We start from the raw sequence: 144,179 nt of genomic DNA, 5'->3' as shown, positions 1-144,179 counted from the left end.
CCCCACCCTTGAAGCACTTTAGTTTTACCGTGTTTTGATTGGATAAGTGGTATTCTTCTGCTGATGAGAGGGGACTACTTTTTATTAAACACTCTGGAAGTGCATCACTGTTTTCACTGTCTTCTCTTGCTCTCCCTTCCCCACTTTTTAAATTGTACTTTATGCACGTGCCCTGCATCTGCACATGGCTATCAGCCTGTGTGCATTTGCCAACCAGACACCCACGAACTGGCCACAGCACTTTTTCTTTTCTTGAGGGCTCTGAAGTTGCACACTGCTAACCTTATTGTTTAAAGTTCCAAATGGATGCCAACCATCTTGTAACCGTAAATTAAAAATAAAGTATGAAAATGCCTGTCTCGTTTGCATGTACAGTTAAAATATGCATCTTTTATCGATTTTCATTTTAGTTTAAGAAAATCCAATAAGTCTCAGGGAAGAGACTTTTCGAAGTGGCCAATGCTTTTAAGAACTGGTGGAACTATCAGAAAGAGGAGAGGAGGTGACCCAGTGTAAGGTACGAGATTTTCTGTAAGATTATTTGTGACACTTTTCCTCAGTGGTTTTCCATACAAAAAGTTGTATGTGGTTTTCTATACAACTTGTGATGCGCTTGATTACCCGGGGGTATCTTGGCACTAGCAGAGGCTTCAGCACAACTGGATAAAACCCTTAATTAAATGTAATTGTTGAAAATCCACTCCAAGTGGGTGAGGGCAGGGCTTTAAGTGGGATACAAAAAACTGGGTGGGCTCTCAAAGGGGCGTGGCCACTGTAATGAAGGGGGTGGCTTACAAACATCTACGCCATAAATCTGTGATTAGCATAGTGTGCCCCCCCGACTTGTCTTTGCTGTTTCTGTCATTGCATCCAGATATATGATACGACAAGTAATATCATCCCTACAAGTCAGGACTATTGGGTTTTTTCAATGGTTGTTAGTTGCATAAGATAAATAAGCAGCATCTATGGCTTGTGTATATTGAAAAAGCTTCCACTTAAAGCCCTGGTGACACCACAACAATGCTGCTGCTCCTGAGTCTCAAAAAGGGAAGGGACATCCAGAGAGAAAATGACTCTCTTCAAAGGATTTTCCTTCCTCTTCAACGCTCACCTGGCATGACTTCATGTCATAACTTCTCCACTAGTGAGAAGTGAGCAGTGTGAGTACGCGCACATCATTGGCCTGCTGTCACTGCAGTCTGGAAAAAAACTGACCGCCTGTGCCAAGGCACAAAACTGAGCCCGATATAGACCCGTTTCGAGCTCCCCTTTAAAAAAACGCTGGTGCTCAGAACCGGTGAGACCCGGCCCACTTAAAGGCCTGGGCGAGGGTTTGTCCTTCTTTTACCTTTAGATACTTAAAGACCACAGACTATAGAGCAGTTAGCCTGGCACAAGGTGGCTGAGTATATTTTAGGGATTGGCATGTTTTACTCTCTCTTCTTGGATCCCCTCCCACCTCTTGTTCTTCCAAAAGAAGTGGTCATTGTCCTGGTCAGACTTTCTCTCAATGTCCTGCTTTTTCTCATGGTACTTGCCAATCTGCCCCTTCTACCAAGGCGGATGGGAACACAAACCAGCCCTGGCAATTCTGCTGGACCGGCCACTGGGCAGGGAGGCGGGTCACCAGTAAGAGGCAGCACTTCTGCCACTTTAGCACTGCTTCTGCTTTTGTTACAGGGGCCGATATTGCAGCAAAACCGGCCTCCAGTAACAAAACTGGCCCCCACCACTCAAAAAATGGGCCCCACCCTTCCGGCCCACCGGGAAAACGCCTGGTGCCCGCTAGAGCCAGTCCGACCCTGCCTTCTACAGATACAATTGGCAAATTACAGTAATTGTGATAACTAGTTCGTCTATGGCCCTCACCGATGTCCAGCAGCACAGGGTCCACCAGGGGTAATTTCTCGTTCCCTTGCAATCCAGACTGGTGCTTTTGTCAGCCAATGAAGCCAAGTTATGGTCATTTCTAGTTGAGATCTGCATGACATAAAACACTCTTTTACCTAAAAAGATGATGTATTTCCTTCTCCGAAGATTTCCACAGTCCCTTGTGTTTTCTTGTTGCTATTATGTGACCATAAAGCTACCACATACCGGGTAGAGCAAGGAAGCTAACCTAGCTTTGCCTGCTGGGATCTCTGATTTAAGAGCCTATCCAAGGCCTGCATTGTTTGGCTACCAAAGAGAAATGTAAATCCTGCACGTGTTTATTGACAGACCAGTCTCAGAAGAAACAAAAAAGAAGAGACACAGATGCACAGATAGCTCGATGTGCTACCCTGGGGCACGTGACTCATGGCTTAACTGGGCCGGGTCCTGCCGGGACTCAGCACCTGCAGTTCTAAATTGCATGTCCTGAGACGGGTCCCTATCGGGCTCTCCATTTTTGCCCTCACCTTCAGGCCAGGGTGAAAAATAAATCTTAACTCTGCAGCAGGACCAACCTTCACAGCCTTTGAGGTAACTTCAAATAGACTCGTTATAGTTCTTTCACAGTCTTATCATTTCAGAACTGAAGCATTTTCAATATTATGTACAATAAAGCCATAGTTGTTGCCTATTTATCCTATGCAACTAACACCAACTGGCAAAGCCAGCAGTCCTGGCAGGTTGTAACTGTAATGTTACTTGTTGTATTATATATCTGGATACAAGGACAGAAGCAGCAAAATACCAGTCCGGTGGCACACTGTGCTAAGCACATAGGGGCAGACTTACAAGCCCCTTGCTCCACTCTAGCGTCACTTTTCCCATGTTAAAAGTGACACAAAAGTGGTGCGGGGGCTTGGAAATCTGCCCCATATTTTGTATTATACATGCTCTTAAACCATGCCCTTAATTCCATCGGCCACGCCCCTTTTGAGAGACCCCCTCCCCACAGTGTTTTCATCCCACTTAAAGCCCTGATGTGCCTCACAGTTGAACACACGTGTGGATGAGAATACCCCACTAGCTTAGGGAAAGGTCAGAACAAAAAGAGCGCAAAGGAGACAAAAACTGCAAAAAAATGAAGAAAAGGTAAACCCGAAACAAGATAGGGGTGCAAGTGGGCACCGAAAAGCGTAAACCCAGCCAAAGAAAAAGGAAAAAAAAGGGAAAGGTCGTATATCCCTGATAAAATACACAAAATGCACAAAGGCTGAAAGATGAACTTTGTTCTTTTCTCTGTCCCTGCCCCCCTGTCTCCGTTCATCTTCCTTTGCTTTTCGCCTCGCAGCGCGCCAGCCCCCTAAGCTGAGAGCTGTAATGTCATTAAATTGCAAATGCTTTTTTTCCCCCTCTTCGTCTTCCTTTACGTTTTTTTCTTCTCTCCGACACACACTGTTTACTTATCTGGCAAAAACATATGTTGGAAGGAATCCGTTCCATTCTGCCCGTTGCCTTGGGTGAGAGTGCGGCTCGGGGGGCCCCACTGAGCTCCCATGCTCTCCCCCCTCCTCTTATCTATAAGGCGGCCTGGCAGCAACCCGGCGACTTCAATGGAGGCGGCAGATACAGGGGGCAGATTAGGCGAGGGAACAGTGAGCCACAAATTCCTGGAGAGAGGGGTCACTCCACCACCGAGCGGCTGCGCCCCCCACTCTCCAGATCTGCATAGCATTACTATTTTTTCTCTTTAAAAAAAGGCATCTCCAAAAACTCTGTATATTTTTCTCACTCTGTCAAACATTTAATTTCACGCCCCGCGTTCTGAATATGCTTAAAAATGCATATCTCCGGCGCACCTTTAAGCCCGAGAAACGAATGCAGAATGGAAGATAAAACGATGCGATTTGCACCACAAGCCTATTACTTGAGGTATTTACATACAGTTTACCTCTGGAAGTTCCAAGCACTTTTTTATTCAGAAATAAAAATAAAATAAAACGGGATTAGATCCTTTAACCACAGTTACTGATTGAAAATAGTTCTAGTTATGTTTATATAAATATAAATATATGTATATATAGATGCGCAGAGGGTAATATGCCATTTATTGTCATTGTTGAGTGTGGGGACAGCGTAGACAGGAGTGGGCATGGGCGTAGCTTAGTCTGTGAGATTTACGAGGTGTGTACCTCAAATTTCCCATCTAAAAAAGCAGTGGGCTACATGCAGGGTGGAGGGGTGAGATGACCACGGTTAGGGATGGACTGCTTCCCTGAGGACCAGTCAGTACTGATTTGCATTAGATGGACCACTGTCTAGCGGAGCACAGTGGGCGAAAAGCAATAGGTTGGAATGCTACTCCGCGCAAGAGCCACTGGTTAGACTATCTGCAAGCATTCATCCCATCACCTTTTGTGTGTTTGATTGCCTGTAGTATGCCTGGAAACATGAGACTGGTACTGGTATCCTTTTTCCAAGCCTACTTCAACATCCTGATCCAAAAAATGAACCTCTTAGTGAAATGAGAACGAGAAAAAAATGACATAGACATAGCAGCGCCGGCTCAGGGTCCCCAGACACAACTGCCAAACCCATACTTGTCAACTTGAAGAACAATTTCACTGTGTGAGGAGGGGGCGGGCCTTGAAGGGGGCAGGTCCTCGTGTCAAGAAATACCTACGAGGCACTTTTGAACTCCACCCACCCACAAACCCCCTCCTTCCCCCTCAAAAAAAGCTTGCTGAGGATGGTGCCAATGTGCTGTGGAGTTTTCACACACCTTAGTGGATGTCTGCAGTTCAAGCCTCCGAAAATAAGCGGAGTGGTTTTCAGCTTGTTTTCCTTGCCACTGTGTGATATCGCATTCTCACCAGGAGACCGTGTGATGGGGGCCCATACTGTGTGTAAAACGGTGGCATCATGTGAGTTGGCAGGTATGCAAAACAAGAATGCATTTGAGGGGGTGTCCAAATCCTATAATCTCCGCTGAAGTTACACCCAAACCCTTCCCACCAGAGCCTGGTAGTTCTCCTTGGGTACTTATGACTACTGTCACGTAAAATCATCAGTCTTGAGTCCCTGCGCTGAGATCACTTTTTTAAAATGTATTTTCACTACACACTCAGTTCAGTTCAGTAAATCTTTATTTCGAAGAATAAAAAAGCCTCATAAAAATACATTGCACGGTAAAAATTTCATTAAATTGCATTTCTGAACATTTTGATAAAATACAATTAAAAGTGTAGGGAGGAGAGGATACAATTCATGAGCAGAAATAGTTATTTACAACGATTAATTCATTTCTTGTATTTCTCAATCTTACGGCTACTTTAAAAAAACTTAAAATGGCACATAAGGTGTGAGTATCACTGGCTTTCTGTAAGAAAAACAGTGCAGCTCTTGCATGGCGAAATTTCTGTTTTGTAAGGATGTCAACCAAAAATAAACGCCTAGGATTTCTATAAAATGAACATAAGAGTACAAAATGAAGGGTGTCCTGCGGAGACCTATTATCGCAGCCGCAGGCACCCTTCTGCTCAATCGTTACAGTAAAACCAGCAGGGTAAGCTAAAATGTTAGGTAACAGATTGAGCCTAAAACGGCACATTAAAAATCTATCATAGTGGCTATACATCAGAAACAGATAGGGTTCCATTCCCACCCCATTTGTCACTAAGCCGTGAGCTGCTATTGATCTCTTTACAGGACCAAGACCACATCTAACAGATTCAACATTTTCTAGAAGCAACTTTTTCACCCTTGGTTTACAGCTGCTAGAGATCAGAGACGGGTCACTAAAGAGGTGATATTGGTCTATCTTTACTAAGGAGCTTTTAACATATTTTAACCAAGGGATTTGTAGCCCTTTCTCCCTTTGCAAACAGTCTGATACAATTTCCCTGCTCAGTGATGCATCCGGATTGGTCCAAATTCTAATCCGTGCTATAATTGGCCTCCGTTTAACATAGTCTGAAATATATGGCATCCCAAGTTCTGCATGAGCAATCTCGGCAGAGGTGGAGTGTGGAATTTTCAGGATTCTGCGAAGAAATTTATCTTCCTCTACTTGTAATTGTCTGCAGTCCCCGAAGCCCCACACCTCCGCACCATACAAGGCCTTTGCCGTACTGATTGAGCCATATAGGGTCATTACTTGTTCGGGGCACCATTGCCCCAGCCTCCGAGCAAAGCTTAATATAGCACCATTCGAAGAGACTAGCTTGGTACAATGTTCCTCGACCAGTTGACTGAATTGCATAGCACCATCAAATAGGAGGCCCAGATAGGGAAAAGTGTTTACTTTGTCCAAGGTATGTGACCCTATTTTTAACACACACTTATTTATGTTTTTTTTGCCAGCCACCATAACAAAAGATTTATTTAGATTAACAGATAAATCTAGGTCGGCCATAAACTTGACAAATCCATCCACCAGTTGTTGTAGGGCCCTCGGTGTTCGAGCAAGCAGGATAGCGTCATCCGCGTACAATAGAACTGGGTTATGACGCGGTCCTACTTTAGGGCAGTCCACAGCTAGGGAGATAAGGGCACTCTCTAAGGCATTGATGTAGAGTGAAAAAAGAAAGGGGTGGAGTATGCACCCTTGCCTTACTCCTCCTGAGCACTAAAATGGGTCGGTGCGCCCCCTCTCTGGGCTAAAATGGACCCTGGCGGTGGTGTTCCAGTGCAACTCTTTTAAGATGTTTATCAACCCTACATCAATGCCTATCCTGTACATCATGGCCCACAGCTTAGACCTATTTACATTGTCAAAGGCCGCAGTCAGGTCCATAAATCCCATGTAGACCGTGCCCTTGCTGGCTTTTGTGTGTTTGGCAGTTAGCAGGTACAAGTTCAGACACTGATCACTAGTTGATTTGCCAGCTCGAAATCCATACTGTATGTCAGCTATAGTTCGATGCTCCTCTGTCCACTCCATAAGCCGATTCAAGATCACTCGACCTAATATTTTTGCCGAGATATCAATAAGCGAAATCGGCCTATAACATTCTGGATCGTCCCTCCTCCCTTTCTTAAAAATTGGTACGATCAATGCGGTCGACCAGGAGCGTGGGAGCCCTGATTTAATGGCCGTATTTAAAACCCTGGTAAGGATTGGGGCCCATAGGTCTATATTGCTTCTATATAGATCTGGTGGAGTACCATCTGGGCCAGGGGCTTTATTTGGGGTCAACCCTTGGATCGCCTTTGTTATCTCCTCCACTGCGAGGACTATTTCAGTACTCCGGGTACCCTCCCACTCCCCTTCTTGAATTGCTAATTTAGTCTTATTATAAAGACCCTGAAAGTGAGCAACCCATTGCTCTGGCAGGATATGGGTGCTGATCACCGGGGCAGAGTTATCATGGAAACAGGGCCTATTTACAATTCTCCAAAATTCTGCAAAGTCCCTGTTTTCTCCCGCCTCTCTCAAGTCAGCCCATACTTCTGCTTGTAATGTGTTTTTCCTCTCCCTTACTTTAGTTTTATAGACTAATCTGCAGTTTGCCACTTTGCCATGTCCCTTGGGATAGCTTTGAGGCATGCTTTTAGGTTCCTCAAAGCTTTAGAACAATTCTTATCGAACCACCTTGGTTGCTTAGGACCATTACTTGGGCCTCTTACTTCCAGTAGTTTATCCACTAAATTTGTCAGGGATGTAAATGATGCAACTAATTCTGGTCCTTCTATTAGGGGATCCACGCAGTCTTCCACCTGTTTCCCTCCTTTTTGGATTAATGTTTTATAAAACTCCTGGGAATTTATCTTTGCCCACCTTAGTCGCCTCCCCTGGTCTGTGGGCTGCAGGATGATGTCCTCATGTGGAAGCTTACCCCCCTACTAGAGTTTATAATTTCCATTACTAGGGGGTTATGGTCACTGAAGGTGCTCCATTTTGTACTAACGTTTGTAATTCTATTTTTGGCAAAGGTGGATACCATTATGTGGTCTATAATAGTAGAGCACCCTCTTCCTTTGAACGTTGGAACATATGTACCCTCTACATCTGGGACTATTAGATCAATAGTATGTGCTAGCGAGTGGGTTTCTGTTATTGTATTTAATAGTACGCCCTCATGGTTATGTTCAAAATGCGGCCCATCTTTAAGTGGGCAGGTGTCCCAGTCTGATGAATCGGGGGGCAAATTTGGACAGAGGTGGCAATTAAGGTCGCCCATTAATATTATCATTGGTTCCCCCCCTTTTCTCTGTTCCGCCTCTTGTGTGAGTCTTTCATCTATCTCACATAGGGCGGCATTCTTCCCATTTATAGGTCCTGGGTTATAAACATTGAACAACTGTAGCCTCAGCCCTCTACTCTGGAACGTTACAGCTTGCAGGGTGTGTGAAGTCCAGGTTGGTACTGACCATCTGCCTTCTAGGGTTAGGTCGACATAGAGAGCCAGCCCTCCTCTGGCTCTTCCTGCTCTGCTCTCTTGTGCCGGCACAAAGAATCACTTGTAGCCCTCTATTTGGTATGGTGTGGGATTAACTGTCCATGTCTCCTGGAATGCTAGAATGTGAAAACCCTGGAGTTGATTCCTCCAATCTGGATTATCAAATTTTCCGGATAGACCCGCTATATTCCAGGACATAATGTTAATCTTTCCTACTCTCTCTTCGCCAACTATTTTGCCCCGCTCAGTTAGACTCAGGTCATCTATCCTCTCTATCGTAGCCCTTTCTATTTCTTTGACTTGGGTATGTGGATGTTCTACAAGTTTTTGCCTTTGTTTGATTCCTTGGACTACGGCTTCCCTATCACACGTTATCCCCTTTTCGTCCTTCTCCTCACATTCTGTCCCTAGTCATTCATTCTCATCCAGGGACTGTAAGGGGCTAAATCTGTTTGTCCACTGTGAGGCACCCTGTTATGGTAAGGGCTGAATGCCATACTCCATGGGCCTTGCCCAGTGCCCATCTGTAGGTCTACCCCTTCTAATCTGTTGGAAGTTTGGGGGATATATAGCCGGTTTCCTTGGGTAGAAGTACGCTAGTGGCTTGGTCCTTATCGTACTAGTTGTATTTCTGTTGTTGTTAGCCAATATATAATCCACTAGATTCGGGTTCCTAAAATTGGCGATGATACAGTTCCCTTCTATATCTTTCCTTCTGGCACCCACCCAGTTTGCCCTCCTTACGTGTAAGATTTCCCCCCATCCCTCCCTTGCAGGGGTCTATGGATATCTAGCCAGTTAGTGATCTTATTTTTGAGTTCTATATAGGATTCTCTCTGCCCCCGTCTGAGCTCAGGTACCCCAGTAAAGATAACAACAAAGGGGCTTGCTTCTGGGGGTAGATTTACACATGGTAGGGGTCCTTGAGATCTATCATTTTGCTCCCTACTTATTTGATGGTTATCTATTTGGTGAGGGATAACAGTTATCTCTGGCTGCATTTGTTTTGCATGACCCTTTCCTAGTGTTTTACTTCTGTCCACTCTTCCATGTGGTTGTATATTTCCATCCCCCCACTCTTTTACCCCTTTAGGCACAGCATGCACTTGTGCAATGATGCATTGCTCATTGCTTATGCAATTATTAGGTACTAGGGGTTGTTGAGCTGGTAGATTGACTATTGGCAAAGCCTTCTCTAATTGGTTAGATAGTGTAGTTTCTCTGGCCTTACCCTGTCTCTGTAATTCGTTGGCTATTTTGTCTAGTTTACTAACTAGAGGTTTAATTTGGCTGGTTATAAACGCCTCCAGATGCTTTTGCAGGTCTTCAATTACGGAATCAAGCCACCTCGGGGGAATTGGGGGGACTTTAGGTTCTATTATTAGGACCTCATCCTCAGTATCTTTTGGCTTGTTACCCTTTGTAGGTTTTTTCCGGGATTTTATTTGTGTATTCTTATTTCTGCGCTTTTTGCTTCTTTTCCTAGGTGTACTATTTACCTCTCTATTTATAGATTCTTCGTCCTCTAGTACTAGCTGGGCACAAGGGACAGCATCAAATGAATTATCCCTGTTACCTTTATCTAGTGTGTCATTGGTATTTAAATCCTCAGGTTGTGTAGGGGTCAGGGGCAAAGAGGTTAAGGTCATGGATATGCGTCTCTCTGCACGTTCTATGTCCCCTGCAACCTTTCTTAGCATTAGATCGATAACTGTCGGGGTGGCTTTGTGAGCTACTGCATTACTTGTTTCTGGGCCTGGGTTTTTTTAATTGAGGGGGGGGTTCCTAGTTTGCCCTTAGTGGAGCGAGTTTTAGGTTTAGTAGCCATACCTTACAATCGTAGTGAAGGCTATTACCCCTCCTCCCGAGGTACTTGAGCCAATGATGTTTATAGTTATCCTGGATGATTTGGTCAATTTGCACTGAAGTTTCCACGTTAATACCTCATGTATTTCAGAGTGCCTTTTCCAGTGTTATTATTCAGCGCCCAAGTCCTCCAGTGTATAGTTTATCAGTCAAGCAACAAAAAGTCACAGAAAATACCTTAAAGCAGGTCCAAGGGAGGTTGCCCGTCCCATCCTTGGTCGTCCCCAGACGGCCACAGACGGCCCGCCCTCTGCCTGGGCTCAGCCCGGCGGCCGCCCACGCGCGTCCCGTGTCGCGGGAAGGGGGCGTTGTTTTTATGCGCCTCCGGGCGCCGACAGCAGGTGTGCGGCATCGGCCGCAAAGCCTCTTGGGGATTGTAGTCCCCCTCTCTCGGCGGCCGAGACGCTGATGTGCTGGCGTCACTGGCGGCAGAGGGGGACCCTGGGCCGATGTCAGGAGCCCGCAAAGGAAAGGCAAGAAAATCCGCCGGTGTCAGGAGCCAGAAGGTAGCCTGCCGCTGTGTGTAATTCCTGCCCAGTTTAAAGTTGTTTCCCGCTCTGCAGGGAAGGGGGCGTTGTTTTTATGCGCCTCCGGGCGCCGACTGCAGGTGTGCGGCGTCGGCCGCAAAGCCTCTTGGGGATTGTAGTCCCCCCCTCTCGGCGTCCGAGACGCTGATGTGCTGGCGTCACTGGCGGCGGAGGGGGACCCTGGGCCGATGTCAGGAGCCCACAAAGGAAAGGCAAGAGGATCCGCCGGTGTCAAGAGCCAGAAGGTAGCCTGCCGCTGTGTGTAATTCCTGCCCAGGTTAAAGTTGTTTCCCGCTCTGCAGGGAAGGGGGCGTTGTTTTTATGCGCCTCCGGGCGCCGACTGCAGGTGTGCGGCGTCGGCCGCAAAGCCTCTTGGGGATTGTAGTCCCCCCCTCTCGGCGGCCGAGACGCTGGTGTGCTGGCGTCACTGGCGGCGTAGGGGTACCCAGGGCCGATGTCAGGAGCCCGCAAAGGAAAGGCAAGAGGATCCGCCGGTGTCAGGAGCCAGAAGGTAGCCTGCCGCTGTGTGTAATTCCTGCCCAGTTAAAGTTGTTTAAAGTTGTTTCACTACACACTCTCTTCTTCACCTCTGCTACAAGATGCCTTGATGGTAGAGTTGGCAGATTGGTGCATGTGACCAAGGCTCGATGTTTCTTTTCTTCGTCTTTTACAAATTATTTTATCAAGTGACTGACTGTTCCATGAACTAAGTCCGAGTCGCAAATAGAGGTGGGCACACAGGCAAATGAATAAGGCAAGATCAGCCAGAGACTGGCTATGGATCTGGATTGGCTTTAAGAGTCCATGCATGAGCTTAGCCATGGAAACCATTGTCATGTATATCGTAAAAAACATAATGTAGAAATATGATACAATTTCTTAAAAATTCAAAAAAGTGCATTTTTGTAACACGCAGAAGCTTTTTACCTTAGTACATCAGATTATAACACCACATAGATACACATTTTTTTTCAAAGTGATAGTTTTTAGAAACAGTTATGGCTCTCCCCTAACGACAATACTGTTAGTGAACTAAGAAGCAAGTCAGTAGTCATGTAAGCCCTAAACGTGGTCTAGATTTTACTGTAGATGAAGTGACATTGCAGACAACTATTTCAAATATAAGAGTTGCTTGTACAGTGCACATCCTGAACTCAAGTATTTCAAAGTGTCCTCATTATTGGCAATAAAGGAAAAAAGAGGCTCGGGAATAAAATATATGCCTAATATCACATATGTAGATTGGACAAGGAGGGAAGCCATTATTGATTCCAGGTTATCTGGTTTCACATTTTGAAATTCAGCCACCAAATGCGTATCTTTGTCTCTCTCTCTCTATCTCATTTATATTTCTCAGTCTCCCGTTTACATTAACGAGCACTGCTTTGTCTTTTATTCTTGGCTCATGAAGAGAAACCAACACAGACCTAGCAGACCTGACTTACTGCCCCCAGACCAAACTATCAATGCAAGAGTTTGTTTATTTGGGGGGTGCCAAACTGCAAACATCACACTGAAGCTACACCCCTGCGAGTGGTCATGATGCCCCTGACCACCGTCAAGAGAAGTAATAAATAGCGTATTATATTCTGCACATCTGCATGTATGACTTGTATTGGCTCAACATCCTGTGATTCTGGAAGAAAGTGCTAAACCTCCCTGTGCCTATATAAATAATAAGAGCTTTTGTAATGTAACTGGTGCTCACACAAAGCACTCCAGTTAATTTGGGTAATAATAATAAATAAATAATATGCAGTCTTTGAGACAGAAAACTGTGATGCTTTCATGTCAAGTTTGCTCTCCTGTGGTAAAAACAAATCACACTCGACCTTTGCATCCCCAGAACAATGAAATGGTTAAAGGACACAATTTACAGTAACTCTATTAGCAAGGTTTATGCTACTCTACAACCAGTAGCCCAAAGAGATTGGCAAGCCTTACATGTTACCGACGGATATATTGGCTGAGGCCCATGCCTATGGTCCACACGTACCTCTTAGGGAATTGTTCCTTATCATTGTGGCGTTATGACCCTGCCCCACTGTATTCCCCCTTTCTGTTTCTAATATTTTGATGATGATCCTATGACTAATTGCATATGTTGCATGTGTCTTATTATTCTTTACATTCTTCACATGTCTCTGTGTAATCTGAGATCACAGGTGCTCAATGTGTGTTAAGTATCTTGATTTTTGTTAGTTTTTGCCAAAAAATTAAATAAAGTAAATAGAAATTCGACCTTTGCACTTTAGTAATAAATGTGTGAATGTGTGTTTACTAGTACAGGTGCTCGGAATACCAAAACAATGGCCAGTGTAGGTTCAGATATATCACAGTTTTCATTTAGAAGCATTTTTTTTTATTTTATTAATATCTTTGGAACCATTTGACCAATCTGTATGAAACTTTCCAAAAACTAAACGTTCATCCGATTTGTGTTCGGCATAGCATGTTTTAAAGGCAGATATGTCTATAGGAGGGAATAAATTAGATGGTCAACAAAGTGACTTTTCCAGTTTTAACTCCTGTAGAATCTTTGTTCACTGCTATAGAAAACAAAATCATGAAACCAATTACACCAAACTTTCCATGAAAGTAAAATTGCGCTCAAGGAAGTGCCTTTGTTTGGTTTGACGAAATCTGTTCAGTAGTTTTTCAGAAATTAGCATTACAAAATGTGCCAGGTGGACTTGAGAGGGTTTAAAATCTACAGAAATATGGACCATTAATCTGCAAATTGTCAGTAAACCTGGTTTCATGGACCATTCACAAACCCAAATAAAAAAACAAATCATTTGATTGAAAGAGGGAGTTTTTTTTCCCCGTGATCCATTTTGGGATCACATGCCTGATTGTGGATCCGTGAACCTGAGCCCTCTGATTGTCTGCCTCCAACCCAGAAAATTATATTTTAACCATTGTTACAGGACAAAGGGCTAGGTCCCCGCTTCCATTTGAGAAAAATTGAAGGAGCCATTAGGGGTCAGAGGACAATCCTCTAACCCCCTGACACAGGTTGGGAATTTTCCTATAGAAAAAAGTAGGTTTTGCTGCAAGGTTTGCAGACCTCAAAGCAGTGTTCACAGTCCTGCAGTGAGACTCCAAAGTCCGCAAACTCTCCATGGGGTCAGTGGAGTCTTCTGCAATGGTTTTTAGATATTTTTTGTGTCCCCTGTCGGGTTTGTGAGCCTAGTACAGAGTCCACATTGTGTGGATTCTTATTACTGGTGTATAGACTTTGACCACTGAAGCGCTGCAGACCACTGCCCAATATTTGTGCTCTGATCCCTAAAAATATGTAGATTAGCTAATCCCTTATTGACATAGTTAATTTACAGTTAAGTCCCTAGTATAATCTATGTACCCTGGACATGTAAATTACATGTCACTAGTGGACTTCAGCCCCATTGTGCCACCACTAAAGTGACACGGCAAGGCTTGTCTTCAGGCCTACCCCTGCAGCCTGAGTGTGCATTTTTAACACTACAAATTCGACCTGGCAAAATAAATCTTTTACCATGCCTAAGCCTTCCTGTTTAATACTGATAAGTCACCCTTAAGGCCCACGGGGCAGGGTGCATGGTATTTAAAACATAGAATATGGGTACTTAAGTCTTACATTTCCTGGCAGGGAAAAGTGTCCAAAGTTGTTTTTCACTGTGGCATGGCTGGTTCTCCCAAAGAAAAGCATTTGATTACATTATAACATCTTATAATTCATAATTCCTTTAAATAAATGGCGGCATCTCGGACGCGGCGCTTACTTTGCCAATGGATTAGACGGATACATACCGTGAGAGATATTGACTTACTCTAAGGTAGGTTCGTGAACATGTAATGAAATAGAGTAGGCTGGTTTTCTTTTAAATTGAGTAACAACGACCAAGCGGGTGGGGAAGCTTATTGGGCAGAATACTATTGATGCGTTTTTTTTAAACGAATATTTTTTATATTTTTGTTTTCTTCTCCCGCTCTCGTTGCACTATCAGATGCTGTCCCAAGGCTGCAGGATGTATCAGGATCAGGCACAGAGGCATAATTAGGAATGACGCTCGAAAGATTGGAAATCATTCGATTGAAAAACCAGCGTTTTGAAATATAAAGAAGACTGTGACTTTCATTTTGGGGTAAGGTCCTAAATAATGTTTTTTAATTATATATTAACTTAATTTTATAATCATACTCCCCGTTCCATCGGTCATTTATATGAAAGTCACATTGGTTTTTTACAAAACAAAGACGGTTAAAATTGAGGCTTAGAAACAAGAGAGTTACTGATCTTATTTCACAGTAAAACTGCAAATCAATCTCGAAACTTGTGAACTTGTATATACAAATGCTGATACATTTTGGACATCACAGATTGCGATAGATGTTGATAACGGACTCACATCATTTCCCTTTTTAGAAACATAGAGAGTGATTGTACTCACATCACCTCAATTTATCTGCTCTTATCAATGGACATAAACCTTCATAAGGTTCAAACATCACCTGGATAACTTTGGAGAGAACACAAATTCTCCGATTCAGCTCATATCCCTAAGGTGAGATTAGGGATGAGCCATTCAAATCGTAGTATGCACATGGTGATGGTTGCTTGGGTGATGTATGACAGGACCATCCCATATCATATATGGGGCATGATGTATCTTTGTTTTATCCTCATGATGGGGACTTATTTTGAGTTCCCTAAGGGAAAGAAATATAAATACTCTCTCCACCAACATAAATGGGACTGCTGTATGAGGTTATCTCGTACCTCAGTTTCTTAAATGACTGATAATTATATAAAAAAAATATATATATATATATAAAAAAAAGAAATATAATCCTTTGTTTTTTTAACATTTTCAGAATGCTGCAATGTTAAAATAGTGATTATTGTTTTTAAACTCACGGGGGTTTATTCTGTTGAATAATGGGTTTGAAGTTTAATGGTAATTAGTTTATGTACACATTGTAAAACAATGGTAGTGCATTGTCTAAAATAAGTGTACACATATTTTGTTGCAGCCTTGAAAAAGCCCTGTGGGCGAAACGCGCGTCGGCTGCTACTGTATCAACAATTATTTGATTGGACAATAAAAAACATACAGATCTGATTGAAGAGTGTGACCTGATCACTTCCCCTGATTGACAACTGTGAGAAATTGAATTGTACTTTTAAATGGACTTATCGATATGCTGTTTTTTTTTTTGTGTGTGTGACAGATAAACCGCATTATAGATATAGTGATTGGGTGTGCTCAGGTGTAGAGTTTAAATCTTATAATTCATAACTTTAGTTTGGGAATAGCTAGAACCATGAATCACCGAATCAAATTAATAATGATTGGTCAAGTTGGATTTCAAACTGCTGTATTGAAAGGGCCATTTTTAGAAAGATAACACAAACCAAAGAGGGGTTGGATCTTAGAATTAAACAAGGTTGGACCATTATTGCAACCAATACGCAATAGTATATACCTCAAGTGATAATTCTTAGTAATTTTATTCAATCACAAACAAGGCAATACATTTCATGATGAACAGGCACTCCAGTTCCCAGTCCGAGACCCCCAAAATGCCAGGAGATGAAATACATTGCCACTCCTGACAGGGGTGCTGGGCCTGATGGATCCCCTAAAAACTATCTTAAAGGGAACACATTAATTGAAAAAGGTTCCCGTAGGAACTTTGACTTAGCCCCCTGTTGTTCTCTCATTATGTAATGAATAGAACATGGTAACAAAAAGACTTACTGACATGGATATTTACTGGCACCTATCTATGAAAAATTGGACCTGGAAGTGCATTTCTTTTTGTATCAGTCTTGCAGTTTCATGAAAATACTGGTGACAGTTGCTGACACTTTGCACTAGTTCTTTGTTGTGCAGACACTCACATTATATGTTTAAAGTTTATTTGATATTTTTGAATATGACATCAATGATTCTTACTGTCCATGACCAAAACAAAACACTGCAACGTTTGCCTTAAATTGATGAATGAAGTAAATGAACCAGTCTGTTCTGTTGATCATGTAACTAATTTTCTTGGTCTTGAATTAATAAGTTTACTAAGTGCTAGACCTGGCATCCTTGGTGTAGTTTTCCCCCAAACTTCTTACCCTCAACCCTCCTATTTTGCTAACTTCGTTTTTGCTAGCTTTTGGCCTCGGTGCACTTTACCACTCCTAACCAGTGGTAAAGTGATTGCACTCTCTCCCTAAAGCACAGTATAATTGGCTTATACCAAACTGACAAATGTATTTTATTTGTAAGTCCCTAGTAAAGTTGCACTACCTGTGCCCAGGGTCTGTAAATTGAATTCTACTAGTGGGCCTGCAGCACTGGTTGTGCGTTTCCCTAAAAGTAGCCCCTTAAACATGTCTCAGGTCTGCCATGGCAGCCTGTTTGTGCAGGTTTAAACTGCCATTTCAACCTGTTAAAAGAAACCTTTTGGCATCCCCGACTCTTCCTTTGTAGTACACAGAAGTCACCCCTAGGGTAGTCCCTGTATAGACCACAGGTCAATTTGCAGTATATTTGAAAAACGTGGGACATGTGCTTTTTATTTTTACATGTCCTGGTAGTGAAAAACTCTTACATTTGTTTTTCACTAATAAAAAGCCTACCTCTCCCGTAGGCTAACATTAGAGTTACCTTATTACATTTAATAAGCTGTAAATTCCAAATGGCAGCAGGTAAATAGTTTGGTGCCTTTGGAATTGTAATGAAAACTCCTATCTCTCTTAGTGAAGTCCGAATTTAAATTACAATTTTGAAAATACCACTTTTAGAAAGTTGGCCTTTTCCTGCCTAAGCCAAATAGCACCTGCAGCCTGTCTCGTGCTAACATGACTGCATGTAGATGACAATGGGCTTTGTGTATTCCTCCTAGACAGCCACACACAATACAGAGCTTAGGTGTACCTGGATGGGCCATCACTGGCAGGATGGGAGGGCAGAGATGGGCACAGCCTTACTTACACTTCAATTGGCTGTGCCCTGCCTCCACACAAATGGCTGAATACCTCCTGTAATTGGTCTGGAACCAGGAAAGGGTAGGCAAGATGTCTGAGGACATCAGAGGGAACACTCTAAAAGCTTCTCCTACTTCAAAGGAAGGCCAGGTATAAACATTGGACCCCAGACACCAACTCTGCAGTATACTTCGGGATCTGTGGACACTGCCAGGAAGAAGGGCTTCTGTGCTTCTGAAAGGACTGCCACTCTGCTGGACTGCTTCTCTGAAGGCTTGCAGCCTTGCTGTGCTGCCCTGCTGCCCTCTTGCCTGGGTGAAAGGACTGCACCGGCATCTGTTGAACCAAGAACCCTAAAGTAACTCCAATCCAAGGGCTAGTTGGCTGGCCTCCTGACTAGAGTCTCAGGGACAGAAGAATCCAACAACCTTCAACTCAGCACCTTCAACCCATCACCTGGACACCTGGAGAGATTTGCAATGTCCTATCCTACCTTGCTAAGTGGTGCCACCCCGGTCTTGGACCCTTGGAAGTGAGCCTAAAGGTGCTCTGGCAGCCCATTTGTGGATCCAGTAGAATCTCTGCTTTATGGGAGCAATACCAAGCAAAACCAATGCATTGCCACTGCTGCGAGGGTTCTCCTAGTGCAAAGACTCCAAATCGACTCTGCAGCCCGCATTGGAACTTCCACTCTGTAAAGTTTAACCAGCGTAGACCCATGCATCACTAATCTCTCGTCAACGGCAGCCTCGACGATGGCACAGGTTCTTACATTGCAGCCTCAGAGCTCTTCGGAACCGACGCGTCACCCTGACTGTACAACCCATCCTTGACTCCGGCCTTCGTATCACAAACCCTCCTCCCGGGATCCTCAATGACGATGCAGGACCGTGCATCGTAGTTTCGCAGCAACTGGACGCCAAAGCATTGCCGCAGCTGCACGATGTATCCTCAGCTGGCAACAATGGGTCCCTTTAGTCGGCCCATGCTCTATCACGGTCGGCCTTAACCTGTTACTTTGCCCCGATATCCACAGTTGGTGCTTTGTGCTTTTTGGCACTATTTTCTCTGAAATCTTGAAAATTGCATATTTCCTGTTCTACTAGTTGGATTTTTGGCATGTTAGTTTTGTTCTATTTATTAAAAGTAACTCTGTCTTTCTAATTTAGTGTGAGAGTTTTCTTATGTTGTGTTTTCACTTTATTACTGTTTGAAGTGCTGCATAAATACTTTACACGTTGCCTGTAAGTTAAGCCTGTCTGTTCTGTGCCAAGCTACCCTTCTGCACCTTTGCCTGCTGAACTGTTCCTGTATCAAGCGCTGGAGGACTGGTATAGCGCTTTGTGTTCCTGTCGAAGCGCATCTGTAAACGCTACTTTTCGCCGGAGCAGCTCATTGCTGTAACTGACATCTCTGGACTAAGGGCTTGAGGCACTCAGGGCTGCGAGCGAGCAGACTGCTGGACTCCAACTCCCAAGAGTCCCAGCAGCTGCCTCACCGATCACACCTGGTGACGCTCTCCCTCAAGGCCACGCCCCCTTCTTCCCTGCAAAAGGCGCCGGATTTCCACCAACAGCGGATACCCTTCTGCACCTTTGCCTGCTGAACTGTTCCTGTATCAAGCGCTGGAGGACTGGTATAGCGCTTTGTGTTCCTGTCGAAGCGCATCTGTAAACGCTACTTTTCGCCGGACCCGCTCCGCGGGTCCCGCTTCACCGGAGCAGCTCATTGCTGTAACTGACATCTCTGGACTAAGGGCTTGAGGCACTCAGGGCTGCGAGCGAGCAGACTGCTGGACTCCAACTCCCAAGAGTCCCAGCAGCTGCCTCACCGATCACACCTGGTGACGCTCTCCCTCAAGGCCACGCCCCCTTCTTCCCTGCAAAAGGCGCCGGATTTCCACCAACAGCGGATACCCTTCTGCACCTTTGCCTGCTGAACTGTTCCTGTATCAAGCGCTGGAGGACTGGTATAGCGCTTTGTGTTCCTGTCGAAGCGCATCTGTAAACGCTACTTTTCGCCGGACCCGCTCCGCGGGTCCCGCTTCACCGGAGCAGCTCATTGCTGTAACTGACATCTCTGGACTAAGGCCTGAGGCACTCAGGGCTGCGAGCGAGCAGACTGCTGGACTCCAACTCCCAAGAGTCCCAGCAGCTGCCTCACCGATCACACCTGGTGACGCTCTCCCTCAAGGCCACGCCCCCTTCTTCCCTGCAAAAGGCGCCGGATTTCCACCAACAGCGGATACCCTTCTGCACCTTTGCCTGCTGAACTGTTCCTGTATCAAGCGCTGGAGGACTGGTATAGCGCTTTGTGTTCCTGTCGAAGCGCATCTGTAAACGCTACTTTTCGCCGGACCCGCTCCGCGGGTCCCGCTTCACCGGAGCAGCTCATTGCTGTAACTGACATCTCTGGACTAAGGGCTTGAGGCACTCAGGGCTGCGAGCGAGCAGACTGCTGGACTCCAACTCCCAAGAGTCCCAGCAGCTGCCTCACCGATCACACCTGGTGACGCTCTCCCTCAAGGCCACGCCCCCTTCTTCCCTGCAAAAGGCGCCGGATTTCCACCAACAGCGGATACCCTTCTGCACCTTTGCCTGCTGAACTGTTCCTGTATCAAGCGCTGGAGGACTGGTATAGCGCTTTGTGTTCCTGTCGAAGCGCATCTGTAAACGCTACTTTTCGCCGGACCCGCTCCGCGGGTCCCGCTTCACCGGAGCAGCTCATTGCTGTAACTGACATCTCTGGACTAAGGGCTTGAGGCACTCAGGGCTGCGAGCGAGCAGACTGCTGGACTTCAACTCCCAAGAGTCCCAGCAGCTGCCTCACCGATCACACCTGGTGACGCTCTCCCTCAAGGCCACGCCCCCTTCTTCCCTGCAAAAGGCGCCGGATTTCCACCAACAGCGGATACCCTTCTGCACCTTTGCCTGCTGAACTGTTCCTGTATCAAGCGCTGGAGGACTGGTATAGCGCTTTGTGTTCCTGTCGAAGCGCATCTGTAAACGCTACTTTTCGCCGGACCCGCTCCGCGGGTCCCGCTTCACCGGAGCAGCTCATTGCTGTAACTGACATCTCTGGACTAAGGGCTTGAGGCACTCAGGGCTGCGAGCGAGCAGACTGCTGGACTCCAACTCCCAAGAGTCCCAGCAGCTGCCTCACCGATCACACCTGGTGACGCTCTCCCTCAAGGCCACGCCCCCTCCTAAGGTCAGTCAATTAACAGAGACTCCGTGCACCGCTGCGCGGGAGCGCGCGGGTAGCGCCCGGGAGAAGCCCGGGACAAGGGCGGGCCCTCTGAGGCCCTCAGAGACACGAGAAGGCTAGGCTAGGCCCATCCCCTTAGGCCCGGTAAGTCATACCTTATTGTAAACTACCTGTGAGACTGCACCTAAAGCTAATCTGCAGCCGGGTAGGCATTTAAGCTCCTTTCCATTAGAAACACTTACTTGCAGTGTAATCACAGACTTCCCGTTCGACATAAAACTCGCTCCTTTACAGCGCACTCACGATAGTGTTCCCCAGTCAAGATGACAAAGAAACTAAGATCTGGTAAAATAATAGTAGGAAGATCCAGCTCCAAAACAAAATCAAATCCCCTTCGAAACAAACATAGCCAATCTACCAACATGAAAAGTACCTGCCAGCTTTTTAACTTCTGGGAAAAGGGAAAAAACAAAGCCTTAGGGTTGGCCAATAAAGCAATGGACCCAAAAGATCCCGGAGTTATCCATTTAGACTTTACCCTAAATGATGTTTCAGAAAATCTTGAAATTAAAAAAGCTAAGGCGGACTCAAGTTCAGCTAGGACGCTACAATCCCCCCCCAAGAGTGAGTTCTCACCCCCCCTGTTTTCTACTCTGAAAAATAATATTGACCTAGTACCAGAGGTAATTATAAAAACAAAAAAAGATATAGAGCAAGACAATTTAAACATCATGGCAATACCCCTCGATGAAGCTACTCAGCCTGCAAACAGTTCTCTAACCAAAACTTCATTTCACAATGGTTTGTCTCCAATGATCCTAGATGAAGCCCTATGTCAACGGTATTTAGAATCCGATCCCACAGCAGTTGAGTTACCCCAGAATACTCCGCTAATGTCAAACCATGCCGGCCTACAACTTTACAGCAGTACCCCTTCCAAAACCTCACACTCTCACTTTTCCTCTAGCCCAACTTTAAACTTGTTCGGAATAAATTCCTCCCAATGTAAGGGGCCCGACAAACCGCTTTCTGACTCCCTCTGCATCTTAGAACATTTATTGGCCTCTATCTTACACTTATTGGAAACATTTGTGGGGGGATCTGATTGTGTGCTTGACACAGTGACCCAAATCCTAAAAGTCCTGCTGAGGTCCCAAAAAGAGAATGAAGCGGGCGGGAAGGGGCCCTCCTCCCCTCCCACGGCCCCAGATCAGATTGGCATAAATGAGCAACCCCTAGTAGCTACAACTACTTCAAAAATAGTGCAAGAGAAAACAGGTGCTCCCTATCCATTTTCCAATCTAAATGGCTCAGTAAATCACGATTTTGTAATAAAACCCCATGGGGAAACCCCGCTAAAAACTGGAAATAATTTATTCCCAATTTTTAAGAAACAGAAGGGGGACGGGGAAACAGAGGAGGAAGCTATTCAGGGGGAAACTGATAATAGAGAGAAAATAGGGCCTTTAAAAAAGAACGGAAAGCACAAAAGGAAACTGTTAAGACGGATAGATAAAAATAGGCGGAGGAAAATTTTATTCAGGAAATACTTAAACTTTCCCCCACTGGAAGTGTCACCTCAAGCACAGATGGCAGCGGGTAATAACAAAAACCCCGTTAATATGTCAGCCAAAGAAAACACTTCCTTAACATCCAAGGCAAAATCACCCTTCTTACCTACCCATACATCCCCCTTGTCAGCAATTACTAACATATTTACCTTTGGCCAACAAAGCAATAATACTCGGGTTACAAAAGTGGCACATAAATCGACCTCCCCATGTCAGGTTTTAAAGCCACTTACCCAAGCAACCATGGCACTTAATCCCTTCGCATCCGTCTTCCAGGGTGTAACAGCTCAGGGTGCTCCTCCCCAAGGCTCTATGAACCAAGAAGCAGATAAACCAACTCCATTAGGGCAAGAGCATAATCACCCCGCCGAAAAAATGTCTTCTTTCAATCCCTTTGTAATTACTCCCACGGAAGCTCCTGCAAAGGTTACCTCGGGCAAAGAATACATAGAAAATAATATAGATACTGTATGGGTAGACTTCTTTCCCCTTTTTGAACCTGACTGTATTCTGAACAGATCCCTCCTGTTGAAATACTTCCAAGAATCCGCCAATCTGAAACTTATTCAATCAGCCGACCTAGATATAGTTCTGCAACAAGAGTCTGAAGTGGGGAAGGTTACGAGGGTGAAGTTTTACTCTAAACTGGTAGCTAACCTCATCCTGCAACGGGCTGAAGACCTCCAGAGTAGGGGAATAGATGTAATTCCTGTTTTAATGCCCTCCTGTCGGAATAAGGCTGTTAAAACGCTAAACCAACGGAATCCCCCGTCTTCCCTGCTGCTTGCCGCAGCAGGCAATATAAATAACTTGGGTGAAATCAAAGAATTAAAAATAAGCAAGTCTAGTGATTCTCGTGTGGTATCATATGCTCAAACCTCCTTTTTAACTTATCAAACTACTCCCAGAGAGGAAAAGGATCTCTGGAATTGGCTGCCCAAAGTATTAGCCGACAAATCTTCGGGAAAACCATTATCTAATCAGTTCCTTTAGCACGGATTTATCTATAATATCGTGGAATTCAGCAGGTCTAAAAAACAATATGGAGAAAATACAATTTCTCCTATCCCTAGAAGCAAACATCATATGCCTCCAGGAGACATGGTGCAATGAAAATATCCAAATAGGGAAGGACTATATCGTTCTAGAAGGCAGCGCCACTGCGAATAAAAAAGGCCACGCCAGCGGGGGCATAGCCTGCCTATTATCCAACCGTATAAACTGGGACTACAACCACTTCCTGGACTCGAGTAAACTTTTCCAGGTAGTTACCTTGTTTGGGTCAGGCATCCTTTTAGCTGGAATCCACCTGGCCTTGATAAATGCCTACATCCCTCCTGAAACGGGTTTTAACACAATTTTAAATAAAATCTTCCTCCATATACAGAGCATTAAGGAGAAAGATCCTGGAACGGTTATTATCCTAACCGGGGACTTGAATTGTAAAATCTCCAACTTTAGCTTAAATCTATTTTCTGACAAAATAAGAGAAGAAACACTCCATATTCCTCGGGCAACGTTCCCTGAAAATATATTAACAAATAAACGGGGTAAATTATTACTAAACGAGTTGGCAGAAATCGATGGGATAATCGCAAACGGGCGACTCCCCTCGGACTCTCCAGCAAACTTTACCCACAGATCGTATCAAGGGGAATCGATTCTTGATTATGTTATAACAGGGTCTCATACATTTGAGTTATTAAAGGATATCGCTGTAATCGATACCATCTTCAGCGATCATAAAATCATTTCAATCTTAATGAACGTACATCCCCCTAAATGTGACCAATGGTCCTTGAACAGTAACCAAATAAATTTTGGTAACAGTTCGGGAAGATGTTATTGGAATGCAAGGGCTCACCGTTACCTGGAGGATATGCTAGATATAGCAATCTCCGAGCTCCCCTCTTGGTATGGCCGTGAAAACGAGCTTTTTTCCTTATTCCTGAATTCAATAATAACAGGGGTTGAAAAGCAGAATAAGAAAAAATCTCCCAAAATAACCTACTGTCCCCTGAAATTGCTCAATGTAGACCTGAATAAACTTATAAGGGCCCAATACTTAAATAGAACTGAGGATAAATCCCGACAAATAACAACACTAAAAAGGAGAAGGAGGCGACTCTTATATGCTCTTCAAAAAGAAAAAGAGGATACCATCTGGGTAAAAATAAGGGAAGCTGCAACTAATGGAGAATTGAGACAATTTTGGTCCCTTATAGGCGAAGGGTGCGGAACGAGAACCATTCCACTCCCTATCCCTATCGAGGAACACATATGGAGGGATTTTGTCTCTAACCTCTATGCCAGTAACCATTCAGTTTCCCCTCAAGTACGGGTTTTAGACATTTGCCCACCGACAGAGTCTCTTTCAGAAAAAGACATAGAACTCGCCATTGGGGAAATGAGACGCTCAGGGGCTATGGGCCCCGATGAAGTCCCAATTAATGTGTTAAAGCAGAACAGGGTCAAATGGAGCAAGCTCTTATGCCCTATCTTTAATTCCTGCATATTCAGCGGAAAGGTCCTACCTTCCTGGAAGGGAAGCATCCTGGTCCCATTGTACAAAAAGGGTGATCGTCTTCTCCCCCAGAACTATCGCCAGATTGCATTGTTGGATGCAATCGGCAAAGTTTTTACTAGATGCCTGCTCAAACGGATAAATGCTTGGGTTGAATCTGCAAATATCCTTCCACTTGAACAGACAGGCTTTAGAAAAAACCACGGGACCATGGATAATCTAACTGCCCTCCAGGTAATAGTTGATAAGTACATAAGAGCGAGGAAGGGAAGAGTCTATGTGGCTTTCATAGATTTCTCCACGGCCTTTGATAAGGTCGACCGTCAGGTATTGTGGAGAAAGCTACACATCTTAGGAATGCCACATAGCCTCTTACGCTTGGTCCAGGATCTGCATGACGATACATGGTGCAAGGTTCTGTTGGGAGGAGAAAGAGGTCTCTCCGGGCTCATTCCATCTGCAAATGGCCTCAAACAGGGCTGCCTACTAGCTCCCCTCCTATTTTCCCTTTATGTTAGTGACCTTCCCCTTACTCTATCAACATGTGTAGGAATTGCTCCACGTTTAGGCGAAAGACACATCCCCTGCCTAATGTATGCAGACGATATTTTAATATTAGACCTCTCCCCTAAGGGTCTTAATAACCGTCTGCATGCACTACACATCTTTTCTGAAGAGCACTTTTTGAAAATAAATATTTCTAAAAGTAAGATAATGTGCTTGGAGGGACGAAACAAACTAAAACTGGACCACATTAGTTGGGAATTGGGAGGTCAGAAATTAGAAAGAGTAAAATCGTACGTCTTTCTAGGTATGGTAGTCACTAGTAATTTAAGTAATAAATTACACATTGAAAGCAGTTCTCGAAAAGCAAAGTCACAGGGTAAAGGCCTAAGAACTCTGTATAAATCAACAGGTCAGAGACACTTCGTTCATCTGTTGGAGGCCTTTCGGGCAAAAGTTCCCCCGACTCTGCTCTACGGGGTAGAATTAATTGACCTAGCGGAATGGGGCTTTTTAGACACAGTGGAGGGCTCCCTACTGAGAAATTTAACCTCGGTTAACAATAGTTGTAGCTCTGCAACCCTGCGTCTAGAACTCGGCCTTAGGAGTAGCTGGGCTCAGGGACTTGCAGGAGTGATTCGCTGGGTCATTAGTCTGATTAAAGGAAAGCCATCCACTCTCAGATCTCTTATTACAAAAGAATTGATGGGCCCCCTAAATGCATACTCGATCCTAATAAAGAACTATAGGAAAGCTATCACTCTCTTGGAGTTGGAGGAAGCTTCTATCTTAGAGCTTTCCATGAATCAATTGAAATTACAACTAAAACAAGCTACATGGAAGCTAAGCTACGAGAGGGATCGGAATTTAACAACACAAAAAAAGGGGGCCACTCAAGTTGTTGATTCCTATTCAATCAGACAGATACAACCCTATCTGTCATGGAACATCCCGCATGGCTTACGCCGCTTTTGGCTACTTCTCAGGCAGGACTTGCTCCCCCTGAACAAGTTGTTGGCCAAATGGTACGGAATATCCAATGTATGTAATTTCTGTAACCTAGCAATTCAAGACTCCAAACATGCCCTGTTAGCTTGTCCTGCATTATTGACTTACCGGCGCCTCTGGATAAAACCGGCTTGTATTCAGTTTGGTATTTCTTCTGCAACAGCTCTGTTGGATGCTATTTTTAGCCCCCCGAATGGAATTTTTTGTAACAAAATTTTTAATTTTTTAAAATGTTTCTTAGAACTTTATTAATAGAATGGTAAATTACTTTTGTATAATTACTGTCTGTATGAGTTGTTTTATACGGTCAAAATTTTTCATTGTCTTTTGTAATTGTATAATATGTGGATCTCCACGGAGTTCCAAAACATATTTAATAAAATTGAATTGAATTGCCAAGCTACCAGAAAGTGGAGCACATTCTAATTTGGGGTTTGCTTGAGCCTCACCAGGAGAAGTATTGTGGTTGCTGCTTAAGTAAGGGTTTCAACCCCTCAACCAGTATCCCAATTTCTCACACTAAGAGTTTTCACTGGATGCATATATTATTTTGTATTGGTTACTTTTAGAAGGATGGCATTTGCCTGCTAAAAATCCATTTGCCGCCATTTCAGAGTTAATCAGAGTTAATCCCCAACTTTCACTTGGCAGCCTGCTGGGAAGTGTGAATGGCTCCCAGGAAAGGGAACATAAGTGTACTGAGTGGGAGGAGGTGTGACCTCCTCCTGGCAGGCTGGCCTGGGGGATGGTGACACCAGCTGCACGAGCTTAAAAGGGGCAGATGGAACCCACACCTAAGCCTGCCAATTACATCGTACAAGTAGTTAGGATGGCACTAATCCCTGTGGCATGAAACCTTGTGTTAGAACTGGTTTGCAGGATGCGTTTCTCATTTCCCTAGGCACACCTCAGGTAAATGTTCAGAGCTCTGCCCAGAGGAAGAAAGGTTCTGCCATGCATGACTTTGGCACAGCAGTGCACTGTGCGATTGTTCATAACCCCCACAGGAAATTATGGCAAAGAGGGTATGGTTGCCCCTGGGAACTTTTTCCCTATTAGTCAGGGAGTCGTCCCCACCCACAAGTTAGTGCTAGACATAAATGTGTCACCCCTAGATACCTTCTGAAGAACACCTCTGGACCTGTAGAAGAGTGAAGAAGAACTGCACATGCTGTTTATCCCATGGAAATTAAACCCCATGGGTAGGACATGCTTCCCACAAGAAACAAGGGCAGAAGAGTGGGCTCCAGTGTCAAGTGGCTAGCCTCCTCTTCAGCTCCTCATACACAAAAGCTGGAAAAAGCCCAAATCTCTCATGAGTCCAGCTGTTTGGTTCCACCTGGATTTTCCCTGGGCCCTGCTAGTGATTTATGTAAGATTGAGTCCAAACCCCCAAATGGTTTCAGAAAGTTCCTGGACCTTTGACTGGTGTTAGCATGTACTCTTTTCTCCTTCAAAATTGCAAGAATGTGCACTGAGAAACTTTTTCTAAACTTTCTGCAAAAAGAACTAGAGGCTACCACCGAACCACCATAGAACCAAAGCCACCAATGTTGAACTCCCTATGGACTCAGCTTGCTGGTTTGCCCCGCTGAAAAGATCCTGACTTACAGGAAAGTTTTTACATCTGATCTTACAGAACATCACCAATTACAATGATGCACGACAACCCACCTCCACCAACACCTTCCTGGGCTCAATCTTCTGACTTTGCCAGGTTGGAGTTTTCCTGTTGTTGCCATTGAGAGCCTTGAACTTCACACCAGAGCCAAGGTTCCTACCGAAGTCCTGCGCTTCCAACAGCCACCATCAATGAGATCCTCTTCGGATTCAACTGGCCCCTTGATCCATTGATGAATTTGTCAAAGAGGACTTTTCTCCAGAAATGCAGTAGCGGCCTGTGGTGGGAGTGCTTCCGGGTGCTGACATGGGCAGGGGAGGGGCAGGGTGGGTGGGAAGTAAACTCCGGAATACGGCCATACAGAGGTAAGTACACAAACAAATAAATAAAACGAATTTCTTTGCGCGCTGCATCGCCAAATGCGATGCAGCACGTGCAACTACATTTGTTTTATTTATGTGCTTGTGTACTTACCTCTGTGCGGCCATATTACGGACTTTATTACCCCCACCCTCCCCCGCCCCATGTCAGTACCCTGTAGCACTCCCACCACAGGCCACTACTGCAGAAATGCTAGTAAGTCAAAAGGTAAACTTTCCACCGGGATGAACCTGGTCCCTGTACCTGATACGCGCTCCATTGCAGTCACTCTGAACTTTTGACTTTGACCCAGTCTAGCGTGCTCAGATACCCATGGTTGGCTCTTTGTGCTTTTTAGTGATAGAAAAATCAAAACCTTTGAAAAATTATATCTCTGGTATCCTACATCAGATTTGTGTCATTTTGGTGTCTATTTGCTCATTAAAACGTACTCTATTCTTATAAATTGGAGTGCGATTTTTATTGTGTTGGGTTTTCAACCTTTACCTGTTTTGGTACTGATAAATGATTTCCACATCTCTCCTACATTAAGCCAGCCTGCTCTGTGCAACAGCTAGCAAGGATGGGGCTTAGGTTTAAATTATTGAAACCTAACCGGATATTGTAGGAAACAGTGGGGCATATTACCAAGGGCCCTTATCACCGCTTTAGCTGGACTTTTTCCCGCTACAGCGGCGATAATTTGATCGCCCTATTACCAAGCTGTCGCTAACACCAGTTAGCGACAGCTAATAGGCGATAGCGGGCATTTAGGGGCCCTCTTTGCATGTCAGCGATAATTATCGTTAATGACATGAAAAGTGGGTGTGCCAAGATGTTAGCGACTGAAAACAGTCGCTAACATCGCTATCTCCTATTACCTACAAAGGCGTAGTTTTGGAAATATTCACGCTAAGCGCGAATATCTCCAAAAGCTAACACCTGCCCAGAGCAGTTCTTAGCCATGTTATCCAATGGGAGGTGGATAACATGGCTAAGAGCATTGTCACGATAATGTGTGAATATCGCTGTATTTCCAGCGATATTCACGCATTTCGAATGATTTTTATCGTTTCTGAGATAAACCTTGTGGATAGCAAGGTATCTCAGCAATAAAAATCGTCGTAGCGCGGTGATAAAATTATTCCCGCTACCCCTGCTTAGCGATAAATATCGCTATTGCTAGGTAATATGCCCCAGTGTCCTCATTACTTAAAGAGGACTACCATTCACTCTAACTAATAATACATTTTCTCACACAAATAATATAAAAACATGTAAAACTATAAAAGGGACCAGCCCCTGCAAGCCCTGCACAGCACATGTTGACTGCAGGCTAGTTCTGCAAGCACCCCCTGCTGCACACATCCAAATGCTGTGTGTTGCAGGAAAAAGAACGTTTTTAGAGAAGTCTCAATATGTAATGCTTCCTACCTTATTGTGTTTATGCCAGCGAATAGCAACACATAAAAACACAAAATATATCATACTATATTCATAATTAACTCGTTAATAGTGGTAATAGTAATATCATATGTAATTTGCCCTCTAAGACCATTTATGATATTTGTAACAGCATCTGTCACATTACAGGTGAGGTGATGACCATTGCATTAGGTGTGCGAGGTATGGTTTGAATGGCTGTTGCACCATTTATGGTTGCAGAGCTAGCCATAACTGGAACATTTCAGGTGTTATTAGGCTTTGCTTTGTAATCGTTAATTTTCTTTAACTGTTGTTTTATAAACATATGTTAAGATATTAAATACCGTCCAAATTCACATTAAACAAAAATTTCAGACCTGAAAGCATGTTGACTGAATAATATGGTGTGAGGTGGCAACCCTATTTGCTTGCTAAAACAACGCACTCTTTAACAACGTGTGTATTATATTGCAGACATGTACAACACACTGTATTGTTATTTGATTGATTTTAATTAGGTACTTGCAGAGCTCTCTACCACTCCAAAAGGAGCATCCTGGCTCTAGACAGAAAACAAGGGTGCTTCAATCAAACAAGAACAATCAGAAGAAGGCATTGAATCGGAGAATAAGGGGGTAACAATTCGTATCAGGGTATGCAAAAAGCCAGGTCTTCAACTGCTTTCTAAAAATTACTTCAGAATCTATGAATCTTAAATGACTAGGAAGTTAGTTCCATGGCTTGGTGCCCAGGACTGAGAAAGATTTGCCTCCTTGAGTTCTGAGTCTGAAAGAGCAGAGTTTCAGAAGATTCTCATGGAAAGCCCTCAGGGTCTGTTTGGTGGTATAGTGTGTGAATCTGGCCACTAGATATCTTGACCCAATAGATCTGTAGGCTCTAAATGAATAAAATACTTTAAAAAAGGACCCTTTTTTGCACGATCAGCCAATGTGGTGCTGTGAAAGCTGCAAAGTACAATGATCATCAAGGAAGTTTCAGTACCAATCCGGCAGCTACATGTAGCACAACCTGAGGTTTCTGGATAGTTTGTTTTGATGAACCTGCATATAGACTGTTGCAGTAATCCAATCTAGAAGTTATCAATGCAACAGCAACTGTCTTTCTTGCTATCAATGGGAGGTAGTCAAAACATTTTATAAGTGACTAGCTTACCCGTCGCGCGTTGCTGCGATCTCTGAAGAAAGGAAATTCAAGGAAACTCGTTATGATAACATTCCATTTACTTTGTGTCATTTTTATTGAAACGTATTCATTTTAATGTGGAAAACATTTCAAAGTGTCATTTAAATTCTATTTATTTATTCGAGTCCTTGTGGATACCCAATTTTTTGTTTTTCCGTCTGGTGCGTTCGAAAGATTATGAGGACCCTGGGGGGCCGATATTTAAAAGAATTTTATGCCAGAAACTTTCGCGGGAGTGTACTCAACAACTTCCCAAAGTATCCTGACGATCGGATGAATGCCTTTTTAATTCTATTTATTTATTTGTGTGCTTGTGGATACACAATTTTTAGTTTTTCCGTCTTGTGCGTACATCAGTATTCGAAAGATTATGAGTGAGGGCCCTGGGGGGGCGATATTTAAAATTAATTTATGCCAGAAACCTTCGCGGGAGTGTACTCAACAACTTCCCAAAGTTTCATGGCGATCGGAGGAATGGTGTTTTAATTCTATTTATTTATTCGAGTGCTTGTGGATACACGATTTGTTGTTTTTCCTTCTGGTGCGTACATCAGTATTCGAAAGATTATGAGGACCCTGGGGGTCCGATATTTAAAACAAATTTATGCCAGAAACCTTCGCGGGAGTGTACTCAACAACTTCCCAAAGTTTCATGGCGGTCGGATGAATGGTGTAGTAATGCATAAATGACAAACAGACAGACATACATTCGTTTTTATATATATAGATTGTATAAGATTTAAACACATACCTGCTATTGCAAGGGGTTGTTCACGAAAACACAAGGAAGCATCAAATTTGACTCTGAGGATTCTTACAACCTCTACGGTAGTTGGAGGAGAGGGGGGCCCCATGTATGGCCACCTTTGAGCTGGGGCAAAAAAGTTTGACTTCCCAAGCAAAATGATCTCGATCTTGTCCGTATTACATTTTAAAAGATTGGATTGCATCCAATGAATGATTGCAGTGAGGCAATTTTTTAAAATTAAGCTTTGAGTCAAAGGATGCTTTATCCAGTGATAAGATCAGCTGCCTATATGTGGTGGTTTCTATTCCAAAAGATGTAATCAACAAAATCAGGGGGGCATATACATGTTAAACAATACAGGGCTGAGCTAAGGGCCCTGAAGTACCCCTGTTCAAAATATTTTATTGAATTTTCAGAATAAGTGACATAAACAGACAATACAGAAAAATTATACATGAGTAGAAATACCTAATCAAAATATAAGTAAATATAAAAAGAAAAACATCAGCAGATCACCTTAGGTATATATAATTAACTAGTCCTATTAAGGGAAAGAAGAAAAACAAAAAGGGGGGAGAAGGGGAAGGTGAATATGAGTACAAACTATGTCATCTATTATAAAACAGAGTTACTTTTATCATATGAGTAATAGAATAAAATAATAGTAGAAATATAACAAGTCTGAAAGTACAATTAAGAAGACAACTATGTATCTATAGGTAACCAAAAGGATTGATAAAAGTTAGAATTATGATTAATCCCAGTCAAAGATAATTGAGCTCCTCTTCTTGTAAAAATGACCCACGACCACCAAACATGAACTGATAGAGTTGAAATATCTTTCCAGCAAGAAGTAATAGATTTTAAAGCAGCTGACATTAGGAAATTGAACAATTTACTTTCTAAGTCATTTAGGTTATACAAAAGACCAACCGATTTACATATTACCAATTTATAAGTAATAGCTTCATGAATCTGCAATATCTTTTGTATAATATCCAAAACATCAGACCAAAATTAAAAAATTAAAGGGCAATCAAAAAGCATATGTTGTAAGGATCCTGGGTGTAATTTACAATGCCAACATGGAGTAGTGTGGCTCACTGGTGTGGAGTAGTGTGACTCACTGGTGGCTCACTGGTGTGGAGTAGTGTGGCTCACTGGTGTGGAGTAGTGTGGCTCACTGGTTAGAGGCGGCAGACCCGGGAGCAGAAGTCGGCCCGGGACCAGGGTTCAATTCCCGACGCGGCAGGGTTGTGGACTTGGGTCAGCGGCTCGATAATTCTCGCTTCGGTGCTTACTCTAATCAGGGGTTCCACTCGGCAACTCTGGGCATTAGCTTGCCTAATCTCCACAACGGCCCCATCAATTCCGGGGATGCCTGGCTCCACCTTGGGGATTCCCAGCAGGGACCATCCCACAGGTAAAGCCAGGACGGGTTCCCCAGAGTTATACAGCGCCAGGAAACCTACAGACGGGTAGCAGTGCGCTTTACAAGCTCAAATACATTTACATTTACATTTTACATGTTTCAGATTGTAGCGGTTTAGCACGAAATAAGCGTATTGGAGTCCATAAACATAATAAATATAAGAATTGTTTCGGTAAAGTGAAACAGGTAGCCATCCTGAAATACTATTAAACCAAATAATTTTCCATGTATCATTAGATAAAGAAAGGGTAAGTTTAGTATTCCAAACCATTGAAATTATAGTTAAATTGTTTCCTATAGAAGTAGATAATTTTTTATACAGAATAGAAACAGCATGTGAGGATGTAGAGACAGTTTGAATATAAACAGCTAAATCCATTGTTACAGTAGATGGAATACCATGAGGGAAAGAATCCAAAATTGAATTACATAAAAACTCAAATTTAATAAAATCAGATTTAGGTAAACTAAATTTAATTTGTAAAGTCTCAAAGGGATTGAAGGCATTGTTACAATATATATCTTTAAGATAGAAGATACCAGCCGTAATCCAAGAACTCCAAAAAGTAACGTTTCTATTCAGTTTAATAACCTTACTATGCCATAAATATAAGTCTACTGTATGAATCATAGGAGATAAAAAATGTTAGTCTAAGTCAATAAAAATTAGTTTTGAGGACTTAATAATAACCGATTGATGTAGTTCTGAGGATTTGTTAGACATTGTTAGCAAGGTAGGTAATGGATAAGGATTAACAAGAGATTGCTCTATATGAAACCAAGTGGGAGGATTAATTAAAGAAGAAGAAATAAACCATATAGAACTTTGCTTCAATATAAATGCTTTATGATAAAGTAAAAAGTCAGGTAGGCCAAATCCAGCGTTACACATAGGAAATTTTAATTTGTTATAACCAATTCGAGATGATTTATTATTCCATAGAAATTTGGAGAGAATTCTATCAACATCTTTATAAAATGTTAATGGAAACTGGGTAGGAATCATAGCAAGTATATAAAAAACTTTAGGAGCAATATTCATTTTAATAGATTCCATCCTACCCCACCAAGAGAGATGAAGTGAGGACCATTTAGATGTTTTATCTTTAATATCATTTAAGATAAAAATACTATTCAATGTTAATGTTACTTTAATGGAGGACAAAAACTAAATAGCAAGATATTTTAATTTATCTTTTTGCCAGATAATATCCGCCATAGGGAACATATCAGGAGTACAAAAAATGTTTAAGGAGAAACATTTTGTTTTATTAATATTGAGTTTGTATCCTGAAACCATGGAATATTTTGTAATAATTTCTAATAAGGAAGGAATTGAGGAAATAGGATCAATAATAAATAATAGCACATCATCAGCATAAGCCAGGGTTTTGATAGTAACATTTTTCATCTTAATACCTTTAATATTGTCGCATTTTTGTATATGAGAAAGGAAAGGTTCAATTCCAATTAGAAATAAAAGTGGAGAGAGGGAACAGCCTTGTCTTGTGCCTCTAAAAAGGGAAAATTGACTTGAAACTTGGCCATTGATAAATAAAGGAGCAGTGGGAGCAAAATACAAGGCAGAAATTATAATAATAAACGAGGGACCAAAATTAAATGTTGACAAGGTCTGAAGTAAAAATTGCCAATGGATTTTATCAAAGGCTTTTTCTGCATCTAAAGCCAAAATGCCAGAAGGTGTAGTTAAATTGAAACTCTGTTCAATTACATGCAATAAGGTCCTTGTGCTGTTTGCAGAGTATCTATTCTTCAGAAAACCTGATTGATCTGGGTGAATAATAGAATCTAGCACAGGGGCTAATCTAGAGGCAAGTATTTTGGCATATAATTTACAATCTTGATTAATTAAAGATATAGGACGATGATTTAAACAAGAGTAGGGTCCTTATCCAGTGTGGGAAGCACAATAATTAAAGCATCAGTAAAAGAACCAGAGATAGTTCCTGAAGAACCAAAAACAAGTTAAAAGTTGAAATAAATAAAGTAAAAGCTGGGATTGGAACTCTTTATAAAATTCAGCCGGTATACCGTCAGGGCCAGGAGACGTATTTTTTTAAGAGATTTTATGGCTGCTAAAATTTCATCTGTAGTAATGGGTAGATCGAGCCCTAGCCTATCAGATTGTGAGATTTTGGGCAAATCACAAGTTTTTAAGAAAGCTTCAAGTAGTGAGGCATCATGAAAATCTGGTTTATTATATAGAGTAGAGTAAAAATCTAAAAATTATTTAACAATACCATTGTGAGTTAATGCAATTTTGCCATTTGGCCCATGAATTGAGGTAATCTGCATCTTATCTTTTTTTATACGTAAATAATTAGCTAGAAGCTTCCCAGCTCTATTGACATTAAAACATATTTTAGCTTTAGATTTGGAGAGTTGGATGCCAGCTCTTTTACTGAGGATCAAGTTAAATTCATATCAAAGCTTTTGCAGTTTGACTCGGAATTGAGGATCATTGGAGAAAAAAAGTCTTTCAAATTTCGCAATTTGTTTTTCCGAATTTTTGATACGGGCATTGAATGTTTTATTCTCGTAGGCCATAATAGAAATAGTTACACCTCTTATATATGCATTGAATGCGCCCCATCTATTGACCATAGAAGTGGAATCTTCAGGGTTAAGTAAAAAATAATCTTGAATGGCATTTAGGATTTTTGGTTTAATATGTTCATTAAGAACAATTCCAGTAGTCATACGCCATCTAGTTTACTTGGTAAAAGTGGAAGTTAAATTTAGAAAAAAAGAAATCAAGGCATGATCAGATATATCAATATTACTAATTTTAGGGCTAGTTGCAGACTGAATTGGTTGTATGGAAATTTTAAAAAAATCATCCGGGAATGTGAATTATGTGGATTAGAGAAAAAAGTAAAACATTTGTCAGTAGGGGAATGCAAACGCCAAATATCAGCTAACTTGGTGGTGTGAATAAAGGATTTAAAAGCATGAAAAACCTTAGGAGGGCAAAATTTAGTGCTGGAAATTCTATCTAATAATGAGTCAGCTATGACATTAAAATCCCCTCCAACAATTAGAGGAACATTTCCCAACTTTAAGACCTCGGTGGTAATATTAGACGAAAAACCAGGGCCATCTGCAGTAGGACCATAAACATTAAGTAAAAATATGACTGAATCATGAACTTTCAGTTTAACTATTATATATCTACCATCCGTATCTGAGGTTTTACTCAAAACATGACAATGTAATTTTTTTGCAAAGAAAATCGCTACACCATTTTTCTTACCATTAGCAGGTGACGAAACAATAGTATCTACCCACTTCTTTTTCATGTAATTTAAGATTTTATCATCAATATGAGTCTCTTGAATAAAACATATATCTGCCTAACAACCTACCTAAATAATAAAAAGAAAATGTGTTTAAATGGATGACGTAATCCTTTAACATTTAGAAAAACAACTTTAATATTATGAACATTGGCCATATTTAAGAGATGAAAAAAGAAATAAAAGTAAAAAGATCAAGAAAAGGAGAAGAAGAAATTTAGGGCCTGATTCTGATGCGGTTAGGAAAGCATTCTTACCTAGGGCCTGATTCTGATGTGGTTAGGAAGGCCTCCTAACGGCATTTGCTCCTTCCGAATTGGATTGGGAACGTGTCTTTCCAACCGAGGGCCCAATCATGATGCGGTTAGGAACATATGCTCCCATCGTAGTCAATGGGAGTCCAACCAAATCGTATCAGGAAGCATCTGGATGCATCGTACTCCGTCGGTCAGACTCTCCCGATCTGAGTGGGTTGGAAACCATTTCCAAACCAATTCGGTCAGGAAGCTTTCCAACCCGCATCAGAATCAGGCCCAGAGAAGTTATAAAAGAGAACAGAATTTGTAAAAGGATAGGAAGAAATTAAAACAGGGAGAAAAGAACAAACAAAGTACATAAATATGAAGAACGAAACGCACATATGTTCTACAAGAATGACCGGAACCGTTGGGGCCCTATGGAGAATAAGTCATTAGTATGTCAGAACACATGTATTTAGGTAAAATCAAGTGTTAGAGTCATTAGTATCCATGGAATGCTGTGCATGTTGATCCAAAAACTGACGTAAATCATAAGGACGATAAAAAGATTTCGAAAAATTATCTTTCCAGATACGCATACTTGAAGGGTCAAAAAGACCATATTTGAATCCAAGACTTCGCAATTGAGGACGTAGAGCAGTGAACTCCTTGCGAGTTGAAACTGTTTCTTTAGCAAAATCCTGATGAATGAAAATGTTATTCCCATTGATCATCAAGGAAGGAATTTCTCGTGCTGCTTTTCTAATCAAAACCAGATGGTGATGTCGGAGAATTTTGAATATCATTTAAAGAGGTTTCGTATGCTTAGGATTGCGATGTGAAGGAATCCTGTGGCCTTATCAATCTCAAATTTTTGGGGAAATTTAATTTGTAGAAGGCTTGGAATCAAATTTTGTAAATACAGTCTGCAGTTGCTACCTTCAACCTCTTCTGGCAAATTAAAAATGCGTAAGTTGTATTGTCTGTTGCGATTTTCCATATCTAGGAGCTGTGTAGACATTGGTGATATTTTTGCAACAAGAGGGTTAAAAAGATTGAAGCTTGGTCTTATTATTCTGTATTTTAATTGCATTATCAGAAACTTTCATAGATAAACTCGCCATTTCTTTTCGTACATTTTTAATTTCTGAAGCAATAGAATCTGTGTTAATGCGAAGTGCTTGAATTTCTTCTAAGATTAAGGATAGTGAAGGTTCTGAGGATTCAACTGCCTTTGATTTAATTGGTGGAGGTGAAACCTGCTGCCTTCTTTTCGTATAAATAGAATTCTTATTATCCATTTTGTTTGAATAACCAAAGTCAATAATTTAGTAAAAAAGAAGAAAAAGGAGTAAAGATATAAGGCAGCCGAGAAGAAATCCTTATTAAAGTTGGTGCAGCAGCTATAATGGGCTATGGGAGTGGCTAGGCGCAAGCCTGGTCCTTTCCTGACGTGTTGCTCCGCCCCCCCTGACTGACAAACCTGGCTGTTCCTGGAAGCAGAGCTAGAGGCAGAAGCTGAAGGCAGGGAAAACGCTGCTCGCCACCACAAAAATCGTCCAATATCACCGTCCTCTACAGGTACAGGGTTCATAGCACAAGCGACCTAATTTTCGCCGTAATTTTGATGTAAAATCGGCGTTTTTATAATACCAAATGGGCACAAAGTGCCGGAGCTCTTTAGGCGGCAGCCATCATGTGTCGCGCGCTCGTGCGTCTCCAGCCCTGAGTACTCCTGAGGTGACAATCCTTCAGGGGATGAAAATGGATCTAGTACAAATGTTTGTCTCTGCTCTGTACAGAAGAAATTGATCCAAGATAGTGCGAGTTGTGAAATCCCACAGTCATTAATACGTTGGGGCAAGATATCATGAGAGATGGTATCAAATGCAGTGGATAAGTCCAATAAAATTACCACGGCTGACTCCTGTCGAATGTCTTGGTCAAAAACCAGACTGCTGAGGATGAAGTATATTATCATCTTCCAGAAAAGCAGTTAATTGGCCATTGACCAATTTTTCCATGATTTAACTCAAGGCGAGAATTAGTGAAATAAGGCCAGAGATTAGAAAGTGTAGTTGGGTCAGCTCGATGATTTTTCAGCAAAGGTTTAACCACTGCCAATTTCCAGTCAGTCGGGAGCGCTGCTTAAACCAATGAAGTACTCCAGAAGTCATTAATCACTGCTTTATGAAGAATACGAGGGGGGCAAGGATCATTAGGGGATCCAGAATTACAGGACAATATAGCTTGCCATGACTTAGCAAAGACACTTACTTGAAAGTTTGTCAGCAGTTCAGTCACTACTTTCAGAGGGGTATTCGCCGCCATATCATTCAACAAGGATTTGCAAGTTATAAAATCACATTGTATGGCCCGTATTTTCTCTTTAAAAAATTAAGAGATTTGGTTGCATAGGATTTGAGAGGGCAGTATATCCCGAACCAGAGCCTTCGTTTGTAAAAATGATTCAGAAATCTTGAAAATTGTTTTTTGATTTACTTGGACTTCATCAATCTGAGTGGAAAAGTAAACTTTTTTAGGCAGTCTAAATCTGACCATGATAGGTTTTCAATGCCAATGTGTAACACAGAAAATCCTCTGCATTATAAGCTTTCTGCCACTTCCATTCCAATTGCTTACAGCCCAGATGCTGTTCTGCTAAGGCCTGGGTAAACCAAGGATTTGAAGGCTGAGAATGGTGGGTCTTTTTAGAAGAATCCAATTTTAGAAGAAATGGAGCGTGTAAAAGTCCATCATTAATTTGACTGATGAGAATTAGGGAATTAATATTATTATTCTTTGAGTTTTGGAAAGACAAATTAATGGTGGACTTTTACATGCTCCCATTCTTTTAAAATTGGATTTTGCATAAATGTGACCTGGGGGCAGTGTGACCACTTAAAGATGAGCGTGAGAGTATGCTAATGGAATCGTCTTGATATTACACCAGTGCACCCTTGTTCTGAGCCCACACTGCCAGTTGCATAATTTTGGATTATTTTTAGAAGTTGCTGGTACTAATACCTGTCAGTAATCCAATTATTTAAGGATGACATATCTTCTGCTGTGTTACAGGTCATTGTTGGTGGCAGGAATAGCTAGATGTGTGGAGAAATTGTGACCAGACAACAATTTGCCCCATTTCAGTATGGTGAGGGAAAACTGTCTTTCTCAAGCCTAGTTCTAAAAGGAATCAGCATGTGATCGTCCAAGTCTGTCGAATGGGGGCTTCAATTAGTAGATTGGGTTATTAGAGCAGGCCCAGCCAAGGTATGGCCGCAATGAGGGTAGGAGAGGTAACAGATTGGTGGATCCCATGATACCTAAAATATCGGTAAAATGGGCTACTTAAGAATCTTTACCACACTCAAGATGGAAGTTAAAGTCTCCCAAAATTGTAAAGTTTGGATAGCGAAGTACAAGAAGAGGTAGTGCGTCACCCAGAGATGTTAAAAAAAGTTGGTCCTGGACCTGGGGGATGATATATTAGGCCACCTACAAAAGATAAAGAAGGGCTAATCTTGAAGCCAGTGCTTGAAATGGGAAAATAGAAGTTCCGGTACTCTCCAATTAAAAGTATAGCATTTCTCTTGAGAAGTACTGGTACTCTCCCTCTCAACATAAAAAGTGCAAGTACTCCATACAGGACAGTGCCGGCCCACTTAAAGCACCGCTTGAAGCAAAACCCCAGACTCTGTGCCCCTTTCAAGTGACCTAAGTCAACAGTTTCACATTAAAGGGCATCATAGAAAATAATTGCCAAGCCACCCCTACGAGTCCCCACTGAGAATGGTTTAACCGGGGATAGGGAAAGAGCAATGTCAGGATTACACCACTCTTTGAGCCACGATTCAGGGATAAAGAGGAAATCTAGCTGAAGGTCAGTAATCAAGTAATGAACTCAATTTAAAATACATTTACAACACATACTTTTGCAATGCATAACAGAAAATTGCAATGAACATTTATTTTAAGTTAGATAACTGTAGAATTTTTGGTATCTGTTTATTTTTGTAATTTCTTTTATGTTTAGGAACTCTGTGCCCTGCGAACCCTTTATCCACACATTGGCATTGCTTTACAAAATGAAAATTAATTATTACTTTTCTATTATATATTTTTTTAATTGTTGTACTTAATATTCTACTTTTTCAGCTCGACTATGCAACACCTGACAGTCTATTGAGGATTTCAGAAATCGCATGCTTTCCGTTGTGCAGTGATATTTTAACACAACACTGCCATCTATTGGTCATAAAAGTTGATAATTTTAAGTCTTTATTAATGCCGCAACTTTAATTCACATTAATATAATTGTAAAAACTCAGGGGCATTTTACCAACGTTAAGCGATATTTATCGCTAACGATGCTTAGCAACGAATTTTTTACCGCTAAGCATCGTCAGAAATTATCGCAGATAAACCTTGCTATTATCAAGGTTTATCGCAAATGCGATAAAAAACGGCCGCAATGCATGAATATCGCTGAAAAGTCCGCGATATTCATGCATTACCGAGCTAATGCTCTTAGCCATGTTATCCACCTCCCATTGGATAACATGGCTAAGAACTGCTCAGGGCAGGTGTTAGTTTTTGGAGATATTCGCGCTTAGCGCGAATATCTCCAAAAGTTGTTTCCAGTCGCTAACATCTTGGCACGCCCACTTTGCATGTCATTAGTGATAAATATCACTGACATGTAAAGTGGGGCCCAAGATGGTCGCTATCTCCTACTAGCGGTCGCTAACTGGTGTTAGCGACAGCTAGGTAATAGGGAGATAATTTTATCTCCGCTTTCTTGGCTTTTAATGCCAAAAAAGCGGAGATAAACCCCCTTGATAATATGCCCCTCAATGCGAAGTTCCCAAAACTTATTTTGCAAAAAGATCTTTAAAAAGTTACCTTTACTACGGATCATTTCAATACGTTGTAAACGTGGGACAATGTAAATGACTCGATACATACAAAAATGTGCTGTAAATGCTAGTCGGTGTAAATAATACGTAGTAAAGGTAACATACCGCCTGCACCATCTTACTGTACCCCATGTAGTGGAAAGAAAAGAGTCTGACATATAGTAATGCCCCACCAACGCAAAGACGTGCTGCAGTTTTTTTCCGAATTGTTTTGTTCACCAAAGCACAGGCAAAAGTTATTGTGATTGTTCTATTCTTTCTCAAATAATGTAAAATGCCTGGTGCGGTATTTTGCCACTTATCAGCATATATGACAAGTATTATCATAATCTCCAAATATTTTAGCTGCAACATTACAGTTTACTATAAAGTGAGCGGTGGGACCACCTGGAGTTGCTTTAGCAGAAGCGAAACAGGCTGACTGAAAAAGAGTGGGGGACGAAACCAATATAACAAGCATTTACAATGCAATGGTTTCGCCTTTGGAAAATTTTGAGTTATTGGCATTGTATATGCCTAAATTTTGTTTATCTGTTTTTGTTTTTAAAACAGATAAGTAAATGGCATTGTCATTTACATTGCCCTTATTTTTTTTGCAGTTACTCTGCACTTCCTATGCACTCTGCACTCTTTATGCAGTCTGCATTCCCTATGCACTCTGCACTTCCTATGCACTCCCTATACACTGTGTACTCCCTATGCAGCACTCTGTACTCTCTATGTACTCTGCACTTTCCACTTCCTATGCACTCCCTATGCACTGCGCACTCCCTATGCAGCACTCTGTATGCACTCTGCACTTCCTATGCACTCATTATGCACTTTCTATGCACTCTGCACTCCCTATGCAGCACTTTGTACTCTATGCACTCTCTGTGCACTGTCTATGCACTCTGCACTGCCTATGCACTTTCTATGTTTTCTGTATTTCGCACTCTTTGCACTCCCTATGCACTCTGCACTTTGTATGCATTCTGCATTATCTATGCACTCTATGCACTTTTTTTGCAGTCACTATGCATTCTGAACTTCCTATGCACTCCCTATGCAGTCTGCATTCCCTATGCACTGCACTTCCTATGCACTCTGCACTCCCTATGCACTCTGTACTCCCTATGCAGCACTCTGTACTCTCTATGTACTCTGCAGTTTCCACTTCTTATGCACTCCCTATGCACTGTGCACTCCCTATGCAGCACTCTGTATGCACTCTGCACTTCCTATGCATTCTGCACTCATCATGCACTCTCTATGCACGGTGCACTTCCTATGCACTCCCTATGTCCCTATGCAGCACTTTGTACTCTCTATGCACTCTGCACTGTCTATGCACTGTTTATGCACTCTATGTACTTTTTTTCCTGTACTCCGCACTCCCTATGCACTCTGCACGTATTATGCACTCCCTATGCACTGTGCACTCTCTGCATTCCCTATGCACTCTGTACTCCCTATGCACTCTCTCTGCACTTTGTATGCATTCTGCATCACCTATGCACTTGCTATGCACTTTATTTGGAGTCACTCTGCACTCTACACTCCCTGTATTCCCTATGCACTCTGCATTTCCTATGCACTCTGTACTCCCTCTGCAGCACTCTGTACTCTCCACTCCCTATGCAGCACTCTGTATGCACTCTGCACTTCCTATGCACTCTGCACTCCCTATGCACTGTACACTCTCTGCATTCCCTATGGACTCTGTACTCCCTATGCACTCTCTCTTCCCTCCCTATGTACTTTGCACTTTGTATGCATTTTGCATTACCTATGCACTCTGCAATCTCTATGCAGTCTGCATTCTCTATGCACTCTGCACTCCCTATGCACTCTGCACTCCCTATGCAGCACTCTGTACTCTGAACTTTCCACGTCCTATGCACTCCCTATGCAGTGCACTCCCTATACAGTACTCTCTATGCACTCCGCAGGGTCTATGCACTCTGCAAGTTTTCTGTACTCCGCCCTCTCTCTGCACTTTGTATGCATTCTGCATTACCTATGCACTCTCTATGCACTTTATTTTTTTGCAGTCACTCTGCATTCCCTAGGCACTCTGCACTCCCTATGCACTCTGCATTTATTATGCACTCTCTCTGCATTCTCTATGCACTCTGTACTCCATATGCACTCTGCATTACCTATGCACTCTCTAGGCACTGTCTATACATCCTGCACTCCCTATGCACTCTACACTCCCTATGCACTTTGCATTTTTAATGCACTCTGCACTTCCTATGCACTCCTTCTGGACTTTGCATTCCCTATGTACTCTGCACTGCCTATGCACTCCCTATGCACTCGTCATGCTCTATGCACTCCTTACTCTGTACTCCATTTGTTAAAGTTTGAGCTTTTGATAAATGGTGTTTTGTATTTTCTTTCAATTATGTGTAAAACGTTGATGTGTTTTACTTTACACATAAATGTGCAGTGCATTTATAATGCAATTATTTGCAGATGCACTTTGTATTACAATACAAGTTATTTGATAAAGCATGTTAGCATTTTGTTTAGAGATGTAATATATATATGATAGCACAGTAATATATATTTATGTACTTTGTTTATAAGAATGAAAGGACATGAAAAAAAGGTTATCATTTTTTTATTAAAGTATATATATTGACTTTTTATTACTTTTTATTAATGCAAAGTTTTGTGCAGTATTTTTTTAGGAAAGTATTTTGATGATGTATCCATTCTGGAAAATCACATTTACTGTTTTTGGTAGGTGTTCTATTAATGCTTCTTCCAAGTCATCAATGTCGGCTGGTATATTGAAGTAGTCCATTATAACTGTATTGTTTATGTCAGCGTTTTGACAGTTTTCAGCATTTTCTATTTGTATAGCAATAGTACAATGTTCTTGATTTGTTTTTTCTATTGCATATATTGTTAACGTAATTTCTTCTTGTGGTGGTTGTATTTTCTGTGGAGAAAAAAGAAATGAGTTAGTTGCTGTTTTTTTGTTTTTTATTGTTTTTGTTGCCCTAAAGATAAAATTTTTTTTTTATATTTTGGTGCAAATGAAGTTAATACATGGTGAAGGTAATAGAAGATAGCATTTATGAGAGTATATAGTAGTGCATAGGGAGTGCAGAGTGCATAGGGAGTGCAGAGAGAGTGCATAAGAAGTGCAGAGTGCAGAGTTCATAGGGAGTGCAGAGTGCATAGGGAGTGCAGAGTGCATAGGGAGTGCAGAGTGCATAAAGAGTGCAGAGTGCATAAAGAGTGCAGAGTGCATAAAGAGTGCAGAGTGCATAAAGAGTGCAGAGTGCATAAAGAGTGCAGAGTGCATAAAGAGTGCAGAGTGCATAAAGAGTGCAGAGTGCATAAAGAGTGCAGAGTGCATAGGGAGTGCAGAGTGCATAGGGAGTGCAGAGTGCATAGGGAGTGCAGAGTGCAGACTGCATAAAGAGTGCAGAGTGCATAAAGAGTGCAGAGTGCATAAAGAGTGCAGAGTGCATAAAGAGTGCAGACTGCATAAAGAGTGCAGAGTGCATAAAGAGTGCAGAGTGCATAAAGAGTGCAGAGTGCATAAAGAGTGCAGAGTGCATAGGGAGTGCAGAGTGCATAGGGAGTGCAGAGTGCATAGGGAGTGCAGAGTGCATAGGGAGTGCAGAGTGCATAGGGAGTGCAGAGTGCATAGGAAGTGCAGAGTGCATAAAGAGTGCAGAGCATAAAGAGTGCATAAAGAGTGCAGAGTGCATAAAGAGTGCAGAGTGCATAAAGAGTGCAGAGTGCATAAAGAGTGCAGAGTGCATAAAGAGTGCAGAGTGCATAAAGAGTGCAGAGTGCATAAAGAGTGCAGAGTGCATAAAGAGTGCAGAGTGCATAAAGAGTGCAGAGTGCATAGGGAGTGCAGAGTGCATAGGGAGTGCAGAGTGCAGAGTGCATAAAGAGTGCAGAGTGCATAAAGAGTGCAGAGTGCATAAAGAGTGCAGAGTGCATAAAGAGTGCATAGTGCATAAAGAGTGCAGAGTGCATAAAGAGTGCAGAGTGCATAGGGAGTGCAGAGTGCATAGGGAGTGCAGAGTGCATAGGGAGTGCAGAGTGCATAGGGAGTGCAGAGTGCATAGGGAGTGCAGAGTGCATAGGGAGTGCAGAGTGCATAGGGAGTGCAGAGTGCATAGGGAGTGCAGAGTGCATAGGGAGTGCAGAGTGCATAGGAAGTGTAGAGTGCATAAAGAGTGCAGAGTGCATAAAGAGTGCAGAGTGCATAAAGAGTGCAGAGTGCATAAAGAGTGCAGAGTGCATAAAGAGTGCAGAGTGCATAAAGAGTGCAGAGTGCATAAAGAGTGCAGAGCATAAAGAGTGCATAAAGAGTGCAGAGTGCATAAAGAGTGCAGAGTGCATAAAGAGTGCATAGTGCATAAAGAGTGCAGAGTGCATCAAGAGTGCAGAGCGTGCAGAGTGCATAAAGAGTGCAGAGTGCATAAAGAGTGCAGAGTGCATAAAGAGTGCAGAGTGCATAAAGAGTGCAGAGTGCATAAAGAGTGCAGAGTGCATAAAGAGTGCAGAGTGCAGAGTGCATAGGGAGTGCAGAGTGCATAGGGAGTGCAGAGTGCATAGGGAGTGCAGAGTGCATAGGGAGTGCAGAGTGCATAGGGAGTGCAGAGTGCATAGGGAGTGCATAGGGAGTAGAAATTGATCATAGAGCTATAGTTGTATATAGTAATGAGTAAGTAGCAAAATTAGTAGTAGTGTGTTATTAATAAATAGTTTTACTTACTTGAAATTGCGTATTCCGTGTTGTATTTAACATTTTATTATTCTGAAATTCGTGCACTGATAAGTGAGTTATTTTGACGTAGGAGCCGATTTGTATTTGGAAATCTGCGGCATCTCTCCAAAGTGTTATTTTGATTGAGTCAGTTGTATCGTTTACTGTAATTGATTTAAGTTTTGTTTCCTGCCCAGCAACCAAAATATTTTTTGTTTCTTCTTCCTGTAAGACAAATCGAAATATTTAGTGTGGTGTGACAGAGTGTGGGAGCGACAGAGTGTGGGAGCGACAGAGTGGGGGAGAGCGACAGAGTGGGGGAGAGCGACAGAGTGGGGGAGAGCGACAGAGTGGGGGAGAGCGACAGAGTGGGGGAGAGCAACAGAGTGGGGGAGAGCGACAGAGTGGGGGAGAGCGACAGAGTGGGGGAGGGACAGAGTGGGAGTGTGGGAGCGACAGAGTGGGAGTGTACGAGCAACCGAGTGTGGGAGCGACAGTGTGTGGGAGTGTCAGAGTGAGAGTGTGGGAGCGACAGAGTGTGGGAGCAACAGAATGACAGAGGGTGGAAGTGTAGTAGCGACACTGTCGCTCCCACACTCTGTCGCTCCCACACTCTCACAGTTTGTTGCTCCCACACTGTGGGAGTGACAGAGTGTGGGAGTGTAGTAGCGACACTGTTGCTCCCACAGTCTGTCGCTCCCACAGTCCCAGAGTGGGAGTGTGGGAGCGACAGAGTGTGGGAGTGTAGTAGCGACACTGTCGCTCCCACACTCTGACGCTCCCGCACTATGTCACTCCCACACTGGGAGCGACAGTGTGGGAGCGACAGTGTCGCTACTATATTTCCACACTTTGTTGCTCCTGCACTCTGTTGCTCCCACAGTGTTGGAGCGACACAGAGTGTGGGAGCGACAGAGTGTGGGAGCAACAGACTGGGAGTGTGGGAGCAACAGAGTGTGGGAGCAATAGTGGCGCTACTACACTCCCACACTCTGTCACTCCCACTCTGTCGCTCCCAGACTGTGGGAGTAACAGACTGTGCGAGTGTGGAAGTGACAGAGTGTGGGAGCGACAAAGTGACAGTGTGGGAGTGTAGTAGCAACACTGTTGCTCCCACACTTTGTTGCTCCCACACTCGATCGCTCCCACACTGTGGGAGCGAGTGTTGCTACTACACTCCCACACTCTGTCACTTTGTCGCTCCCATACTCTGTCGCTCCTACACTCTGTCATTTCCACACTCGCAGTCTGTTGCTCCCACACTGTGGGAGCGACAGAGTGTGGGAGCAATAGAGTGACAGAGTGTGGGAGTGTAGTAGCGACACTGTGTGTGAGTGATAGAGTGTGGGAGCGGCAGAGTGTGGGAGCAAGTGTCGCTACTACACTCCCACACTCTGTCGCTTTCACACTCCTAGTCTGTTGTTCCCACACTCCCACAGTCTGTCGCTCCCACACTCGGTTTGTTGCTTCCACACTGTGGGAGCGACAGAGTGCGGGAGCGGCAGAGTGTGGGAGCGAAAGTGCCGCTACTACACTCCCACACTCTGTTGCTCCCAGAGTGTGGGAGCGACAGACTGTGAGAGTGTGGGAGCAAATGACTGTGAGTGTGGGAGCGACAGTGTGGGACTTTTTTGCTACTACACTCCCACATTCTGTTGCTTTCACACTCCCAGTCTGTTGTTTCCACACTCCCACAGTCTGTCGCTCCCACACTCTCAGTTTGTTGCTCCCACACTGTGGGAGCTACGGAGTGTTGGAGCGACAGAGTGTGGGAGCGACAGGGTCGCTACTACACTCCCACCCTCTGTCATTCTGTTGCTCCCACACTCTGGGAGCGACAGAGTGTGGGAGCAATAGAGTAACAGAGTGTGGGAGTGTAGTAGCGACAATGTCGCTCCTACAGTGTGGGAGTGATAGAGTGCGGGAGTGGCAGAGTGTGGGAGCGACAGTGTCGCTACTATACTCCCACTCTGTTGATCCTGCACTTTGTTGTTTCCACAGTGTGGGAGTGTGGGAGCGACAGAGTGTGGGAGCAATAGTGTCGCTCCCACACTGTTGCTTTCACACTCCCAGTCTGTTGTTCCCACACTCCCAGTCTGTCGCTCCCACACTCTGTTGCTCCCACACTCCCACAGTCTGTTGCTTCCACAGTGTGGGAGTGACAAAGTGCAGGATCAACAGAGTGTGGGAGTATAGTAGCGACACTGTCGCTGCCACACTCTGCCACTCCCGCACTCTATCACTCCCACACTGTAGGAGCGACATTGTCGCTACTACATTCCCACACTCTGTCACTCTATTGCTCCCACACTCTGTCGCTCCCGGAGTGTGGGAGCAACAGAATGACAGAGGGTGGGAGTGTAGTAGCGACCCTGTCGCTCCCACACTCTGTCGCTCCGACACTCCGTCGCTCACACAGTGTGGGAGCAACAAACTGTGAGAGTGTGGGAGCGACAGACTGTGGGAGTGTGGAAACAACAGACTGGGAGTGTGAAAGCGACAGAGTGTGGGAGTGTGGAAGTGACAGAGTGTGGGAGCGACAAAGTGACAGTGTGGGAGTGTAGTAGCAACACTGTTGCTCCCTCACTCTGTTGCTCCAACACTCGATCGCTCCCACACTGTGGGAGCGACAGTGTTGCTACTACACTTCCACACTCTGTCACTTTGTTGCTCCCATACTCTGTCGCTCCCACACTTTGTCATTTCCACACTCGCAGTCTGTTGCTCTCACACTCTGGGAGCGACAGAGTGTGGGAGCAATAGAGTGACAGAGTGTGGGAGTGTAGTAGCGACACTGTGTGTGAGTGAGAGTGCGGGAGCGGCAGAGTGTGGGAGCGAGTGTCGCTACTACACTCCTACACTCTGTTGCTCCCAGAGTGTGGGAGCAACAGACTGTGGGAGTGTGGGAGCAACAGACTGGGAGTGTGGGAGCGACAGTGTGGGAGCAAGTGTCGCTACTACACTCCCACACTCCGTCGCTTTCACACTCCTAGTCTGTTGTTCCCACACTCCCACAGTCTGTCGCTCCCACACTCGGTTTGTTGCTTCCACACTGTGGGAGCGACAGAGTGCGGGAGCGGCAGAGTGTGGGAGCGAAAGTGCCGCTACTACACTCCCACACTCTGTTGCTCCCAGAGTGTGGGAGCGACAGACTGTGGGAGTGTGGGAGCAAATGACTGGGAGTGTGGGAGCGACAGTGTGGGACTTTTTTGCTACTACACTCCCACATTCCGTCGCTTTCACACTCCCAGTCTGTTGTTTCCACACTCCCACAGTCTGTCGCTCCCCCAGTCTGTTGCTCCCACACTCTGGGAGCGACAGAGTGTGGGAGCAATAGAGTGACAGAGTGTGGAAGTGTAGTAGCAACACTATCGCTCCCATAGTGTGTGAGTGATAGAGCAAAAGTGTCGCTACTACACTCCCACACTCTGTTGCTCCCAGAGTGTGGGAGCAACAGACTGGGAGTGTGGGAGCGACAGTGTGGGAGCAAGTGTCGCTACTACACTCCCACACTCAGTTGCTCCCAGAGTGTGGGAGCGACAGACTGTGGGAGCAACAGACTGGGAGTGTGGGAGCGACAGTGTGGGAGCAAGTGTCGCTACTACACTCCCACACTCTGTCACTCCCACACTCTGTCGCTTTCACACTCCCAGTCTGTTGTTTCCACACTCCCACAGTCTGTCGCTCCCCCAGTCTGTTGCTCCCACACTCTGGGAGCGACAGAGTGTGGGAGCAATAGAGTGACAGAGTGTGGAAGTGTAGTAGCAACACTATCGCTCCCACAGTGTGTGAGTGATAGAGCGAAAGTGTCGCTACTACACTCCCACACTCTGTTGCTCCCAGAGTGTGGGAGCGACAGACTGTGGGAGTGTGGGAGCAACAGACTGGGAGTGTGGGAGCGACAGTGTGGGAGCAAGTGTCGCTACTACACTCCCACACTCTGTCACTCCCACACTCTGTCGCTTTCACACTCCCAGTCTGTTGTTTCCACACTCCCACAGTCTGTCGCTCCCCCAGTCTGTTGCTCCCACACTCTGGGAGCGACAGAGTGTGGGAGCAATAGAGTGACAGAGTGTGGAAGTGTAGTAGCAACACTATCGCTCCCACAGTGTGTGAGTGATAGAGTGAAAGTGTCGCTACTACACTCCCACACTCTGTTGCTCCCAGCGTGTGGGAGCGACAGACTGTGGGAGTGTGGGAGCAACAGACTGGGAGTGTGGGAGCGACAGTGTGGGAGCAAGTGTCGCTACTACACTCCCACACTTTGTCGCTTTCACACTCCTAGTCTGTTGTTCCCACACTCCCACAGTCTGTCGCTCCCACACTCGGTTTGTTGCTTCCACACTGTGGGAGCGACAGAGTGCGGGAGCGCCAGAGTGTGGGAGCAAAAGTGCCGCTACTACACTCCCACACTCTGTCGCTCCCAGAGTGTGGGAGCGACAGACTGTGGGAGTGTGGGAGCAAATGACTGGGAGTGTGGGAGCGACAGTGTGGGACTTTTTTGCTACTACACTCCCACATTCCGTCGCTTTCACACTCCCAGTCTGTTGTTTCCACAGTCTGTCTCTCCCCCAGTCTGTTGCTCCCACACTCTGGGAGCGACAGAGTGTGGGAGCAATAGAGTGACAGAGTGTGGAAGTGTAGTAGCAACACTATCGCTCCCATAGTGTGTGAGTGATAGAGCGAAAGTGTCGCTACTACACTCCCACACTGTTGCTCCCAGAGTGTGGGAGCAACAGACTGGGAGTGTGGGAGCGACAGAGTGTGGGAGCAATAGAGTGACAGAGTGTGGGAGTGTAGTAGCGACAATGTCGCTCCTACAGTGTGGGAGTGATAGAGTGCGGGAGTGGCAGAGTGTGGGAGCGACAGTGTCGCTACTATACTCCCACTCTGTTGATCCTGCACTTTGTTGTTTCCACAGTGTGGGAGCGACAGACTGTGGGAGCGACAGAGTGTGGGAGCGACAGACTGGGAGTGTGGGAGCAACAGACTGGGAGGGTGGGAGCGACAGAGTGTGGGAGCAATAGTGTCGCTCCCACACTCTGTTGCTTTCACACTCCCAGTCTGTTGTTCCCACACTCCCAGTCTGTCGCTTCCACACGCTCACAGTTTGTTGCTCCCACACTGTGGCAGTGACAGAGTGTGGGAGTGTAGTAGCGACACTGTTGCTCCCACAGTCTGTCGCTCCCACAGTCTGTCGCTCTTACACTCGCAGTTTGTTGCGCCCACACTCCCCCAGTCTGTCTCTCCCACACTCCCAGTTTGTCCCTCCCACACTCTGGGAGCGACAGAGTGTGGGAGTGACAGTGTGGGAGTGACAGAGTGTGGGAGTGACAGAGTGTTTGAGGAAGTGTCTTTGTGAAAGATTGTTGGTTTTTTGTGTGAAAGTGTGTGCGCGAATGAGTTTGTGCAAAGAGTGTGTGTTAAAGATAGTTTTGGAAAGGGTGTGTGTAAAGATTGTGTATGAGCTTACTTCAGTAATTGTTCCTGATATGCTCATTAATGTGCGTAATTTTGCTCCTTTGACAGTTTTTATTGGTGAAATAGGTGGAGCAGGTGGTTGTAGAATATTTTCCGCTTCCTGCAATATTTCCGGAGGTATAGTGAAGGGTTTTAATCTTGCTATCTTAGTTTGCTTTGTGATGATGACGACATTGTTTTTAGTTAGGAAATTCCGAATTATTATTGCATTTCCTTCTTTTGTTTGTTGATAAAAGTCTTCATTGTAGCATGTTGCTTTGATGGAAGCACTGTGATCAGCTAGAGCAAGGTGATATAATACTCTGTCCTCTTGTTTTGCGTTTTTATAGTTTGTTTTTGTTGAACATTTCCCAACGTTCGCTCTGATGGATTTTTGGTAAGGTTTGCTTTCGGCTTCTTTCATTTGTTTAAGTTCTTCTATGGAAATCATCTGAAATGAGAGTAAATGTTAGTACACATTCTGGACATGTTTTCCCCTTTGTAATTAGCTGGAATAAAAGCACATGTTAAAGGAGATTGTTTGCATTTAAACTGCTACCCATAATGCTTTGTGATCACTATAATATGATTCTAATGTACCATAGTGCATTACATCTACATTAGTATAGATATGGTCTAATGTTGAATTGTAGTCTGTTGCGTATTGTTGTACTTTTTGCTGACATTGAAATTGTTCTAGCATATATTCTAATAGCAAAGTTGTGTTTAGTGTTCTTTGTGTTAAATCTATGTTGAAGTCTCCCATGATTACATATTTATAATTTGGATAAAAGTTGAGTATGGTAGTTAAATCGTGTAATAATGTTTGTAGACTTACATGTGGTGGTTTGTATAGTGTAACAAATAAGTAGTCACAATTATTAAGATGCTGAGTGAAATATAAAAAGTCGATTTCATGTAGTGTTTTATATATTGGTAATAAGCAAATGTTTTTTCTGTAATAAATGGCAATTCCATGTTTTGTTTGCTGATTGTGAAATTTATCAAATATTACTAGATGATATTGTTCTAGTAAGAAACTATTCATATCTGCTTTTCTAGTGGTATTTATCTCAGTGAGGCATATTATGTCGCTATTCATGATATTTTTGTCAGATTTTATAGCAGTGTAATTTCTTTGCAGGGATCTTATGTTATGCACAATTATGTTACAGTCTTCGTTATAGCACTCTAACTGTGGTACTGATATGTGCAATTGCATGTCTGTGCGTAAGCGTGTCATTTCTTCATGTACTTTTGGATGAACAGCTATTTTGTCTTGCTGGAAGTTTTTTACATATATGTTGGCTAATGATTTAGCTCTGCTTAAAGCTACGTAATGCAAATGATGTACTTTGCTATTGTTAAAGTGTATGTAAAGTGGTTCTATAGTTTCTCCCTGTGTCCTATGTATAGTACGTGCAGATGATTGGCGCAATGGGAATTGCTTGCGTATTATTGTTATATATTTCTGTGTAAATTGAAAATGTCGTGTTATAGCATGAATTGGTGTCCAATGAGGCAAAATGTTACTGTGATATATGTGTCTGTTTGCTTGTCTTGTTAGTTTTCCAACTGTTTCTTTATCAAATCTTATCCAAATTACACTTGGGCTGTTATTTATTGTTTCTACAAATTCCACTATTCCTGTTGCACCATTTGTTAATCCATCATTGACATGTATATTGCAAGTTAAGTCATATCTTAATTGTAATGCAATATGCAATATTGATGGCAGGCCCATTGTTTTAGTACTGTCTGCTGGTAACTTGTTTAGTATTTTTTTTTTTACTACTTCACTTAGGTCTGATGCAACTGTATCTATTGCTGTAGCTGTGTATACTGTGTATTGCGTTATATGTTCTAATAAAACTGCACTATTTATCTTATTCACTTCATTGTTAGTTCCCATAATATATGGTATAGTTTTGCGAATGTTTTCAGGTGGTTCTATTTCTCGTGTTTGTATCTCTCTTATATCTTCATTAGTTTGTTTCCCTTCTCTTAATCTGTTTAGTAGTTCTGCAAATGCTGAATCATTTTGTTGTCTTATGATTTTAGTTAACTCAAATAACTTAAAATGTGTTTGCCATAAATTGGTACTTACTGGCCTGTATGAATGTTTCGGATTGTCAAATATGTATGTGTCAAAAACTGGCTTTAATTGGTAAAAGTCTCCTATTGCTAAAATAGATATTCCACCAAAAGGGAGATTAGACATTTTTATTTCTTGTAGTCTATTATGTATGAAATTAAATACATTAGCTCCCACCATTGATATTTCATCTATTATTAGCAATTTTAGATGCATTAGCTCACTTTGTAGTCTACTTCTATTTTCATGAGTTAGCTGTTTATAAGTTAGTGTTTGTGAAATTGGTATTTTAAAGGTACTATGTAGTGTTTTGCCCTGAATGTTATATGCTGCTTTGCCTGTTGGAGCTGTAAGCAATACATATATGTTATCTGGGTTTTCTCCTGCTTTTGTATTGTAATAACGTACAAATGTTTGGTGAAGTGCTGTAATAAGGAAGCTTTTGCCTACTCCTGCACCACCAGTACAAAATGTGTAGCAGGGTGTTTCTTCTGTTTTAACCCAATGCAAATGATGATATATAAAGTTAAGTTGTTCTGCTGTAAGATTTTGCATTATACTGTCATATTGTTCTTTTGGCATTATGTTATTTGTTAGTGTTTCTTCTATACTTGTACTTCTAATGCCTAAATCAAATGATAGGTCATATAATGGCCTTTCATTATCTTGCATTTCATGGGATATGGAATCTTCTGCTTCACTATCTATTGGTGGTATTAATGTATCTAATACACTGTTTTCATTGCTAGCAGTTGTTAGTTGTCTACAATGCTTATTATATTTATTATGATTAAAGTCTACTGTGTCTTTAAGTTGGAGATAGCGTTCATAATATGTTTTGTTGTTATTAATTATTTGATTTTCATTTCGCCATGGGTAAAAAAGCATTAGCAATTCTCTATAGTAATTTTCTGAGTCATTTTTTACATTAAATCTGCAATAGCGAATTACTTTTTCTTTTTTTCTTTTTATGTAGTCTGTTTCGTCTAGTAAATTTATCTCAAGTTCTTCTTCATCTGAGCTATGGAAGTTATTTTCAGTAAGGAAATTGTCATGCCCTGTTTCTTGTTTTTTTTGACATTTTTTCTTTTCATTATACATAGATGCATAGTCAGCCAACGTACATGTTTCTAATTTATTAGGGCGTTTGCTGTACCTCACTATAACATTATCATATTGTATTTTACAAGATGTATCTGGTAACAAATTGATGGTTTCAAGGTCTTTTAATAAGTATGTACGCTTTCCATTAGGACTTGTATTAATAAATACAAAAGATCTTGAACTTTTCCGTAAAGGAATTTGAAGTATAAGATAGGCTGCTTCTTGTGCACTTATTTCGCTACAGTTTAAAAATTTGTTACCAATATGCTTAAGTTGTTCTTTAATACTTGGATTGTGATGTACTTCTTTAGCTGCTTGGGCAATTAGTTTGCTCATTCCTCGCTGTGATTTACTTATATATGATACAATATACACAGCACATGCATATGCATCTAAAATGTATTGTATATCTATGTTTGCTTGCCATGCTTGCAAAATAGTTGGATTGTAGTTATTTATAAAGCATTCAGCTGGTGTCCTTTTTAGGAAAATAGTATTTTTTTGGATTATAGATCGTATACATAAAGTATATTGATTTAGATCTATGTCCATTGTATCTAAAAACTGTTCAAAAGTATAATTTTGGAATTCTTGGCTGTTTATAGTTAGATGTATTAGTTCAATTTGCTGTAAGAGCTCTGTATCTGTTTTGTCTAGTTCTATTGGTTCTAGGATAAAAGTTTCAGGCATTGGATATCTGGGATAATGATATTTGCATGTTCTTTTATGTTTGATACAGCAGTTTTTGGTATGGCCGTGTCTTTGTAGGGGTAGTAAAGACTGTATAGCTGGTTCTTGAGATTTTGCACATGTAACATACTTATTAATGAAAGTAGTGACTTCATCTATATCTGAACTTTCATATAGAGGGGCATTTTCGATCCAAAGGATAGCATGTATATGTGGTGATCCACGTTGCTGGAATTCCACTCTATAAAAGTAATCAATAATTTTGCCAATTGGATTACTTTCATGCAATAAAAGACAATTAAATAATTTCCTAACTTGGAAGTCGAAATGTCTTGCACATGTAATGGGATTTTGCTGGATTAATTTGCATTTAGTTTCCCATGACATATTTTCAAATTCTTCTTTTGTGCATTCTGGTTGTTTTTCAATACGCAATAATATGTTAATTAAGTGATACCATTTTGTTTCTGCTGCTGATAAGGTTAAAAAAAACGTCGGTAATCCTAATTGTCTAATCATAGCAAAGAGGTCTTTTTTGCATTGCTCCCAATATGGTGGTGAACTACGTATTGTTTTAAGAATTTTGTAACCTTCATTAAACTGTAAAATGGTATCTAATTTTTCTTTTATGTCTTTTGCAGTTATAATGTTTCCATTCGTTAAGTATTTTCTAAGCGAGATAAATATTTTGCTCTGTATTTGTTTAATTTGTAATGCTTTTACTTTAAAGAAAATATTAGTAATAGACTTGGCTACTCTTAGATCATTACTTCTTACTTCTGCTTGACAGATTGTGCTGTAATGTATTGGTACATGCCTTTCTTTATTAGTTGGCCTTCGTTTCCCGCAAAATATAGTTGGGAATGCTAAATATTCTGAATCTTTGTCTTCATATAAGCCTCTTGGGGTGTTATATTCTGCAGGTGCTAAACTTAAAATATTATTTGTTTCAGTAGTAATCGTTTCATTATTTAACATAGTATCTAAATTTCCTGCTGGAAGGTTGTCTGAAGAATCAGATGTATTATTTGTATCTGAAGTCTCATCACAAGACTGTATATCTTGTGTTGTATAATCCCAATCTTTATTAATAGTTATTCCATATTCTTGAAACAAACTGCTAGTAGTTGCTAAATGTAAAGCTGCACGTTTTACTTTGTTAGGTCTAACATTTTCAAAATGGGTATAAGATTTATAACTTAATTTCCGTTTCAATTTTATCGGAATTGTCATGTTATCATCCATTTGTCTTGGTAAAACAGTTACAGTTGTCATAACATCAGCAGGTACATTTACTACAGCACCTGATAGGGATTTTTGGAATCCACGTGGTAATGTTTTAATTTGTAAAAAAGGTATTCTTGGTGACACTAATCTTTCCTCTAAGTTATGCAAGTTTAATACTGGTGGGATATGTGGGAATGTCATCCCATTATAAACTGAACATGGAGGTATTTTGTCCTTACAAATATACGTGTAACATGTTTGGCATATCTCATCAGTTGTACACTTGCTAATGTTACATTCTATGAATTTTGCCCGCTTACTAATATTGTTTGTTTTTAGTAGACTTTGCTTATGCCATAGTTGATTGCAAATAGTGCAAGTGTACTCAGGACCATATCTTATTTCAGCATGGAATATACTAATTATATCATTTGTTGTTTGATCTGTATTATTCATGCTATTAAGTGCATTTTCTGTGCGTTGTGTGTGTTTTCTTTTCCTATTCCTTTGATTTTGTGTACTATTTGTTGTTTGAGTCTCAGAAACATTATTGGCTGTTATTGTCTTTATTATATCAGTATTGGTAATAGCTATGTGTGAATGCAAATTAGTGTGTGTTGGTAAATCTAGTGTATTGGCTTGACTATTGCTGCTTTGTATGTTTATTATAGTACTTTCTACTTGTAAGTTACTTAAAGGAATCTCTGGTAATGCATTTAGAGATATAAGTGTCTTATGGACATATATGCTTTTCATAGACTTACACTTTCCATTTTTATGGTTTCTTTGTGTCTTCTGTAATGATATTTTGCTAATTTTTTTTATGTTCACTGTAGTGAACTCTAAAGTAACACTTGCTGAATTTGTAATCTTTTCTCTATCAGCTAACTTTAGGATGTATTCCATAATAAGATTAATAGAGTCCATTGGTATAGCAATACATGTTCCATTAGGATGTGGTATTGCATTTTCATTTTGGCTATGTGAATCAAATAAAAAGTATGGATGTATAGTTTTAAATACAGCAATTGTATATTTACCTATACAGATTAATACACCATTTTGCGAATTTATAGTAGAAGCTAATGTCGTTATCAATTTACTATGTAAAGTTTGTGCTGATTTTGTTACTTCGTCTTTAAAGCAAGTCTTTAGCTTAATAGAATATACTATGTCATTGCTATCTATATAATTAGGTAAATTTTGAGGTTGCATACAATGTTGTTTATTAATAGAGTGCATGTCTGTGTACAAAGCATCTCCGAGATTCATAATACATTGGAAATCTCCAGTATCCCAAATATATGCTGGTTTACAGTAGTTCTGTAGAATAGCAAATATACTATTTTGTAAAGACTGTGTATATTGTATACTATTTGCATTCTGTGTAATTGTTTCCTGTGTATGTGTGTTATTTAAATAAGCTAATTCTTGTTGTGCTTCTGTTAAAATATTTTGATGTATGTTGGTATTATGTGTGTTAGTTTGCTTGTTGTGCAATGTGCTATTGTCTATACTTTCAGAAAGTATTATGGAATTACTTTCAGTAATACTTGAATATGTGTTGGTATGTAACTTCTTTGTTGATATTGTGTGTTGTTGTACATTTATGTGTGTGCTACTAATATGTTCTCTTTCTGTGTTGCCTTTAAGTGTTTTTTTAAGTATACTTGCATATGTGTTAGTAATAGTAGTGTCTTGTGGTATATTAGTATATTGTGTTGCAGTTATGTTTTGGCTGTTTGTTTTATGTATATCTCTAGGAGTTGTTGTTGGAGTTAAAAGTGTACTTGAATATGTAGAAGTACTAGGAGTATTATGTAAAGATAGTAATGGCTGTTCTGTATAACTAAATTGCTTACATTTAGATCGGTAAATGCTTTGTTTTGCAGTTTCTATCCGCGTTTGAAATGCCTGTGTGAAAAAATGCGGACTTACTTTAGTAGAATACACATAAAGTGTTTTCGGTGCTACAGCATTCTGATTTTGTTCATTAATTACCATTGCTTTTTGAAGTGACTCTTTTTTTATCGTACTAAGCTGTATTGGAGTTAATTCATAGAGTACGGAATTTATATTTGGTTTCTTAAGATAGTGTGCCAGATTTGTGATGTACTCGAAAAGTTTTTCAAATGTGAACTGTATAGTAATACATGTTCCATCTGGGTGAGGCATTCCAGTGCTATCACGACTATGTGAGTCAAAAACAAAGAATGAATTATTTGTTTTAAAAATGGATATTACATACATTTCCATGCAAATTAAAACACCTGAGTTTAAATCAAGTGCATGTTTTAATATTGTTTGCAAATTTGGCAAAGAAGGGTCAAATTGGTGTAATATGTCTCCATAAGAAGGTTCTTTAAGCTTAAGTGAATAGATAGTCTTATTGTGTTCTATAAAGTTTGGTAACTCGTCAGGATGCATAAGTTTTTGTTTATGAATTGAATGCATATCTGTATATAAAGCATCACCTAATTCCATAATGTAATGCAAGTCTTCTTTCGTCCATGTATTGGCATGTTTGGAATAGTTATGTAAAATTGCCAATGTACTATTTGGTAAGCACTGATACCCTCTTGAATTAGCTGAAAATTTGTAATGGCCTTGATGATAATCTGCGTGTAGTATGTGCAGCATCTTTCACTAATTGTAATAGCAATTCCTTATTGGATTACTTTTGTTATTGATTTAATTTTTGTTTTACCTATGTGTGTATGTATGGGTATATATATATATATATATATATATATATATATATATATTACCTACTGGCGGTCGCCAGTAGGTATATATAGTTAGGATTTTTTCTCTATGGGATTTTTGAAAATTCTATGTCTAATAACTTTGGCGTTTGTGGACGGAATTGGCTGAAATTTTCAGGAAAATGGCACATTTTGTTTCTGAGCAGCCCCTGAAAATTTTGGGGGGGTTCGTCAAGGGGGGGCCGAGAAAAAAGGGGGGTCCCAAAACGCGTTTTTCCCATGTTAATTTCCATAGGGCGGTTGGCCTCACTTTTAGCCCGAACGGCTGAATGGATTTGCACGAAACTTGGCAAAATTGTAGGGAATGGTAGCCCGATGTGCCTTTTGTAGGTCTCAATATATGTGCTCCAGTGGATTTTGAGAAATTAACGTTTAAAAAAAGATATATATCTGTAACAGCGGACTGGGCAGCGGCCCAGGACGCGTACTTTTCGGGCAACGGAGCTTTGTGAAGCGAAGCTGATTGGTTCTCCGGCGTCTGTCAACATTCCAAACAGTCCGTAGCGGCCGCCATCTTGTCTCTCGGTAGGATCGAGAGACAAGAGGAGGTCAAAACAAAGGGGGAAATAACTATAAGGGGGCATAGTAGATCCTCGCTGACCCCCTAGGTTTGATGTGGAGGTTTTAAAAATAATAATAATAATAATAATCGAACGGCTGAATGGATTTGCACGAAACTTGGCAAAATATTAGGGACTGGTAGCCCGATGTGCCTTTGCTAGGTCTCAATATATGTGCTCCAGTGGATTTTGAGAAATTAACATTCAAAAAAAGATATATATCTGTAACAGCGCTCCGCTTCGCGTAACGGAGGTTTGCGAAGCTGATTGGTCATTCTGTCACTGGGCTATAGTTGGGCTACATCTGGCTGATATTTGGGCTACATTTGTTTTTTGTGTGTCTGGCGGCCATCTTTGGGCTACATTGGGCTACATTGGGCTTCATTGGGCTACATTGGGCTACATTTGGGCTCCAACATATATATAGGCCAATGTAGCCCAATATATATTTTTCAAAGTTAATTTTCGTAAAAACCACTGGAGCATATATCTTGAGACATAGCAAAGGCACATCGGGCTACCAGTCCCTACAATTTTGCCAAGTTTCGTGGAAATCCATTCAGCCGTTCGAGCTAAAAGTGAGTCCAACCGCCCTATGGAAATGAAGGAAATGAATGGGTAATTTGTAATTAGCAAATAGCTCATCGCAAACTAGGAATGGTAAAGAATCACTATTTATTCCTTAAAGTTCGCTATTTAGGAAATGCAAAAAACTTTGATGATACATATGGCGGTTCATCTCTAACAAGATAAGAAGCATAGGGATACATTTATGATGACTGGCGCATCACCAGGGATGTGTTAGTCATTCTGTGCCGCTGTTCCGTCACCTATGGTGTGCTGCATTTACAATGCGGCGCATCATGGGGCAAAAACAGCACAGATGCGTGATGTATCTGTGCCGTAAAGGTGGCGCATTGCTGGAGTTGTATCGCAAGTGTGATGAAGCTCCAGCAAGGGTCGGGGGTGCCCCTGTCGCAGGGTTTCTGTTCTCACACAGAACTGTGGACAGAGGATTGGAACCTCGGCGAATTAGGGTGTCCCAAAACTCACGTTAGTAATCAAAAACTCCTTAGCAAGCTAGGTACAGTGTCACATTGGATATAACAAACTCTCAATGTTTAGACAATCCAGAATATGAACTTATAGTACCTCAGGATACGTGGAACTCATGAACAGTCGGTCGTTATATATTTCTTAGAAACCAGAACATGGAGTTAAGAAGAACACATGTGTATTTGAAATGTTTATTTACTAATGCCGTCTTCTCAGGCGTAGTATCTTAGATAATGCAAGTACACATATTATCAGTAGCAAAATTACCAGCATAGTTACTAGTACATAAAAAGCGAATGGTGATAGTATGTTAACATGCTGTAAATGAATAAGAGTTAGCAACACTTATAAGCAGCCGCGGGCCGTGGAGGGAGTTACGGTGGGGCAGGGAGGCGGGGAGGGGGAGGGGCAAGGTAGAGAGGGCTCCACCCTGCTTCTCCCCCTCCCCGCCTCCCTGCCTCACCGTAACTCCCTCCACGGCCCGCGGCTGCTTATATCTCACCCTCCCTAATACACATATTATATTATTTGCTAAGAAGGTCTCTTTGTGTTGGTTTAGGGCGTGCCCATACTTTAGTGTCTTAGATTTGAAGGAATCACATCAGCATACACCAGCTCTCTCTTCATGTGAACCGCATCAACTGTTGTGTATGTGTGTTCGGCAAAGCAATATAAAACCCGCCTCATGCCCAGAATTGGCAGAAGTTGCACTTATGTTATGAGTATGAAGTCGTGGAGATCAGACCTCATAACAATTCTGTATCGTGTTGTTCTTGAAACTTTAGCACTCGCTGTACAGATATAGTTTAACAAGCAAAGCAGATAGTAGAGCAATAACATATTATTCTCATGTAAACCACGATGAACTACTAGGTGGAAAGCTAAAGCAACAACTAAGTGTCGTGTGCAGAAGTTGCAAAAAAGGAAAAATGGCGTTTAAACCGGTAATGAGCCCATGCTAACTTAACACGGTGTAAAGATATCCAGGACCTAGATGACACCTCCCCATGATCCAGAAACGAACTGAATAAGATAATAGAAGTGCCATCTCATGAGAGCAGATTGCAAGTTTATATGTGGACGGTCCGCAAGGTAAAGCATTAAAAACTAGGAAAATTTAATGCTAATGAAAAATAAAACAGCCAAGTACTTTATCGAGTCTTAAGCCAATAGGCAAGGTAAATAATAAAAACTTGACAAATAAGTCAATGAATTGTCAATGAAATGCTAGTACTCAGCATATCAAACATGAAAAAGGTCTATGACATAACTGTGTATGCAAAATAAGCTGCAACAGCCTCCAATAGGAAGTCACCGTCTTCATCCGAAAACAGTTCAGCCATCCAATTTAAAAGCGGAAAAGAACATACGTGCTCTCCCAGCACCGGATCCTCTATCACCATCAGAGGACAGCTCGGTGGGTTTTGAAGAAAGCTCTGTTCCAAGAAAGACTGTGCTGCCGCCAGTAAATTCCAGGGACCAAGTAGTCCATGCATCAATGCCACAGCCATAATCCTTTCGCCAGGACAAACCAACTCGTGAGTAATGATAGGAGTCATCAGCTGATTAAAGTCGACGTCAGGAGAAACCGGTCCGCAGAGACACAAATCAATGGCCCAATCGAAATCACAGGTCAGGCAGTGAAATACAGGCTGGACACAGGTGAAGTAGGAGAATCGAAAAGATAATCCATATGCCGTGCTTAATATCGCCAACGGCATTGTGCCATAATATTCTAGCATGCGATTGCGGAACAGTGTCAGCAGCTGCAGGGTGGGAGGTTGCATAGGAGGGACATCCATATTTAAAAATGTAAAAAAGCACAAGAGCGTCCGCTGGTAATGCAAGTAAAAATGCCAATCCACGAACCAGAGTGGAGAAAATAGAATGAAAGGAAGCAGGGATGTCTCCAAAGATTTTCTCAAATGAAGTCACGAGACCACTGGTAACAACTTTAAAAAAGTGCGCCAGGGCCTTTGTGGAGGATGCGTTAAAGATAGTCGGAACCATCTTGCTGAAATTGAAAGGCAAATCTGAATTGAAAAGGTCTGCACCTCTGTACGGGTGTTCGCTATGTGAAGCACGAAAGTTTCACGGGCCGAACTCAAGGCCACCTCTCTCTGAGACAAAAGAGCTCTTATTCTTGCCATGCCGTTGAAATCTGTCCCAAGGTTGGTATTTGTGGCCAGATTGAAAACTCCCTATGTTCATGTGTGGGAGGAAATAGAACATTTCTGCAGCAAATAACCCGTTCACTTACTGTTACGATAAAAGGAATACTTTTAATTAACTCAGAACAATCTTCATTATTGAGCATCAAATAACTACCATTTTCCAACAACTTGAACGTGGGGATGATAGCAGGAACTGGCGTGCCTTGCAACACGCAAGCCATATTTGGTCAGTGTTTGTTGCATGAACCGTGTAACTGTATGTGCCTACACATTAGTGAATGATCTGGCGTCTCAGTGCATTCCTCTCCATTCAGATAAACTTCTTGATCATCTTTGAAACATCTGTATGTGTATGGAAGCGACCAGACCTCATGAAGAAAAGCACTACCTAAAGGTTCATAACGACCTATTGGTATATATTTCATACAATTTGAAAACTTATATAAAGCAAAAGGCAGCGTTATTAAACCGTGGATAAGGCACGTTGCCAAAAAAACCCGCAATCCTCTGCTGATGATGTCACTGAGCATGTCATGAATGATGTAATATGTGACATCATCAGCAGTGGATTACGGGTAATAGTATCTCTAGTTTACTACCCTATAGCTGTCTTTCTTTTAACATAAGTGTCTGTTTCCTTCCCTTATACTACATTTTACAGCTACAGATATTAGCTGTTAAAAAACCAATGAAATTCACTGAAAAAACCATAGGTTATAGACCATATATAGTTGGGAATTAGCATTTACAAAACCTTGAAAATTCACTGAAAAAACCATAGGTTATAGACCATATATAGTTAGGAATTAGCATTTAGAAAACCTTATTTTACTCACACAAAACCATTGAAATTCCATATATAGTTAGTTGCACTAACTATATATCGCGCACCCGCAATCCACTGCTGATGATGTCACATATTACATCATTCATGACATGGTCAGTGACATCACTGATGACATCTCAAATGACATCACTGATGACATCACTGATGACATCTCAAATGACATCACTGATGACATCATGACACACCAATACCAGTTACTACATAAGCACTCACTGATTCCTACGTCTACACACACATTCACTCATTCACCCATACAATCACTCATACATACAGTCACTTATTATTACAACACTATCATATGCACTCATACACCTATGCAGACAGTCACACACTGCCACTCATCCATGGAGTTACTCACACACCAAGCCAGTCCTGTAAAGAATCAATCACACTTCCATTTCTTCATCTATACAGTTAAACACAGAACACCATACTCCAGTGACATCACTGATGACATCACTAATGACATCTGAAATGACATCACTGATGACATCTCAAATGACATCACTGATGACATCATGACACACCAATACCAGTTACTACATACACACTCACTGATTCGTACGTCTACACACACATTCATTCATTCACCCATACAATTACTCATACATACAGTCACTTATTATTAGAACACTATCATATGCACTCATACACCTAGTCAGTCCTGTGAAGAATCAATCACACTTCGATTTCCTCATCTATAGTTAAACACAGAACACCATACTTTTCACACATATACTAACACATACTTACTCTCTTATACAATCACTGATACAAGTACACATTGATATGCACAGAGTCACACACCTCCCAGCCAGCCACACACACACTCAGTCTTCCATACATCCACTCATTCTTCAATATGTAAAACGTATTTAAATTTTACAAAAACACACAGACACTAGATGATGTCATCAGTGATGTCCTTTGAGATGTCATCAGTGATGTCATCAGTGATGTCACTGACCATGTCATGAATGATGTAATATGTGACATCATCAGCAGTGGATTGCGGGTGCGCGATATATAGTTAGTGCAACTAACTATATATGGAATTTCAATGGTTTTGTGTGAGTAAAATAAGGTTTTCTAAATGCTAATTCCTAACTATATATGGTCTATAACCTATGGTTTTTTCAGTGAATTTTCAAGGTTTTGTAAATGCTAATTCCTAACTATATATGGTCTATAACCTATGGTTTTTTCAGTGAATATATATATATATATATATATATACATATATATATATATATATATATATATATATTTTATTTGAAGGAAGTAAATATTTACTTTTATGTGAAGGTAGTACCTATTTGTCTTTATGTGACAGTCGCAATTATTAAGGTACTTTATTTGCAAAAATGCTTTATAAATATCTATCTATATATATCTATATATATATCTATATATCAATATATATAGATATATATATATATATATATATATATATATATATATATATAATATATATATATATATATAGCTATATATATATATATAGATAGATATATTGAGGAGTTCTATTTGTTCTGATATATATATATATACCCTTCGGATATTGTGATTATGTTTTACTATTTAGGCTGTTAATAAAATAAAGGTACTTTGTCCTAGCGAGTGTTGGATAAAGAATTAGCAATGCTTAATAATGAAACAATTGTCAATGTTGGTGTGTATATATAGAGATATTATATATATATATATATTCACTGAAAAAACCATAGGTTATAGACCATATATAGTTAGGAATTAGCATTTAAAAAACCTTATTTTACTCACACAAAACCATTGAAATTCCATATATAGTTAGTTGCACTAACTATATATCGCGCACCTGCAATCCACTGCTGATGATGTCACATATTACATCATTCATGACATGGTCAGTGACATCACTGATGACATCACTGATGACATCTCAAATGACATCACTGATGACATCACTGATGACAACATCCAGTGACTGTATGTTTCTGTAAAGTTAAAATATATCTTACATATTGAAGAATGAGTGGATGTATAAGTGTCTGGATGAAGGATTTAGTAGGTGCGTGACTGACTGTATGAGTGAGTGATTAAATGTGTCTCACTGAATGCATGGGTTAGTGACTAAACTGTCTTAATTTGTGCATCATTATGTCTGTTGTTCTGTAAACTGCTGCATGTGTTGATCATTAGCTATACGAGAGGCTATATGTGTTATTAATTGCTTGCCCAAGTATTTCTATGGGAGATTGAGTTTGTGTGGGGGTGGCTGAAAGGTGTGTGACTCTATGCATAGATGTGTGAACAGTTTATTCACTAGGTGTATGAGTTCAAGAGTGCATGTGGAAACAGCTACATGGGCAGTTGACTGTGTGCATGAGTGTATTGATGAGTAAATGGATATCTCAATGCTACATGTCATAGTAAGTACATATGTAAAACACAGTACATGTGAGAGTTGGCATATATAAATAACTGTGCATGAGAGCCACCGAATGAGTGAGTGGTTGTATCGATCATTGTGAACTTGTATCAGGGATTGTATAAGAGAGTAAATATGTGTTAGTATATGTTTCAATAAGTAAGGTGTGTTTAACTGTATAGTTGAAGAAATGGAGATGAGATTGTTTCTTTGCATGACTGACTGGGTGTGTGAGTAACTCCATGGATGAGTGGAAGTGTGTGAGTGTCTGTATACACTGAGTGTATCTAAGATTATATTAGAGTCTGAAGAGGTTTATCGTATTAGCACAAGAATGATGTCAAATGAGATGTCATTAGTGATATCATCAGTGATGTCATTTGAGATGTCATCAGTGATGTCATCAGTGATGTCACTGACCATGTCATGAATGATGTAATATGTGACATCATCAGCAGTGGATTGCAGGTGCGCGATATATAGTTAGTGCAACTAACTATATATGGAATTTCAATGGTTTTGTGTGAGTAAAATAAGGTTTTTTAAATGCTAATTCCTAACTATATATGGTCTATAACCTATGGTTTTTTCAGTGAATTTTCAAGGTTTTGTAAATGCTAATTCCTAACTATATATGGTCTATAACCTATGGTTTTTTCAGTGAATTTCAATGGTTTTTTAATAGCAAATATCATAAGCTGTCGAATGTCAAGTACGTGGTAAGTGAAAACATTTTCGTGTTTATGCACACTGATCTGCTTTGAATGGTGCCCCCCCCCCTCATTTCTATTAGGAGTACTCTCTCTTTGCAGATAGTGAAAGGTAGTTAACGCAGGTCTTTGCCCCCATTGTAATCCGTCGTGCCTGCTTCTCTCTCCATTTGATTCATTGTTATCCAAGTATTTACTGTTTTAGAATTAGTTCTCTTTGGTTCATTCTCTATTTACAAACAAACACAGAGTCGCAATACTCTGTTTAGTCTTTGCAGATAACGAAAAATCGTGTAAAAAAAAAGAAAAGGAATCGAGCAAAATCAGTAGGCCACTAATGGGATCTCTTTTTGACCTCGCTAAAATAGAAACATTAGGAACAACCCCTCATGACAAATACAAAACTAGTGAGATGAACTGAACTCCACACAATGATGGCTGCAAAACAGCTCGGCTCCGCCACCCACCCCGCCCAAAATAACGATAAAGAACGGCTGCCATGATTGGTTGCGGAATGACCACGACGGAGCTACGAAATGGTGCTGCTCTCATGCTAACCCCAGCTTCAGTCTGAAACATCCAGAAACACTGTAGACTACCAATTCGATCAGTTCCGGTAGCGCCCCAATGTAACCCGGTAGAGAAGAACTAGCCCTCCCCTCTTTGACTGATGGTTCTTGTTGCCTGTCCCTTCTGTTGTCATTTAACAGAACTATTTAGCCTGCTGAAAGGGGTTGTGTTCCGACCGCTGGTTGGTGGAGACATTTTGACTATATTCTGTACCTGCGTTGTCGCGTAATGCGTCATATGACGCGCCGCGTTAGCGCATCCGGAAGTCATCCGGGGCGCGCAGCGCGTAACGTAAGCATAACAAGTCATGTGACTTGTTAATAAAACTTTTCATTGGTTCATTTTACTTTTCTTATTGTAATGATGAAAGGCTTGGTCATATGACCTAAAAATTACGCTTTTCATTACTTCCGAACATTATTTTTTCTTAAATATATGTTATAATGTTCCAGGCTAATGTACTTTCCCGGAAATTTTACAACTGTCCTGCAAGTAAAATATATTCTTTTTTCGAGAAAAAGAGCGTTTCTTCGTCCCATGACGGAGCCGTTGAGCAAAAGAGGGTCGACCTGCTGTCTTAGTCGCCGATACGCCTGAATATGAGATTCTTATCGATCACTTTATGTTGCAGGAATAGAAAACACAACAGCCCTTGACCATTTATCTTTACTGCGTTCCTTCGTATTATACCTTTTACCCTTCATGTAATTGGTCTGCTTTATTTCACTTGCCTTTTAATGATTCTAAAACAGTGACTATTATTAAAAACTTTACCAATGTATATACTACTACCATGTTTTCTTTTAAAAACCTTTATTGTGAAAATTTCATTATACAAATACGAGCCTATAACCACGTGGGCCGGCCACGGAGCAAACTGTAATCGTATATGATGAATAGACATTTACACTGTAGAGGAACGTAACGGGCGGGCCATTAGGTTGCAAGAACTAAGGTGTCTAACAGTTACGGAATCGGTGGACGTACATTTTATAATTAAAATACGACAGGGCCAGTTACAATAAAATTATCTAGATATACATTTGCGGGCAAGTACCATGGGTGACGTTAATTCGAACTTTCAACAGTACAGTAATCAATAACACATCAGAACTTAATATCAATAGGGATGTCGAAATATTCAATCAATTCTCGTCCCCGCCCGCCATGTGCTTCAAAACTGCATACGTATCTCGTGATTTCAAGGTTCTGCAACCAGTACACAACAAGGAGTTACGAGTCCCATTTATTCTGGCGCCATTTTGGGCGAGGACGGGCAGGTCCAGGATATAGTCAAAATGTCTCTACCAACCATCGACTATGATGATGTTCATATGCTGTATTTATTAGAGTAACACTCATCTGTCCACATGAAATTAATTTGCCACAATCTAAACATGTCATTTTAATCTTTCCAAAGTTCTTCTAAATATTTGGGACCGTTTCCCTTGCCTCTGAAGCTCTCAGTGCCACTTCTTTGATGAATGTACTAGCAGGTCAGGGGTTCTCCTCCAAATCTCTCTTTTATGCAGCACTATAATTAATTGGTGCCACCTCTCCATATGACGATGCATGGTATAGTTACCACAACTATATTTTTTTTCGGTTCCTCTGGAGAGTTCATCGTGGCAGATGAAGCGTGTAACGTACCGGGCATTTACCTTTTTTTGCATGTACAGGAAAGGAAAAAAAAATCGAGCGTCCGAGTTCTAAGGTGTCCCAGGGCCATTTTGGTGGACCAGGCCCAAATCCAAAGAACAGCTATCTCACAGGCTAATGGGGCGACCCACGCCGAGTTTCAGCATTGTAGGATGACCACACAAGTACAGCAACTTGCTAGACATCACCTCGGTGCCATCCGGATCTCGGCGCCCCACTGCAGATGAAGTGCCTCTCAACTATGAAACCACCACGGTGACATCCGGATCTTGGCGCGTTGTGCTGCCTTCGGCCTATTCGCACATCGGTCCGCTACTGACGCCATCTCACAGGCTAATGGGGCGACCCACGCCGAGTTTCAGCATTGTAGGATGACCACACCAGTACAGCAACTTACTAGACATCACCTCGGTGCCATCCGGATCTCGGCGCCCCACTGCAGATGAAGTGCCTCTCAACTATGAAACCACCACGGTGACATCCGGATCTTGGCGCGTTGTGCTGCCTTCGGCCTATTCGCACATCGGTCCGCTACTGACGCCATCTCACAGGCTAATGGGGCGACCCACGCCGAGTTTCAGCATTGTAGGATGACCACACCAACTTGCTAGACATCACCTCAGTGCCATCCGAATCTTGGCATCTCAACGCCTAGTGGTATCTTCCATACAAAAAATATTGTTACGCTGCCTTTGGCCCCATTCGCACATCAGTCCGCAACTTAGACATCACCTCGGTGCCATCCGGATCTTGGCATCTCAGCGCCTTGTGGTGTCAGTCAGAAAATATTGTTGTGCTGCCTTCGGCCTATTCGCACATCGGTCCGCTACTGACGCCATCTCACAGGCCAACGGGGCGCCCCACGCCGACTTTCAGCATTGTAGGATGGCCACACCAGTGCGGCAACTTGCTACACACCACCTCGGTGCCATCCGGATCTTGGCATCTCAGCGCCTTGTGGTGTCTTCTACTCCGGAAATATAGTAGAAAATATTGTTGCGCTGCCTTTGGCCTCATTCACACATCAGTCCGCTACTGACACCATCTCACAGGCCAACGGGGCGCCCCACGCCGACTTTCAACATTGTAGGATGGCCACAGAAGTGCGACAACTTACTAGACACCACCTCGGTGCCATCCGGATCTTGGCGCGTTGTGCTGCCTTCGGCCTATTCGCACATCGGTCCGCTACTGACGCAAACTCACAGGCCAACGGGGCGCCCCACGCCGACTTTCAGCATTGTAGGATGGCCACACCAGTGCGGCAACTTCCTACACACCACCTCGGTGCCATCCGGATCTTGGCGCGTAGTGAAGCTGCAGCAGCTGCAAATAAGCTTCAGACAGTGTTACAACCGCTGCTCAGAACTCTCAACTATGACACCACCTCGGTGCCATCCGGATCTTAGCGCGTTGTATTGCCTTCGGCCTATTCGCACATCGGTCCGCTACTGACGCCGCCTCACGTGCCAACGTATTTTCTCCGCATTTTATACCCTATGCCGCATAACAGGTCATGTGACTTGTTTATAAAACTTTTCATTGGTTCATTTTACTTTTGGTTTCCTAATGATGGAAGGCTTGATCATATGACCTAAAAACAACACTTTTCATTGGATGAAAACTTTTTTTTTCCCCCAAACGATGAAAGCCCCACCTTGTTTCTGGATGTTTCAGACTAAACTGGCGTCACCATGAGAGCACCACCATCTCGTAGCTCCGTCGTGGTCATTCCGCGAGCAATCATGGCAGCCGCTCCCCACCAGAAGCCTGCAGGACTCGGGGCCCCCAAAACTTTTGATGAATTCTCAAGGCGGAGGGGACGCTTTCGAGAATGGGGTCCAAGACCTAGCAGACAAGCGTCCGATTTCCAAGGTGTCCCAGGGCCATTTCAGTGGACCAGGCCCAAAAAGGAAACAGCCTGCCGCCATTTTGAGAGTCCTGTGACAGCCGCCTATCGCTGCACCGCAAGAGTGGGCGCAACTCAGCTGAATGGCGGATTTTGACACAGTGGACCAAAAGCGGACGGAATGGCAACTGAAACGGTAAAGGGGCGCCCCACTAAAACAGATGAGACTCCACCTGGAGAGGCCCGTTCACGCCGCCTCCTCCGGGGCGCTCCACGCCGTTATTCGGAGCAGCATTGTAGGATACCAAAACCAGTGCGGCAACTTACTGGACATCACCTTGGTGCCATCGTTCTGCTGCCTTGGAACTATTCGCACAACAGTTTGCTACTGATGACCCACCCCCCGCGACGCCCCACGCCGTTATTTGCTGGGTGGCAACTTACTAGACATCACTTTCGTGTCATCTAGATTTCGGCGCGTTCTGCTGCCTTGGAACTATTCGCACAACAGTTTGCTACTGATGACCCACCCCCCGCGACGCCCCACGCCGGAAATCTGGACGTTGTGCTGCGTTGGGACTATTCGCACAGCCGACCGCTACTTCGTTGTTTTTCTCTAAAAATGTTTATATGTTATTACTATTTTTGTTTTCTTGTATATATTTATAAATTATTAAAGTTTTATAATCTTACTACTTTGTCGGAGTGCTATATATTTTTAATGTGACACATAATTGTAAAATCTTTGATGTACAAAGAGTCATCCCTGGAATCTTCCGCTTCACGCTCGGTCCCCTCCCCAATCACAATACAGGATGGTTTTCAGATAATAGCAACGCTTCTGCTGTGACGGATCTCATCGAGTGTGGGCCTTGATCTACTATAACTCCTTTGAAGACGGGTGATTCTTTACAGCTGTGGCCATAAACTACATCTGCAGGGCTAGCTGATAGCCTAGGACCGGCCTGGACAATCGGACACAGAGGAAAAGGAGTGTCAGAGGGTGCGGTAGTGAATAGGGCGAAAGGGAGGTGTCGGGCGGGCACAGGGTGTGATTCTCAGGGAAGAACAGCGCAGATGGGGGGAGGTTTATTACCCATGCATAAAACAGAGAGCGGGGGTGACCACTGCCTGGGGGAGATGCTTGCGAGGGTGGGGAGCCATGCTAAGGATCGACAGCGTGCACAGAGTGGATCTGGTCAAGGCATCTAAAATGGCTGCCGTGCACGACAAAAGTGTGGCATTTGAAAAAAGACAAGATGGCGCACACAATGTTTTTCAACAATTCCTGATTTCCTTCGAATCGAACGTTAACAGACGTTGGGGCATATTACCAAAGTTAAGCGATATTTATCCCTAACGATGCATTGCAAAGATTTTTTTACCGTCAGAAATTATCGCAGATAAACCTTGCTATTATCAAGGTTTATCGCAAATACGATAAAAAACGAGCGCAATGCATTAATATCGCTGAAAACTCCGCGATATTCATGCATTACCGAGCTAATGCTCTTAGCCATGTTATCCACCTCCCATTGGATAACATGGCTAAGAACTGCTCAGGGCAGCTGTTACTTTTTGGAGATATTCGCGCTTATCTCGAATATTTCCAAAAGTTGATAATAGGAGATAGCGATGTTAGCGACTGTTTCCAGTCGCTAACATCTTGGCATGCCCACTTTGCATGTCATTAGTGATAAATATCACTCACATGCAAAGTGGGACCCAAGATGGTCGCTATCTCCTACTAGCCGTCGCTAACTGGTGTTAGCAACAGCTAGGTAATACAGATATAATTTTATCTCCGCGAAGCGGAGCGCTGTTACAGATATATATCTTGTTTTTGAACGTTAATTTCTCAAAATGCACTGAAGCACATATATTGAGACATAGCAAAGGCACATCGGGCTACCAGTCCCTAATATTTTACCAAGTTTCGTGCAAATCCATTCAGCCGTTCGATTATTATTATTATTTTTTTTTTTTGCCCCGCGGGGCCCTTTTAAAACCTCCACATCAAACCTAGGGGGTCAGCGAGGATCTACTATGCCCCCTTATGGTCATTTGCCCCTTCGCTTTGGCCTCCTCTTGTCTCTCGATCCTACCGAGAGACAAGATGGCGGCCGCTACGTACTGTTTGGAATGTTTACAGACACCGGAGAGCCAATCAGCTTCGCTTCGCAAAGCTCCGTAACGCGAAAAGTACGCGAAGCGGTGCGCTGTTACAGATATATATCTTTTTTTGAACGTTAATTTCTCAAAATCCACTGAAGCACATATATTGAGACCTAGCAAAGGCACATCGGGCTACCAGTCTCTACAATTTTGCCAAGTTTCGTGCAAATCCATTCAGCCGTTCGATTATTATTATTATTATTTTTTTTGTGCCCCGCGGGGCCCTTTTAAAACCTCCACATCAAACCTAGGGGGTCAGCGAGGATCTACTATGCCCCCTTATAGTTATTTCCCCCTTTGTTTTGACCTCCTCTTGTCTCTCGATCCTACCGAGAGACAAGATGGCGGCCGCTACGGACTGTTTGGAATGTTGACAGACGCCGGAGAACCAATCAGCTTCGCTTCACAAAGCTCCGTTGCGCGAAAAGTCCGCGAACCAGAGCGCTAACCGGTCCGCTGTTACAGATATATATCTTTTTTTAAACGTTAATTTCTCAAAATCCACTGGAGCACATATATTGAGACCTACAAAAGGCACATCGGGCTACCAGTCCCTACAATTTTGCCAAGTTTCGTGCAAATCCATTCAGCCGTTCGGGCTAAAAGTGAGGCCAACCGCCCTATGGAAAACTCAATGTTAAAAACACGTTTTGGGACCCCCCTTTTTTCTCGGCCCCCACTGGACGAACCCCCCCCAAATTTTCAAGGGCTGCTCAGAAACAAAATGTGCCATTTTCCTGAAAATTTCAGCCGATTCCGTCCACAAACGCCAAAGTTATTAGACATAGAATTTTCAAAAAACCCATAGAGAAAAAATCCTAACTATATATACCTACTGGCGACCGCCAGTAGGTAATATATATATATATATATATATATATATATATATATATATATAAAGTGTTGATATAGTTTTTTTTCCAACTATTTCTGTACTTACAGGTGGATATATACAAAAAATAGATACTTCTACCTTGGTGATGTTTTCACTGATGATGTTCTGACAAACAATGTTTCCAGTCTGATTTCCAATATATGAGTGGCAACCTAGTAAAGATTGAAAAGAAGCCTTATAAATGTGTTCACATAATGTTTTTCAAAAAATCATTTATGCTCTTACAAAAGTGTCTGTATGTTCTTAAATAACTTTCTATCTAAAAGTATTTAGCAAAGTATTTTAATTAATGCATTTGTAGTAATGAAACCTGTTTTTGAGTAGGTTTTAAAGAATAATGTAGCATATATTGTATGTTAAGTGTGTATGATACATTGTGTGTAGAGAGTGTGTGTGTGTAAAGAGTGCATGTGTAGAGTGCAAGAAGGTGAGAGAGGGCAAGATAGAAAGTGAAGATAAATGAGAGAGGGCAAGAGGGAGAGACACGGAGATTGAGAGCAAGAGAATAAGTGATAGAGATGGAATTTAAGAGAGATGGTGGAGGAAGGGAGAAGGAAAGAATGAGAGAGAGGACAGGAGGGAGAGTGAGGGCAGGATGTGGGGGGTGGGTGTGTAGGAGTAGGAGAGAAGTCAAAAAGGAAGGGGGAGGGATGTAGATTGAGGAAAGAAGGGAAGGCCAAAGAGAGTATGGTCAGGAAGGAGGGGGAGGGCAGGAGACAGCGGCAGAAGAGAGAGGAAGAGCAAGAAAGGACGAGAGAGGGTAGATGATGAGTGCAGAAGAAAGAGGGGGCAAGAAAGAGAGGTAGGGCATAAAAAGAGAGCAGAACAGAGTGGGAGAGAGGGCGGCAGGTAAGAGAGGGAGGGCGGAAAGGAGAAGGAGGACTAGAGGAGGAGAGAGAGATGGAGGACAAGAAGATGAAAGAGAGATGGAAAGGGAGGGCAGTAGAGACTAAAAAAACAGAAGAGAGAGATAACAGAAGAGAGAAGGTCAGAGGTAATAGAGTGAGAGAAGGCAGAAGAGATAGGGAGGGCAGGAAAGAATAGAGCAGGAAGGAGGGCAGAAGCGAGAGAGTGTTGAAAGAAAAAATACGGAGTGCGGGATAGAAAGTGAGTAGAAAATGTGGATGTAGATGGAGAGTGAAAGGCAGGAGTGTGAGAGATGTAGAGGGAGGGCGAAAGGAAGTGAGATTGAAACAAAGGAGAGAGAGAAAAGAGATTGAGGACAATAAAGTCAAAGAGAGCAGAAGAGAGGTTGAAAGGGAGAGAGGAGAAAAGGAGTGAGTGAGAAGGAAGGATGTAGGACAAGAAAGAGAGAGTGTAGAAGGGAGAGAGGGGGCAGGTATTAGTGTAGTAATGTAGACAGAAAGAGGAAAAAAATGTGTGAAAAAGTTGACAGTGCCTCAGGAAAGTAACACCATTGGAGTTTGCAGATTTGTTCTCATCACATAAGGAACACCCTTGGAGTTTGCAGATTTGTTGTCACCTGCACTCACTTTCTCATCATAAGCACTGGTCAACTTATAGCCTCTACACATGCCCTTTCAAACATGCACTATTTGCACTTGATCTCTCTGTACTTGCCCTGTCCAAAAAACACCCTCTTTGCACACGCCCTCTTTACTCATGCCTTCTCTTCACTTTCCCTCTCTACACATGGACCTGTGCAGAGAGATCATATGGAGAGAGGCATGTGCAGAGAGGCCGTGTGTAGAGAGGCTGTGTGCAGTGATAGCGCATGTTGAGAGGGCATATGCAAAGAGGAGAGGACAGGATACAGAGGTAGTGTAGGAATGAGAAAGTGCAAGAAGTAGTGGGAGGGCTGCAAAAAATGGAAGAAGAGGGCAAAAAGGGAAGGCATGAAAGAGGACAGGAGTAAGAAAGAAGAAAGATCAAAAGGAAGCGAGTGCAGGATAGAGAGGGAGGGCAGGAAGGAATAGAGGCAGAAGAGAGTGTAAGGGCATGAAGGAGTGTGGGCGGCTGTTAAGAGGGAGTGCAGGAAGGAGGACTAGAGGAGGAGAAAGAGATGGAAGACAAGAAGGTGAAAGCAGAAGAGAGGTGGAAAGGGAGGGCAGTAGAGACTAAGAAGGCAGAAGAGAGGGATAACCGAAGAGAGAGCAAGAAGGAGGGCAGATGTAATAGAGTGAGAAAAGGCAAAAGGGATAGAGAGGCCAGGAAAGAATAGAGCAGGAAGGAAGACAGGAGCGAGAGAGTGTGGAAAGAAAACATAAGGAGTGCAGGATAAAGAGTGAGGAAAAAAATGGGGATGGAGAGTGTAAGGCAGGGGTGTGAGAAATGTAGAGAAAGGACAAAAGGAAGAGGGATTGAAACAAAGGAGCTAAAAAAGAGAGATTGAGGATAATAATGGAAAAGAGAGGCGGAAAGGGAGACAGAGTGGGAGAGGGGGGAGGGAGTGAGAAGGAGGGATGTAGGGCAAGAAAGAGGATAGAAGGGAGAGAGCTAAAGGTATTAGTATCGTAATGTAGACAGAAAAAAAGGAAATAAAAGTTGTGTACAAGTTGACAGTGCCTCACGTAAGCAACACCATTGCAGTTTGCAGATTTTTCACCTGCACTCACTTTCTTATTATTAACACTTGGCAACGTATAGCCTCTATACATGCAGTATTTGCACTTAATCTCTTTGAACTTGCTTTCTCTGCAAAACACTTTCTCTGCACACACCCTCTTTACTCATGCATTCTCTTCACTTGCCCTTTACACATGGACCTGTGCAGAAGCAATCAGGTAAGGAGCATTTTGTTTACAAATGATCTTTCACTTTGTAATTTTACCTGTCGGGCATGAGGGAAGGTAGGAAAGTGTGAGAATGGCAGAAAGGAGAGGGCGGCATGTAAGAGAGGGAGTGCGGAAAGGAGAAGGAGGGCTAGAGGAGGAGAGAGAGAGATGGAGGACAAGAAGGTGAAAGAGAAGGAAAGGGCGGGCAGTAGAGACTAAAAAGGCAGAAGAGAGAGATAACAGAAGAGAGAAGGTCAGAGGTAATAGAGTGAGAGAAGGCAGAAGAGATAGGGAGGGCAGGAAAGAATAGAGCAGGAAGGAGGGCAGAAGCGAGAGAGTGTTGAAAGAAAAGAAGGAGTGCGGGATAGAAAGTGAGTAGAAAATGTGGGTGTAGATGGAGAGTGAAAGGCAGGAGTGTGAGAGATGTAGAGGGAGGGCGAAAGGAAGAGAGATTGAAACAAAGGAGAGAGAGAAAAGAGATTGAGGACAATAAAGTCAAAGAGAGCAAAAGAGAGGTTGAAAGGGAGAGAGGAGAAAAGGAGTGAGTGAGAAGGAAGGATGTAGGACAAGAAAGAGAGAGTGTAGAAGGGAGAGAGGGGGCAGGTATTAGTGTAGTAATGTAGACAGAAAGAGGCAAAAAAGGTGTGAAAAAGTTGACAGTGCCTCAGGAAAGCAACACCATTGGAGTTTGCAGATTTGTTCTCATCACATAAGGAACACCCTTGGAGTTTGCAGATTTGTTGTCACCTGCACTCACTTTCTCATCATAAGCACTGGTCAACTTATAGCCTCTACACATGCCCTTTCAAACATGCACTATTTGCACTTGATCTCTCTGTACTTGCCCTGCCCGGAAAACACCCTCTCTGCACACGCCCTCTTTACTCATGCCTTCTCTTCACTTTTCCTCTCTACACATGGACCTGTGCAGAGAGATCATATGGAGAGAGGCATGTGCAGAGAGGCCGTGTGTAGAGAGGCTGTGTGCAGTGATAGCGCATGTTGAGAGGGCATATGCAAAGAGGAGAGGACAGGATACAGAGGTAGTGTAGGAATGAGAAAGTGCAAGAAGTAGTGGGAGGGCATGAAGGAGTGAGGGCATGAGGGAAGGTAGGAGGGTGTGAGAAAGGCAGAAAGGAGAGGGCGGCTGTTAAGAGGGAGTGCGGGAAGGAGGACTAGAGGAGGAGAAAGAGATGGAAGACAAGAAGGTGAAAGCAGAAGAGAGGTGGAAAGGGAGGGCAGTAGAGACTAAGAAGGCAGAAGAGAGGGATAACCGAAGAGAGAGCAAGAAGGAGGGCAGATGTAATAGAGAAAAGGCAAAAGGGATAGAGAGGCCAGGAAAGAATAGAGCAGGAAGGAAGACAGGAGTGAGAGAGTGTGGAAAGAAAACATAAGGAGTGCAGGATAAAGAGTGAGGAAAAAAATGGGGTTGGAGAGTGTAAGGCAGGGGTGTGAGAGATGTAGAGAGAGGACAAAAGGAAGAGGGATTGAAACAAAGGAGAGAAAAAAGAGAGATTGAGGATAATAATGGAAAAGAGAGGTGGAAAGGGAGACAGAGTGGGAGAGGGGGAGGGAGTGAGAAGAAGGGATGTAGGGCAAGAAAGAGGATAGAAGGGAGAGAGACAAAGGTATTAGTATCGTAATGTAGACAGAAAAAAGGAAAGAAAAGTTGTGTACAAGTTGACAGTGCCTCACGTAAGCAACACCATTGCAGTTTGCAGATTTTTCCCCTGCACTCACTTTCTTATTATTAACACTTGGCAACGTATAGCCTCTATACATGCAGTATTTGCACTTAATCTCTTTGAACTTGCTTTCTCTGCAAAACACTTTCTCTGCAGACACCCTCTTTACTCATGCATTCTCTTCACTTGCCCTTTACACATGGACCTGTGCAGAAGCAATCAGGTAAGGAGCATTTTGTTTACAAATGTGCTTTCACTTTGTAAGTTTACCTGTCGGGCATGAGGGAAGATAGGAAAGTGTGAGAACGGCAGAAAGGAGAGGGCGGCATGTAAGAGAGGGAGTGCGGAAAGGAGAAGGAGGGCTAGAGGAGGAGAGAGAGAGATGGAGGACAAGAAGGTGAAAGAGAAGGAAAGGGCGGGCAGTAGAGACGAAAAAGGCAGAAGAGAGAGATAACAAAAGAGAGAAGGTCAGAGGTAATAGAGTGAGAGAAGGCAGAAGAGATAGGGAGGGCAGGAAAGAATAGAGCAGGAAGGAGGGCAGAAGCGAGAGAGTGTTGAAAGAAAAGATAAGGAGTGCGGGATAGAAAGTGAGTAGAAAATGTGGATGTAGATGGAGAGTGAAAGGCAGGAGTGTGAGAGATGTAGAGGGAGGGCGAAAGGAAGTGAGATTGAAACAAAGGAGAGAGAGAAAAGAGATTGAGGACAATAAAGTCAAAAAGAGCAGAAGAGAAGTTGAAAGGGAGAGAGTGGAAGAGAGGGGAAAAGGAGTGAGTGAGAAGGAAGGATGTAGGACAAGAAAGAGAGAGTGTAGAAGGGAGAGAGGGGGCAGGTATTAGTGTAGTAATGTAGACAGAAAGAGGAAAAAAATGTTGGAAAAAGTTGACAGTGCCTCAGGAAAGCAACACCATTGGAGTTTGCAGATTTGTTCTCATCACATAAGGAACACCATTGGAGTTTGCAGATTTGTTCTCATCACATAAGGAACACCATTGGAGTTTGCACATTTGTTGTCACCTGCACTCACTTTCTCATCATAAGCACTGGTCAACTTATAGCCTCTACACATGCCCTTTCAAACATGCACTATTTGCACTTGATCTCTCTGTACTTGCCCTGCCCGGAAAACACCCTCTCTGCACACGCCCTCTTTACTCATGCCTTCTCTTCACTTTTCCTCTCTACACATGGACCTGTGCAGAGAGATCATATGGAGAGAGGCATGTGCAGAGAGGCCGTGTGTAGAGAGGCTGTGTGCAGTGATAGCGCATGTTGAGAGGGCATATGCAAAGAGGAGAGGACAGGATACAGAGGTAGTGTAGGAATGAGAAAGTGCAAGAAGTAGTGGGAGGGCATGAAGGAGTGTGAGGGCATGAGGGAAGGTAGGAGGGTGTGAGAAAGGCAGAAAGGAGAGGGCGGCTGTTAAGAGGGAGTGCGGGAAGGAGGACTAGAGGAGGAGAAAGAGATGGAAGACAAGAAGGTGAAAGCAGAAGAGAGGTGGAAAGGGCGGGCAGTAGAGACTAAGAAGGCAGAAGAGAGGGATAACGGAAGAGAGAGCAAGAAGGAGGGCAGATGTAAGAGTGAGAAAAGGCAAAAGGGATAGAGAGGCCAGGAAAGAATAGAGCAGGAAGGAAGACAGGAGCGAGAGAGTGTGGAAAGAAAACATAAGGAGTGGAGGATAAAGAGTGAGGAAGAAAATGGGGTTGGAGAGTGTAAGGCAGGGGTGTGAGAGATGTAGAGAGAGGACAAAAGGAAGAGGGATTGAAACAAAGGAGAGAAAAAAGAGAGATTGAGGATAATAATGGAAAAGAGAGGTGGAAAGGGAGACAGAGTGGGAGAGGGGGAGGGAGTGAGAAGAAGGGATGTAGGGCAAGAAAGAGGATAGAAGGGAGAGAGACAAAGGTATTAGTATCGTAATGTAGACAGAAAAAATGAAAGAAAAGTTGTGTACAAGTTGACAGAGCCTCACGTAAGCAACACCATTGCAGTTTGCAGATTTTTCACCTGCACTCACTTTCTTATTATTAACACTTGGCAACGTATAGCCTCTATACATGCAGTATTTGCACTTAATCTCTTTGAACTTGCTTTCTCTGCAAAACACTTTCTCTGCACACACCCTCTTTACTCATGCATTCTCTTCACTTGCCCTTTACACATGGACCTGTGCAGAAGCAATCAGGTAAGGAGCATTTTGTTTACAAATGTGCTTTCACTTTGTAAGTTTACATGTCGGGCATGAGGGAAGATAGGAAAGTGTGAGAATGGCAGAAAGGAGAGGGCGGCATGTAAGAGAGGGAGGGCGGAAAGGAGAAGGAGGGCTAGAGGAGGAGAGAGAGAGATGGAGGACAAGAAGGTGAAAGAGAAGGAAAGGGCGGGCAGTAGAGACTAAAAAGGCAGAAGAGAGAGATAACAGAAGAGAGAAGGTCAGAGGTAATAGAGTGAGAGAAGGCAGAAGAGATAGGGAGGGCAGGAAAGAATAGAGCAGGAAGGAGGGCAGAAGCGAGAGAGTGTTGAAAGAAAAGATAAGTAGTGCGGGATAGAAAGTGAGTAGAAAATGTGGATGTAGATGGAGAGTGAAAGGCAGGAGTGTGAGAGATGTAGAGGGAGGGCGAAAGGAAGTGAGATTGAAACAAAGGAGAGAGAGAAAAGAGATTGAGGACAATAAAGTCAAAGAGAGCAGAAGAGAGGTTGAAAGGGAGAGAGGAGAAAAGGAGTGAGTGAGAAGGAAGGATGTAGGACAAGAAAGAGAGAGTGTAGAAGGGAGAGAGGGGGCAGGTATTAGTGTAGTAATGTAGACAGAAAGAGGAAAAAAAAGTGTGAAAAAGTTGACAGTGCCTCAGGAAAGCAACACCATTGGAGTTTGCAGATTTGTTCTCATCACATAAGGAACACCCTTGGAGTTTGCAGATTTGTTGTCACCTGCACTCACTTTCTCATCATAAGCACTGGTCAACTTATAGCCTCTACACATGCGCTTTCAAACATGCACTATTTGCACTTGATCTCTCTGTACTTGCCCTGCCCGGAAAACACCCTCTCTGCACACGCCCTCTTTACTCATGCCTTCTCTTCACTTTTCCTCTCTACACATGGACCTGTGCAGAGAGATCATATGGAGAGAGGCATGTGCAGAGAGGCCGTGTGTAGAGAGGCTGTGTGCAGTGATAGCGCATGTTGAGAGGGCATATGCAAAGAGGAGAGGACAGGATACAGAGGTAGTGTAGGAATGAGAAAGTGCAAGAAGTAGTGCGAGGGCATGAAGGAGTGAGGGCATGAGGGAAGGTAGGAGGGTGTGAGAAAGGCAGAAAGGAGAGGGCGGCTGTTAAGAGGGAGTGCGGGAAGGAGGACTAGAGGAGGAGAAAGAGATGGATGACAAGAAGGTGAAAGCAGAAGAGAGGTGGAAAGGGAGGGCAGTAGAGACTAAGAAGGCAGAAGAGAGGGATAACCGAAGAGAGAGCAAGAAGGAGGGCAGATGTAATAGAGTGAGAAAAGGCAAAAGGGATAGAGAGGCCAGGAAAGAATAGAGCAGGAAGGAAGACAGGAGCGAGAGAGTGTGGAAAGAAAACATAAGGAGTGCAGGATAAAGAGTGAGGAAAAAATGGGGTTGGAGAGTGTAAGGCAGGGGTGTGAGAGATGTAGAGAGAGGACAAAAGGAAGAGGGATTGAAACAAAGGAGAAAAAAAGAGAGATTGAGGATAATAATGGAAAAGAGAGGTGGAAAGGGAGACAGAGTGGGAGAGGGGGAGGGAGTGAGAAGGAGGGATGTAGGACAAGAAAGAGGATAGAAGGGAGAGAGACAAAGGTATTAGTATCGTAATGTAGACTGAAAAAAGGAAAGCAAAGTTGTGTACAAGTTGACAGTGCCTCACGTAAGCAACACTATTGCAGTTTGCATATTTTTCACCTGCACTCACTTTCTTATTAACACTTGTCAACTTATAGCCTCTATACATGGCCTCTTAAACATGCAGTATTTGCACTTGATCTCTTTGTACTTGCTTTCTCTGCAAAACACTTTCTCTGCAAAACAGCATCTCTGCACACACCCTCTTTACTCATGCATTCATTCTCTTCACTTGCCCTTTACACATGGGCCTGTGCAGAAGCAATCAGGTAAGCAGCATTTAATTTTTATTAGAAATGCTTTCACTTTGTAAGTTTACCTGTCGGGCGGACTGTTATGTTATTTTTGTGGGGGGGGGGTACATTTCTTGGAATCTGTATTTTAAATTGCTTTTTTGACGAAAGCGCTATTGCTGTTACGTTGTAGGTGGGGTGCGCTTCTCCGGTAAGCTGTTCCACGACGCGATCAGGTAAGGAGCATTTTTTTTTTGTAAATGTGTTTTCACTTTGTAAGTTTACGTATTTTCCAGTTTTAGCTCTTAATGTATTTTTTCTGTTTACTCCATAGGAAATCCTTTGTTGACAATAAGGACTTCGGGAACGTCCCCCGGCTCTCATTGGCTAGCTCCATAAATGGAGGCTAGCCATTGAGTGCCGGATCTGTCCATCAAGGCCGGACCATATTCGGGGGCGTTCCTGAGATTTTTTCCCTGGGCGGAGTTAATTTTTTTCCCGTTCCCTCCCGTTTCACTGAAAGTGATTTCAGATGCGCTGTCCATTCCCGCACCCTCCGTGTGCCTTTCCGCCCCCCCTCGCTGTCCTGTGCACGTTTCCCGCCGTCCGTGTCCTCTCCCGCCCCTCCCGCAGATGTAATAGAGTAAGAAAAGGCAAAAGGTATAGAGGGGCCAGGAAAGAATAGAGCAGGAAGGAAGACAGGAGCGAGAGAGTGTGGAAAGAAAACATAAGGAGTGCAGGATAAAGAGTGAGGAAAAAAATGGGGATGGAGAGTGTAAGGCAGGGGTGTGAGAGATGTAGAGAGAGGACAAAAGGAAGAGGGATTGAAACAAAGGAGAGAAAAAAGAGATTGAGGATAATAATGGAAAAAAGAGGTGGAAAGGGAGACAGAGTGGGAGAGGGGGGAAAGGGAGTGAGTGAGAAGGAAGGATGTAGGACAAGAAAGAGAGGGTAGAAGGGAGCAGGTATTAGTGTAGTAATGTAGACAGAAAGAGGAAAAAAAAGTGTGAAAAAGTTGACAGTGCCTCAGGAAAGCAACACCATTCGAGTTTGCAGATTTGTTCTCATCACATAAGGAACACCATTGGAGTTTGCACATTTGTTGTTACCTGCACTCACTTTCTCATCATAAGCACTAGTCAACTTATAGCCTCTACACATGCCCTTTCAAACATGCACTATTTGCACGTGATCTCTGTACTTGGCCTGTCCGGAAAACACCCTCTCTGCACACGCCCTCTTTACTCATGCCTTCTCTTCACTTGCCCTCTCTACACATGGACCTGTGCAGAGAGATCATATGGAGAGAGGCATGTGAAGAGAGGCCGTGTGTAGAGAGGCTGTGTGCAGTGATAGCGCATGTTGAGAGGGCATATGCAAAGAGGAGAGGACAGGATACAGAGGTAGTGTAGGAATGAGAAAGTGCAAGAAGTAGTGGGAGGGCAGAAAAAAATGGAAGAAGAAGAGAGGGCAGAAAGAAAAGGGAAGGCATGAAAGAGGACAGGAGTAAGAAAGAAGAAAGATCAAAAGGAAGCGAGTGCAGAATAGAGAGGGAGGGCAGGAAGGAATAGAGGCAGAAGAGAGTGTAAGGGCATAAAGGAGTGTGAGGGCATGAGGGAAGGTAGTAGGGTGTGAGAAAGGCAGAAAGGAGAGGGCGGCTGTTAAGAGGGAGTGCGGGAAGGAGGACTAGAGGAGGAGAAAGAGATGGAAGACAAGAAGGTGAAAGCAGAAGAGAGGTGGAAAGGGAGGGCAGTAGAGACTAAGAAGGCAGAAGAGAGGGATAACCGAAGAGAGAGCAAGAAGGAGGGCAGATGTAATAGAGTGAGAAAAGGCAAAAGGGATAGAGAGGCCAGGAAAGAATAGAGCAGGAAGGAAGACAGGAGCGAGAGAGTTTGGAAAGAATACATAAGGAGTGGAGGATAAAGAGTGAGGAAAAAAATGGGGTTGGAGAGTGTAAGGCAGGGGTGTGAGAGATGTAGAGAGAGGACAAAAGGAAGAGGGATTGAAACAAAGGAGAGAAAAAAGAGAGATTGAGGATAATAATGTAAAAGAGAGGTGGAAAGGGAGACAGAGTGGGAGAGGGGGAGGGAGTGAGAAGGAGGGATGTAGGGCAAGAAAGAGGATAGAAGGGAGAGAGACAAAGGTATTAGTATCGTAATGTAGAATGAAAAAAGGAAAGAAAAGTTGTGTACAAGTTGACAGTGCCTCACGTAAGCAACACCATTGCAGTTTGCAGATTTTTCACCTGCACTCACTTTCTTATTATTAACACTTGGCAACGTATAGCCTCTATACATGCAGTATTTGCACTTAATCTCTTTGAACTTGCTTTCTCTGCAAAACACTTTCTCTGCACACACCCTCTTTACTCATGCATTCTCTTCACTTGCCCTTTACACATGGACCTGTGCAGAAGCAATCAGGTAAGGAGCATTTTGTTTACAAATGTGCTTTCACTTTGTAAGTTTACCTGTCGGCATGAGGGAAGATAGGAAAGTGTGAGAATGGCAGAAAGGAGAGGGCGGCATGTAAGAGAGGGAGTGCGGAAAGGAGAAGGAGGGCTAGAGGAGGAGAGAGAGAGATGGAGGACAAGAAGGTGAAAGAGAAGGAAAGGGCGGGCAGTAAAGACTAAAAAGGCAGAAGAGAGAGATAACAGAAGAGAGAAGGTCAGAGGTAATAGAGTGAGAGAAGGCAGAAGAGATAGGGAGGGCAGGAAAGAATAGAGCAGGAAGGAGGGCAGAAGCGAGAGAGTGTTGAAAGAAAAGATAAGTAGTGCGGGATAGAAAGTGAGTAGAAAATGTGGATGTAGATGGAGAGTGAAAGGCAGGAGTGTGAGAGATGTAGAGGGAGGGCGAAAGGAAGTGAGATTGAAACAAAGGAGAGAGAGAAAAGAGATTGAGGACAATAAAGTCAAAGAGAGCAGAAGAGAGGTTGAAAGGGAGAGAGGAGAAAAGGAGTGAGTGAGAAGGAAGGATGTAGGACAAGAAAGAGAGAGTGTAGAAGGGAGAGAGGGGGCAGGTATTAGTGTAGTAATGTAGAAAGAAAGAGGAAAAAAAAGTGTGAAAAAGTTGACAGTGCCTCAGGAAAGCAACACCATTGGAGTTTGCAGATTTGTTCTCATCACATAAGGAACACCCTTGGAGTTTGCAGATTTGTTGTCACCTGCACTCACTTTCTCATCATAAGCACTGGTCAACTTATAGCCTCTACACATGCCCTTTCAAACATGCACTATTTGCACTTGATCTCTCTGTACTTGCCCTGCCCGGAAAACACCCTCTCTTCACACGCCCTCTTTACTCATGCCTTCTCTTCACTTTTCCTCTCTACACATGGACCTGTGCAGAGAGATCATATGGAGAGAGGCATGTGCAGAGAGGCCGTGTGTAGAGAGGCTGTGTGCAGTGATAGCGCATGTTGAGAGGGCATATGCAAAGAGGAGAGGACAGGATACAGAGGTAGTGTAGGAATGAGAAAGTGCAAGAAGTAGTGCGAGGGCATGAAGGAGTGAGGGCATGAGGGAAGGTAGGAGGGTGTGAGAAAGGCAGAAAGGAGAGGGCGGCTGTTAAGAGGGAGTGCGGGAAGGAGGACTAGAGGAGGAGAAAGAGATGGATGACAAGAAGGTGAAAGCAGAAGAGAGGTGGAAAGGGAGGGCAGTAGAGACTAAGAAGGCAGAAGAGAGGGATAACCGAAGAGAGAGCAAGAAGGAGGGCAGATGTAATAGAGTGAGAAAAGGCAAAAGGGATAGAGAGGCCAGGAAAGAATAGAGCAGGAAGGAAGACAGGAGCGAGAGAGTGTGGAAAGAAAACATAAGGAGTGCAGGATAAAGAGTGAGGAAAAAAATGGGGTTGGAGAGTGTAAGGCAGGGGTGTGAGAGATGTAGAGAGAGGACAAAAGGAAGAGGGATTGAAACAAAGGAGAGAAAAAAGAGAGATTGAGGATAATAATGGAAAAGAGAGGTGGAAAGGGAGACAGAGTGGGAGAGGGGGAGGGAGTGAGAAGGAGGGATGTAGGACAAGAAAGAGGATAGAAGGGAGAGAGACAAAGGTATTAGTATCGTAATGTAGACTGAAAAAAGGAAAGCAAAGTTGTGTACAAGTTGACAGTGCCTCACGTAAGCAACACCATTGCAGTTTGCAGATTTGTCACCTGCACTCACTTTCTTATTAACACTTGTCAACGTATAGCCTCTATACATGGCCTCTTAAACATGCAGTATTTGCACTTGATCTCTTTGTACTTGCTTTCTCTGCAAAACACTTTCTCTGCAAAACAGCATCTCTGCACACACCCTCTTTACTCATGCATTCATTCTCTTCACTTGCCCTTTACACATGGGCCTGTGCAGAAGCAATCAGGTAAGCAGCATTTAATTTTTATTAGAAATGCTCTCTCTTTGTAAGTTTACCTGTCGGGCGGACTGTTATGTTATTTTTGTGGGGGGGGTGGGTACATTCCTTTGAATCTGTATTTTAAATTGCTTTTTTGACGAAAGCGCTATTGATGTTATGTTCTGGGTGGGGCGCGTTCTCCGGTAAGCTGTTGCACGACGCGATCAGGTAAGGAGCATTTTTTTTTTGTAAATGTGTTTTCACTTTGTAAGTTTACGTATTTTCCAGTTTTAGCTCTTAATGTATTTTTTCTGTTTACTCCGTAGGAAATCCTTTGTTGACAATAAGGACTTCGGGAACGTCCCCCGGCTCTCATTGGCTAGCTCCATAAATGGAGGCTAGCCATTGAGTGCCGGATCTGTCCATCAAGGCCGGACCATATTCGGGGGCGTTCCTGAGATTTTCTCCCTGGGCGGAGTTACGTTTTTTCCCGTTTCACTGAAAGTGATTTCAGATGCGCTGTCCATTCCCGCACCCTCCGTGTGCCTTTCCGCCCCCCCCTCGCTGTCCTGTGCATGTTTCCCGCCGTCCGTGTCCTCTCCCGCCCCCTCCCGCAGATGTAATAGAGTAAGAAAAGGCAAAAGGTATAGAGGGGCCAGGAAAGAATAGAGCAGGAAGGAAGACAGGAGCGAGAGAGTGTGGAAAGAAAACATAAGGAGTGCAGGATAAAGAGTGAGGAAAAAAATGGGGATGGAGAGTGTAAGGCAGGGGTGTGAGAGATGTAGAGAGAGGACAAAAGGAAGAGGGATTGAAACAAAGGAGAGAAAAAAGAGATTGAGGATAATAATGGAAAAAAGAGGTGGAAAGGGAGACAGAGTGGGAGAGGGGGGAAAGGGAGTGAGTGAGAAGGAAGGATGTAGGACAAGAAAGAGAGGGTAGAAGGGAGCAGGTATTAGTGTAGTAATGTAGACAGAAAGAGGAAAAAAAAGTGTGAAAAAGTTGACAGTGCCTCAGGAAAGCAACACCATTGGAGTTTGCAGATTTGTTCTCATCACATAAGGAACACCATTGGAGTTTGCACATTTGTTGTTACCTGCACTCACTTTCTCATCATAAGCACTAGTCAACTTATAGCCTCTACACATGCCCTTTCAAACATGCACTATTTGCACGTGATCTCTCTGTACTTGGCCTGTCCGGAAAACACCCTCTCTGCACACGCCCTCTTTACTCATGCCTTCTCTTCACTTGCCCTCTCTACACATGGACCTGTGCAGAGAGATCATATGGAGAGAGGCATGTGCAGAGAGGCCGTGTGTAGAGAGGCTGTGTGCAGTGATAGCGCATGTTGAGAGGGCATATGCAAAGAGGAGAGGACAGGATACAGAGGTAGTGTAGGAATGAGAAAGTGCAAGAAGTAGTGGGAGGGCAGAAAAAAATGGAAGAAGAAGAGAGGGCAGAAAAAAAAGGGAAGGCATGAAAGAGGACAGGAGTAAGAAAGAAGAAAGATCAAAAGGAAGCGAGTGCAGAATAGAGAGGGAGGGCAGGAAGGAATAGAGGCAGAAGAGAGTGTAAGGGCATAAAGGAGTGTGAGGGCATGAGGGAAGGTAGTAGGGTGTGAGAAAGGCAGAAAGGAGAGGGCGGCTGTTAAGAGGGAGTGCGGGAAGGAGGACTAGAGGAGGAGAAAGAGATGGAAGACAAGAAGGTGAAAGCAGAAGAGAGGTGGAAAGGGAGGGCAGTAGAGACTAAGAAGGCAGAAGAGAGGGATAACCGAAGAGAGAGCAAGAAGGAGGGCAGATGTAATAGAGTGAGAAAAGGCAAAAGGGATAGAGAGGCCAGGAAAGAATAGAGCAGGAAGGAAGACAGGAGCGAGAGAGTGTGGAAAGAAAACATAAGGAGTGCAGGATAAAGAGTGAGGAAAATAATGGGGATGGAGAGTGTAAGGCAGGGGTGTGAGAGATGTAGAGAGAGGACAAAAGGAAGAGGTATTGAAACAAAGGAGAGAAAAAAGAGATTGAGGATAATAATGGAAAAAAGAGGTGGAAAGGGAGACAGAGTGGGAGAGGGGGGATAGGGAGTGAGTGAGAAGGAAGGATGTAGGACAAGAAAGAGAGAGGGTAGAAGGGAGAGAGGGGGCAGGTATTAGTGTAGTAATGTAGACTAAAAGAGGAAAAAAAAGTGTGAAAAAGTTGACAGTGCCTCAGGAAAGCAACACCATTGGAGTTTGCAGATTTGTTCTCATCACATAAGGAACACCATTGGAGTTTGCACATTTGTTGTTACCTGCACTCACTTTCTCATCATAAGCACTAGTCAACTTATAGCCTCTACACATGCCCTTTCAAACATGCACTATTTGCACGTGATCTCTCTGTACTTGGCCTGTCCGGAAAACACCCTCTCTGCACACGCCCTCTTTACTCATGCCTTCTCTTCACTTGCCCTCTCTACACATGGACCTGTGCAGAGAGATCATATGGAGAGAGGCATGTGCAGAGAGGCCGTGTGTAGAGAGGCTGTGTGCAGTGATAGCGCATGTTGAGAGGGCATATGCAAAGAGGAGAGGACAGGATACAGAGGTAGTGTAGGAATGCGAAAGTGCAAGAAGTAGTGGGAGGGCAGAAAAAAATGGAAGAAGAGAGGGCAGAAAGAAAAGGGAAGGCATGAAAGAGGACAGGAGTAAGAAAGAAGATCAAAAGGAAGCGAGTGCAGAATAGAGAGGGAGCGCAGGAAGGAATAGAGGCAGAAGAGAGTGTAAGGGCATAAAGGAGTGTGAGGGCATGAGGGAAGGTAGGAGGGTGTGAGAAAGGCAGAAAGGAGAGGGTGGCTGTTAAGAGGGAGTGCGGGAAGGAGGACTAGAGGAGAAAGAGATGGAAGACAAGAAGGTGAAAGCAGAAGAGAGGTGGAAAGGGAGGGCAGTAGAGACTAAGAAGGCAGAAGAGAGGGATAACCGAAGAGAGAGCAAGAAGGAGGGCAGATGTAATAGAGAGGCCAGGAAAGAATAGAGCAGGAAGGAAGACAGGAGCGAGAGAGTGTGGAAAGAAAACATAAGGAGTGCAGGATAAAGAGTGAGGAAAAAAATGGGGATGGAGTGTGTAAGGCAGGGGTGTGAGAGATGTAGAGAGGACAAAAGGAAGAGGGATTGAAACAAAGGAGAGAAAAAAGAGAGATTGAGGATAATAATGGAAAAGAGAGGTGGAAAGGGAGACAGTGGTAGAGGGGGAGGGAGTGAGAAGGAGGGATGTAGGGCAAGAAAGAGGATAGAAGGGAGAGAGACAAAGGTATTAGTATCGTAATGTAGACAGAAAAAAGGAAATAAAAGTTGTGTACAAGTTGACAGTGCCTCATGTAAGCAACACCATTGCAGTTAGCAGATTTTTCACCTGCACTCACTTTCTTATTATTAACACTTGGCAACGTATAGCCTCTATACATGCAGTATTTGCACTTAATCTCTTTGAACTTGCTTTCTCTGCAAAACACTTTCTCTGCACACACCCTCTTTACTCATGCATTCTCTTCACTTGCCCTTTACACATGGACCTGTGCAGAAGCAATCAGGTAAGGAGCATTTTGTTTACAAATGTGCTTTCACTTTGTAAGTTTACCTGTCGGGCATGAGGGCAAATAGGAAAGTGTGAGAATGGCAGAAAGGAGAGTGCAGCAGGTAAGAGAGGGAGGGCGGAAAGGGGAAGGAGGGCTAGAGGAGGAGGGAGATGGAGGACAAGAAGGTGAAAGAGATGGAAAGGGCGGGCAGTAGAGACTAAAAAGGCAGAAGAGAGATAACAGAAGAGAGAAGGGCAGAGGTAATAGAGTGAGTGAAGGCAGAAGAGATAGAGAGGGCAGGAAAGAATAGAGCAGGAAGGAGGGCAGAAGCGTGAGAGTGTGAAAAGAAAAGATAAGGAGTGCGGGATAGAAAGTGAGTAGAAAATGTGGATGTAGATGGAGTGAAAGGCAGGAGTGTGAGAGATGTAGAGGGAGGGCGAAAGGAAGAGACATTGAAACCAAGGAGAGAGAAATAAGAGATTGAGGAAGAGGTCAAAATGAAGAGAGTGCAGGATAGCAGGAGTGTGAGAGATGTAGAGGAAGGGCAAAAGGAAGAGAGATTGAAACAGTAAGAAGAGATAACAAGAGAGAGATGGAGGATAAGAAGGTGAAAGATCATAAGAGAGGTGGAAAGGGAGGGCGGAAGAAGAGATATAGATGGCAGAAGAGAGAGCAAGAGGGAGGGCAGAGGAAATAGTGCGAGCCAAGGCCTAAGGGATAAGAAGAACAAAAAAGAAGGAGCAGTAAAGCGGGCAGGAGCAAGAGAGAGTGAAAAAATAGGTAAGCAGTGCAGGATAGAGAGTGATGAGAATATGGGGGGTAGATGGAGAGTGAAGGCAAGAAAGAGAAGAAAGTAGAAAGGCTAAAGGAGAGCCTGAGAGAGAGTGAAGATAGGAGAGACAGAGGAATGAGGTAGAAAGAGTGTAGGATGGAAGTGAGTAGAAAATATGGAGGTAGGTGTAGAGTGAAGCCAAGAGTGAGAGAAATATAAAGGGAGGTCAAAAGGAAGAGAGATTGAAAGGGAGGGGATATGAAGAAAGGAGTGCAGGAAGGAGGCCAAGAGCGTGAAAAGAAAAGAAAGAGTGAAGGATAGAAAGTGAGGAGAAAAAGGGGAGGTAGATGTAGAGTGAAGCTAGGAGTGTGAGAGATATAGAAGGAGGTCAAAAGGAAGAGAGATTGAAAGGTAGGGCAAAAAGAAAACAGATTGAAACAGAAAGTAGAGAACAAGAGAGATGGAGGAAAAAAACAGAAGAGAGCTGGAAAGGGAGGGCAGGAGGGAGTAAGAAGGCAGAAGGGAGGGCAGGAGGGAGTAAGAAGGCAGAAGAGAAGGATGGCAGAAGAGAGAAAGAAGGAGGGCAGAAGGAATAGAGTGAAAGAAAGCAGAAGGGATAGGGACGACAAGAAAAAAGGAGAGCAGGCAGGAGCAAGAGTGTGAAAAGGAAAGATAGAGTGCAGGATAGAGAGTGAAGATAAAATGTGGAGGTAGATGGAGAGTGAAGGCAAGAGTGTGAGAAATGTAGAACAAAGTGTTTGTTACATGTTTTCCTTACCTTTAGGCTGGTTAATCTCTCCTTCTAAATGCGACCTTACTAGTGCAGACCTCCCTCAGAAATGTAGAACAAAGTGTTTGTTACATGTTTTCCTTACCTTTAGGCTGGTTAATCTCTCCTTCTAAATGCGACCTTACTAGTGCAGACCTCCCTCACAAACAATACTTGAAGTTAGCATCACGAGTGAAAGTTTTTGTGCAATTATGCAGTAAAGAATGCCTAGGACAGACAGCAAGTAATACAAAGAAGAATGCGTAAAGTAAACAAACATTTGTTATTATAAACGTACCGTGTTCACTGAACAAAGTTTTAAGATGTGTAGGTGATGGTGCAGCTGTCTCAAATGGTTTAACGTTTTTTTGCTCCTGTGTAAATAAATGATAGTGTTAGTAAAAGATAACAAGCGCAAGCAAAACAACATCATATTAAGGCAATGGCCTGTAAAGAAAAGCAGATCAAAGAGAAGTGAAAGGAGAAGTCGAGATAAATGGATAGAACTCTGTGCACATAAGTAGCGCATAGAGTTTACTTGTGAGGAGCGTCCAAGTTTGTATTATATCACATGAAATTAATAGTTAATATGAGTTACTGAAAGTGTGCGGGAGCCACATTCCTGTGCTACTCTTAGATTTTACTAGATGTCACTGTGCGAATTCCCTGCTTCACGTTAGTTAGTATGTGTGTGTGTATAGATATCGAAAAGTGCACATGCATGTAAATGGTGAAGGTAAAACACGTAAAGGTCAAAACAAATGGCTTACATTTTGCACGCAATGTATCTAATTTTGTAGTGACGTGCGTGTAATGTTGAAGACTCTCTAAAGCTTACATGCAATAAATTGGTACTATATAACTAGACGTAAGTAGCGCTAGTAAAAACAAATTAATTTTGAGTCAAGTCTGAGCTCAGAAACAACATAAACACAACGGCCTGTAAATCAAACATGAGCAAACAAAGTAAAACAAATGCGACAGAAATGCATATAACTTTGTTCACGTTAGTAGCGCTGCTAAAAATAAAATACAATATATTAACGCAATGGTCTATAAAAGCAACATGTAAAAAGAGACGGTAAAACAAAAGCAGACATAAATGCATAGAACTTTGTGCTCGCAAGTAACGTTCCAAAAAATAAATAATTCTTAGTGAAGCCTACGCTAAGAAACAACACATTATCAAATAATTCTTAGTGAAGTGTACGCTAAGAAACAACATATTATATCACATGCAACTAATAGTTACTATGAGATCGTGAAAATGTGCGGGAGCCACATTCCTGTGCTACTCTTAGATTTTACAAGATGTCACTGTGTTAATTCCCTGCTTCATGTTAGTATGTGTGTGTGTAAAGATATCGAAAAGTGCACATGCATGTAAATGTTGAAGGTTAAACACGCAAAGTTCAAAACAAATGTATAACTACATTTGGCGCGCAATGTATCTAATTTTGTAGTGACGTGCGTGTAATGTTGAAGCCTCTCTAAAGCTTACATGCAATAAATTGGTACTATATCACTACACGTAAGTAGCGCTAGTAAAAACAAATTAATTTTGAGTCAAGTCTGAGCTCAGAAACAACATAAACACAACGGCCTGTAAATCAAACATGAGCAAACAAAGTAAAACAAATGCGACAGAAATGCATATAACTTTGTTCACGTTAGTAGCGCTGCTAAAAATAAAATACAATATATTAACACAATGGTCTATAAGAGCAACATGTGCAAAGAGACGGTAAAACAAAAGCGGACCTAAATGCATTGAACTTTGTGCTCGTAAGTAACGTTGCAAAAAAGAAATAATTCTTAGTGAAGTCTACGCTAAGAAACAACACATTATCAAATAATTCTTAGTGAAGTATACGCTAAGAAACAACATCTTAACACAATGATCTGTAAATGAAACATAAGCAAAGCGAAGGAAAAGCAAAAGTGGACATAAATGCCTAGAACTTTGTGCACGTAAGTAGCCCTGCTAAAAATAATTAATTCTCCGTGAAGTCTGCGCTACGAAAAAATATATTAACACAATGGTCTGGAAAAGCAACATGTGCAAGGAGACGGTAAAACAAAAGCGGACATAAATGCCTAGAACTTTGTGCACATAAGTAGCCCTGCTAAAAATAATAAATTCTCAGTGAAGTCTGCGCTACGAAAAAATATATTAACACAATGGTCTGTAAAAGCAAAATGTGCAAAGAGACGGTAAAACAAAAGCGGACATAAATGCATAGAACTTTGTGCTCGTAAGTAACGTTTCTAAAAATTAATTAATTTTTAGTTTTGTGTACGCTAAGAAACAACATATTATGAAATAATTCGTAGTGAAGTGTACGCAAAGAACCAACATATTAACACAATGGTATTGAAAGGGCAAAGAGAAGGGTAAAACAAAAGCCGAAAATAATAGAAACACGCTATTGCAAGAGGCGTTGTTTTTAAAGGAAGACTAAGTTACTTACTGTTTTCCCAGAAAAGCTTTAGTCCGCTGGCTCGAAGTATACCTGCTGGGCTCGCTCCAAGAAATGAATCCGACGGTTGCCTTACTCCTTTAAATACTGTAAAAAGAAAAACTAACAGTTACTTAATTAAATAACAAAAGCGGTCAACTCTTTGTACTAAAGAACAGCATGTAGGTGTGATGTTGCGGAGGATGTTGCTGTCTCGCCGTATGTAAATTGCAGATAGGAGGCTGCCTGTAAGAATGAAAGGACTGTGGATGTTGTCGCTTGTTCGAATAGTTAGCAGCGATGTGCGACATCAGCCTATCTTGAATAACAAAGCATGGTGTCCGACAATTTGGAGCCATGTCCCTTATGGTCTGCAAAAAAAGGGGAAAAAAAAAAGAACGTGCTGCTGAGTGGAATTGTAGAAATGTACAACAAAAACACGAGTTTACAGAATGTAACATTTTTGCTACACAGAAAGTACACAACATGCGCAATTTGTATTAAGTAAACCTAAAAGTACACTAAAGTATGAAATCGACCAAAATTGTTTACCCGACTTTACACAGCATCCATAGTTACCATGAGACACGATCCTGAAAAGGAGGTGCATCTTCATCCCTACAGTTTTTTAAACAAAAAAAGAATACAAAATGCCTTCCCTGAGGACACTTGCACCACGGGCAAAGCGCCAAAAAGAAACATTAGCTCCCATGAATTCAAAGAAATGTAACCCCCCCACAAAAATAACATAACAGTCCGCCCGACAGGTAATCTTACAAACTAAAAGCACATTTGTAAACAAAATGAAATGCTGCTTACCTGATCGTGTCGTGGAACAGCTTACCGGAGAAGCGCGACCCACCCAGAACGTAACATCAAAAGCACTTTCGTCAAAAAAGCAATTTAAAAAACAGATTCAAATAAATGTACGCCCCCCCCCCACAAAAATAACATAACAGCTCGCCCGACAGGTAAACTTACAAAGTGAAAGCACATTTCTAATAAAAATGCTCCTTACCTGATAACAGCTCACATGACACCGCCGAACATACAAAGGAAACAGAAAAAATACATTAAGAGCTAAAACGGGAAAATACGTAAACTTACAAAGTGAAAAGACATTTACAACTAAAATGCTGCTTACGTGATCGCGTCGTGGAACAGCTTACCGGAGAAGCGCGCCACACCCAGAACATAACATCAAGAGCACTTTCGTCCAAAAAGCAATTTAAAATACAGATTCAAAGAAATGTACCCCCCCCCCCCACAAAAATAACATAACAGTCCGCCCGACAGGTAAACTTACAAAGTGAAAGCATTTCTAATAAAAATTAAATGCTGCTTATCTGATCACGTCGTGGAACAGCTTACCGGAGAAGCGCGGCACACCCAGAACATAACATCAATAGCGCTTTCGTCAAAAAAGCAATTTAAAATACAGATTCAAAGCAATGTACCCACCCCCCCCCCCCACAAAAATAACATAACAGTCCGCCCGACAGGTAAACTTACAAAGAGAGAGCATTTCTAATAAAAATTAAATGCTGCTTACCTGATCACGTCGTGGAACAGCTTACCGGAGAACGCGCCCCACCCATAACATAACAACAATAGCGCTTTCGTCAAAAAAGCAATTTAAAATACAGATTCCAAGAAATGTACCCCCCCCCCCACAAAAATAACATAACAGTCCGCCCGACAGGTAAACTTACAAAGAGAGAGCATTTCTAATAAACATTAAATGCTGCTTACCTGATCACGTCGTGGAACAGCTTACCGGAGAAGCGCACCCCACCTACAACGTAACAGCAATAGCGCTTTCGTCAAAAAAGCAATTTAAAATACAGATTCAAAGAAATGTACCCCCCCCCCCCACAAAAATAACATAACAGTCCGCCCGACAGGTAAACTTCCAAAGTGAAAGCATTTCTAATAAAAATTAAATGCTGCTTACCTGATCACGTCGTGGAACAGCTCACCGGAGAAGCGCGCCACACCCAGAACATAACAACAATAGCGCTTTCGTCAAAAAAGCAATTTAAAATACAGATTCCAAGAAATGTACCCCCCCACACAAAAATAACATAACAGTCCCGACAGGTAAACTTACAAAGTGAAAGCATTTCTAATAAAAATTAAATGCTGCTTACCTGATCACGTCGTGGAACAGCTTACCGGAGAAGCGCGCCACACCCAGAACATAACATCAATAGCGCTTTCGTCAAAAAAGCAATTTAAAATACAGATTCAAAGCAATGTACCCACCCCCCCCCCACAAAAATAACATAACAGTCCGCCCGACAGGTAAACTTACAAAGAGAGAGCATTTCTAATAAAAATTAAATGCTGCTTACCTGATCACGTCGTGGAACAGCTTACCGGAGAAGTGCGCCACACCCAGAACATAGCATCAATAGCGCTTTCGTCAAAAAAGCAATTTAAAATACAGATTCAAAGCAATGTACCCACCCCCCCCCCACAAAAATAACATAACAGTCCGCCCGACAGGTAAACTTACAAAGAGAGAGCATTTCTAATAAAAATTAAATGCTGCTTACCTGATCACGTCGTGGAACAGCTTACCGGAGAAGTGCGCCACACCCAGAACATAACATCAATAGCGCTTTTGTCAAAAAAGCAATTTAAAATACAGATTCAAAGAAATGTACCCACCCCCCCACAAAAATAACATAACAGTCCACCCGACAGGTAAACTTACAAAGTGAAAGCATTTCTAATAAAAATTAAATGCTGCTTACCTGATCACGTCGTGGAACAGCTTACCGGAGAACGCGCCCCACCCAGAACATAAGAACAATAGCGCTTTCGTCAAAAAAGCAATTTAAAATACAGATTTCAAGAAATGTACCCCCCCCCACAAAAATAACATAACAGTCCGCCCGACAGGTAAACTTACAAAGAGAGAGCATTTCTAATAAAAATTAAATGCTGCTTACCTGATCACGTCGTGGAACAGCTTACCGGAGAAGTGCGCCACACCCAGAACATAACATCAATAGCGCTTTCGTCAAAAAAGCAATTTAAAATACAGATTCAAAGAAATGTACCCACCCCCCCCACAAAAATAACATAACAGTCCGCCCGACAGGTAAACTTACAAAGTGAAAGCATTTCTAATAAAAATTAAATGCTGCTTACCTGATCACGTCGTGGAACAGCTTACCGGAGAAGTGCGCCACACCCAGAACATAACATCAATAGCGCTTTCGTCAAAAAAGCAATTTAAAATACAGATTCAAAGAAATGTACACCCCCCCACAAAAATAACATAACAGTCCGCCCGACAGGTAAACCTACAAAGAGAGAGCATTTCTAATAAAAATTAAATGCTGCTTTTCTGATCACGTCGTGGAACAGCTTACCGGAGAAGTGCGCCACACCCAGAACATAACATCAATAGCGCTTTCGTCAAAAAAGCAATTTAAAATACAGATTCAAAGAAATGTACCCACCCCCCCCACAAACATAACATAACAGTCCGCCCGACAGGTAAACTTACAAAGTGAAAGCATTTCTAATAAAAATTAAATGCTGCTTACCTGATCACGTCGTGGAGCAGCTTACCGGAGAAGTGCGCCACACCCAGAACATAAGAACAATAGCGCTTTCGTCAAAAAAGCAATTTAAAATACAGATTTCAAGAAATGTACCCCCCCCCCCACAAAAATAACATAACAGTCCGCCCGACAGGTAAATTTACAAAGAAAGAGCATTTCTAATAAAAATTAAATGCTGCTTACCTGATCACGTCGTGGAACAGCTTACCGGAGAAGCGCGCCACACCCAGAACATAACATCAATAGCGCTTTCATCAAAAAAGCAATTTAAAATACAGATTTAAAGCAATGTACCCACCCCCCCCACAAAAATAACATAACAGTCCGCCCGACAGGTAAACTTACAAAGAGAGAGCATTTCTAATAAAAATTAAATGCTGCTTACCTGATCACGTCGTGGAACAGCTTACCGGAGAAGTGCGCCACACCCAGAACATAACATCAATAGCGCTTTCGTCAAAAAAGCAATTTAAAATACAGATTCAAAGCAATGTACCCACCCCCCCCCCACAAAAATAACATAACAGTCCGCCCGACAGGTAAACTTACAAAGAGAGAGCATTTCTAATAAAAATTAAATGCTGCTTACCTGATCACGTCGTGGAACAGCTTACCGGAGAAGTGCGCCACACCCAGAACATAACATCAATAGCGCTTTTGTCAAAAAAGCAATTTAAAATACAGATTCAAAGAAATGTACCCACCCCCCCCACAAAAATAACATAACAGTCCACCCGACAGGTAAACTTACAAAGTGAAAGCATTTCTAATAAAAATTAAATGCTGCTTACCTGATCACGTCGTGGAACAGCTTACCGGAGAACGCGCCCCACCCAGAACATAAGAACAATAGCGCTTTCGTCAAAAAAGCAATTTAAAATACAGATTTCAAGAAATGTACCCCCCCCCCACAAAAATAACATAACAGTCCGCCCGACAGGTAAACTTACAAAGAGAGAGCATTTCTAATAAAAATTAAATGCTGCTTACCTGATCACGTCGTGGAACAGCTTACCGGAGAAGTGCGCCACACCCAGAACATAACATCAATAGCGCTTTCGTCAAAAAAGCAATTTAAAATACAGATTTCAAGAAATGTTCCCCCCCACAAAAATAACATAACAGTCCGCCCGACAGGTAAACTTACAAAGAGAGAGCATTTCTAATAAAAATTAAATGCTGCTTACCTGATCACGTCGTGGAACAGCTTACCGGAGAAGTGCGCCACACCCAGAACATAACATCAATAGCGCTTTCGTCAAAAAAGCAATTTAAAATACAGATTCAAAGAAATGTACCCACCCCCCCCACAAAAATAACATAACAGTCCGCCCGACAGGTAAACTTACAAAGTGAAAGCATTTCTAATAAAAATTAAATGCTGCTTACCTGATCACGTCGTGGAACAGCTTACCGGAGAAGTGCGCCACACCCAGAACATAACATCAATAGCGCTTTCGTCAAAAAAGCAATTTAAAATATAGATTCAAAGAAATGTACCCCCCCCCACAAAAATAACATAACAGTCCGCCCGACAGGTAAACCTACAAAGAGAGAGCATTTCTAATAAAAATTAAATGCTGCTTTTCTGATCACGTCGTGGAACAGCTTACCGGAGAAGTGCGCCACACCCAGAACATAACATCAATAGCGCTTTCGTCAAAAAAGCAATTTAAAATACAGATTCAAAGAAATGTACCCACCCCCCCACAAACATAACATAACAGTCCGCCCGACAGGTAAACTTACAAAGTGAAAGCATTTCTAATAAAAATTAAATGCTGCTTACCTGATCACGTCGTGGAGCAGCTTACCGGAGAAGTGCGCCACACCCAGAACATAAGAACAATAGCGCTTTCGTCAAAAAAGCAATTTAAAATACAGATTTCAAGAAATGTACCCCCCCCCCACAAAAATAACATAACAGTCCGCCCGACAGGTAAATTTACAAAGAAAGAGCATTTCTAATAAAAATTAAATGCTGCTTACCTGATCACGTCGTGGAACAGCTTACCGGAGAAGTGCGCCACACCCAGAACATAACATCAATAGCGCTTTCGTCAAAAAAGCAATTTAAAATACAGATTTCAAGAAATGTACCCCCCCCCCACAAAAATAACATAACAGTCCGCCCGACAGGTAAACTTACAAAGAGAGAGCATTTCTAATAAAAATTAAATGCTGCTTACCTGATCACGTCGTGGAACAGCTTACCGGAGAACGCGCCCCACCCAGAACATAACAATAGCGCTTTCGTCAAAAAAGCAATTTAAAATACAGATTTCAAGAAATGTACCCCCCCCCCCCCACAAAAATAACATAACAGTCCGCCCGACAGGTAAACTTACAAAGAGAGAGCATTTCTAATAAAAATTAAATGCTGCTTACCTGATCACGTCGTGGAACAGCTTACCGGAGAACGCGCCCCACCCATAACGTAACAGCAATAGCGCTTTCGTCAAAAAAGCAATTTAAAATACAGATTCCAAGAAATGTAACCCCCCCCCCACAAAAATAACATAACAGTCCGCCCGACAGGTAAACTTACAAAGTGAAAGCATTTCTAATAAAAATTAAATGCTGCTTACCTGATCACGTCGTGGAACAGCTTACCGGAGAACGCGCCCAACCCAGAACATAACAATAGCGCTTTCATCAAAAAAGCAATTTAAAATACAGATTCAAAGCAATGTACCCACCCCCCCCCACAAAAATAACATAACAGTCCGCCCGACAGGTAAACTTACAAAGAGAGAGCATTTCTAATAAAAATTAAATGCTGCTTACCTGATCACGTCGTGGAACAGCTTACCGGAGAAGTGCGCCACACCCAGAACATAACATCAATAGCGCTTTCGTCAAAAAAGCAATTTAAAATACAGATTCAAAGCAATGTACCCACCCCCCCCCCCACAAAAATAACATAACAGTCCGCCCGACAGGTAAACTTACAAAGAGAGAGCATTTCTAATAAAAATTAAATGCTGCTTACCTGATCACGTCGTGGAACAGCTTACCGGAGAAGTGCGCCACACCCAGAACATAACATCAATAGCGCTTTTGTCAAAAAAGCAATTTAAAATACAGATTCAAAGAAATGTACCCACCCCCCCCACAAAAATAACATAACAGTCCACCCGACAGGTAAACTTACAAAGTGAAAGCATTTCTAATAAAAATTAAATGCTGCTTACCTGATCACGTCGTGGAACAGCTTACCGGAGAACGCGCCCCACCCAGAACATAAGAACAATAGCGCTTTCGTCAAAAAAGCAATTTAAAATACAGATTTCAAGAAATGTACCCCCCCCCCCACAAAAATAACATAACAGTCCGCCCGACAGGTAAACTTACAAAGAGAGAGCATTTCTAATAAAAATTAAATGCTGCTTACCTGATCACGTCGTGGAACAGCTTACCGGAGAAGTGCGCCACACCCAGAACATAACATCAATAGCGCTTTCGTCAAAAAAGCAATTTAAAATACAGATTTCAAGAAATGTTCCCCCCCCCCCCACAAAAATAACATAACAGTCCGCCCGACAGGTAAACTTACAAAGAGAGAGCATTTCTAATAAAAATTAAATGCTGCTTACCTGATCACGTCGTGGAACAGCTTACCGGAGAAGTGCGCCACACCCAGAACATAACATCAATAGCGCTTTCGTCAAAAAAAGCAATTTAAAATACAGATTCAAAGAAATGTACCCACCCCCCCCACAAAAATAACATAACAGTCCGCCCGACAGGTAAACTTACAAAGTGAAAGCATTTCTAATAAAAATTAAATGCTGCTTACCTGATCACGTCGTGGAACAGCTTACCGGAGAAGTGCGCCACACCCAGAACATAACATCAATAGCGCTTTCGTCAAAAAAGCAATTTAAAATACAGATTCAAAGAAATGTACCCCCCCCCACAAAAATAACATAACAGTCCGCCCGACAGGTAAACCTACAAAGAGAGAGCATTTCTAATAAAAATTAAATGCTGCTTTTCTGATCACGTCGTGGAACAGCTTACCGGAGAAGTGCGCCACACCCAGAACATAACATCAATAGCGCTTTCGTCAAAAAAGCAATTTAAAATACAGATTCAAAGAAATGTACCCACCCCCCCACAAACATAACATAACAGTCCGCCCGACAGGTAAACTTACAAAGTGAAAGCATTTCTAATAAAAATTAAATGCTGCTTACCTGATCACGTCGTGGAGCAGCTTACCGGAGAAGTGCGCCACACCCAGAACATAAGAACAATAGCGCTTTCGTCAAAAAAGCAATTTAAAATACAGATTTCAAGAAATGTACCCCCCCCCCACAAAAATAACATAACAGTCCGCCCGACAGGTAAATTTACAAAGAAAGAGCATTTCTAATAAAAATTAAATGCTGCTTACCTGATCACGTCGTGGAACAGCTTACCGGAGAAGTGCGCCACACCCAGAACATAACATCAATAGCGCTTTCGTCAAAAAAGCAATTTAAAATACAGATTTCAAGAAATGTACCCCCCCCCACAAAAATAACATAACAGTCCGCCCGACAGGTAAACTTACAAAGAGAGAGCATTTCTAATAAAAATTAAATGCTGCTTACCTGATCACGTCGTGGAACAGCTTACCGGAGAACGCGCCCCACCCAGAACATAACAATAGCGCTTTCGTCAAAAAAGCAATTTAAAATACAGATTTCAAGAAATGTACCCCCCCCCCACAAAAATAACATAACAGTCCGCCCGACAGGTAAACTTACAAAGAGAGAGCATTTCTAATAAAAATTAAATGCTGCTTACCTGATCACGTCGTGGAACAGCTTACCGGAGAACGCGCCCCACCCATAACGTAACAGCAATAGCGCTTTCGTCAAAAAAGCAATTTAAAATACAGATTCCAAGAAATGTAACCCCCCCCCACAAAAATAACATAACAGTCCGCCCGACAGGTAAACTTACAAAGTGAAAGCATTTCTAATAAAAATTAAATGCTGCTTACCTGATCACGTCGTGGAACAGCTTACCGGAGAACGCGCCCAACCCAGAACATAACAATAGCGCTTTCGTCAAAAAAGCAATTTAAAATACAGATTTCAAGAAATGTACCCCCCCCCCCCACAAAAATAACATAACAGTCCGCCCGACAGGTAAACTTACAAAGAGAGAGCATTTCTAATAAAAATTAAATGCTGCTTACCTGATCACGTCGTGGAACAGCTTACCGGAGAACGCGCCCCACCCATAACATAACAACAATAGCGCTTTCGTCAAAAAAGCTATTTAAAATACAGATTCCAAGAAATGTACCCCCCCCCACAAAAATAACATAACAGTCCGCCCGACAGGTAAACTTACAAAGAGAGAGCATTTCTAATAAAAATTAAATGCTGCTTACCTGATCACGTCGTGGAACAGCTTACCGGAGAAGCGCACCCCACCTACAACGTAACAGCAATAGCGCTTTCGTCAAAAAAGCAATTTAAAATACAGATTCAAAGAAATGTACCCCCCCCCCACAAAAATAACATAACAGTCCGCCCGACAGGTAAACTTCCAAAGTGAAAGCATTTCTAATAAAAATTAAATGCTGCTTACCTGATCACGTCGTGGAACAGCTCACCGGAGAAGCGCGCCACACCCAGAACATAACAACAATAGCGCTTTCGTCAAAAAAGCAATTTAAAATACAGATTCCAAGAAATGTACCCCCCCCACAAAAATAACATAACAGTCCGCCCGACAGGTAAACTTACAAAGTGAAAGCATTTCTAATAAAAATTAAATGCTGCTTACCTGATCACGTCGTGGAACAGCTTACCGGAGAAGCGCGCCACACCCAGAACATAACATCAATAGCGCTTTCGTCGAAAAAGCAATTTAAAATACAGATTCAAAGCAATGTACCCACCCCCCCCACAAAAATAACATAACAGTCCGCCCGACAGGTAAACTTACAAAGAGAGAGCATTTCTAATAAAAATTAAATGCTGCTTACCTGATCACGTCGTGGAACAGCTTACCGGAGAAGTGCGCCACACCCAGAACATAACATCAATAGCGCTTTCGTCAAAAAAGCAATTTAAAATACAGATTCAAAGCAATGTACCCACCCCCCCCCACAAAAATAACATAACTGTCCGCCCGACAGGTAAACTTACAAAGAGAGAGCATTTCTAATAAAAATTAAATGCTGCTTACCTGATCACGTCGTGGAACAGCTTACCGGAGAAGTGCGCCACACCCAGAACATAACATCAATAGCGCTTTCGTCAAAAAAGCTATTTAAAATACAGATTCAAAGAAATGTACCCACCCCCCCACAAAAATAACATAACAGTCCGCCCGACAGGTAAACTTACAAAGTGAAAGCATTTCTAATAAAAATTAAATGCTGCTTACCTGATCACGTCGTGGAACAGCTTACCGGAGAACGCGCCCCACCCAGAACATAAGAACAATAGCGCTTTCGTCAAAAAAGCAATTTAAAATACAGATTTCAAGAAATGTACCCCCCCCCCACAAAAATAACATAACAGTCCGCCCGACAGGTAAACTTACAAAGAGAGAGCATTTCTAATAAAAATTAAATGCTGCTTACCTGATCACGTCGTGGAACAGCTTACCGGAGAAGTGCGCCACACCCAGAACATAACATCAATAGCGCTTTCGTCAAAAAAGCAATTTAAAATACAGATTTCAAGAAATGTTCCCCCCCCCCACAAAAATAACATAACAGTCCGCCCGACAGGTAAACTTACAAAGAGAGAGCATTTCTAATAAAAATTAAATGCTGCTTACCTGATCACGTCGTGGAACAGCTTACCGGAGAAGTGCGCCACACCCAGAACATAACATCAATAGCGCTTTCGTCAAAAAAGCAATTTAAAATACAGATTCAAAGCAATGTACCCACCCCCCCCACAAAAATAACATAACTGTACGCCCGACAGGTAAACTTACAAAGAGAGAGCATTTCTAATAAAAATTAAATGCTGCTTACCTGATCACGTCGTGGAACAGCTTACCGGAGAAGTGCGCCACACCCAGAACATAACATCAATAGCGCTTTCGTCAAAAAAGCTATTTAAAATACAGATTCAAAGAAATGTACCCACCCCCCCACAAAAATAACATAACAGTCCGCCCGACAGGTAAACTTACAAAGTGAAAGCATTTCTAATAAAAATTAAATGCTGCTTACCTGATCACGTCGTGGAACAGCTTACCGGAGAACGCGCCCCACCCAGAACATAAGAACAATAGCGCTTTCGTCAAAAAAGCAATTTAAAATACAGATTTCAAGAAATGTACCCCCCCCCCCCACAAAAATAACATAACAGTCCGCCCGACAGGTAAACTTACAAAGAGAGAGCATTTCTAATAAAAATTAAATGCTGCTTACCTGATCACGTCGTGGAACAGCTTACCGGAGAAGTGCGCCACACCCAGAACATAACATCAATAGCGCTTTCGTCAAAAAAGCAATTTAAAATACAGATTTCAAGAAATGTTCCCCCCCCCACAAAAATAACATAACAGTCCGCCCGACAGGTAAACTTACAAAGAGAGAGCATTTCTAATAAAAATTAAATGCTGCTTACCTGATCACGTCGTGGAACAGCTTACCGGAGAAGTGCGCCACACCCAGAACATAACATCAATAGCGCTTTCGTCAAAAAAGCAATTTAAAATACAGATTCAAAGAAATGTACCCACCCCCCCCACAAAAATAACATAACAGTCCGCCCGACAGGTAAACTTACAAAGTGAAAGCATTTCTAATAAAAATTAAATGCTGCTTACCTGATCACGTCGTGGAACAGCTTACCGGAGAAGTGCGCCACACCCAGAACATAACATCAATAGCGCTTTCGTCAAAAAAGCAATTTAAAATACAGATTCAAAGAAATGTACCCCCCCCCACAAAAATAACATAACAGTCCGCCCGACAGGTAAACCTACAAAGAGAGAGCATTTCTAATAAAAATTAAATGCTGCTTTTCTGATCACGTCGTGGAACAGCTTACCGGAGAAGTGCGCCACACCCAGAACATAACATCAATAGCGCTTTCGTCAAAAAAGCAATTTAAAATACAGATTCAAAGAAATGTACCCACCCCCCCCCACAAAAATAACATAACAGTCCGCCTGACAGGTAAACTTACAAAGTGAAAGCATTTCTAATAAAAATTAAATGCTGCTTACCTGATCACGTCGTGGAGCAGCTTACCGGAGAAGTGCGCCACATCCAGAACATAAGAACAATAGCGCTTTCGTCAAAAAAGCAATTTAAAATACAGATTTCAAGAAATGTACCCCCCCCCCCCCACAAAAATAACATAACAGTCCGCCCGACAGGTAAATTTACAAAGAAAGAGCATTTCTAATAAAAATTAAATGCTGCTTACCTGATCACGTCGTGGAACAGCTTACCGGAGAAGTGCGCCACACCCAGAACATAACATCAATAGCGCTTTCGTCAAAAAAGCAATTTAAAATACAGATTTCAAGAAATGTACCCCCCCCCCACAAAAATAACATAACAGTCCGCCCGACAGGTAAACTTACAAAGAGAGAGCATTTCTAATAAAAATTAAATGCTGCTTACCTGATCACGTCGTGGAGCAGCTTACCGGAGAAGTGCGCCACACCCAGAACATAAGAACAATAGCGCTTTCGTCAAAAAAGCAATTTAAAATACAGATTTCAAGAAATGTACCCCCCCCCCCACAAAAATAACATAACAGTCCGCCCGACAGGTAAATTTACAAAGAGAGAGCATTTCTAATAAAAATTAAATGCTGCTTACCTGATCATGTCGTGGAACAGCTTACCGGAGAAGTGCGCCACACCCAGAACATAACATCAATAGCGCTTTCGTCAAAAAAGCAATTTAAAATACAGATTTCAAGAAATGTTCCCCCCCCCCACAAAAATAACATAACAGTCCGCCCGACAGGTAAACTTACAAAGAGAGAGCATTTCTAATAAAAATTAAATGCTGCTTACCTGATCACGTCGTGGAACAGCTTACCGGAGAAGTGCGCCACACCCAGAACATAACATCAATAGCGCTTTCGTCAAAAAAGCAATTTAAAATACAGATTCAAAGAAATGTACCCACCCCCCCCACAAAAATAACATAACAGTCCGCCCGACAGGTAAACTTACAAAGTGAAAGCATTTCTAATAAAAATTAAATGCTGCTTACCTGATCACGTCGTGGAACAGCTTACCGGAGAAGTGCGCCACACCCAGAACATAACATCAATAGCGCTTTCGTCAAAAAAGCAATTTAAAATACAGATTCAAAGAAATGTACCCCCCCCCACAAAAATAACATAACAGTCCGCCCGACAGGTAAACCTACAAAGAGAGAGCATTTCTAATAAAAATTAAATGCTGCTTTTCTGATCACGTCGTGGAACAGCTTACCGGAGAAGTGCGCCACACCCAGAATATAACATCAATAGCGCTTTCGTCAAAAAAGCAATTTAAAATACAGATTCAAAGAAATGTACCCACCCCCCCCACAAACATAACATAACAGTCCGCCCGACAGGTAAACTTACAAAGTGAAAGCATTTCTAATAAAAATTAAATGCTGCTTACCTGATCACGTCGTGGAGCAGCTTACCGGAGAAGTGCGCCACACCCAGAACATAAGAACAATAGCGCTTTCGTCAAAAAAGCAACTTAAAATACAGATTTCAAGAAATGTACCCCCCCCCACAAAAATAACATAACAGTCCGCCCGACAGGTAAATTTACAAAGAAATAGCATTTCTAATAAAAATTAAATGCTGCTTACCTGATCACGTCGTGGAACAGCTTACCGGAGAAGTGCGCCACACCCAGAACATAACATCAATAGCGCTTTCGTCAAAAAAGCAATTTAAAATACAGATTTCAAGAAATGTACCCCCCCCCCCACAAAAATAACATAACAGTCCGCCCGACAGGTAAACTTACAAAGAGAGAGCATTTCTAATAAAAATTAAATGCTGCTTACCTGATCACGTCGTGGAACAGCTTACCGGAGAACGCGCCCCACCCAGAACATAACAATAGCGCTTTCGTCAAAAAAGCAATTTAAAATACAGATTTCAAGAAATGTACCCCCCCCCCACAAAAATAACATAACAGTCCGCCCGACAGGTAAACTTACAAAGAGAGAGCATTTCTAATAAAAATTAAATGCTGCTTACCTGATCACGTCGTGGAACAGCTTACCGGAGAACGCGCCCCACCCATAACATAACAACAATAGCGCTTTCGTCAAAAAAGCAATTTAAAATACAGATTCCAAGAAATGTACCCCCCCCCACAAAAATAACATAACAGTCCGCCCGACAGGTAAACTTACAAAGAGAGAGCATTTCTAATAAAAATTAAATGCTGCTTACCTGATCACGTCGTGGAACAGCTTACCGGAGAAGCGCACCCCACCTACAACGTAACAGCAATAGCGCTTTCGTCAAAAAAGCAATTTAAAATACAGATTCAAAGAAATGTACCCCCCCCCCCACAAAAATAACATAACAGTCCGCCCGACAGGTAAACTTCCAAAGTGAAAGCATTTCTAATAAAAATTAAATGCTGCTTACCTGATCACGTCGTGGAACAGCTCACCGGAGAAGCGCGCCACACCCAGAACATAACAACAATAGCGCTTTCGTCAAAAAAGCTATTTAAAATACAGATTCCAAGAAATGTACCCCCCCCACAAAAATAACATAACAGTCCGCCCGACAGGTAAACTTACAAAGTGAAAGCATTTCTAATAAAAATTAAATGCTGCTTACCTGATCACGTCGTGGAACAGCTTACCGGAGAAGCGCGCCACACCCAGAACATAACATCAATAGCGCTTTCGTCGAAAAAGCAATTTAAAATACAGATTCAAAGCAATGTACCCACCCCCCCCCACAAAAATAACATAACAGTCCGCCCGACAGGTAAACTTACAAAGAGAGAGCATTTCTAATAAAAATTAAATGCTGCTTACCTGATCACGTCGTGGAACAGCTTACCGGAGAAGTGCGCCACACCCAGAACATAACATCAATAGCGCTTTCGTCAAAAAAGCAATTTAAAATACAGATTCAAAGAAATGTACCCACCCCCCCCACAAAAATAACATAACAGTCCGCCCGACAGGTAAACTTACAAAGTGAAAGCATTTCTAATAAAAATTAAATGCTGCTTACCTGATCACGTCGTGGAACAGCTTACCGGAGAACGCGCCCCACCCAGAACATAAGAACAATAGCGCTTTCGTCAAAAAAGCAATTTAAAATACAGATTTCAAGAAATGTACCCCCCCCCCACAAAAATAACATAACAGTCCGCCCGACAGGTAAACTTACAAAGAGAGAGCATTTCTAATAAAAATTAAATGCTGCTTACCTGATCACGTCGTGGAACAGCTTACCGGAGAAGTGCGCCACACCCAGAACATAACATCAATAGCGCTTTCGTCAAAAAAGCAATTTAAAATACAGATTCAAAGAAATGTACCCACCCCCCCCCACAAAAATAACATAACAGTCCGCCTGACAGGTAAACTTACAAATTGAAAGCATTTCTAATAAAAATTAAATGCTGCTTACCTGATCACGTCGTGGAGCAGCTTACCGGAGAAGTGCGCCACATCCAGAACATAAGAACAATAGCGCTTTCGTCAAAAAAGCAATTTAAAATACAGATTTCAAGAAATGTACCCCACCCCCCACAAAAATAACATAACAGTCCGCCCGACAGGTAAATTTACAAAGAAAGAGCATTTCTAATAAAAATTAAATGCTGCTTACCTGATCACGTCGTGGAACAGCTTACCGGAGAAGTGCGCCACACCCAGAACATAACATCAATAGCGCTTTCGTCAAAAAAGCAATTTAAAATACAGATTTCAAGAAATGTACCCCCCCCCCCACAAAAATAACATAACAGTCCGCCCGACAGGTAAACTTACAAAGAGAGAGCATTTCTAATAAAAATTAAATGCTGCTTACCTGATCACGTCGTGGAGCAGCTTACCGGAGAAGTGCGCCACACCCAGAACATAAGAACAATAGCGCTTTCGTCAAAAAAGCAATTTAAAATACAGATTTCAAGAAATGTACCCCCCCCCCACAAAAATAACATAACAGTCCGCCCGACAGGTAAATTTACAAAGAGAGAGCATTTCTAATAAAAATTAAATGCTGCTTACCTGATCATGTCGTGGAACAGCTTACCGGAGAAGTGCGCCACACCCAGAACATAACATCAATAGCGCTTTCGTCAAAAAAGCAATTTAAAATACAGATTTCAAGAAATGTTCCCCCCCCCCACAAAAATAACATAACAGTCCGCCCGACAGGTAAACTTACAAAGAGAGAGCATTTCTAATAAAAATTAAATGCTGCTTACCTGATCACGTCGTGGAACAGCTTACCGGAGAAGTGCGCCACACCCAGAACATAACATCAATAGCGCTTTCGTCAAAAAAGCAATTTAAAATACAGATTCAAAGAAATGTACCCACCCCCCCCACAAAAATAACATAACAGTCCGCCTGACAGGTAAACTTACAAAGTGAAAGCATTTCTAATAAAAATTAAATGCTGCTTACCTGATCACGTCGTGGAACAGCTTACCGGAGAAGTGCGCCACACCCAGAACATAACATCAATAGCGCTTTCGTCAAAAAAGCAATTTAAGATACAGATTCAAAGAAATGTACCCCCCCCCCACAAAAATAACATAACAGTCCGCCCGACAGGTAAACCTACAAAGAGAGAGCATTTCTAATAAAAATTAAATGCTGCTTTTCTGATCACGTCGTGGAACAGCTTACCGGAGAAGTGCGCCACACCCAGAACATAACATCAATAGCGCTTTCGTCAAAAAAGCAATTTAAAATACAGATTCAAAGAAATGTACCCACCCCCCCCACAAAAATAACATAACAGTCCGCCCGACAGGTAAACTTACAAAGTGAAAGCATTTCTAATAAAAATTAAATGCTGCTTACCTGATCACGTCGTGGAGCAGCTTACCGGAGAAGTGCGCCACACCCAGAACATAGGAACAATAGCGCTTTCGTCAAAAAAGCAATTTAAAATACAGATTCAAAGCAATGTACCCACCCCCCCCCCACAAAAATAACATAACAGTCCGCCCGACAGGTAAACTTACAAAGAGAGAGCATTTCTAATAAAAATTAAATGCTGCTTACCTGATCACGTCGTGGAACAGCTTACCGGAGAAGTGTGCCACACCCAGAACATAACATCAATAGCGCTTTTGTCAAAAAAGCAATTTAAAATACAGATTCAAAGAAATGTACCCACCCCCCCCCACAAAAATAACATAACAGTCCACCCGACAGGTAAACTTACAAAGTGAAAGCATTTCTAATAAAAATTAAATGCTGCTTACCTGATCACGTCGTGGAACAGCTTACCGGAGAACGCGCCCCACCCAGAACATAAGAACAATAGCGCTTTCGTCAAAAAAGCAATTTAAAATACAGATTTCAAGAAATGTACCCCCCCCACAAAAATAACATAACAGTCCGCCCGACAGGTAAACTTACAAAGAGAGAGCATTTCTAATAAAAATTAAATGCTGCTTACCTGATCACGTCGTGGAACAGCTTACCGGAGAAGTGCGCCACACCCAGAACATAACATCAATAGCGCTTTCGTCAAAAAAGCAATTTAAAATACAGATTTCAAGAAATGTTCCCCCCCCCCACAAAAATAACATAACAGTCCGCCCGACAGGTAAACTTACAAAGAGAGAGCATTTCTAATAAAAATTAAATGCTGCTTACCTGATCACGTCGTGGAACAGCTTACCGGAGAAGTGCGCCACACCCAGAACATAACATCAATAGCGCTTTCGTCAAAAAAGCAATTTAAAATACAGATTCAAAGAAATGTACCCACCCCCCCCCACAAAAATAACATAACAGTCCGCCCGACAGGTAAACTTACAAAGTGAAAGCATTTCTAATAAAAATTAAAATGCTGCTTACCTGATCACGTCGTGGAACAGCTTACCGGAGAACGCGCCCCACCCAGAACATAACAATAGCGCTTTCGTCAAAAAAGCAATTTAAAATACAGATTTCAAGAAATGTACCCCCCCCACACAAAAATAACATAACAGTCCGCCCGACAGGTAAACTTACAAAGAGAGAGCATTTCTAATAAAAATTAAATGCTGCTTACCTGATCACGTCGTGGAACAGCTTACCGGAGAACGCGCCCCACCCATAACATAACAACAATAGCGCTTTCGTCAAAAAAGCAATTTAAAATACAGATTCCAAGAAATGTACCCCCCCCCACAAAAATAACATAACAGTCCGCCCGACAGGTAAACTTACAAAGAGAGAGCATTTCTAATAAAAATTAAATGCTGCTTACCTGATCACGTCGTGGAACAGCTTACCGGAGAAGCGCACCCCACCTACAACGTAACAGCAATAGCGCTTTCGTCAAAAAAGCAATTTAAAATACAGATTCAAAGAAATGTACCCCCCCCCCACAAAAATAACATAACAGTCCGCCCGACAGGTAAACTTCCAAAGTGAAAGCATTTCTAATAAAAATTAAATGCTGCTTACCTGATCACGTCGTGGAACAGCTCACCGGAGAAGCGCGCCACACCCAGAACATAACAACAATAGCGCTTTCGTCAAAAAAGCTATTTAAAATACAGATTCCAAGAAATGTACCCCCCCCCCACAAAAATAACATAACAGTCCGCCCGACAGGTAAACTTACAAAGTGAAAGCATTTCTAATAAAATTAAATGCTGCTTACCTGATCACGTCGTGGAACAGCTTACCGGAGAAGCGCGCCACACCCAGAACATAACATCAATAGCGCTTTCGTCGAAAAAGCAATTTAAAATACAGATTCAAAGCAATGTACCCACCCCCCCCCCACAAAAATACATAACAGTCCGCCCGACAGGTAAACTTACAAAGAGAGAGCATTTCTAATAAAAAATTAAATGCTGCTTACCTGATCACGTCGTGGAACAGCTTACCGGAGAAGTGCGCCACACCCAGAACATAACATCAATAGCGCTTTCGTCAAAAAAGCAATTTAAAATACAGATTCAAAGCAATGTACCCACCCCCCCCACAAAAATAACATAACTGTCCGCCCGACAGGTAAACTTACAAAGACAGAGCATTTCTAATAAAAATTAAATGCTGCTTACCTGATCACGTCGTGGAACAGCTTACCGGAGAAGTGCGCCACACCCAGAACATAACATCAATAGCGCTTTGGTCAAAAAAGCAATTTAAAATACAGATTCAAAGAAATGTACCCACCCCCCCCACAAAAATAACATAACAGTCCGCCCGACAGGTAAACTTACAAAGTGAAAGCATTTCTAATAAAAATTAAATGCTGCTTACCTGATCACGTCGTGGAACAGCTTACCGGAGAACGCGCCCCACCCAGAACATAAGAACAATAGCGCTTTCGTCAAAAAAGCAATTTAAAATACAGATTTCAAGAAATGTACCCCCCCCCCACAAAAATAACATAACAGTCCGCCCGACAGGTAAACTTACAAAGAGAGAGCATTTCTAATAAAAATTAAATGCTGCTTACCTGATCACGTCATGGAACAGCTTACCGGAGAAGTGCGCCACACCCAGAACATAACATCAATAGCGCTTTCGTCAAAAAAGCAATTTAAAATACAGATTTCAAGAAATTTACCCCCCCCCCACAAAAATAACATAACAGTCCGCCCGACAGGTAAACTTACAAAGAGAGAGCATTTCTAATAAAAATTAAATGCTGCTTACCTGATCACGTCGTGGAGCAGCTTACCGGAGAAGTGCGCCACACCCAGAACATAAGAACAATAGCGCTTTCGTCAAAAAAGCAATTTAAAATACAGATTTCAAGAAATGTACCCCCCCCCCCACAAAAATAACATAACAGTCCGCCCGACAGGTAAATTTACAAAGAGAGAGCATTTCTAATAAAAATTAAATGCTGCTTACCTGATCATGTCGTGGAACAGCTTACCGGAGAAGTGCGCCACACCCAGAACATAACATCAATAGCGCTTTCGTCAAAAAAGCAATTTAAAATACAGATTTCAAGAAATGTTCCCCCCCCCCACAAAAATAACATAACAGTCCGCCCGACAGGTAAACTTACAAAGAGAGAGCATTTCTAATAAAAATTAAATGCTGCTTACCTGATCACGTCGTGGAACAGCTTACCGGAGAAGTGCGCCACACCCAGAACATAACATCAATAGCGCTTTCGTCAAAAAAGCAATTTAAAATACAGATTCAAAGAAATGTACCCACCCCCCCCACAAAAATAACATAACAGTCCGCCTGACAGGTAAACTTACAAAGTGAAAGCATTTCTAATAAAAATTAAATGCTGCTTACCTGATCACGTCGTGGAACAGCTTACCGGAGAAGTGCGCCACACCCAGAACATAACATCAATAGCGCTTTCGTCAAAAAAGCAATTTAAAATACAGATTCAAAGAAATGTACCCCCCCCCCACAAAAATAACATAACAGTCCGCCCGACGGGTAAACCTACAAAGAGAGAGCATTTCTAATAAAAATTAAATGCTGCTTTTCTGATCACGTCGTGGAACAGCTTACCGGAGAAGTGCGCCACACCCAGAACATAACATCAATAGCGCTTTCGTCAAAAAAGCAATTTAAAATACAGATTCAAAGAAATGTACCCACCCCCCCCACAAAAATAACATAACAGTCCGCCCGACAGGTAAACTTACAAAGTGAAAGCATTTCTAATAAAAATTAAATGCTGCTTACCTGATCACGTCGTGGAGCAGCTTACCGGAGAAGTGCGCCACACCCAGAACATAGGAACAATAGCGCTTTCGTCAAAAAAGCAATTTAAAATACAGATTCAAAGCAATGTACCCACCCCCCCCCACAAAAATAACATAACAGTCCGCCCGACAGGTAAACTTACAAAGAGAGAGCATTTCTAATAAAAATTAAATGCTGCTTACCTGATCACGTCGTGGAACAGCTTACCGGAGAAGTGCGCCACACCCAGAACATAACATCAATAGCGCTTTTGTCAAAAAAGCAATTTAAAATACAGATTCAAAGAAATGTACCCACCCCCCCCCACAAAAATAACATAACAGTCCACCCGACAGGTAAACTTATAAAGTGAAAGCATTTCTAATAAAAATTAAATGCTGCTTACCTGATCACGTCGTGGAACAGCTTACCGGAGAACGCGCCCCACCCAGAACATAAGAACAATAGCGCTTTCGTCAAAAAGCTATTTAAAATACAGATTTCAAGAAATGTACCCCCCCCCACAAAAATAACATAACAGTCCGCCCGACAGGTAAACTTACAAAGAGAGAGCATTTCTAATAAAAATTAAATGCTGCTTACCTGATCACGTCGTGGAACAGCTTACCGGAGAAGTGCGCCACACCCAGAACATAACATCAATAGCGCTTTCGTCAAAAAAGCAATTTAAAATACAGATTTCAAGAAATGTTCCCCCCCCCACAAAAATAACATAACAGTCCGCCCGACAGGTAAACTTACAAAGAGAGAGCATTTCTAATAAAAATTAAATGCTGCTTACCTGATCACGTCGTGGAACAGCTTACCGGAGAAGTGCGCCACACCCAGAACATAACATCAATAGCGCTTTCGTCAAAAAAGCAATTTAAAATACAGATTCAAAGAAATGTACCCACCCCCCCCACAAAAATAACATAACAGTCCGCCCGACAGGTAAACTTACAAAGTGAAAGCATTTCTAATAAAAATTAAATGCTGCTTACCTGATCACGTCGTGGAACAGCTTACCGGAGAAGTGCGCCACACCCAGAACATAACATCAATAGCGCTTTCGTCAAAAAAGCAATTTAAAATACAGATTCAAAGAAATGTACCCCCCCCCCCACAAAATAACATAACAGTCCGCCCGACAGGTAAACCTACAAAGAGAGAGCATTTCTAATAAAAATTAAATGCTGCTTTTCTGATCACGTCGTGGAACAGCTTACCGGAGAAGTGCGCCACACCCAGAACATAACATCAATAGCGCTTTCGTCAAAAAAGCAATTTAAAATACAGATTCAAAGAAATGTACCCACCCCCCCCACAAAAATAACATAACAGTCCGCCTGACAGGTAAACTTACAAAGTGAAAGCATTTCTAATAAAAATTAAATGCTGCTTACCTGATCACGTCGTGGAACAGCTTACCGGAGAAGTGCGCCACACCCAGAACATAACATCAATAGCGCTTTCGTCAAAAAAGCAATTTAAAATACAGATTCAAAGAAATGTACCCCCCCCCCACAAAAATAACATAACAGTCCGCCCGACAGGTAAACCTACAAAGAGAGAGCATTTCTAATAAAAATTAAATGCTGCTTTTCTGATCACGTCGTGGAACAGCTTACCGGAGAAGTGCGCCACACCCAGAACATAACATCAATAGCGCTTTCGTCAAAAAAGCAATTTAAAATACAGATTCAAAGAAATGTACCCACCCCCCCCACAAAAATAACATAACAGTCCGCCCGACAGGTAAACTTACAAAGTGAAAGCATTTCTAATAAAAATTAAATGCTGCTTACCTGATCACGTCGTGGAGCAGCTTACCGGAGAAGTGCGCCACACCCAGAACATAGGAACAATAGCGCTTTCGTCAAAAAAGCAATTTAAAATACAGATTCAAAGCAATGTACCCACCCCCCCCCACAAAAATAACATAACAGTCCGCCCGACAGGTAAACTTACAAAGAGAGAGCATTTCTAATAAAAATTAAATGCTGCTTACCTGATCACGTCGTGGAACAGCTTACCGGAGAAGTGTGCCACACCCAGAACATAACATCAATAGCGCTTTTGTCAAAAAAGCAATTTAAAATACAGATTCAAAGAAATGTACCCACCCCCCCCCACAAAAATAACATAACAGTCCACCCGACAGGTAAACTTACAAAGTGAAAGCATTTCTAATAAAAATTAAATGCTGCTTACCTGATCACGTCGTGAACAGCTTACCGGAGAACGCGCCCCACCCAGAACATAAGAACAATAGCGCTTTCGTCAAAAAAGCAATTTAAAATACAGATTTCAAGAAATGTACCCCCCCCACAAAAATAACATAACAGTCCGCCCGACAGGTAAACTTACAAAGAGAGAGCATTTCTAATAAAAATTAAATGCTGCTTACCTGATCACGTCGTGGAACAGCTTACCGGAGAAGTGCGCCACACCCAGAACATAACATCAATAGCGCTTTCGTCAAAAAAGCAATTTAAAATACAGATTTCAAGAAATGTTCCCCCCCCCCACAAAAATAACATAACAGTCCGCCCGACAGGTAAACTTACAAAGAGAGAGCATTTCTAACAAAAATTAAATGCTGCTTACCTGATCACGTCGTGGAACAGCTTACCGGAGAAGTGCGCCACACCCAGAACATAACATCAATAGCGCTTTCGTCAAAAAAGCAATTTAAAATACAGATTCAAAGAAATGTACCCACCCCCCCCACAAAAATAACATAACAGTCCGCCCGACAGGTAAACTTACAAAGTGAAAGCATTTCTAATAAAAATTAAATGCTGCTTACCTGATCACGTCGTGGAACAGCTTACCGGAGAACGCGCCCCACCCAGAACATAACAATAGCGCTTTCGTCAAAAAAGCAATTTAAAATACAGATTTCAAGAAATGTACCCCCCCCACACAAAAATAACATAACAGTCCGCCCGACAGGTAAACTTACAAAGAGAGAGCATTTCTAATAAAAATTAAATGCTGCTTACCTGATCACGTCGTGGAACAGCTTACCGGAGAACGCGCCCCACCCATAACATAACAACAATAGCGCTTTCGTCAAAAAAGCAATTTAAAATACAGATTCCAAGAAATGTACCCCCCCCCCACAAAAATAACATAACAGTCCGCCCGACAGGTAAACTTACAAAGAGAGAGCATTTCTAATAAAAATTAAATGCTGCTTACCTGATCACGTCGTGGAACAGCTTACCGGAGAAGCGCACCCCACCTACAACGTAACAGCAATAGCGCTTTCGTCAAAAAAGCAATTTAAAATACAGATTCAAAGAAATGTACCCCCCCCCCACAAAAATAACATAACAGTCCGCCCGACAGGTAAACTTCCAAAGTGAAAGCATTTCTAATAAAAATTAAATGCTGCTTACCTGATCACGTCGTGGAACAGCTCACCGGAGAAGCGCGCCACACCCAGAACATAACAACAATAGCGCTTTCGTCAAAAAAGCTATTTAAAATACAGATTCCAAGAAATGTACCCCCCCCCACAAAAATAACATAACAGTCCGCCCGACAGGTAAACTTACAAAGTGAAAGCATTTCTAATAAAAATTAAATGCTGCTTACCTGATCACGTCGTGGAACAGCTTACCGGAGAAGCGCGCCACACCCAGAACATAACATCAATAGCGCTTTCGTCGAAAAAGCAATTTAAAATACAGATTCAAAGCAATGTACCCACCCCCCCCCCACAAAAATAACATAACAGTCCGCCCGACAGGTAAACTTACAAAGAGAGAGCATTTCTAATAAAAATTAAATGCTGCTTACCTGATCACGTCGTGGAACAGCTTACCGGAGAAGTGCGCCACACCCAGAACATAACATCAATAGCGCTTTCGTCAAAAAAGCAATTTAAAATACAGATTCAAAGCAATGTACCCACCCCCCCCACAAAAATAACATAACTGTCCGCCCGACAGGTAAACTTACAAAGACAGAGCATTTCTAATAAAAATTAAATGCTGCTTACCTGATCACGTCGTGGAACAGCTTACCGGAGAAGTGCGCCACACCCAGAACATAACATCAATAGCGCTTTGGTCAAAAAAGCAATTTAAAATACAGATTCAAAGAAATGTACCCACCCCCCCCACAAAAATAACATAACAGTCCGCCCGACAGGTAAACTTACAAAGTGAAAGCATTTCTAATAAAAATTAAATGCTGCTTACCTGATCACGTCGTGGAACAGCTTACCGGAGAACGCGCCCCACCCAGAACATAAGAACAATAGCGCTTTCGTCAAAAAAGCAATTTAAAATACAGATTTCAAGAAATGTACCCCCCCCCCACAAAAATAACATAACAGTCCGCCCGACAGGTAAACTTACAAAGAGAGAGCATTTCTAATAAAAATTAAATGCTGCTTACCTGATCACGTCATGGAACAGCTTACCGGAGAAGTGCGCCACACCCAGAACATAACATCAATAGCGCTTTCGTCAAAAAAGCAATTTAAAATACAGATTTCAAGAAATTTACCCCCCCCCCCACAAAAATAACATAACAGTCCGCCCGACAGGTAAACTTACAAAGAGAGAGCATTTCTAATAAAAATTAAATGCTGCTTACCTGATCACGTCGTGGAGCAGCTTACCGGAGAAGTGCGCCACACCCAGAACATAAGAACAATAGCGCTTTCGTCAAAAAAGCAATTTAAAATACAGATTTCAAGAAATGTACCCCCCCCCCCACAAAAATAACATAACAGTCCGCCCGACAGGTAAATTTACAAAGAGAGAGCATTTCTAATAAAAATTAAATGCTGCTTACCTGATCATGTCGTGGAACAGCTTACCGGAGAAGTGCGCCACACCCAGAACATAACATCAATAGCGCTTTCGTCAAAAAAGCAATTTAAAATACAGATTTCAAGAAATGTTCCCCCCCCCCCACAAAAATAACATAACAGTCCGCCCGACAGGTAAACTTACAAAGAGAGAGCATTTCTAATAAAAATTAAATGCTGCTTACCTGATCACGTCGTGGAACAGCTTACCGGAGAAGTGCGCCACACCCAGAACATAACATCAATAGCGCTTTCGTCAAAAAAGCAATTTAAAATACAGATTCAAAGAAATGTACCCACCCCCCCCACAAAAATAACATAACAGTCCGCCTGACAGGTAAACTTACAAAGTGAAAGCATTTCTAATAAAAATTAAATGCTGCTTACCTGATCACGTCGTGGAACAGCTTACCGGAGAAGTGCGCCACACCCAGAACATAACATCAATAGCGCTTTCGTCAAAAAAGCAATTTAAAATACAGATTCAAAGAAATGTACCCCCCCCCCACAAAAATAACATAACAGTCCGCCCGACGGGTAAACCTACAAAGAGAGAGCATTTCTAATAAAAATTAAATGCTGCTTTTCTGATCACGTCGTGGAACAGCTTACCGGAGAAGTGCGCCACACCCAGAACATAACATCAATAGCGCTTTCGTCAAAAAAGCAATTTAAAATACAGATTCAAAGAAATGTACCCACCCCCCCCACAAAAATAACATAACAGTCCGCCCGACAGGTAAACTTACAAAGTGAAAGCATTTCTAATAAAAATTAAATGCTGCTTACCTGATCACGTCGTGGAGCAGCTTACCGGAGAAGTGCGCCACACCCAGAACATAGGAACAATAGCGCTTTCGTCAAAAAAGCAATTTAAAATACAGATTCAAAGCAATGTACCCACCCCCCCCCCACAAAAATAACATAACAGTCCGCCCGACAGGTAAACTTACAAAGAGAGAGCATTTCTAATAAAAATTAAATGCTGCTTACCTGATCACGTCGTGGAACAGCTTACCGGAGAAGTGCGCCACACCCAGAACATAACATCAATAGCGCTTTTGTCAAAAAAGCAATTTAAAATACAGATTCAAAGAAATGTACCCACCCCCCCCCACAAAAATAACATAACAGTCCACCCGACAGGTAAACTTATAAAGTGAAAGCATTTCTAATAAAAATTAAATGCTGCTTACCTGATCACGTCGTGGAACAGCTTACCGGAGAACGCGCCCCACCCAGAACATAAGAACAATAGCGCTTTCGTCAAAAAAGCTATTTAAAATACAGATTTCAAGAAATGTACCCCCCCCACAAAAATAACATAACAGTCCGCCCGACAGGTAAACTTACAAAGAGAGAGCATTTCTAATAAAAATTAAATGCTGCTTACCTGATCACGTCGTGGAACAGCTTACCGGAGAAGTGCGCCACACCCAGAACATAACATCAATAGCGCTTTCGTCAAAAAAGCAATTTAAAATACAGATTTCAAGAAATGTTCCCCCCCCCACAAAAATAACATAACAGTCCGCCCGACAGGTAAACTTACAAAGAGAGAGCATTTCTAATAAAAATTAAATGCTGCTTACCTGATCACGTCGTGGAACAGCTTACCGGAGAAGTGCGCCACACCCAGAACATAACATCAATAGCGCTTTCGTCAAAAAAGCAATTTAAAATACAGATTCAAAGAAATGTACCCACCCCCCCCACAAAAATAACATAACAGTCCGCCCGACAGGTAAACTTACAAAGTGAAAGCATTTCTAATAAAAATTAAATGCTGCTTACCTGATCACGTCGTGGAACAGCTTACCGGAGAAGTGCGCCACACCCAGAACATAACATCAATAGCGCTTTCGTCAAAAAAGCAATTTAAAATACAGATTCAAAGAAATGTACCCCCCCCCCACAAAAATAACATAACAGTCCGCCCGACAGGTAAACCTACAAAGAGAGAGCATTTCTAATAAAAATTAAATGCTGCTTTTCTGATCACGTCGTGGAACAGCTTACCGGAGAAGTGCGCCACACCCAGAACATAACATCAATAGCGCTTTCGTCAAAAAAGCAATTTAAAATACAGATTCAAAGAAATGTACCCACCCCCCCCACAAACATAACATAACAGTCCGCCCGACAGGTAAACTTACAAAGTGAAAGCATTTCTAATAAAAATTAAATGCTGCTTACCTGATCACGTCGTGGAGCAGCTTACCGGAGAAGTGCGCCACACCCACAACATAAGAACAATAGCGCTTTCGTCAAAAAAGCAATTTAAAATACAGATTTCAAGAAATGTACCCCCCCCCCACAAAAATAACATAACAGTCCGCCCGACAGGTAAATTTACAAAGAAAGAGCATTTCTAATAAAAATTAAATGCTGCTTACCTGATCACGTCGTGGAACAGCTTACTGGAGAAGTGCGCCACACCCAGAACATAACATCAATAGCGCTTTCGTCAAAAAAGCAATTTAAAATACAGATTTCAAGAAATGTACCCCCCCCCCACAAAAATAACATAACAGTCCGCCCGACAGGTAAACTTACAAAGAGAGAGCATTTCTAATAAAAATTAAATGCTGCTTACCTGATCACGTCGTGGAACAGCTTACCGGAGAACGCGCCCCACCCAGAACATACCAATAGCGCTTTCGTCAAAAAAGCAATTTAAAATACAGATTTCAAGAAATGTTCCCCCCCCCCCACAAAAATAACATAACAGTCCGCCCGACAGGTAAACTTACAAAGAGAGAGCATTTCTAATAAAAATTAAATGCTGCTTACCTGATCACGTCGTGGAACAGCTTACCGGAGAAGTGCGCCACACCCAGAACATAACATCAATAGCGCTTTCGTCAAAAAAGCAATTTAAAATACAGATTCAAAGAAATGTACCCACCCCCCCACAAAAATAACATAACAGTCCGCCTGACAGGTAAACTTACAAAGTGAAAGCATTTCTAATAAAAATTAAATGCTGCTTACCTGATCACGTCGTGGAACAGCTTACCGGAGAAGTGCGCCACACCCAGAACATAACATCAATAGCGCTTTCGTCAAAAAAGCAATTTAAAATACAGATTCAAAGAAATGTACCCCCCCCCCACAAAAATAACATAACAGTCCGCCCGACAGGTAAACCTACAAAGAGAGAGCATTTCTAATAAAAATTAAATGCTGCTTTTCTGATCACGTCGTGGAACAGCTTACCGGAGAAGTGCGCCACACCCAGAACATAACATCAATAGCGCTTTCGTCAAAAAAGCAATTTAAAATACAGATTCAAAGAAATGTACCCACCCCCCCCACAAAAATAACATAACAGTCCGCCCGACAGGTAAACTTACAAAGTGAAAGCATTTCTAATAAAAATTAAATGCTGCTTACCTGATCACGTCGTGGAGCAGCTTACCGGAGAAGTGCGCCACACCCAGAACATAGGAACAATAGCGCTTTCGTCAAAAAAGCAATTTAAAATACAGATTCAAAGCAATGTACCCACCCCCCCCCCACAAAAATAACATAACAGTCCGCCCGACAGGTAAACTTACAAAGAGAGAGCATTTCTAATACAAATTAAATGCTGCTTACCTGATCACGTCGTGGAACAGCTTACCGGAGAAGTGCGCCACACCCAGAACATAACATCAATAGCGCTTTTGTCAAAAAAGCAATTTAAAATACAGATTCAAAGAAATGTACCCACCCCCCCCCACAAAAATAACATAACAGTCCACCCGACAGGTAAACTTATAAAGTGAAAGCATTTCTAATAAAAATTAAATGCTGCTTACCTGATCACGTCGTGGAACAGCTTACCGGAGAACGCGCCCCACCCAGAACATAAGAACAATAGCGCTTTCGTCAAAAAAGCTATTTAAAATACAGATTTCAAGAAATGTACCCCCCCCACAAAAATAACATAACAGTCCGCCCGACAGGTAAACTTACAAAGAGAGAGCATTTCTAATAAAAATTAAATGCTGCTTACCTGATCACGTCGTGGAACAGCTTACCGGAGAAGTGCGCCACACCCAGAACATAACATCAATAGCGCTTTCGTCAAAAAAGCAATTTAAAATACAGATTTCAAGAAATGTTCCCCCCCCCACAAAAATAACATAACAGTCCGCCCGACAGGTAAACTTACAAAGAGAGAGCATTTCTAATAAAAATTAAATGCTGCTTACCTGATCACGTCGTGGAACAGCTTACCGGAGAAGTGCGCCACACCCAGAACATAACATCAATAGCGCTTTCGTCAAAAAAGCAATTTAAAATACAGATTCAAAGAAATGTACCCACCCCCCCCACAAAAATAACATAACAGTCCGCCCGACAGGTAAACTTACAAAGTGAAAGCATTTCTAATAAAAATTAAATGCTGCTTACCTGATCACGTCGTGGAACAGCTTACCGGAGAAGTGCGCCACACCCAGAACATAACATCAATAGCGCTTTCGTCAAAAAAGCAATTTAAAATACAGATTCAAAGAAATGTACCCCCCCCCCCACAAAAATAACATAACAGTCCGCCCGACAGGTAAACCTACAAAGAGAGAGCATTTCTAATAAAAATTAAATGCTGCTTTTCTGATCACGTCGTGGAACAGCTTACCGGAGAAGTGCGCCACACCCAGAACATAACATCAATAGCGCTTTCGTCAAAAAAGCAATTTAAAATACAGATTCAAAGAAATGTACCCACCCCCCCCACAAACATAACATAACAGTCCGCCCGACAGGTAAACTTACAAAGTGAAAGCATTTCTAATAAAAATTAAATGCTGCTTACCTGATCACGTCGTGGAGCAGCTTACCGGAGAAGTGCGCCACACCCAGAACATAAGAACAATAGCGCTTTCGTCAAAAAAGCAATTTAAAATACAGATTTCAAGAAATGTACCCCCCCCCCCACAAAAATAACATAACAGTCCGCCCGACAGGTAAATTTACAAAGAAAGAGCATTTCTAATAAAAATTAAATGCTGCTTACCTGATCACGTCGTGGAACAGCTTACTGGAGAAGTGCGCCACACCCAGAACATAACATCAATAGCGCTTTCGTCAAAAAAGCAATTTAAAATACAGATTTCAAGAAATGTACCTCCCCCCCCCAAAAATAACAAAACAGTCCGCCCGACAGGTAAACTTACAAAGAGAGAGCATTTCTAATAAAAATTAAATGCTGCTTACCTGATCACGTCGTGGAACAGCTTACCGGAGAACGCGCCCCACCCAGAACATACCAATAGCGCTTTCGTCAAAAAAGCAATTTAAAATACAGATTTCAAGAAATGTTCCCCCCCCCCCACAAAAATAACATAACAGTCCGCCCGACAGGTAAACTTACAAAGAGAGAGCATTTCTAATAAAAATTAAATGCTGCTTACCTGATCACGTCGTGGAACAGCTTACCGGAGAAGTGCGCCACACCCAGAACATAACATCAATAGCGCTTTCGTCAAAAAAGCAATTTAAAATACAGATTCAAAGAAATGTACCCACCCCCCCCACAAAAATAACATAACAGTCCGCCTGACAGGTAAACTTACAAAGTGAAAGCATTTCTAATAAAAATTAAATGCTGCTTACCTGATCACGTCGTGGAACAGCTTACCGGAGAAGTGCGCCACACCCAGAACATAACATCAATAGCGCTTTCGTCAAAAAAGCAATTTAAAATACAGATTCAAAGAAATGTACCCCCCCCCACAAAAATAACATAACAGTCCGCCCGACAGGTAAACCTACAAAGAGAGAGCATTTCTAATAAAAATTAAATGCTGCTTTTCTGATCACGTCGTGGAACAGCTTACCGGAGAAGTGCGCCACACCCAGAACATAACATCAATAGCGCTTTCGTCAAAAAAGCAATTTAAAATACAGATTCAAAGAAATGTACCCACCCCCCCCACAAAAATAACATAACAGTCCGCCCGACAGGTAAACTTACAAAGTGAAAGCATTTCTAATAAAAATTAAATGCTGCTTACCTGATCACGTCGTGGAGCAGCTTACCGGAGAAGTGCGCCACACCCAGAACATAGGAACAATAGCGCTTTCGTCAAAAAAGCAATTTAAAATACAGATTCAAAGCAATGTACCCACCCCCCCCCCACAAAAATAACATAACAGTCCGCCCGACAGGTAAACTTACAAAGAGAGAGCATTTCTAATACAAATTAAATGCTGCTTACCTGATCACGTCGTGGAACAGCTTACCGGAGAAGTGCGCCACACCCAGTACATTACATCAATAGCGCTTTTGTCAAAAAAGCAATTTAAAATACAGATTCAAAGAAATGTACCCACCCCCCCCCACAAAAATAACATAACAGTCCACCCGACAGGTAAACTTACAAAGTGAAAGCATTTCTAATAAAAATTAAATGCTGCTTACCTGATCACGTCGTGGAACAGCTTACCGGAGAACGCGCCCCACCCAGAACATAAGAACAATAGCGCTTTCGTCAAAAAAGCAATTTAAAATACAGATTTCAAGAAATGTACCCCCCCCACAAAAATAACATAACAGTCCGCCCGACAGGTAAACTTACAAAGAGAGAGCATTTCTAATAAAAATTAAATGCTGCTTACCTGATCACGTCGTGGAACAGCTTACCGGAGAAGTGCGCCACACCCAGAACATAACATCAATAGCGCTTTCGTCAAAAAAGCAATTTAAAATACAGATTTCAAGAAATGTTCCCCCCCCCCACAAAAATAACATAACAGTCCGCCCGACAGGTAAACTTACAAAGAGAGAGCATTTCTAATAAAAATTAAATGCTGCTTACCTGATCACGTCGTGGAACAGCTTACCGGAGAAGTGCGCCACACCCAGAACATAACATCAATAGCGCTTTCGTCAAAAAAGCAATTTAAAATACAGATTCAAAGAAATGTACCCACCCCCCCCACAAAAATAACATAACAGTCCGCCCGACAGGTAAACTTACAAAGTGAAAGCATTTCTAATAAAAATTAAATGCTGCTTACCTGATCACGTCGTGGAACAGCTTACCGGAGAAGTGCGCCACACCCAGAACATAACATCAATAGCGCTTTCGTCAAAAAAGCAATTTAAAATACAGATTCAAAGAAATGTACCCCCCCCCCACAAAAATAACATAACAGTCCGCCCGACAGGTAAACCTACAAAGAGAGAGCATTTCTAATAAAAATTAAATGCTGCTTTTCTGATCACGTCGTGGAACAGCTTACCGGAGAAGTGCGCCACACCCAGAACATAACATCAATAGCGCTTTCGTCAAAAAAGCAATTTAAAATACAGATTCAAAGAAATGTACCCACCCCCCCCACAAACATAACATAACAGTCCGCCCGACAGGTAAACTGACAAAGTGAAAGCATTTCTAATAAAAATTAAATGCTGCTTACCTGATCACGTCGTGGAGCAGCTTACCGGAGAAGTGCGCCACACCCAGAACATAAGAACAATAGCGCTTTCGTCAAAAAAGCAATTTAAAATACAGATTTCAAGAAATGTACCCCCCCCACAAAAATAACATAACAGTCCGCCCGACAGGTACATTTACAAAGAAAGAGCATTTCTAATAAAAATTAAATGCTGCTTACCTGATCACGTCGTGGAACAGCTTACTGGAGAAGTGCGCCACACCCAGAACATAACATCAATAGCGCTTTCGTCAAAAAAGCAATTTAAAATACAGATTTCAAGAAATGTACCCCCCCCCCACAAAAATAACATAACAGTCCGCCCGACAGGTAAACTTACAAAGAGAGAGCATTTCTAATAAAAATTAAATGCTGCTTACCTGATCACGTCGTGGAACAGCTTACCGGAGAACGCGCCCCACCCAGAACATAACAATAGCGCTTTCGTCAAAAAAGCAATTTAAAATACAGATTTCAAGAAATGTACCCCCCCCCCACAAAAATAACATAACAGTCCGCCCGACAGGTAAACTTACAAAGAGAGAGCATTTCTAATAAAAATTAAATGCTGCTTACCTGATCACGTCGTGGAACAGCTTACCGGAGAACGCGCCCCACCCATAACGTAACAGCAATAGCGCTTTCGTCAAAAAAGCAATTTAAAATACAGATTCCAAGAAATGTAACCCCCCCCCACAAAAATAACATAACAGTCCGCCCGACAGGTAAACTTACAAAGTGAAAGCATTTCTAATAAAAATTAAATGCTGCTTACCTGATCACGTCGTGGAACAGCTTACCGGAGAACGCGCCCCACCCAGAACATAACAATAGCGCTTTCGTCAAAAAAGCAATTTAAAATACAGATTTCAAGAAATGTACCCCCCCCCACAAAAATAACATAACAGTCCGCCCGACAGGTAAACTTACAAAGAGAGAGCATTTCTAATAAAAATTAAATGCTGCTTACCTGATCACGTCGTGGAACAGCTTACCGGAGAACGCGCCCCACCCATAACATAACAACAATAGCGCTTTCGTCAAAAAAGCAATTTAAAATACAGATTCCAAGAAATGTACCCCCCCCCACAAAAATAACATAACAGTCCGCCCGACAGGTAAACTTACAAAGAGAGAGCATTTCTAATAAAAATTAAATGCTGCTTACCTGATCACGTCGTGGAACAGCTTACCGGAGAAGCGCACCCCACCTACAACGTAACAGCAATAGCGCTTTCGTCAAAAAAGCAATTTAAAATACAGATTCAAAGAAATGTACCCCCCCCCCCACAAAAATAACATAACAGTCCGCCCGACAGGTAAACTTCCAAAGTGAAAGCATTTCTAATAAAAATTAAATGCTGCTTACCTGATCACGTCGTGGAACAGCTCACCGGAGAAGCGCGCCACACCCAGAACATAACAACAATAGCGCTTTCGTCAAAAAAGCAATTTAAAATACAGATTCCAAGAAATGTACCCCCCCCCACAAAAATAACATAACAGTCCGCCCGACAGGTAAACTTACAAAGTGAAAGCATTTCTAATAAAAATTAAATGCTGCTTACCTGATCACGTCGTGGAACAGCTTACGGGAGAAGCGCGCCACACCCAGAACATAACATCAATAGCGCTTTCGTCAAAAAAGCAATTTAAAATACAGATTCAAAGCAATGTACCCACCCCCCCCCACAAAAATAACATAACAGTCCGCCCGACAGGTAAACTTACAAAGAGAGAGCATTTCTAATAAAAATTAAATGCTGCTTACCTGATCACGTCGTGGAACAGCTTACCGGAGAAGTGCGCCACACCCAGAACATAACATCAATAGCGCTTTCGTCAAAAAAGCAATTTAAAGTACAGATTCAAAGCAATGTACCCACCCCCCCCCCACAAAAATAACATAACTGTCCGCCCGACAGGTAAACTTACAAAGAGAGAGCATTTCTAATAAAAATTAAATGCTGCTTACCTGATCACGTCGTGGAACAGCTTACCGGAGAAGTGCGCCACACCCAGAACATAACATCAATAGCGCTTTCGTCAAAAAAGCAAGTTAAAATACAGATTCAAAGAAATGTACCCACCCCCCCCACAAAAATAACATAACAGTCCGCCCGACAGGTAAACTTACAAAGTGAAAGCATTTCTAATAAAAATTAAATGCTGCTTACCTGATCACGTCGTGGAACAGCTTACCGGAGAACCCGCCCCACCCAGAACATAAGAACAATAGCGCTTTCGTCAAAAAAGCAATTTAAAATACAGATTTCAAGAAATGTACCCCCCCCCCACAAAAATAACATAACAGTCCGCCCGACAGGTAAACTTACAAAGAGAGAGCATTTCTAATAAAAATTAAATGCTGCTTACCTGATCACGTCGTGGAACAGCTTACCGGAGAAGTGCGCCACACCCAGAACATAACATCAATAGCGCTTTCGTCAAAAAAGCAATTTAAAATACAGATTTCAAGAAATGTTCCCCCCCCCACAAAAATAACATAACAGTCCGCCCGACAGGTAAACTTACAAAGAGAGAGCATTTCTAATAAAAATTAAATGCTGCTTACCTGATCACGTCGTGGAACAGCTTACCGGAGAAGTGCGCCACACCCAGAACATAACATCAATAGCGCTTTCGTCAAAAAAGCAATTTAAAATACAGATTCAAAGAAATGTACCCACCCCCCCACAAAAATAACATAACAGTCCGCCCGACAGGTAAACTTACAAAGTGAAAGCATTTCTAATAAAAATTAAATGCTGCTTACCTGATCACGTCGTGGAACAGCTTACCGGAGAAGTGCGCCACACCCAGAACATAACATCAATAGCGCTTTCGTCAAAAAAGCAATTTAAAATACAGATTCAAAGAAATGTACCCCCCCCCACAAAAATAACATAACAGTCCGCCCGACAGGTAAACCTACAAAGAGAGAGCATTTCTAATAAAAATTAAATGCTGCTTTTCTGATCACGTCGTGGAACAGCTTACCGGAGAAGTGCGCCACACCCAGAACATAACATCAATAGCGCTTTCGTCAAAAAAGCAATTTAAAATACAGATTCAAAGAAATGTACCCTCCCCCCCACAAAAATAACATAACAGTCCGCCCGACTGGTAAACTTACAAAGTGAAAGCATTTCTAATAAAAATTAAATGCTGCTTACCTGATCACGTCGTGGAGCAGCTTACCGGAGAAGTGCGCCACATCCAGAACATAAGAACAATAGCGCTTTCGTCAAAAAAGCAATTTAAAATACAGATTTCAAGAAATGTACCCCCCCCCCACAAAAATAACATAACAGTCCGCCCGACAGGTAAATTTACAAAGAAAGAGCATTTCTAATAAAAATTAAATGCTGCTTACCTGATCACGTCGTGGAACAGCTTACCGGAGAAGTGCGCCACACCCAGAACATAACATCAATAGCGCTTTCGTCAAAAAAGCAATTTAAAATACAGATTTCAAGAAATGTACCCCCCCCCCACAAAAATAACATAACAGTCCGCCCGACAGGTAAACTTACAAAGAGAGAGCATTTCTAATAAAAATTAAATGCTGCTTACCTGATCACGTCGTGGAGCAGCTTACCGGAGAAGTGCGCCACACCCAGAACATAAGAACAATAGCGCTTTCGTCAAAAAAGCAATTTAAAATACAGATTTCAAGAAATGTACCCCCCCCCCACAAAAATAACATAACAGTCCGCCCGACAGGTAAATTTACAAAGAGAGAGCATTTCTAATAAAAATTAAATGCTGCTTACCTGATCATGTCGTGGAACAGCTTACCGGAGAAGTGCGCCACACCCAGAACATAACATCAATAGCGCTTTCGTCAAAAAAGCAATTTAAAATACAGATTTCAAGAAATGTTCCCCCTCCCCCACAAAAATAACATAACAGTCCGCCCGACAGGTAAACTTACAAAGAGAGAGCATTTCTAATAAAAATTAAATGCTGCTTACCTGATCACGTCGTGGAACAGCTTACCGGAGAAGTGCGCCACACCCAGAACATAACATCAATAGCGCTTTCGTCAAAAAAGCAATTTAAAATACAGATTCAAAGAAATGTACCCACCCCCCCCACAAAAATAACATAACAGTCCGCCTGACAGGTAAACTTACAAAGTGAAAGCATTTCTAATAAAAATTAAATGCTGCTTACCTGATCACGTCGTGGAACAGCTTACCGGAGAAGTGCGCCACACCCAGAACATAACATCAATAGCGCTTTCGTCAAAAAAGCAATTTAAAATACAGATTCAAAGAAATGTACCCACCCCCCCCCACAAAAATAACATAACAGTCCGCCCGACAGGTAAACTTACAAAGTGAAAGCATTTCTAATAAAAATTAAATGCTGCTTACCTGATCACGTCGTGGAGCAGCTTACCGGAGAAGTGCGCCACACCCAGAACATAGGAACAATAGCGCTTTCGTCAAAAAAGCAATTTAAAATACAGATTTCAAGAAATGTACCCCCCCCCCCACAAAAATAACATAACAGTCCGCCCGACAGGTAAATTTACAAAGAAAGAGCATTTCTAATAAAAATTAAATGCTGCTTACCTGATCACGTCGTGGAACAGCTTACCGGAGAAGTGCGCCACACCCAGAACATAACATCAATAGCGCTTTCGTCAAAAAAGCAATTTAAAATACAGATTTCAAGAAATGTACCCCCCCCCCCCACAAAAATAACATAACACTCCGCCCGACAGGTAAACTTACAAAGAGAGAGCATTTCTAATAAAAATTAAATGCTGCTTACCTGATCACGTCGTGGAGCAGCTTACCGGAGAAGTGCGCCACACCCAGAACATAAGAACAATAGCGCTTTCGTCAAAAAAGCAATTTAAAATACAGATTCCAAGAAATGTAACCCCCCCCCCCAAAAAATAACATAACAGTCCGCCCGACAGGTAAACTTACAAAGTGAAAGCATTTCTAATAAAAATTAAATGCTGCTTACCTGATCACGTCGTGGAACAGCTTACCGGAGAACGCGCCCCACCCAGAACATAACAATAGCGCTTTCGTCAAAAAAGCAATTTAAAATACAGATTTCAAGAAATGTACCCCCCCCCCACAAAAATAACATAACAGTCCGCCCGACAGGTAAACTTACAAGGAGAGAGCATTTCTAATAAAAATTAAATGCTGCTTACCTGATCACGTCGTGGAACAGCTTACCGGAGAAGTGCGCCACACCCAGAACATAACATCAATAGCGCTTTCGTCAAAAAAGCAATTTAAAATACAGATTCAAAGCAATGTACCCACCCCCCCCCCCACAAAAATAACATAACAGTCCGCCCGACAGGTAAACTTACAAAGAGAGAGCATTTCTAATCAAAATTAAATGCTGCTTACCTGATCACGTCGTGGAACAGCTTACCGGAGAAGTGCGCCACACCCAGAACATAACATCAATAGCGCTTTCGTCAAAAAAGCAATTTAAAATACAGATTCAAAGAAATGTACCCACCCCCCCCACAAAAATAACATAACAGTCCGCCCGACAGGTAAACTTACAAAGTGAAAGCATTTCTAATAAAAATTAAATGCTGCTTACCTGATCACGTCGTGGAACAGCTTACCGGAGAAGTGCGCCACACCCAGAACATAACATCAATAGCGCTTTCGTCAAAAAAGCAATTTAAAATACAGATTCAAAGAAATGTACCCACCCCCCCCCACAAAAATAACATAACAGTCCGCCCGACAGGTAAACTTACAAAGTGAAAGCATTTCTAATAAAAATTAAATGCTGCTTACCTGATCACGTCGTGGAACAGCTTACCGGAGAAGTGCGCCACACCCAGAACATAACATCAATAGCGCTTTCGTCAAAAAAGCAATTTAAAATACAGATTCAAAGAAATGTACCCCCCCCACAAAAATAACATAACAGTCCGCCCGACAGGTAAACTTACAAAGTGAAAGCATTTCTAATAAAAATTAAATGCTGCTTACCTGATCACGTCGTGGAACAGCTTACCGGAGAAGCGCACCCCACCTACAACGTAACAGCAATAGCGCTTTCGTCAAAAAAGCAATTTAAAATACAGATTCCAAGAAATGTACCCCCCCCCACAAAAATAACATAACAGTCCGCCCGACAGGTAAACTTACAAAGTGAAAGCATTTCTAATAAAAATTAAATGCTGCTTACCTGATCACGTCGTGGAACAGCTTACCGGAGAAGTGCGCCACACCCAGAACATAACATCAATAGCGCTTTCGTCAAAAAAGCAATTTAAAATACAGATTCAAAGAAATGTACCCACCCCCCCCACAAAAATAACATAACAGTCCGCCCGACAGGTAAACTTACAAAGTGAAAGCATTTCTAATAAAAATTAAATGCTGCTTACCTGATCACGTCGTGGAGCAGCTTACCGGAGAAGTGCGCCCCACCCAGAACATAAGAACAATAGCGCTTTCGTCAAAAAAGCAATTTAAAATACAGATTTCAAGAAATGTACCCCCCCCCCACAAAAATAACATAACAGTCCGCCCGACAGGTAAATTTACAAAGAGAGAGCATTTCTAATAAAAAATAAATGCTGCTTACCTGATCACGTCGTGGAACAGCTTACCGGAGAAGTGCGCCACACCCAGAACATAACATCAATAGCGCTTTCGTCAAAAAAGCAATTTAAAAAACAGATTTCAAGAAATGTCCCCCCCCCCCACAAAAATAACATAACAGTCCGCCCGACAGGTAAACTTACAAAGAGAGAGCATTTCTAATAAAAATTAAATGCTGCTTACCTGATCACGTCGTGGAACAGCTTACCGGAGAAGTGCGCCACACCCAGAACATAACAATAGCGCTTTCGTCAAAAAAGCAATTTAAAATACAGATTTCAAGAAATGTACCCCCCCCCCCACAAAAATAACATAACAGTCCGCCCGACAGGTAAACTTACAAAGAGAGAGCATTTCTAATAAAAATTAAATGCTGCTTACCTGATCACGTCGTAGAACAGCTTACCGGAGAAGTGCGCCACACCCAGAACATAACAATAGCGCTTTCGTCAAAAAAGCAATTTAAAATACAGATTTCAAGAAATGTACCCCCCCCCCACAAAAATAACATAACAGTCCGCCCGACAGGTAAACTTACAAAGAGAGAGCATTTCTAATAAAAATTAAATGCTGCTTACCTGATCGCGTCGTGGAACAGCTTACCGGAGAAGTGCGCGGACACGGACGGCCGGAAACATGCACAGGACAGCGAGGGGGGGCGGAAAGGCACAGGGAGGGGGCGGGAGAGGACACGGACGGCCGGAAACATGCACAGGACACCGAGGGGGGGCGGAAAGGCACAGGGAGGGGGCGGGAGAGGACACGGACGGCCAGAAACGTGCACAGGACAGCGAGGGGGGGCGGAAAGGCACAGGGAGGGGGCGGGAGAGGACACGGACGGCCGGAAACATGCACAGGACAGCGAGGGGGGGCGGAAAGGCACAGGGAGGGGGCGGGAGAGGACACGGACGGCCGGAAACGTGCACAGGACAGCGAGGGGGGGCGGAAAGGCACAGGGAGGGAGCGGGACGGACGGCGGGAGGGGGCGGGAGAGGACAGCGCATCTGACTTCACTTTCAGTGAAAGGGGAGGGAACGGGAAAAAACGTAACGCCGCCCTGGGAAAAAATCTCCGGAACGCCCCCGAATCTGGTCCAGCCTTGATGGACAGATCCGGCACTCAATGGCTAGCCTCCATTTATGGAGCTAGCCAATGAGAGCCGGGGGACGTTCCAGGAGTCCTTATTGACGACATAGGATTTCACCTGCGCTGAAGAGATGCGCAGAGCGCAGCCTTCGGCAGGCGAAACCCAAAAAGTCTACAGGGGCTATCACGACCCCAATATGACAACTGATCCGATGTAGAAGGGATGATTGTGTTTGTTTTTCCTCAGCTGAGCAGTCTACAGGATATATATTAACTCTGAAAATCTCCAAGTTAGACAGGGCCGCGAACCAAAACCACCCCCAGCAGAAGTGTTCAAACTAGACTCGCTCCCTTCATCTCTTCGTGCAGTCCCTTTCCATCCAGCCATCCATTCTCTCTCTCCTTCTCTCTTTTTTTCCTCTTTGATCGCTTTGTCTCCATTTTTCACCTCCATCCCTCTCTTTATCTCTCTTGAAGCCTCCCACTGTCTGCTGCAGTTAACCTAGAGAGCTGGAAAAAGTGACAGAGGCACCAGGAGTGGTCATGGCTTTCAACAACGGCCTCCAAGAACTCCAGCACCCCAGAGAAATGCCTGGTGGAACAAAAGGCCTGTTTGGCGCTGAAGTTCGAACGTGAGCCGAACCAGCAAAGCTCCGACCCTGAGGAGTAGACTTACTAAGGGGCATATTATCAAGGACAGGCGATACATTATCGCCGCTTTTATCGGCAGGACACTGCCGATAAAGCAGCGATAATGGCCTTGATAATATGCTCTATTAATTCCAATCGAAGCCCATGTTAGATGTGTTCACATCTAACATGGGCTTCGATTGGAATTAATAGAGCATATTATCAAGGCCATTATCGCTGCTTTATCGGCAGTTTCCTGCCGATAAAAGCGGCGATAATGTATCGCCTGTCCTTGATAATATGCCCCTAAGATTTTACACAGGTTGGCGTCACAAAAGTGATGCTAATTGGCGCAAAATCTTTTTTCCGATTTCTTTCCATAAATAACGGGAAAGTAATGCAAAGCAGAGCACAGTGCGGCTTTGCATTACTTAGCGCCATGGGGGCGTACCATGGGTGGAGCACGGGTGTTCCCATGCAAGTTTTCTGACACTAACCCCTATTTACTAAATAGACAGGGTTTGATGTCAGAAAACTGCGCCCTTTTGAAGTAGGTGAAACGAAGGAGAAATGCTTTCATTACTCCTTTCTTTTCTGGCTTTGTACATGTGCTGCACTTTAAAGCACACATACAAAGAGGGAAAAGGTTTAAAGTTAGTCTATGCATAGTATTTTCTACTGGAAGGGTATCCTTCCTGTACAAAACCTATGCCAGATTCAGAGAGACACCCTTGCACTATGGGACAAAGTTGTCTTGATGATGCACGTCACTAATTTCAGCACCGGCGCTAGGGAGAGGGGAGGCTAGTGCCATATTTCTGCAACTATGGTGCTTTCCTGCTCTCTCCTTCTCACGCAGCACAGCATTTGTGGCTGCTCAACTGGGCTGCGTGAGTAAGTGGCCGACAGAGTCGTAATTGCATCTCTCTCTTTCCAAGGTGTGCTGTCTGGAGTTCATACACTAACTGGTAGATTTCCCATATAATGTGTGCACTGTAGACATAGCAATTTCTGAACAAATAAATGCAGAGATCCATTCTGCGTCTGCACAGGTGAAACATCCTTTACGACGCAACTTTTACCACACAGTACCTTTACAACGCAGGATTTACAACGCTGGAGGGCGCTGTAGGATAGGTAATAGTTTAATTTACTATCCAAAACCTTCCCTACTATCCACGGGGACTGGAGTTTGAATAGTAAATTAAACTATTCACTATCCAGCGCCTTCCAACACAAGTCGTTGTAACGACTTGCGTTGTAAAACCTGCATTGTAAAGGCATGCATTGTAAAGGCATGCGTTGTAATGACATACATCCCTGCACAGTGCTCAGAACGAGATCATTAAAGATACTGACCCATGTTTGGATTTGGTGCTAAAAGTAGCTCAGGAAAATGGATTAATGTCAGTCCCTAATTGTGCAGAGCGTGCATAGCAAGTGAGTCTGATTCTCTCCAGCAGGATTGGAGCCAAATAAGCATGTGTTGATAAACAAATTGTGGGGCACATTTTCTCATTTCTAGAGTAGCGCAGCAACCAAAGTTACCGTGCTGCATTGCACTAGTAGAAGAGAGCATCACAGAGCCATATATACTAAGAAATAGCACTGCTGCACTTTTACCTATGTCAGGCGGACAATGAGGCTGCTCACTGACATCACACACCTTTGTACCATTGGGCAGAAGTGCTTAGATGAAATCTAGCGCAGGGTTTGCATGGAAGGAGTATACATCCAGTACAAAAAAACAAAAAAATGCCTACACAAAATTAAAAAGTTTTCATACATTGGATGTGTGATGTACAGCACAACACACATCCAATATTTGAAAAGTTCGGAGAAAAAAATTATTTATCCTTATTAGAGCCTGCCTCGAAAAGCATTATTTTTTAGTAAAATGCCCTGTCTACAATTTTTAGCAGAGAGGTTTTGCATCAACAACCATCAACGGTAACGTGAGAATGAACATCTACCATCCATGGGAAGTCCTCCTGATGCAAAGTAGTGCAAAGTAGCACAAACCTGTATTTGTATTACTTTACATGCTACTTACCAGTATAAATACAATTTTGCACTGGAAAGTAAATAATTTATAAACCGTTTGTGGAGGTTTGAATAGCTTTTTATGACTGCACGGGCATACAGTGTTAATACATCTGCCCATGTGTGCTCTCTCAGGGCTGTTTGTTAGTAGGGATAGACTGGTGAGCCCTCTGCTCCTTCAGCCATAAAAGTAGTCCCATGATCCTCAGCCTACCAGGGGTATTCCATATGTCCCATAAGACCAAGCCAGCCTTAACTCTATCAAGATACATATTTTCTTAGGTTGAGATGGTCATGGCCTTGCTATGTTTATAGCTTTTTAATCTGCTTTGCCTGGAACTTTGGGGTATATTATCAACAACTAGCGATAATTTTTGTCTCTAACTTGTTTAGAGACAAAAATTATCGCCGCACATCGGCGATTTTTATCGCAGATAAACCTTGCTATTAGCAAGGTTTATCGCAAATGCGATAAAAAACACCCGCAATGCATGAATATCGCTGAAAAGTCAGCGATATTCATGCATTATCGAGCAAATGCTCCTAGCCATGTTATCCACCTCCCATTGGATAACATGGCTAAGAACTGCTCAGGGCAGGTGTTAGCTTTTGGAGATATTCGCCCTTAGCGCAAATATCTCCAAAAGTTGGTAATAGGAGATAGCGATGTTAGCGACTGTTTCCAGTCGCTAACATCTTGGCACGCCCACTTTGCATATCATTAGTGATAAATATCACTGACATGCAAAGTGGGGCCCATGATGGTCGCTATCTCCTATTAGCTGTCGCTAACTGGTGTTAGCGACAGCTTGGTAATAGGGAGATAATTTTATCTCCGCTTTCTTGGCTTTTAAAGCCAAAAAAGCGGAGATAAAACCCCTTGATAATATACCCCTTTATTTTTCCCTATGCTACCTGTACCGGGGCCCTGGAGTGTCTTCCTTCTAAGCAAGAAGCTCTATTAAGTTTAAAAAAGAAAAGCAAAAGCAAAAATAGTTTCACCAGAGGACAGACATAATTAGCAGAATGCCTTTGAGACACCTTTTTAGAGTATATATTAGCCGAGTTGTTCTTTTGAGCAAATAACAAGGTCATTCAGCGTACCAAGATGTAAAGTATTGGAGAAGTGCAATTTAGATTCCATCTGTTACAGGTCATCAATGCACAATTTGCATTTATATTTGACATTACATCTACTGTTGACCTTAATAATATTAACGTGTGTAGAGGTATAAATTCATTAATGAAATGTAACCACTGAGAAATTGAAGTTTATATACATGTGCTCTAATGTTCAGTCAAACATGAAGATGTATTCTGTATTCATGTTGCATTTATATTTTGAGTCATACTTGTATATATTCTGAAAGTCATAATTGAAAGAGTAATCCTATATTGTTTTATTCACATTTGCATTTGTTCATGAGTTACATGTGCACAAGTATAACCATGTATTTGAAGTGCACATTTAAATATTAATTAAAGTTAGCATGACTAAAGGCCTTGGGATTCTGAAATATGCTTTGCTTGGTTAGCATGTTCTTTCTTTTGCAGGTGTGTTTTCAAGGTTTCCTTAGCTAGAGAAAAGGAATATTGTTGTCTGTATTCGTTTCTTGATAGTAAGGTCTGAGAAAAGAAATGTTAGCAAGAAACATGAAGACTTAATGAGCAAATGAAGCTTCCTTTTAATTGCATATCAGGAACTGAGGGATGTTCAAGGTTGCAGCAAATGTTCACGTTTTATAGACTGAGAATATCTGGAAATGTTGCAATGCACAACCTGAGGGTGGTGACGATTGGTTCTTGCGGGGGGGGGGAGGGGAGAGATATGATTGTTGCTGAAGTCACTGTTATTTTGATTAGCATTCACACTGTTAGAAGTTAGAGCAGATTCCCTTAGACTTTGAGGGGTACAGACCTATCTGCTTCCTTTATTCTTGCAAGTATAAAGCTTCATGTTAAACACTGATTCCAATTTTGGGAGACTTCTACTGGAGTCTTCACTATACTGACACCTTCCAGCATTTCCGTATTCCCTTGAGACCCTACTTTACTAACCATCCTTATTCTAGATATAGAACCTTGATTAGAAAACTTTAGAACTATTCATGTTTGACAGAGAGAATCTAAGTTTCTTTAAGGTACACCAATTTCTAATTTTCAGTTTCTGTATTGCTGTGGCTGTGATTAATTTGTATCTTATCTTATTGAGACTGAGCCAATTGCAATGATCCAGCTCACTAGCTGTAATCCTGTATTGTTTTAATATTTGCCTTACATGCATATATATTCGATTGACTATTAATTGGAAATAAAACTATATATTTATTGATTCCTGGTTCTTATTGTGAGGCCAAATGGGCTTCTGAAAAATTTAATTATTTTATCATCGCTAACTCCCTATGCGTCTCAGTCAACTTGAAAAGATCCACCAGATGAAGGATTGTAAATCACACTCCTGCACACTCTCAGTTGGTAGCTTGACAGTTGGTTTAGCTATTGAGACAGAGGGATTTACTGTATCTGTTAGAACCCGCAGTCTCTGGTTGGCAATGGTGTGCACCTTTGTCAAATAGGGACCCTTCATCTACGTCAGGGCAAGGGAATTACACGCTGAAGGTAACCCCTGCTCACCCCCTTGGTAGCTTCGCACGAGCAGACAGGCTTATTTCAGAGGCAGTGTGTTAAGCATACATACAGTAATATAGATGAAGCACTACAAATGGACACCACACCGGGATGTTTAAAAAATAAGTAATCTTTATATAATTATCACAAGACCTTACGGCAAAAATCCACAGTACGAATAGGTTTTACGGTTACTCAAAAATAGGCTTTAGCTACAAGTATCTCTGGCAACAGATAACTCCAATGGGAGTTATCACTTCAACACACAGCAGAGTTCTCGGGGTACAACCCACCTGCGAGGAGCGCAGCTTTGGGCCCGGAGTCGTGACTAGACTCTCACGGGACAGTACCCTTGGTGCACACTACGAGGGTCTGTCAGTAAATCAAATACACCAATCATGGAATCACAAATTAACATTACTTTACTCAGGGAGCACTTGCACTGTGCACTGGATGGCAGTGCCCAAAGCGTCTAAACCAGCAAACATAAAAAAACAGAGGAGGCAATCCATCAAAAAGAGGAAGGGAAACCCATGCCAATGGTGCCAGGTCTAACACATGAACTAACCCCCCCCCCCCGGGAGTTCTCTTCACTAAGGTGGAAAAATCTGAACAGACCATCAGCACTGGCGTGTTCTGTACCAGGGTGGTGTTCCACCATGAAGTCCATCCCCTGTAGGGAAATGGACAACCTCAACAACTTCAGATTCTCACCGCTCATCTGCATCAACCATCTGAGGGACCCGTGGTCTGTCTAAACTCGGAAGTGAGTTCCAAACAGGTATAATCTCAACTTCTTCAGCGTCCAGACCACAGCAAATGCCTCACGCTCTATTGCACTACACCTCTGTTCCAGTGGAAGTAAACTACGGGTTGATCTAGGCCCTCCTCATTCACTTGTGACAGCACAGCCCCCACCCCGTGCTCTGCGAAGTGTCTGTCTGGTCAAGAAATTCTTTCGAGGAGTCGGCCGCCTGAAGCACGGGTGCGGTGCACATGGCAGTCTTCAGTGCGTCAAAAGCCTTCTGACAGGTGTCAGTCCAATTCACTCTCTTGGGCTGCTTCCGGGAAGTCAGCTCCATCAAGGGGGCAACGATGTTGTCGTACCCCTTGACAAACCTCCTGTAGTACCCTGTGAGTCCTAAAAAGGCCCTCAACTGTGTCTGCGTCTTCCGGGGTTCCCACACTAGGATAGTCTGGATCTTGGGTTGCAGAGGTGCCACCTGGCCACTCCCCAACTGGTACCCCAAGTACACCACGGCACCCTGTCCAATCTGGCACTTGCTTGCCTTAATTATGAGGCCTGCCTTCCGCAGCGCCATCAACACTTCCCAGAGGTGCCGCAAGTGTTCCTCCCAACTAGCGCTGAACACTGTGATGTCGTCCAGGTAGGCGGCATTGAACTCTTCCTGCCCAGCCAACACTCAGTTGACTAACCTCTGTAAGGTGGCAGGTGCGTTCTTCAACCCAAAGGGCATAACCTGGAACTGGTAGTGCCCATTGGGTGTGGAGAATGCTGACCTCTCCTTGGCCCCATCGGTCAAGGCGATCTGCCAATACCCAGAGGTTAGATCAAACGTGCAGAGGTATTGTGCAGCCCCTAGCCGATCTACGAGCTCATCAGCTCTGGGGATGGGGTGCGCGTCAGTCCTCGCAACTGAATTAAGTCCTCTGTAGTCCACACAGAACCGTACTTCGGGTGTGGCACCTGCTGCGGCATCCTTCGGGACCAAGACCACTGGGCTGGCCCACTGGCTGTGAGGCGCATCAATCATCCCTAAGGCAAACATCTTGGAAACCTCCTCCTTGATGTGAGCTTGAACCCTGTCAGTCACTCGGTAAGCCTTGTGCATCACCGGGGGACTGTCTCAGGTATCCATATCATGTACACACCACTCGGTGACACCAGGGGCCAGGGAGTACAAGTCAGAAAATTGCCCCAAAAAGTGGGGTCAATTTGCTGCAGCTCGGGTGTCATGGTGGTTGAGAGGTTGGCCCCATCTACTGACCCATCCTGCTTTGTCGCTGACAGGAGGTCCAGAAGAGGCTGGGTCCCTCCTTCATCCCCTCATCCGTCGCTAAGAGCATGCCCGCTTCGGACCTCTCTAAGTGGGGCTTCAGGCGATTAACGTGTAGGACCGGCAAAGGGTTCCTAGGAGTCCGCAAGTTCAGCAGGTAGGTGACATCACTCTTGCGCTCCACCACCTCAAAAGGTCCAGTCCACCTGTCCTGGAGGGCACGAGGTTCGACAGGGGCCTTGACCCAAACCTTCTGTCCAGGTTGAAGCTCGATCAGAGTGGCCTTCTGATCGTACCACGGCTTCATCTCTTCCTGGTTGGCCTACGGGTTCGCCTGAGAGAGTTGACTAAAGCGGCGAGTTTGGTTCCTGAAGGCCAGCATGTAACTGTACACATCCTGGGGAGTTTTCCTGGGAGATTGCTCCCAGCCTTCCTTGACCAAACTCAAAGGTCCTCGTACTGGGTGCCTGTACAGTAGTTCAAAGGGTCTGAACCCCAGGGACTTCTGCGGCACCTCTTGGTTTGCAACCAACAGACATCCCAAGAGGACGTCCCATTTACGCCTCATGGGTTCCTCGAGACCCATAATCCTGCCCTTGAGGGTCTGATTGAACCTTTCAACCAGCCCATTACCTTGGGGGTGGTAAGGAATGGTGAACTTGTATGTTACCCCACTCTCCTTCCACAGAGACTTCATATAGTTCGATATGAAGTTGGTATATCAGTCAAACACTACCTCTTGGGGAAACTCCACACAGGAAAAAATCCCTCTCAGTGCACGTCCCACCACGGGGGCCGTCACTGTCAGGAGAGGTATGGCTTCCGGGTACCGGGTGGCATGGTCCACCAAGACCAGGATGAACCTGTTGCCCACGGATGTCTTGGTATCCGGAAGCCCCATAATGTCAAATGCCAATCCTTTCAAAGGGGCAGATGACCACAGGGAATGGCTGGAGAGGAGCCTTCTGCTTTCTCCCACTCTTTCCACTTGCCTGGCAAGTCTGACAGGTCCTGCAATTAGTGTCCGCACTCTTCTGCATCTGGGGCCAGTAAAATTGGGTGACGAGGCTTTTGAAGGTCTTGTCCTGCCCCAGATGTCCAACTAACGGAAAGTCATGAGCCCACCCCAGTAGGAAGGCTCGGAAGCACTGGGGTACCTCCCACACATGGGCTGACCCAGGCGCCGCAGCCTTAGGCTCACTATACAGGAGGTAGTTCTCCCAGTATATCCAACGTGAAGAGGTCTGATCACCTGCTGCCTGGTTGGTGGCCTGTTGCCGCAAACCCACAAGAGAAGGGCACTTCTTTTGCTCTGCGCAAAACTCTTCCCTGAAGGGCCCTCCTACTTGCTGCCAATGGGTCAGCTCAGGTAGGTCTCCCAGTTCAGCCACTTGTTCCCACATCGGTACCAGGGCATCCCCCTCACGGTCTGCCTCCTCCT

General features: G+C 42.5%; 1 protein-coding gene across 1 annotated transcript; it reads right to left on the bottom strand.

Moving 5' to 3' along the window:
• Positions 1–44,371: 44,371 nt before the first annotated feature.
• On the bottom strand, positions 44,372–95,628 carry LOC144771768 (uncharacterized). The gene is made up of 6 exons (XM_078656064.1): positions 95,073–95,628; positions 92,900–92,975; positions 74,765–74,838; positions 51,914–52,351; positions 46,450–46,665; positions 44,372–44,646 (listed from the first exon to the last, which is right to left on the bottom strand). Exons 4-6 carry the CDS (start codon positions 52,349–52,351, stop codon positions 44,389–44,391), a joined length of 912 nt encoding a protein of 303 aa, XP_078512190.1. The 5' UTR covers positions 74,765–74,838; positions 92,900–92,975; positions 95,073–95,628; the 3' UTR covers positions 44,372–44,388.
• Between the last annotated feature and the right edge of the window lie 48,551 nt (positions 95,629–144,179).

The sequence above is a fragment of the Lissotriton helveticus genome, chromosome 8, assembly GCF_964261635.1.
Source record: "Lissotriton helveticus chromosome 8, aLisHel1.1, whole genome shotgun sequence".
NCBI lineage: Eukaryota > Metazoa > Chordata > Amphibia > Caudata > Salamandridae > Lissotriton > Lissotriton helveticus.
Note: the sequence above shows the minus strand (reverse complement) of the source record. Positions and strands in the feature narration are given on the sequence as shown.

Coding starts and splice junctions, on each gene's coding strand:
- LOC144771768 (XM_078656064.1), bottom strand. CDS start 52,351: ATGATTTCCATAGAAGAACTTAAACAAATGAAAGAAGCCGAAAGCAAA. Junction 46,666..51,913: donor TATCAGGAACAATTACTGAA/GTAAGCTCATAC, acceptor TTTGTCTTACAG/GAAGAAGAAACAAAAAATAT. Junction 44,647..46,449: donor CACGGAATACGCAATTTCAA/GTAAGTAAAACT, acceptor TTTTCTCCACAG/AAAATACAACCACCACAAGA.